This window comes from Balaenoptera musculus, chromosome 8 (assembly GCF_009873245.2).
Source record: "Balaenoptera musculus isolate JJ_BM4_2016_0621 chromosome 8, mBalMus1.pri.v3, whole genome shotgun sequence".
Taxonomy (NCBI): domain Eukaryota; kingdom Metazoa; phylum Chordata; class Mammalia; order Artiodactyla; family Balaenopteridae; genus Balaenoptera; species Balaenoptera musculus.
In genome coordinates, this window is record NC_045792.1 from 86,245,615 (window position 1) to 86,366,375 (window position 120,761).

Consider the following 120,761-nt stretch of genomic DNA (forward strand, 5'->3'; position numbering starts at 1 on the left):
ATAAAATCGCTTTAGATCGAAAACATCTGTTTGCTCAACCTGACTCTGATTCCCTGAGCCTGGGAGAACAAACACAACCCTTCCCCCGAAAATCCCAAGGGGTCAGGTTCAGTCTGGTAAACAACACTCCGTCCTGGCATCTTGCAGAACAGGCAGCAGAGGGGACTGGGACGGGCAGCAACAAATTGGAAGGAGGGAGGCTGAAATGCACCTGCCCACCTGCCTAGTGGCCTTGAAAAGTCAGGTTGGCACCTCCAGGGAGGAAGTAGGGCCCAATTCCCGCCTCCAGAGTGAGCTGGAGTGAATCAGAGACCTCATCCATCCTCTCCCTCCTTCCAGGGATGCTGAACCCCTGCGGGAAACGCAGAAAAGGGCCATTGCCACTTTAAATGACTCAGGAAGTGAAAGCAGGCCGCCTGACGGGGACAGGGAAAGTGGAACCGGGGCGGCGCGGGGGCCGGCGGCACCGCGATCTCGCCGGGGCAGCGGGGGGCCGAGCGGGCGGCGCGGCGCAGGGGCCGACGGGGGCGCTGGGCGGCTGCGCCGGAAGTGCCCGGGACGCCGGAGGAAGCGCAGCGGCCGCCAGGCTGCCGAGCCGGCGGGGAGGTCCTGTGCTCCTCGGCTGGGCGCGGGCTGCTGGGAACAGGCGGCAGCGGCGCCGAGGCTGCGGGACACGGCGCGGCCGGTCTGCGGGACGGGCCCCGGGTGGAGAGGAGGACGCGAGGAGGCCGCGCCGAGGCCAGGCGGCGAGCTCTGAAGCCCGGAGACCCGGGCCGCGGCACAGCTCCCACATGGCCTCCGGAGGGGGCGCGGCCTTCGAGGAGCTGCCGCACGACGGCACGTGTGATGAGTGCGAGCCGGACGAGGCTCCGGGAGCCGAGGAAGTGTGCCGGGAATGCGGCTTCTGCTACTGCCGCCGCCACGCGGAGGCGCACGGGCAGAAGTTCCCCCGGCACCACCTGGCCGAGTACGTCCACGGAGCCGCCCAGGCCTGGACCCCGGGAGCCCGGGGGGATGGGGCGGGAGAGGAAGAAGTCGAGGCCCAGGTAGAGAACGAGAAGGCCCTAGAAATTGAGGCGGGGGAAGAGAGCGAGTCTGAGGAAGACTGTGAGTCCGAAGAAGAGAGTCAGACGGAGGAGGAGAGCGAGGACGAGAGTGATGAAGAGAGTGAGGAAGACAGTGAGGAAGAAATGGAGGATGAGCAAGAGAGCGAAGCAGAGGAAGACAACCAGGACGAAGGAGAATCGGAGGCAGAGGGAGAAACTGAGGCAGAAAGCGAATTTGACCCAGAAATAGAAATGGAAGCGGAGAGAGTGGCCAAGAGGAAGTGTCCGGACCATGGGCTCGATCTGAGTACCTATTGCCAGGAAGATAAGCAGCTCATCTGCGTCCTGTGCCCAGTCATTGGGGCACACCAGGGCCACCAGCTCTCCACCCTAGACGAAGCCTTCGAAGAACTAAGAGTAAGTATTGGTCGTTCAGAACATAGGCCAGGAGGTCAGGACACCTGGGTTTCAACTCAGGTGGCCTCCCTGTGGCCACATTAACTTTCACCATGTCCCTAAAAAGCTGGTCTGTTCAACTTGTTGGGAGCAGTGATTATTGACCCTTTTTGATTGAAGTTCTTTGAGAATAAGATGAAAGTTCTGGACTCTGACCCTAGAAAAATAAATGTACACGCAAAATCTAGTTGACAATTTCTGGAAAATTATAAGCCTCTGGTCTCCGTATCCCAGGTAAAGCATTCCTTGGGATTTTGACTCCACTTAAGCCTATTCCCACACCATCGTCATTGTTGAGACTGGTTAAGGCTCTTGATAAGGCATTGGTAAGCCATGGTTTAACCAGATGAATCCAAGCAGGTGGTTCCTCTATGGTGAAAAGACTCCCTAAGGTTGTGGTTTTGATGATAATTTCATGTGTGCCCCTGAGTTCCTTTTAGGCTCTTCATGTTTGGTAGTTGTTTGGAAAGGAGGATGAGAAGGTGGAGGCAAAATTGGGATGGGAGTGGATGTTCCCTGGTTCTCTATCTTTTGCAGGAGGGCAGGGCCTTTATCTTGAACCTTGCTGGTCTCCCAGAACAGTGTATGGAAATCTTACAAATATTAATAAATATTTGTTGAATGAATGAATTTGCAAATGATTTGCTTTTTATTTGTATTGTGGATATTTACAGTCAGTGAGAGAGACAGCTGGAGTTAACCAGGCAGGAAAGTTTGAGCGATCAGTTCATTAGTTATTGTTGTCATTATGACATCTTTTGTTTCCTGAAGCAACCTTGCAGTTGCTGGCACTGGGATAACAAATATTTTGATAATGAAAATCCCCTATATTAAGATTTTCCCTTTTTTATTGTAAAATGCACACTCAAAGTGTATAAAAGCATACGCATAGTCTAACAAATAACTATAAAGCAATTACTGATGTAATCTCCACCCAGATTAAGAAATAGAATATTAGGAGCAATATTGAAGCTGCATGCCCTTTTTATAATTTTTTAGTTATAACCATCTCCCTTCTCCATAGGTAACCATTTTCCTGACTTTTGTGGTGATAATATCCTTGCTTATCTTTATACTTTTACCACATATTTATGTATTTGTAAACTTATTTGAACTTGACACGATTGATATTGTATTGTTATCATGCATTCTTTTGGGTTTTGCTTTATTTTTTCAACATTGTGTTTGTGAGATTCTTCCAGTGAGTGGCTGTGGTTTGTCCACATTCATTGTTGTATAGAATTCCATTTTATAAATATGCCACAAGTTACCTATTCTGTCAAGGGTGAACAGTTGATTTCCAGATTCTGGAACTTCTAGTTATTATGAACAATGTTGCTATAAACATTCTTGTTCATGTCTCCTGCTGCACATCTACATACATTTAAATGGAGTATAAACCTAGGAGTGTGATTGTTGGGTCACACACTGTGCATATCTTCAATAGTATTAGATGTTGCCAACTATTTTCCAAAGTGGTTGTACCCATTTGCATTGCCGTGAAAAGTGTAAGAGAGTTCCTTTTGCTCAGTATTTTCACCAACACTTGTTATTACAGAATTTTTAGTTTTTGTCAGTCATATGGATATGTAATGGTATCTTCTTGTGGTTTAAATTTGCATTCCCCTGGTTGCTGATGACTTTGAGTATCTTTTGTATTTCTTCTTTGTGAAGTACTCATTCAGGTCTTTTGCTCATGTTTCATTTGGGTTGTCTTTTTCTCATTGATTTACAGGAGTTTTTATATTTATATTTTTGACTGTGGTTGATATGGGTTACAAATATCTTCTACTCTGTTTTTCCTTTTTCTTTTTTTTAAAATTGTACCTTGAACGGAGAAGTTCTTCATCTTAATGTAGAATTTATCAATAACTTTCTTTATTATCAGTGCTTTTTGTGTCTCGTTCCACTTAGTATTGATTTTTGGGTGGTGGAGTTAGGGGCTCAGTTTCATTTTTTACCCTGTACAGATAGCCAGTTGCTCTAGCAGCATTTATTGAAAAGCCTATCCTTTCTGTACTGATCTGCTGTGTCACCAGTCATATATCAAGTGTCCATATGTGTATGATGTGTTTCTTGGCTCTTGTATTTTATACCGTTGATCTGTTAGTATATTCCAGTATGAGCTACATGTTTTCTCAGTTATTGTAGGTTTGTAACATGTCTTAATATCTGGTAGAGCAAGTCTGTCCACTCTGTTCTTCTAGAAGAGTGTCTCAGCCAGCCTTGGCCTTTTACATTTCCTAGAATCATACCATGAAGTTCTGTATTAAGAAAAAAACCAAATCTGCAGGACTTTTTTTTTTTGTATTGTAGTGAAATTATAAACCAATATATGGAGAATTAATACCATTACAAAATGAAGTCTTCTGATCCATTTATTTAGGTCTTTTGTATTACCTCACAATAAAGTTTTGTAATTTTTTTTTCTGAAAGATCTTGTACATCATTGTGAAATTTATTCCTGGATACTTACAGTTTTATAGTATTGTAAAAAACGTTTTTAATTTTTGTTTTCTAATTGTATATAGGAATATGATTAACTTTCATATATTGATTTTCATATTAAACTGTCTTACATATTCTAATAATCTGTAAATTTATTCTACACACATGATCATATTATTTGCAAGAGGGAAAGCTTTTGTATCTTTTCAGTCCTTATGCCTGTTTGTTTGTTTGTTTGTTTTTTCTTGCCTTAATGCTTTGGATAGGACCTCCAGTATAATGTTGAATAGAAGGGATAGTGAATATTTGTGCCTTGTTCTTAATTGAGGGATAATTCATAACATTTCACAAGTGTGCTCGTGGCTTTTTTTTCCCACAGATATATTTCATTAGATTAAGAAAGTTGCCTTCTAGTCCCAGTTTGTTAAGAGTTTTTCTTAATATTGAATGGATATTGAATTTTATCAAATGCTTTTTCTGCATCTGTTGCATGTTTGTGTGATTTTACTCTTTTATTAACGTGATGAATTACATTAATTGATATACTTATTAAACTAAATTTAAAAATCAGTATTATGTTCACATGTTTCAAAAGCCTCTTTTTCACCTTTGATAACCACTTTTATTAGTTTTTTGCTTATCGTTCAAGTGTTTGTTTTTGCAAATACAGGTGTGTACATATATATATGGTCTTATTTCCATCCCTTCATTATTAGTATATTTTACAATTAAAACAACCTGGCATTTCTGGGAGAAACTCAACTTGGTTGTGATGAAGTATCCTTATGTTTTTGAATTTAGTTTATTAATAATTTATGTAGGATTTTTTCATTCATATTTATGGGAGAAATTAACTTGTAAATTTCCTTTCTTGTAACGTCCTCATGAGATTTTGCTATCAAGGTTATGTTGGCTTCATAGTATGAGTCAGGAAGTATTGCTTCTCACGTATTTTCTCTCTCTTTTAATGCTCTGGAAGTGTATTATATAAGATTGGAATATTTCTTCCTAGAGTGATTGGTAGAACTGACCATGGAAGCCATCTGGATCTGAAAAGAGAGAGAGAGAGAATTAATTTTGTTGTTTTGTATCCAACATTGGATATGTTTGTTTTGTATCCAATTCATTGACTGTGGATTCAATTTATTTGTTGGTTATAGGTCTGTCCAGGTTATGTATTTTTCCTTAAGTCAGTTTTGATAAGTTACATTTTCCTAGAAGTTTGTACATTTTGTCTAAATTTTCAAATGTACTAGTATAGATTTGTGAATCATATCCTCTTGTTATCTTTTTTCATGGTGTATCTATCCTCTTTATTCCTTTAAGAACAGTAAGCATGTTGATTTATAATGTCACTGATAATTCCAGTATTTGAAGACTTTCTAGATCTTTCTCTGCTAGCTATTGTTTTTGTGGTGTTCTTTAGGTTTCTTTCTTTCCTTTTGTGCTTGTTATGTTTGAGTAGCTTTTTATTGCCTTTAAAAAATTATTTGTGGGGATTTCCCAAGCCTTGGCCTGAAGCTGTAGTCTTCGAAAGAGGATTTGAGTTTGCTTCTGATAAGGCCTAAGTGTACAGCTTGTTTAGGACCCTCTTAAACTAAATTAATTGCATGAGAGATTTCTTGGAACAGATTTTCAGGAGGTGCCTGCCCCAATTTACAGCCTCTTAAAGAATTTCTTTCATCCTGTCCTGCACCCCATCCCCTCCCCCCACCCACCCCGTTTTGTTCGGCTCCAAGGCATAGCTCCCCACACTCCTCTTTGGAGGGCTCCAAGGCATAGCTCCCCACACTCCTCTTTGGAGGGTGAGATAGCGGCAACTTTAGTTTGTCTTTACTCTAGGATTTTACTCTTTGGCAGGGGTAGGAGGGTCAAAAGTCTGTATGGAAAGGGTCTCCTTTAAATGTCCCACTCTGAGCGTGCTGTAGGCTTTGCTTTCTTTTATCTTCTTTCCCCCTGCCCACCTCACTTGCTGCCTGTAATCAAATGCACATCCCAGTTTCTTGTGATCAGTAAATGTACTCAGATCAATAGAGCTATTTCCTGTACTCTGCTTATGTTAACATTTGAACAGTATTACTAAACTATAGACCTTATTAGACGTTCACCAGTTTTTCCTCTAGTGATTTCTGTACCAGGGTCCTCTGGCCATATTACATTTTCTTGTTTTCGATGATCATGATAGTTTTGAGGAGTGCCAGTCAGGTATTTGGTAGACTCTCTCTCAGTTTGGATTAGTCTGATGTTTTTCTCATGGTGAAACTGGAATTATGGGTTTTGGGGCAATATAAATTCTCTTTTATGTTTTGCTTTTTTCACTTAGCAGTATGTCTTGGAAATCACTCCATAGATCTGCCTATTTATGTATTCATTTTAGCTGCAAATACTCTAGTGAGTGTCAGTCATTAAATTCTTAACTTATGATATTGTGTTTTTCAACTCTAGAATGCCTGTTTGGTTATTTTTTTTTGAAGATCCATTTCTCTTTATCTTTTGGGATCTGATTCTTGATTATATGCCACATTTTCATGATTATTCTCATCTCATAATTTTTCATTCAATACCAGACATTGTGTTTAAAAGAACTGTAGACACTAGAGTCATATTTTTCCCCCTCAGAAAGGGCATACCATTTGCTCTGTTAGGCAGCTAGGGTGAAGGGCTGATCGTTTTTATTCAATAAAAATTTGAACTTGGTTAGAGCTTGGTTGTAGTTTTAATTAGTTTCATTTCACCTCTGGTTTCATATATTTTGAGGGCAGTGTACATTTACTTATTGACAAGAAAGTAGGTCTCTTGGAATATTAAAAGTGGCTTGGCATGATGATGGTGAGAGAAGAGGATCTTTGTTATACTGCATTCATTCATTCACTCACCAAGTATTTATTGAGCATTGGCCAAGGGCAGGTGCTTTCTAAGTATTGAGAATATAGCAAAATGGAAGAAGTCCCTGCTTCTACTGGAGTATACATTGTGTTGGAAGGAAATAGAGAACAACAAATGCTCAAATAAACATGTAATAACTGTTAATAAAGAAAAAATAAAACACAGTGTGGGATTAGAGAGGAACAGGAAGTATCCTAGCTCTGCCGCTTGCTTTTTGACCTTGGACAAGTTATTTAACAGTTTGGCCTTGCTTCTGTATCTCTAAAATGGGTATAAAGTTAAGAAATCAAGTAGTGTTTTTGTGAGAATAAAATAACTTAGTTTGTGATAACACTTTAACAATGTTTAACACATTGTAAGTGCTCTTTAAATGTTAGCTGTTGTTTTTATTATTATTAATAGGAGGAGTCTAGTTAAATGTACAAGTTTAGAGTTGAGAGGGATTTGAACAACATATGTTTTGATATCTCAGTGCCAAACTGGGCTGTGAGTGGCTAATATTGGCGGTAGAAGCCCAAATTGTTGGCGAGGGCTAGAGTAAAGCAAACTTCAGAGTGGGCCAGAATGGACAGAAAACTAGGGTAACTGTACAGCAAGAGGGGATCCGAGCAGAGGCAACGTGAAGGCTAATGCCTCAAGGACTAAGGTGAACACCTTGAAGGGATAAGTTTAACCCTAATCACTGAAGTGACTTTTAAAGTCCTACCTTTCCTCTTGTGCTGTATTTCGAGTTTGGCTCCAGAGCATTTGGTCTCCAAGGGATCCTGTGGGTCCAGATTTGAATTGAGCCTGTGCTCCAGCTTTATCATAGGAATATAGTTAGTTACACAGCCCATATTATGACCTCACATCTGGTTCATAAACTCTCTTTTCAGATATGCAGGTTTCTCTTATTGTGACCATAATTTCTGGTTCTGAAAATGGGTCATTGGGTCTGACAAAGGAGCTTGATCTGGTTCATGGATATTTTCATATGAAAATTCTTAAGTTGTCAAGGGAATTTGCATTCATAGCTATATTTAATGAATCATTTTGTTGAACAATATAAGTGCAATTACATGTATTCAGAACTCTAGACCAGTAATTTAAAAAATTATTTTGAACATAACCTACAGTAGGGGAAATATAGTTTACATTGTGGTCTAGTTTACATACACACACGCACACACACATACTTTTAACTCAAACGGAGCACTGTTAACCTTATTGCATATGATGTGTTCTGTTTGTATTCTATTCTGTTCAAAAAAATTTCTGGATTCTCCCAATAAATTGATTTCATTGCACCCTAATGGGTCATGTCCTGTCGTTTGAAAAACACTTGTCTCGTTCACTCTAAGATCACCTGAAGAAAAGGTGGAGTCTTATAAAATGGCAAAGGGAGAAGTGATTGGCAGAGTTCTGCAAGTACTTATAAGCATCTATGGAGTTCTTAACATGGCTTTGTTATGGACAGATCCAAAAGTTTTGAAGCCACTCCCTTTGCCCTTGAGTGTGTCTTTAAGATGGGTATTTGGAAAGAAGAATGTTTGGTTAAGTGACAGTGGGAACAACTGCAGGGGCGCCCCAGCAAGGGGGCTCTAGTGGCAGGGCGGTCAGGAGGATACAGGCATATGCTCGGGACAGCTGTGACTCTGGAGGGGCTGGAGATGGGGATATGCCGCTGCTGTGTCTTGTAACGGCCGGCGGCTCTGGCTCTGTGCTCAGCTCATAAGAAGCAGCTCCGGCAGGGAGGCAGAAGGTTGAATGTCTGCTGTAATGTCCCTGTTTATGTCTTTATTCTTCCTGACCGAAAGGATTTGGAGTACCTTCTAATAAAACCATGAAGCGCTGTCTACACAGTGGTTCAGTCTGTGTCTTATTTATTTGTATAGAATAAGACAAAAACTAAGACTAAGGTAAAGGGAATGATTGAAGCTGCCACAAATGGTTGATGGAAAGTTAAAATGAGGCCTGCCGTTCTGGGATTCTCCATCTCAGTCTACTCTTCAAAATGTACTTTCTTTATCTGAAATAAGTCTGAGACGTATGCAGTGAAGAGGACAGACAGGGCCCTAGCTTTTATGGAGTTTACCCTTTAGCTGGGGAAAGAGACAAGGTAGAGTAATTTTGGATGGTAGTGTGTACTATGAAAACAATAAGTCATAGCAATGAAAGAGTGAGTGGTGTGGCAGGAGGGCAGGAGGGAGTTACTTTTTGACCAGGTAGTCATGGAAGGCGTCTCTGAGCATGTGACATTAAGGCAGAGACCTGAATTATGAGATCTTGCAGAGATCTAGAGAAAACCTCCTATTGTGTTACCACTCAGTGCTTTTTGCACAAAGTCCAGTGATTCATAGCAGAGATGATCGGTTTGGTTCATAGGACTCTTCATAAAGGAATTAGATGGCTCTTGAAGTGAGAGGAGTAGTGTAGTTCTAGCAATTGTAATGTGCTGTTAACACAGGTGAAAGTACTACTCTCTGGAGGGAATATGAGCTTATGGGGATCTCTTTGACAATAGCTCAGTTTTTCAGGGGATTCAACATTCATGGTGATGGAACTTCATTAAAGAGAGCCTAGAGGGCTTCTGCAGGGTTAAGTGGAGGGGAAGAGTCATCTAATTGTGTTCTGTTGGGGACGTGGACTCTTCCCACAATCTTCGTTATTAAAATTACAGTTTATAATCTAAGAATTAAGAAAAAGTCTGGGAGAAGAGTGGTTAAGGCGGAAAGAATGGTGAATGCAAAGGCTCTAAGGTAGAGGTGAACTTGGGGTGTTGGAGGGACAGCAGAAAGGTCACTATGGAGTATATTGGAATGAAAGAGGAGTGGGAAGTAGGTTAACAAAGTAAACAGTGTGTTTCTCACCTTGTTGCCACATTTTGGAATCACCTGTGGAGGGAGATTCTTTAGAAAATACCTGTGATTGGCCTCACCCCAGCCTTAAATCAAAATCTTTGGGGATGATCAGGTATTTTATAGAATGTCTTTCTATTGGGATTTGTCTTCTGTTCATGTTATGGTTAGACTGGAGTTACTGTTTTTAGGAGGAAGACCACAGAATTAAGGGTACACACTATCAAGAGGGTTGTTGAGAGAAAAGGTCCAAACTTTCCCTGCTCTCTCTCCCAAGAATCCAGTGCCCTCTTTTTTCTCTTCCCCGACCTTTCAATCAGAATAGATTAATAGGTTAATAGGCATATTGTACTATTAGATGACTGCTTTTCAGGGTAAGGTGGCTGATGCAGTAGGTGTATTATTCTTAAGTCCCTCTGGGGATAAAGGACTATGTGCCTGTGGCACCACCTTTTCTTGACCACAGCCCACAACATGGAGGTTGCCCTGCTGTCCACTGATAACACCCACCTTTTCTCTTCCCTTGCATCGGACCCAAACTGAGAAGCCAGAGATGTGTCGGTGTCAGTGCTCAGTGTGTCTTCTGCTTGAAGTTACAGTTCAGTCTGGGGTAACTAGCTCAGTTTCATGCTTCTGTTCCTGTTGTGGGTTTTAGTATCCAGAGCCAGGGACTAAATTTGTTGTGTGGCAGGAAGGAGCACAGATACTAACGGACCTCTCAGAAGAGAAGACAGAGTACAGACAAAGAAGGGGTAAAACAAAAACTTCAGTGCTGATATGTGGGGCTGATATGTGGGGTAGAGATGAGAATCTTGTTTGCGGGTGTGTGTGTGACTATGATAGGGATCAAGCCAACATGACATTGGGGGATAAAAAAATCAATAGTGATGCCCTTTTTGGATGTCAAAAATGAATCAAGAAAGAAAAAAAATGAAACCAACCAAGCAAAATCTTCCAGATATGCTAAGTGCTCAGTCTATAATTTATGGCAAGTAACCATATAGGCAATGACATGTACATTGTGGTGTGCTAAATTATTCTTGTTGAACATTTAATTTTAAATTAAACTCACTTCAAATGTATTTAGCTAGTTTTTGATCGGGTAGCAGAGGATTCTGCTTTTAACTTCAATAGGGTATTAGAGAAAGCATTATACTATATCCAAACTATAACATATAGTTAGCTTTATTGTCAAAAACTGGTGTTTTTAAGTTAATTTTATTTATGTGAATAATTTTTGAGCACTTAAGGTGTGCTGCATGACGGATATTGATAAAGATGCCTGACATCAGGAAGCTTATAGTCTTTTCACATGCTTATTTGCGTATAAATACTAGAAGAGAGGTACAAATAGTATGTCATGGGGACTCAGAGAAAAGAGAAGTTATTTTCAGCTGGAGGCATGGAATCAGGAAAGATTTCTTAGAGGAAGTGGTATTTGAGGTGGGCCTTCAAAGATGGATAGGATTTTACTAGGTAGATATGACTAGAGTGTTAGGCAGCTGTCCTCTGTGTTCCCATAGCAACAGCCTGTATTATAGCATTAAATACAGTATACTACATCAATATTATTTCTTCCCACCATGTCTCTGTCTTGCATGGGTCATAAACTCTTCTTCTACGGTTAGGACTGTATGTTATACATCTTTGTGTTCCCAGCACCTAGCACAGTGCCTGTTGGAGAGTAGATGTACATGAAATATTTGGTAAATGTATGATATGAAGTATAATAATCTCAAATAGTCACAGGACATCAATGAAGAACTGAGAGAGAGTGTTGCATAGTGATTTACTATATCAGTGTTTACATTAAGTTCAACTGCATCTGAAATAATGAAATAATTTGGAAAAATCCAAAATAACAGCAGCTCAAACAAGGTGGATGTTTTATTTTCTCTTGTATAGAAGGATGTAGGCAGTCCAAAGCTGGTACAGAGGGACCATGCAGTTATTAGGAATCTAGGCTCTTTCTGCCCCTGCTCTGCCATCCTTAGGGTATGGTCCTTGTCATGGACCAAGATGACTCCCGGAGGTCCAGCCAGTACATCTGAGTTCCAGGATAGCAGGCACGGGAAAGTGAAGATGGGAACACCCCTTTATTTTAAGAGAACCCTCCAGAAGTTGCACGCATTGCTGCTTACATTTCATTGGCCAGAGTTCAGTCCCATGGCCTTATCTAGTTGCAAGGGAGGATGGGAAACAGTCTTTTCTTCAGGCCATGGTGTGTCCAGCTAAAACTGGAGTCTCTTACTAAGGAAAAATGGGAGAATGAATATGAAAGACCAAGCAGTCTTGCCTTAATTGGCTTTGCAGTCTATGGGTTTGAATCCTGGCTCTGCTACTTATTACCTGTGTCATGTTGGAGAATTCACTCAGTCTCTCTGAATCTTGGTTTCCTCATCTGTAACATGGACATAATAATTATTTCTCCTTTTTGGGTTGTAGTGAAGAACAAACAAGATGATACATGTAAAGAGCTTAGTACAGTGCCTGGAATATAATAATCCCTCAGCAATTAGTGACTCTTACTCTTATTATCCTTACAGAGGCAACTAAGGTTCTATTCTGCATTCAATTCCAGACCAGGTAGTCTGGCAGAAGTAGAAGTTCAGACACCAAGTTTCTTTCGGTGAACACTGTTCAGCCCCCTCTCCTTCTGTTCCTTCTGCCTGCTCTATGCTGGTGGGTAGATAGGCTGGTGAAAAACTTGTCTTCAGAGAAGAGGCTCCTGTATATTTCAGTGTCCTGCTGGTGCCATGTGCACTAGCTAACCAAAACACAGCTGGTATGTCTAATTTTAGGTTCACAAGTCTTGCTGGTTGTCCTCTTTAAATTCTGTTTTACATTCTGAACTGTAGGAAATTTTTATAGAAGTGGAGAGGAGGCAGGAGCAGTACACCCTTTACTTTCTAGTTAGAAAATAGCCTCCATTTCCTTTCCAGTAGGCAGTCGCGGGGGAAAGAGGTTAGAGGCACCCCTACTGTTCTCCACTCTGTTCTTTGGGTCTCTGAACCCTGGCAGGGTATAACCTGTGTTGAGTGAAAGACTCTGACTTCATGTGTGTGAAGAATGGAAATGCTAGCCTTTACCTGAGGTTATAAAACTAAGAGAGTCTAGAAACACTTATCTGCTGTTGAATTTTTTTTAAAATTTATTTTATTTGTTTATTTTTAGCTGCATTGGGTCTTTGTTGCTGTGCGTGGGCTTTCTTTATTTGTGGTGAGCAGGGGCTAGTCTTTGTTGCAGTGCTCTGGCTTCTCATTGCGGTGGCTTCTCTTGTTGCAGAGCACAGGCTCTAGGTGTGCGGGCTTCAGTAGTTGTGGCTCGTGGGCTCTAGATCGCAGGCTCAGTAGTTGTGGTGCACGGGCTTAGTTGCTCCGCGGCATGTGGGATCTTCCCGGACCAGGGCTCGAACCCATGTCCCCTGCATTGGCAGGCGGATTCTTAACCACTGCGCCACCAGGGAAGTCCCTGCTGTTGAATTTTGAGGCTCTTTCCCGAGATTAGAAGAATAATAATTATTAATTAAGTGGCTTTAGGTCAGGTGCTTTTCACCTCATTATTTCAGTTGATCTCAATATAACTCCCACAATAACCTGTGTTATTCTGATTCTCATTTTACAGATGAGATAACTGATACTCAAAGAGGTTGAGCTTTGTGGAAGTTCACCTAGTTTGTAAGTGAAAGGATAAGGATTTGAATCCAGGTCTAACCCCAAAGTACATTTTCATTCCACCATCCCATTTAGCCTCTACTCTTAATTATTCCCACTTACATTTAACCTTTCTAAGTTATACTGACACAATCTCCTGATGTTTATTATCTCTATGAAGGTATTTAGTAGATAAATACTTTCTGAATAGTCAGACTATTAAAACTGTTCTTTCCCTTCCATCTGGATTTTTCTTCCTAGATATTTTACAGAGTATTTTGATTAGTATCAGATTGTTTTGTTCATTTTTTTCCATTCAGTACTTCTCTAGCTCAGTACTTGATACTTAGTAGTCAGTCACTCAATAGACTGTTAACCACTTAATAATAACAATAACAACAATGATAACTAAAATTTATTGAGAACTTAGTATGTACCAGGTTCTGTGCTATAAACTTCCTACATATTATGTCATTTAATTTTTACCGCAATTCTTTGAGGTACAGTTTCGTTAAGATATTTTTCTATATTGTTTGAAATTAGTGTCATAGTGTTTTTTTCCTTTGATCTACTCATTCAGTCAGGTGGAGTATTTGGGGCTGTAGGGAATTTAACAGTGAACAATTCTAAGTACCTGATCTCATGGAGCTTTTGTTTTAAGAGCAAAACAGACACAAGCAAGTTAAACAGTAAATAACATTCTAAATAATGATAAATGCCATGAATAACAAACTAGGGGAAGGAGAAAGAGAGTGACTGGAATGGGCAATGAGAGAGAGGCTGTTTAAGGATCTGACAAGGACTGGGTATAGTTAGAGCCAGTGGTGGGAAGATCTGGCGGCATAGTGATCTGAATGGAGGAAATAAGCCAGTGTAGAAGTTCTGAGATGGAACAAGCTCACTGAGGATAACAAAGATGGCTGCAGGATAATGAGTCAGGGTCCCAGGTAGAGGGTAGTAGACGAGGTCAGACTGCCAAGTAGACCATGGTAAAGATTTTGGATTTCCTTCTGCGTAGCCATAGACTTTTTAAGCAGGAGAATGAGTGATCTGATTCACGTTCTTAAAATTTCCCTCTGGTGCCTGTGTGGAGAATGGAGTGTAGGGTAAGCGAGTGGGAGTGGTGTCGCTCCTTGGATTAGGACCAAGCAGGGAGTAGTGGAGATGGTGAAGAGTAGTTGGACTTGGCCTGTGTTTTAGAGTTAGGTCTGAAAAGACTTGGTGATAGGTTTGCTCAGACCCCAAAATTATTTTGGATCTGAGCAGCTATATAAAGGTGGTTGCCTAACATAGGAGTGGATTTGGAGTTGGAAAATCAAGTCATGTGAAGAAGATGGTAAAGAATTTTTGGACATGGCGTGGTGAAACTAAAATTTCATGACGTACTAAAATTCAGTTTCATTTCCTTTTGTCAGGGCTTTGCTTTCTGATTGGATTCCTTAGGAGGACTTCTTATATATTCTATCTCCCAATCCTTTTCCACTGTTTCTCCCAAACAAAACCTTTTTGTGAAAATGATAGAAAGTTGGATTGATTTTTTTTTTTTTAAGCATGGTACCAACACAAGGCTAGTGGGATAGGAAAAAACCAAAATAGGCAGCCAGTATTCTTTCTGAACTCAGCATCTTCTGATTCTTTGTAATACGGAATTCAATATTTAGGAACCAGTTTAGGATATTAAGTGATTTACACTTACATTTCTACTGACACATGACTTTTTCTTTTCTTTTCTGTCATCTTTTCTAACGCCAGCTGGTTATTGGCATTAGACTAGGCTGACTCCCATGAAAGTACAGAGACTGGTTGTCAAGAAATACTTCTTATTCTGATGTCCCTTTTACCTACCATATTCTACCTTTGTTTCTGCCTCTTGCCCATTTTCTAAGAACGTTTGCATTAGAATGAGCTGTATTATTTCTGTGTTTTGGAGTGAATGGATGGACGTGTGTTTATGAGGTATTCTGAACCCCTTTGAAGAAAGACATGCCAACTTTCTTGGTGTTCAAATACACGGACCCTTAGAGACAGAAAACTTTCAGAGGGAGTTCTTCCAGGGGTAGCAACTTCAAATGTCTACAGGGACCAGAAGGGTAATGTAAATGAGAGAAGCCAGCCAGGGTAACTATGGCAAACTGGAGGGAGCTTGCCTTGCCTAAAGCGGGTAGTTGCTACTCAGCTTCAGCCAGTTGCTGCTATGTGGGAGAGGGAGCCCAGTACAGTCATACCTTTCAGATTTTTAGAAGAAGCTGGAAATCTTTATTATGTCGTATCTCCTGGTTTTTAAATGTTGACAATGAATTTAAAATTCCTAGTATGCTGTGTGGGACAACACTCTAAAAACAAAACAAAAGTTGTGTAGGCTGCAGCCTGCAAATCTGTAGGTTCTGATTTGGCCCATTTTCCTCATTTACAGGTTGAGAAACAAACTCAGAGATGTAAAATGACTTTTCCAAGCTCATGTAGCAGTTAGTAGGAATGGAGCCTGAGTCTCCTTTCTCTTTATGCAGTGCCCTTTACACTAGGAAAGTTAAACTTTTGGGGGGCTTTGAGAAATGCTCAAGTCCCTTTTCATAGAAAAGGGCATGTACATTCCAAATTTTGTGTACAGTTTTGGGGATTTCAAACTCCCAGAAATCGATGCATGAATACTAGGTAGAGAACCCTTTCTTATACCTTTGGTTCGTGTTTGCATGCAAAGGGAACAGTGCCCCAGTGTTTATACTTCGGCAAACTCATGGAGAGAGACCCTCGAAGCAGGGGCCCTAGATCTGTCCTCTCTTCCTCCCTCCCTCCCTTTTTGTATATTAAATCTTAATTAGATAATAGGAATAAATTTAAGTAAGTCTAAGACTCTTCCTACTACTATTCCCACTACTAGTCCCTCAGTCATTGCTTTCTAGTCTTTTACATACATACGTATCACCCATAAAAATGAATAGTTTTATGTTTTTTTAATAAATGATATAGTATGCATTGTTTTGCAACTTTTAAAAAATTCAACATTGTGTCTCATTCTTTTTATTTGCTATATCAGATCCCATTTGTTAATTCCGTAGTTTATTTGGCCACCCACTATTGATGGATGTTTAGGATGTTTCCAGTTTTTTAGTATTACAAGCAGTGCTGCAATAAATGTTTTTCTTCATACCTCCCTGACCCATGTTAGTGCTTCTCAAGGGGAGAAAGTGAAAAATGGACTTGCTAGGCATGTGATTTCAAAGTAGCTTTATTATATTATATCAGCAACATATGAAAATCCCTGACCTGCCCAAAGTCTCTCGTCACTCGGTATTATCAAATCAAAACTTTTTTTTCAATGTGATGGATAAGAAATGATATGATAATTACAAGTAAGTTAGAGCATCTTTTACATCTTTTCATATGTGTATTAGCCATTTCACATTTCTGTTATGTTCATATCCTTTGTTGGGATTTCTTTTGTGCTTATTTGGCTTTTTCGTATTTATAGGAATCCCTTATGTATTTTCGCATTATTCTTGATACCAACCTCTTCTCTTGTATATGTTATAAATCTTTTTTCATTTAGATCTTTTTGATCCTGGTTTTGCTACTGACTAGCTCTGTGATTTGGGGGACATCATTTGACTTACACAGAACCATTTTTCTCTATTGTACAGTGTGAATACCCTACCTTTTAGTTATTGTGTTACTGTGTAATGCTAGTTAAACAGTGTTTGGGCTCTGTGATTTGGGGGTTTCTCATTTGATTTTCACCAGCCATTTTTCTCAGCTGTAAAGTGAGAATGCACTACTTTTTAGGTTTATTGTAAAATAACCAGTGAAAGAGCATATGAAAGTGCTTTGGAGAATAAAGAATACCTTCAAATGTAGGCATTTTGTCCTTTCTTTGGCTTTATTATGATTCATCCCTAGGAGTTGGCTTTTATGAAGCATCCGCCATCTCCATAGATGGATCAAATTTTGAGGGGTGTTACACAACATAGCACTTGTCTTGTTTTAATCTACACTCTTCTTGGGGGAGGAGAGAGGTACATAAACAAGATATGCTCACATTGAACTCCTGTGTTCTTGGAATGCATTGTGTGGAGTGGAGGGGAGGAAGAGCAGTATCAGGCGAATCTCACGTCTTCACCACTCACAGTGCTTGCCCCAAGGACTGACATAGTATAATCTGGCCATTTATGGAACCAGATGTCTACAAGGTTAGAATTCTTCTAACTTCTCAATTAGAACACAGGTTTCAGAGGCAACTCTTCCATTCCACCACAGTAGGGAAGTCTGAAAGTATGATCTATTCCAGTTACCTTTTGACTGATGACTGCCCTCTGCAAACAAATAATTAACTAAAACATGATACTACCCGATGGTTTGGGGACACTCATACTCAAATACCACCTTAGACCTAGACAACCCTGTGCCCCTGCCCTATGCTTTTGAGGGTCTTTCCTCTGGCCATGCCTGCCCCCTTCTAGACCACTCTCCAAGTATCCAGGACCCAAGAATTTCCTGATGAAATGTCCTGACCCTGCATCCAGGGCCTGCAGAGGCTCTTTCTGAGCCCATCCTCCCAAAGATGGACCAAACCATTAGACCCCGCCCCTGATATGCTCATTTGGAGGTCCCAGGTGTGGCCAAGGCGACTGTTTGAGAGAGATGTGCCCAGAGCTTGGGTGTATTAGCTTGAACATCTGTGTACAGGCTCCTTGAGGTGCAGGAAGGGACTGGGGTGTGAGAAAAGAAAGGAAGTGGCTTTGGGGCCAGGGTTATCCATTTGTACTCTTACCCAGCCCTGCCGCTGTCAGAGGAGGGTCTGCCCAGAGGACCCTCTCCCTTCTGACCAACTGCTTATTTGGGGGGGAGGGGTTAAAAAAGCCATTGGGGAAGGTTTTTTCACCACCCGTTTAGAGGCTGGCTCAATACAGACCCCAATTATCTCTGAGAATATTCTCAGAGAGGGATGGGGAGGTAGTATGGGTGAATTTCCTGAAGGAAGAGTCTCTGTGCCTCTCGTCTGTCACTCCCCTGGGTAGGCAGAGCTGCAGATGCTTTGTAAAAAGGAGGAAGGATTCTGCTGACACACTGTTTTTATGAAAGAAGGCTAAGGGTTCCCTTATCTCTCCACACAAGGCACATCTGCCTGCAAACAGGCTGTCTGCTTCTTAGGGATTCCTTCGTCGTCCTGTTTCTCTTCTGAATGTTTTAAGACACAGTTTGGTGCATTCCTTTCTGTTCTCTAGAGCCAGGGGGAAAGTCATAATATATCAAAGGCTCTTGCTGAAGAGCTTAAAATGGGTGCTGGCAGCTGGGATGTGGGGGAAGAGAGTTTTCCAGGGACAAGTGACCTGCTTGTTGCAGCCAATGAGAAGCAGGTTAGAGGAATGATATCACCAGACAGTCTTTATTGTCTGATCATCTCATAAAAGCAGGATTGTGTCTGGCAATTTAACCCTTTTTTAGGTACTTTGGGTCTCCTGCACTCCCCTGGTGTGTGACCTCCAGATTCCTTTTCCCACCTGTCTGCTGTGAGACCAGAGATGAAAGATTTAGATTGGTGAAGAAATTTGGAAAGTTGTCATCATTTTAAAAGTAAAACTAAAAATACAAATTATTAAAATTTAGAACCACAGTTAGGATGGGAATGTCAGCTAAGCTGTGTTTGGAGAGCACATCTAAAGCAGATATCGGTCTTAGGTTACATCAGACTTTTACTGTGTAGACTTGGGAGAGAAAGGATAGAGGGGAAAAAAGGATTTAGGCTTTAGTCTGTTTTTATCTATATGATGGAGTCTTACTAAGTAGGTCCTGTTTTGGAGGAATTGGAATTTTCCCCCCAAATTTGGAAACTATCACTGATTCTGAGGCCAATTTTGAAGAACAGATATTTGTAGTACTTGTTTATATTGTACTTATTTATTGTCCCATACCCGTAAAAATGACAAGTCATTTTACTTACTCATACCTCCTTTCCAACACTGATAAAATGAGGGTGATCCTCTCCTATCCCCCAAGGAGCTGAGATAAGAAAATAAACTAATTCATGTGACTTTACATTGTGCTACACACATGTATTATTGTAAGGGCATTCATATCTTAAGATTGCATATTCATTCATTCGTTTGTTCAGCAGACTTTTTTGAACACCTTCTTGATGCTGAACACGGATAGAGATAAAAAATGTAGTTCTTACCTTTAAGGGATTTAAAATATTGTGAGGGAGACAGTAATAATAAATATGTCTCATACATCTGTTGTCTTTAGCATGTGCCAGGCCCTGTTCCAAGCACCTTGATGTATATGAGCTCATTTTGTCTTTCTACAACCCTGTGAGATGGGTACTATTATTAGCTTCATATTATAAAGAAATTGAGGCACTGAGAGGCTAAGTGACTTGCCTAAGGTCATACAAATCTAGTGGTAGATTTGGGACTTGAATCCAGGCAGTGTGGCTTTAGTCTGTGCTTTAAATCTGTGCTGACCAGTGCAGTAGTCACTAGCCATAGATGGCTTTGGTGCACTTGAAATGTGGTAAGTCCAGATTGAATTGGGCTGTAAGTGTGAAATACACACTAGATTTCAAAGACCTGGTATGAAAAAAATGTATAAAATACCTCATGTTGAAATTACATGTTGCAGTGATAATATTTTGGATATACTGAGTTAAGTAAAATGTATTCAAATTAATTTCCTTTTGTTTTTGTGACTACTCAAAAACTTAAAATTATATATGTGGCTTGCATTTGTGGCTTACATTACATTTCTGTTGGATTTTGCTAGTCTAAATCATTATAATGCAGTAATAACAACAACAATATAATAGGTGACATTTATTGAGCACTTACTATGTGCCACATACTGTGCTAACGCCTTTACAAACGGCATTTCAGTTAAGCTTCAAAATAACCCTTTTTATAATCCCCATTTTATCGAAGAGGGAGAAGTTTTCAAGAAAGTCAATAATTTGCCTGAGGTTAGTCAACTAGTTAATGCCGACCCCAAATTTGAAACCTTATATTTCTGACTCAAAAACCTGTATTCAACTGAATACACTGAAATACCATTTCCAATTAGGGTTAAATCTTGGGGAATTTTCTTTGTTTTTATTTTTGTGAGAATATTTAATATTGCATACTTCTGTATTTGTGATGTAGAAGTTTAAAATAAAAATCACTCGGTCATAAAATAGACATCCCAGATAGAAATCTCTTTTGCAAAGCCTCAGCCCTCTGTGAATACTGGTGCAGTTGAGCCCTGAGATGAAGCAGTGAGTCAGCCTATACAAATTGCATTTAATTTTCATTCCAGTTGTTCTCCCAGGTCACTGGGCAATTTATGTCCTGACCCTCTTTGTCCATAGAGAAGAGGAAGAGGGGCAACACATCTTTCCTTAGTCGTTTAGTCCTCTTGGCTGATAAGAAGAAGAAATTGCCTTCCGTTTCATTGTCCCATGAAATGCTGTTTGTGTTCGAGAGAGCAACAAAATGCTGTCTAATGACCCCTGACTTTCCTTTCTTCTAGAGCAAAGATTCAGGCGGACTGAAGGCGGCTATGATAGAGTTGGTGGAAAGGTTAAAGTTCAAGAGCTCAGACCCTAAAGTAAGTATTGTTTTCGAATTAATTGGATATTGGTACCCCAAGTATTTCATTCTCCTTGAGCTAAATTTGAGGGATGTTAATGACGATCTATCTGAACGTTGCATCAAGATCTAATTAAGCCTACCCATCAAAAGCAGTGTTCTAACATGCCTAAAGATAAGTCATCTATTTTTCCCCTTCTCTATTTTATGACTTACAACACATAATCGTTCATTGTTTTCTCTGAACTGCAGACAAGTGCATTTTTAATCTTCCTTTACCAGGCCTTCGAGACTGCTGGCCTCTGTGTCCATTAAATCCAACCAAAGGCATCAGAGATACCATCAGCTTAATGCTGGGGACTGGAACAAGGTCAGGCCTATCCAGTTGGTGTTCAGTACTAGCGTCTTATCACTCCCCCACTTAACGGGAGCCAGCTGCCACTGTGAATACTTTTGTCCTCATGACCTGGAGTCTGGTCTGGGAAATGGTTTAAACTTCCCAGCTTTCTTTGCAAGATGTTGGGGGCAGTAGGATTGATATTCTGAGAGACGCCATGCCAGGGTTGTGGGTGGACTGGGAACTGAACATGCTGGAGGGATTATGACTAATGTAGCCTCCCTTCTCCTACCCAGACGTTTGCTGTGGCACTACCCGGTACGGGTGCCAGCTGGCTTCGCCTGAGAGTCAAAGCCTTGCACAATTAAATAGGGAAAGGAGCGTGATTTTATTTGGCTTTTTATACTGTCTTTTTTTTAATTAAAAAATTTTATAAGGGGAATAAGACTAGCATTTCTTGAGCACCTAATAAGAGCCAGGCACTGTGCTAGGAGCCTTACGTACCTTTTTAAAAAATTGTGGTAAAATATACATAATGAAATGTCCCATTTGAACCACTTTTAATTGTACAGCTCAGCGGCCTTAAGCACATTCACATTGTTGTGCAGCGTCACCACCATCCATCTCCAGAACTCTTTCCATCATCCCAAACTGAAACTGCACCCATTAAGCACTAACTTGTTATTCTCCCTCTCCTCTTCCACACTTGTGATCACTGCAATAACCTTGTAAATTAGCTTTTATTTCCCATTTTATTGATAAGAACACATTGGGGTAACTTTTGTCGATTTTCTTAGCTCAAAGTAGAAAGACCCCCCCCTCCCCCAAAACTACTTATATGAAAGTAGTTTTCCTTTAGTGAAGATGAACCAATTAATTATTAAAGATAACAGAAAGCTTTTTTTACCGAATTTCTCTGGTTTGTGGGACAACAGCTATCCTGAAGGAGACAACTGTATTTCCTCTTTCTGCCACACCCACATGCTTATAGACAGTGAAGAGCAAGAGAATGTGTACAGATTACACTGAGTGGCTTCTGTGCATGATGATAATACAGGTAAAGTACTTTGGGAACCTTTATGAATGCATATAGTGCTTCTGATGGGAAACTTGCCAGAGCTGGAAGAATTCAGTAATCCCCACAAGAGCAACCCGTGGAAGCCTCAGCATTTTCCTATGATGCATCATAAGCTAAAGGATATTTGTTAGGACCTCACTTGATCTTGGATATGTTTATACACACTCACCTTTCTTTCATCTTCTCTTTGTCTCGCCCTGGATAATTTCCCACCAATCTATTTTATTTTCAAGCCCCTTTCTAGCCTAACATATGTGTACGCCATTTTTACCTGGAGCCAGCTTGAAGAAGGACCATCATAATTGCAGGATGACTGTTAGATCACAAATAGGAGATGAAAAATGGGACACTTAAATACATAATTTCTGCAACAAAGAAAATTTTCCCAGAAACAAATTGGTGTCTTCCAAAAGAACTCATTAAGTTTTTAGTCTGTTCTGTTTTCCCTCCGAACCCCACCATCCCTTTTTTAAGTTGGCTTATTTAAGAAGAGCAGAATCTCCTAGGCTTTATGACCTGTCATTTTCTGGCACAGCAGCTTTACATAGAAGCACTGACTGAGTCATGGAGCACTGAACACTCTATCTGCCTCACTTCCTCTAGAATTCCCTAAAGCCTCACAAAGCTTGATTAGTCCAGACACTGAGGTCTACTGGGGACTGAGTTAATTTTTACCTCTCAGTTTTGCCAGAGAGGAGTGGAAGATGCCTAGATTAACCTTTTTTTAAATTATAAAATAATATATGCTTATAGATTAAAAATACAGCTATCCATAAAGGAAAAGTAAAATGGATTTCCCTTAAATTAACCACTATTAACAGCTTGGTGTGTAACCTTCTAGACATTTTTTCATGTGGAAATACACTTCTAAGATATTTTACAAAAATTATACCATAGCTATGGTTTTATTACACAGAATATCTTAAACATTCTTCTATGTCAGTAATATAGACTTCTTAATGAGGTGCCTCATTTTGTCCAAAATATTTGTCAGACATCTTTTCTTCAGAGCAATGGTTCTTAAACTTTAGTGTTCATGAAAATCGCCTGGAGGACTTATTAAAATACAGACTGCTGGACCCACCCCCAGAGTTTCTGATTCAGTGTGTCTGGGGGGGACTAGAAACTGCTGGACCTTGGTTATTTTCCTGCCATCTTGTGTTTTGGTTTTCTTCGTTCTTTCAGCAAATAGCCAGAAGAGCCCTTGTAAATGTAAGTCCAAATGATTTCAACCTTGAAAAAAATGAAATACATAAAATTCCAGGCTTAGAAAACAAATAAATTGAGCTGAGGGAGCAAAGGAGTAAGAGAGGGAAGGGAGGTAAACTGAGTCATCAGCTCAGGCTCCCTGAGAGGACAGGGTTCCTTTAAACAGTTATGTCCAACAGAGAAGTAACAAAGCCAAAAAAAGGGAAAGGAGTCCTGGTCAGGGATTAGGAGGATGATCAAGGCCGTCGCCATGGTCCAGGAGTGGGCTGAGTTCTAAAACCAGAGAAACAGCAGGAGACATCAAATCCCAGCTACTAGGGGTGAGCCCGAGGACGGGTATGAGAGCCAGAGATGGTTGGTAAATAAGGCACAGGTCCAGATGAAGTGGTGTGCATGCATATTGCTGTGGTGAGCCCTGTTTTAAAGGGGGCAGACCTCCAGGGATCCAGAACTTGTATACAGTGGAGAGAAGTTATTTTTAATAACAATCTTTATTTTGTTTAATTGGAAGTGGTCTATTAAATAATCCTAATGCGTTTGACTTGACCCAGTTTGCAAACATTTTTTTGCAGCCAAACCTTTCAGAAACATCTGTTGCACAAAGCAGCATTTTAGTCTCTAGATTTCTTATATTTATGCTAGACTTTGGGGAAATTAAAAGATGTAGTCAGTCAGGGGTATGTATGTGTGGATATGTCCGGACTAGATTTTTAGGAAATTTAAAGCATCTGAGTTCTTTACAGCTTTCCTTTGTAGTGACTATGCAATTATCTTTCATAGTTTACCCAGAGGAAACTGAAACTTAGAAAACACATTGATTTCCTTCCTTTCCTTCCCCCTGCTCAGTCTCCCAGAAAGTATTGAACTAAAGGATAACATGCTAAGCTCAATCTAACTAACCTCTCATTATGCAGTTAATAATAGCCATTTTCTCTATGATATATTGATTGCTTTTCTTTCCATATAAGGTGCACCGTTCACTGTTTCCTATAGCTGGTGTGTACTTGAAACAAACAGTTAAAACAATGTTTGTGTATCTCAAATTCATACTAATTTATTAAGAAGTTATTCTCAAAAAATCATCTTAAACTCGAGTCAAGTGGTTCACATTATTCTCTGTGACTGGAGTGGGATTAAACATAGGATCTAATCATACTAAGACTGTCTAAAATATAATCAGGTTCTTTTCCTTATTTTCTCCAATCTCTAAAGGTATTCTTACTGAAGTATGAAACCAAAGAATTGTCTAGCAACATGAAATTAGTTAAATAGAACTGAGGATTGTTTTCTTATTTTATTTTTATTTAACATTTACAGAGCATTTTATAATTGCAGGAGGACCGTACAGACCTTTTTAATAGCTGATATCATTGACATGGAACATAGCCCAGTCCTTCACTCCAGTGCTAATCAGACTATTGTTAAAATGATAGGTTTTGCATGTACAAATAGTAATGGATATAAGCAAAACCTAACTTGAATTCTTGGTGTTAGTGTCCTGTTATTCACCTGGGTCAAGTCAGGCCTTGGGCTGTTCCTTGTCCTGCCTCAAGATACAAGTATTCACTGGGGCAGTATTCATTCATCCATCTAAAGCAGAGAATTGAGATGCCTCAGTTACGAAGTTGGTTCATTCAAAAGTGTTTCTTTGGTTGGAAAGTTATTAGAATTACTGACCTATTTCTTTTCATTTATTTATTTATTTATTTGGCTGCATTGGGTCTTCGTTGCAGCATGTGGGATCTTTCGTTGTGGCGCTTGTTGCGGCACTCATTGCAGTGTGCGGGCTTCTCTCTAATTGTGGCATGCAGCTTTTCTCTTCTCTAGTTGTGGCACGGGCTCCAGAGTGCGTGGGCTCTGTAGTTTGTGGCAGGTGGGTTCTCTCGTTGAGGCGCGTGAGCTCAGTAGTTGTGGCGCATGGGCTTAGTTGCCCCGTGGCATGTGGGATCTTAGTTCCCCAACCAGGGATCAAACCCACGTCCCCTGCATTGGAAGGAGGATTCTTTACCACTGGATCACCAGGGAAGTCCCTATTGACCTATTTCTTCACTTCACATAAAAAAGAAGTGATCTTGGAAGACATGAATTGTGTTCATTTTATCTCTGTATCCTCAAGCCCTACTAGCGTGGTACCTAGTAATAGATATGCATTATCTATTACAGCAACCATATGAAAAGAAATATTATTTGCCCTGTTTTATGGGTACACAATCCAAGACTTAACAGGGATTAAATAGCTTGCTAGTAAGTGGTGGGAACAGGACTGGACTTCAGATTCATCTTCCTTCATGTTATTCACCCCCACACTGTTGTTGAACCCATGGGTAAGTTGATATTTATACATGTAGCCTGTCATCCCTAGCAGTATGACTCTTCACTAACTATTTTTCCCTCGCACCCTTCTTTTACCTCCCTTACTGGATCCTGCAGCCACAGCTTCCCACAATCCTAGAGTCCCAGGACTGGAGAAAATATGGGGAGATGACAAAGGATCCATGACAGCCCCAGAGCATTTAGCCCTGGCCAAATGGAGAACTAAGGCAAGTGCTTCAGTAGTTTCCCCTTATGTATGAAGGACACCAAATGGAAAAAATACCAGTGCTTTCTCAGGTCCAATCTAGGCTCTGAGGCATGGAAATCACCCAGAAGCAAATGTGACCCCTTTTCATCCTCTGTAGACACCTGGGCAGCAGAAAGAGGAGAAACAAGCTCTTTGCCCTCCTTCACCATCTCCGTGCCTTTATCAAAACAAAACAATTTCCCCTTTTCCCATCCCCCAGTTACAAAAGTAATACATGTTCTTCGTAGAAAAATGTAGAAAATACAGACAGCTATAATCTAGAAAGAAGAAATCAGCCAATCTTCTCCTACCTGCAGTAGTTTGTAAACTTTCAGTACTTTTTTCTAAAATTGAGGATTCTTGAGCCTCACTCAGAACATCTAATTTGGTAGTTCTGAGTTCTGCTTTTTTAGTGTGCAGCCTGGTGCACATGGTCAGTACTCCATACTTTGAAGCACACCAGTGAAAAAGCTGATTAATATTATGGTGCTTTGCCTTTCAGGTAGAAGAGTCCTATTATTCTATATGTAATTGACCTTTGAACAACATGGTTTGAACTGCATGGGTCCACTTACGTGAGGATTTTTTTTCAATAGTAAACACTATAGTATCAAAACTACATGATCTGCAGTTGGTTGAATCTGTGGATGCAGAACCCAGAACTGCGGGTATGGAGGAATCCCATAACGGAGGGCTGACTCTTAATCATACAAGGACTTTCAACTGCATAGAGGGGTCAGAGGGCTGGCTCCCCAACCCCAGTGTTGTTCAAGAGTTATATAACTATTACTCTATGTGTGTGTATATATATATACTATATATATAAAACTATATATAACTGTATATATACACACACACATAGTTTATGTCCTGCTTTTTTCACCTAACATTATTTCTTATAAATACATACATTTTATCATTTGAACCCACTTCTATCTTTGAACCCCAATTTAGGAAACTAAAATCCTGAATGCCAGTCTGCCGTTATTGCCAAATGGAACCTTTACATAATAAGGCATTTCTCTTTTCTTCCTAATAGCATAAGCAGATTCTGTGAGTTTGTTTATTTGTTTTTTGAGGCAGGCATGATAGTCACAGTCTAAGGTTATTCAGGCACAATGGAAACTGAGTTAATGCAAAGTCAGATACACAATCGTGTAGTCAGCTTCAAGCTATCTGTTTCACAGCATCTACCTCCCCACTGGTCAGGGTATCTCCCATCATGTGACAGAATGAATAAATGTAGGGCACAGTGGGAAGGCTGAAGCCATTTGCTCCAGGCCCTCCACTTTATAGATGAGGACACTGAGGTGCCAGGGTAGTAAAGGTTCTTGCCCAGGGTCACCCAGGCAGTTACAGCAGAGCTCAAGAAGGTCGACAGCTTTTAGGACTATAGCTCTGTAGTTTTCCCATTAAAGAGAAGTTTTGTCCATTTGACAAGGATGTGGAAAAATTGGAACCCTCATTAATTTCTGGGGGGGGTTGTAAAAAGGTATAGTGACTTTGGAAAATGACCTGCCAGTTACTCAGAAGGTTAAACATAAGGGTTGCCTTGTGATCCAGCAATTCCATTCTGGAGTATATACCCAAGAGAAATGAAAACATACATCCACACAAAAACTGCACACCAGTGTTCATAGCAGCATTATTCATACTATCCAGAATGTGGAAACAACACAACCAATGCATGGGTAAATAAAATGTGGTATATCCACATGGTGGAATACTATTTGGCAATGAAAAGAAGTCAAGTCCTGACACATGCCGCAACAAGGATAATCCTCAGAAATATTAAGCTGAGTGAAAGAATTCATTCACAAAAGACCTGATATTGCGTGATTCCTTTTATATGAAATGTCTAGAATAGGCAGATTTTTTTAGAGAAAGAAAGTAGACTTGTTGCTTGGGGCTGAGGGAGATGGAGGAGTGGGGGCGGCAGGGACTGCTGATGGGCATGGAATTTCTGTCTGTGGTGATAAAAATGTTCTGAAATTGACTGTGATGATCGCACAACTCTCTGAATGTTCTAAAAACCACCGAATTGTATGGTAATGTGAATTATACCTCAGTAAAGCTGTTGAGAGAGAGATTACTGTCTGAATCACTCTTTTCAGGCCTTCACTTGAATTGTCAGCAGTGAATAGTCTTTTTTCTTTCTCCTCTCCTCTTCTAGACAGGAATGAGGTTCAGAAATCTAATGTTAGCCACTGTCAGGGGGAGGCAGTATTTTACAGATATTAAAAGCTCACTGGGCCAGATACCCTCCAGAGTTGATAACTATGCAGTCTTGAGCAGATCCTGTGCTTAACCTCTCCATTTCCCAGTGTTTTTGTTTTTTCAGCTGCAAAATAGAGGATAATAGTACATCCTTCATAGGGTTGTTAGGAAGATGAAATGAGATAATCCATTTAAAATGCTTAGGACAACATCCTGTAAATGATGACTGCTGCTAGCTTTCTCCTAGTCCTGAGACCCACCCCACTGTTTCCAGTAGAAGGGCAAGGGTACATGGGGGTAGTTTCCCCCCTTCATCCCCTCCAGGAGTTTAGGAGACCTTCTAATACTGGTGGAGAAAAATAAGCCACCTGTTCATAACTGGATTCTGCACTTTGATCAATTAACACTTCCCGGGATTAGTGACACTTACAGATTTCAGGTTTTAAAGGGCCATTGCTGCCTCTTTGAGTGATAATGATATGCAAATAAATTGAGTTAAATCTCCATAGTTGAGACCCCTGGGTGTTGCTGCCTGGCTGGCTGACTCTGTGGGCCTTGCATGGCCGCCTTGCCTCTTGTTGGTTCTGTGTCTATTGCCCATTCAAGTCAAGGCAAATATATCTGCCTTGGGGAGTGTGCAGCTGTGTGTCCATATATTCCCAATGGAAACAAGAAATCAATGACTAGAAGCAATTATGTTTATTGTTATGGAGCAAACTCTCTAGTTAGCAAAACTGCCTGGTGCCAAATTAAAAGAAAAATAAAGAAATTAAGAGCCACAAAAGAAATCGTGTGTGGCATTTAAGAGACACATTAGGAGATATAGCCCCACTTTAAAGTAAACACCACTGAGATTCTGGTTCCCTCCCTACTTTCCGTTTCCCTTCAGCTTTACCCTTTGGCTGTTCTCTTTCTATTGGAGCCCGAGAGCTCCTAATTGAATCACCGTACAAATCAACTCTAGGCATTTTAAAACTAGGTGGACGTGGTCTCTGAGCTGCCTAGTGGGCTGGAGCAGTTTTGGAAATCAAAGGGATTGAGCTTTAAATGGCTTAATAAAATTAACACATTGTGATGTCCTTCTCCCCAGCTCCAGCTCCTCTCTGCACTGACAGGAGCCTTGATAATTTACTCTTTGCCAGAGCTTAAAGGGCTTATTACATGGCCAGCGTGAAGAAGGGAGTGGAGCTGTCAGGGCTCCCCCGTAGCAGCCACACGTCACGTTTCCAGTGTAGGATTGTATTTGACATTTAATTCAGGAGCCTGGGTAGCTAGATATAGAACTTTTTGTGCTAATCGTGATAAAAACCACCCAGAGTTTTATTTAGGGGTCTCCTTCTTTCCTGTCCCCCTCCCTCCCCTTTTCCTTTTAGTTCAACCTCTCATTCAGCTAGGAAATAAAATTCAGGTTTACTCAAGGAAAAATGTGGGGTTTCCCTTTTTTTTTTTTTTTTTTTTTTAATTTATTTATTTATTTATTTTTGGCTGTGTTGGGTCTTCGTTTCTGGGCAAGGGCCTTCTCTAGTTGCGGCGAGCGGGCGCCACTCTTCATCGCGGTGCGCAGGCCTCTCACCGCCGCGGCCTCTCCCGTTGCGGAGCACAGGCTCCAGACGCGCAGGCTCAGCAGCTGTGGCTCACGGGCCCAGTCGCTCCGCGGCATGCGGGATCCTCCCAGACCAGGGCTCGAACCCGTGTCCCCCGCATTGGCAGGCAGACTCTCAACCACTGCGCCACCAGGGAAGCCCGGGTTTCCCTTTTTTGATATCTTAAGGCTAAAGCTACAGAATGCAACCTCAGTCAACCAGGTCTGTGTGTAGATGCTTGTATGTATGTATGAATGTAAAATTTGAAAACTGGCCTCTCCCCTGATTGACTCTGCATTTAGCCAAAGGGCAAAATCCACCAGGGCTCTGTGGTTGTGTAGAACACTTCCATTCAACCCATGACCCAGTTGATCACCATCCCATTGTTGAATGGCTTTTGTTTACTTCTTTAGCAGGTGAAACGGATTCTATGATATCACCTTAATTCCTAACACAACCTGATTAATTAGACATTTATAATCCCCATTTTACAGATGAAGAAACATTTAAGAAGTATATTGACTTGTCCAAGGCCACAGGGCTAATGATGGCAATAAATTGCCTTTCTATGATTGCTATATGGAATTAGTAGAAGTTGTAGGAAGTTATTAACTTTTTAATTATAGAAGATGGGTTGGCAGTAGTATACAAATGTAGAGTTTGTTCAGACTTTTAGGGAAAAAATGTTAGATTGAGTATGCCATGCTTTCCTTTACTTTTATGTTGAAAGAGCACAGACATTGGAGCCAGATGACCTGAGTCCAAATACTGGCACTTATTACCTCCATCATTTGATTTGTCTGAGCCTTCAGTTTCATCTATAATATGAGACTAATATTATGTTTTTATTAATGAGTATCCTGAAAATGGAAACTTTTGAAGAGGAGATAAGAAATGATGGAAGATGATTGGTATCACAGCTTTTGGTGGTCCAGGAAGTATTTTAGAAACTGTAGTTGTTTAACAAGCCCTATGGTTCTTAGGTTAGCAGATTGTTAGCTGCTCCGGGGAGTGTAGAAGGGTTTCAGTCGGCTAAAGAGAGCAAATATGATAGAGGCAAGTTTTGAGGTTGAGGAGCTGACGGTACCTCCAGAGTCTGTGTAGGTGCTGAGGAGCAGGGTGTGACCTGTCCTTCCGGTGCTTTGCTTCTGTGTTGCGGGAGTGGACTGTATCTGATCTTATCGAACTAGAAAAGGCTCCCTGACAACCTGTGGCTGTCTACTGAAACAGGGGCACGGAGCCTCTCGTTGGCATCCGTGCTCTTCAGTGCCTAGGACGTGTGAGGAAGTCCTTCCTGTGTTCCTTTGGGAAATTTGAATCTGTACTCCCAAGGGCGTAGGTTCTCTTTCTCTAAGAGAACTGGCTGGAGCTCTGTATCTGTGAGAGCTCGGTGGGTACCATAGGAAAAACCCACAATAAATGCTCACAGTTACTGTTATCTGGACCAGCAGAGCAGTTCTACTGATGTGTCTATGTTCCCAGAGAGTACTAAGTTCTTTCCATGTATTATTTTGTGTAAACGTCACAAAAATATCTATGAAAAAACTTTCACCTTTCTGAGCTTCAGAAGCATAGAGTTAGCAGAGCCAGTACTGCAGTCTTTCTCTGTCACCAGACTCCACCAGCTTTACTATTCTGACCCTCAGTAGCAAAGAAGACTCAGAAAACATGAGACCTACATCTCAGTGCCCTTTCCTGACTATTCTTGGTGGCAGGCAGCTGTTTTGGTTTTGTGGTTTCTATAGTATACAGATAGCTGTGACTTTGCAGGAAAGGTGTGTGGCTGGAGAACTGGAATGGAGGTGAGGGGTGAGTCTTGTTTTAATATAATTGCTTTAATCTTCAGTGGATAAAATAGGCTTTCTTTGTATATTCAAGTCTGAGAGGTTTAAAAATAGTATAATTTCTGTTTAGTTGCCCCTGAAGCTTTCAGTGTCACCTTCTACTTCCCACTTCCTACACAATAACTTCTGAAGCAGAAGCTGTCTTTCTAGTTTATACACAGGTTAAGGTGGAAAGAAAGCTAGAAAAGAAGGTGGAATAGAAGCTCTCACTCATATTCTTCTTTGTTATAGGCCCTGGGTGTCTCTGGGGACCCGTTCTTCTACTTTCACATTTCTACAGGGGGCACCCAGAATTTTTTTTCTTTTCACTCAGGAAAAGTGTTGCTCAGAAGTTTATAATTGCTTTCTTTATTGCCACCCTGGGGTCAGGCAGAGAGAAGCGTCTTAAGAGCAAGCAATAGTATCCATTCAAAGCGAGCCCAGCATCCCTCTTGAACTGTTCTCTGGTGCATCCAGATCAGTGCCATGACGCTGGGTTGCACATCAAGTTGTCATGGCAGTGAATTCATAGCAGCTGACCGCATGAACAGGCAGTCCTGGGAGGAGACAGTGCTTGGCAATGATGACACAGCCATAGTGGTTAGATCTCCGTCTCTCATACTAGGGCTACTTGTCAGTCTGCTGTGACTGTGTCTCTGTCAGATGACTGGGGCACACAGTTGCTATCCCCTTCACAGCTGATTAGTAGATTCAAGTGTTTATTAGGATCTTTCAAGTACACAGCCTCTAGGAAACATAGTCCTGAGTGCCTCTAATGCTCTGTGTATGTGTGTGTGCGTGTACATGTGTATTTATGTTTGTATGTCGAGGAGGGAAAACCATGAAAGGGAGGAAGTTCAGAAGAAGCATATTACAGGGTCATATGCATGAAGCTGGTAAAGAACAATAGAGTACTTAGGCTCAAGTACCAAAATTTATAGTCTCAGGGAGAAGCATGCTGGCAGAAATAAGAGGAAGGCTGGAGTATTCTGACTGAAATATGGGGTTCCTATCCAAGGGAATGTGATTCTGAAAGTCAAAGGTACAAGCCAAGCCAAAGACTATATAAGGCAAATCTAAGGTCTAAACACAAAGAAGGAGAGCTTGAAGAGCACATATAGTTACTAAGTCTGAAGGGCGAAAGGTGGGATTTGAGGTCAAGATTAGGAAGCCAAGGATTCAGGGCCAAGTGGAGATGAGAAAGGAGAGAAAGCTGGCCTGGAACAAGTTGGACGTAGGATCAGAATCCTAAATAGTTTCTTCAAATCACTCAGAAGCTCTTTGTGTCTTAGAATTGTGTTTCGGCAAATTAGTGGTTCAAGTGAGAGTGGGGCTGGGTTAAAGGGTCTAGGTTGCGGGGGGCAGGTGGAACTTAAATGGAGCATTTGAGTCTAGAGAATGGGTATAGTTATTTAGTGGGGAGTGGTGGGAAAGGGGTGCAAGAAGGGGTGTTCATAGGTAAAGGGGGAGGCTTCTTCAGCCAGACTGTGGTGGAGAGGCAGGTGCGGGATGGCTTCTGACACTCAGTCAGAAGGTATTGACCGCCATGATGTGCCAGACCCTAAGCAAAGATGTTTTAATTTCTCCTCCAGATATTAAGCCAAGGCACCTGTTATCTAGTGGAGAAAATAAAACTTGATTCCAGAGTTCAGAGCCTGGGTGATTGCCTAAACTTTGGTATCGTTAAGGGAGAGAGGGGAACAGGACAAGGTTTGAAGGGAAGATATGAAAGAATAATGTTGTGGTTAGAAGGCAGATTATGTAGTCAAACTGTGTGGGTTCAGACTCCCAACTTTGCCACCTACTATGTGTGTGAATTTGGGCAGGTTTCTTATCCCCACTGTACCTCAGTTTCTTCATCTATAAAATTGATATAATAATAATTGCTACCTCATGGTATCATTGTGATGATTAATTGAAGTAACACATGTAAAGTGCTTAGAATAGTGCCTAATATGTAAGTGCCCAAAATGGTAGCAGTGACAATCATGAGGAGGAGGGAGAGGATTCAGTTTGGTGCTTGATGGTTTAAGTAATAGGAGAGTATCCACGTGGAGATACACATCAAAAGGGATTGTGAGATTAGATACCCCAAGAGAAAACCCAGGCTTAGGAGCCATCTCCATGGAGCTGGTAGTTGAATTGCAAAGATGGGATGAAACTGCTAAGGAGGAGGTTATAGAGAGAAAGCAGTTTTGTCCCCAGAGGCCATTTAACAATGTCTGGAGACTCTTTTGGTTGTCGTAATTGGGGGTGGGGAGCAGTGCTACGGTCTCTACTACATAGAGGCCAGGGATGCTGCTACATATTTCACAGTGCACAGGACATTTCCCCACAACAGAGAAATACTGACCCCAAACGTCAGTAGTGCCAAGGTTGAAAAACCCTCAGAGTGTCTCAATCGCAGCTGTCTGGAGAGTGTGTGTAAAATTGCAGGGATGAAGCTGATAAACAGAAAGCCGGGGAAGTCCAAGGTCCTAGAAACCGTGGGAGGAGAGAAATTAAAGACTGAGGGGTATCAGCAGTGCTAAATGATACAGATAGGTCAGTAGTGAGAGCAAATGGAGTTGGTGACTAGTAGACTCTTTAGTGCTGGAGGAGACCGGGCAGCAGGCTTTATGTGACTTTCTAAATAAGCTTGGTGGTTAAAAGTAGGAGAGGAGGCAGCATTGCCATAGGAAAAGGGTTATTCTGCATTCTTCTTTACTTCTTATTTTGACTGTGTTACCCTAACAACTTCCAGGTCAGATTCCTAGTCCCCTGATGCCCCCTCTTGTTTTAGCAACAAGTGTGATTAGAGGCAAATCTGGATTAGTGAATTAGTTCCAAGAGTATAAAATTTGTGCAGCTGTATCATTTTAGAGATAAAAGGAAGATTGAGTTTAGCTTTTCATTTTTAATAGCTCAGGAACCTGAGGCCCTGAGAGATTCAGTGACTTGTCCAAAGTCACGCAGCTGGTTGGTTCTGAAAACATCCACGGCCTCTGACTCCCCATTCCGAGTGCTCTCTTCTGTGCCAGGTTGCTTTCTGGTGGTCTCATAGTGGTTCTCAGAGGCTCAGTTTCCTTTTCAGGAGGAGGTTACTAGATAGAGTGGTTGTCAGAGCCCTGACCTGGAACAGGCTGACCTGAGGTGAATCTTTGCTGCATAGCTTGCCTGCTGCGTAACACCGGGCCAGTGACTTTACCACTGTGGGCTTCAGTTCCCCTACCATAAAATGAAAGTAGTATTGCCTGCCTGAGGATTGAATCAGAAACACGTCTGTGATGGCACCTGGAATGCTGCCTGCATGTGGTTGCTCTTAATATTTTCATCATTATTATTCGTAAGACCCTATCTTTGTCGCAGATTAAAAGGCAAGAGAATGTCCAGTGACAGGAACCAGGCGAAAGTTAGGCATGCCTTCTGTTTCTCCCCGCCTTGCTCCTAAGTCCATCTCCTACTTTGCGATAAGAGCAGTATCATGAGGGTCGGTGCTGCTGTGGTTATACAAGGTCTTGAAGCACATGTCTCTCCAGTATATTGTGATGATGTCTGTTTGTCATTGATGAGCCTGGTATTTCTCAAAAGTAAATGACTTCACACTTCAGGTCACTCATTGGATCAGTTAGACCTTTTTCAGAGTTTTTCCAGACACTAAACCTGGCTGTTCTGAGGAGCCCCAGGACGACTGAAGGTCCCATAGAGGAATCTTCAAATGGCAGGAGCAGCACATGCTAAAAGTGCTTAGTTGTTGTGGAAGCCATTATTTTAACTTAAGTTGAAAAGGACTTTCAAAAAGCTTTGAATTGTAGTAGAAAAGGGGAATCAGATTAGGAAGGAAGGGTCTAGTATTTACTGGGAAGGCAAAGAATAAAATGTTGACATGTTTGAGGCTAAGGTTCAAGCAGAGGAATTGTCCTGCCTGGCCCTTTGGATGCTCAGCCCACCCCCAGACCTTCTCTAGGCTCCACTTCAGTGGCTATTTAGTTTTCTGTTTTAATTGTATTAACTTTTAAAAGTAGACTTTATTTCTTAGAATAGTTTTAGATTCTCAGCAAAACTGAGCAAAAAATAGCATTCCCATATGCCCCCTGCCTCCACAGGTACAGCCTCCAACATCAGTGTCCCACACCAGAGGGGTGCATTTGTTACAGTCAGTGAACCTGCATCATTATTACCCAAAGTCCATAGTTTACATTAGGGTTCACTCTTGGTGTTGTACATTCTGTGGGTTTGGAAAAATGCACAATGACATATTATCTACCACTACAGTATCATACAGAGTATTTTCACTGCCCTAAGAATCCTCTGTGTTCTGCCTGTTCATCCTTCTCTCTCCCCAAACCTCTGACATCCACTGATCTTATTACTGTCTCCATAGCCTTTTCTAGAATTTCATACAGTTGGAATCATACAGTGTGTAGCCTTTTCAGGTTGAATTCTTTAATTGAGTCATATGCATTTAATCTTCTTCCATGTCTTTTCATGGCTTGATAGCTCTTTTTTTACACTGAATAATATTCCATTGTCTGAATGTATCACAGTTTATTCATCCATTTACCTACTTAAAGACATGTTGGTTGCTTCCAAGTTTTGGCAATTGTGAATAAAGCTGTAAACATCCATGTGCAGGTTTTTGTGTGGACCTAAGTGTTCAATTCCTTTGGGTAAATAGCAAGGAGCATAATTGCTGGATCCCACGGTAAGCGTATGTAGTTTTCTAAGAAATTGCCAAACTGTCTTCCAGAGTGGCTGTACCATTTTGCATTCTCATCAGCAGTGAATGGGAGTTCTTGCTCTACATCCTCATCAGCATTTGGTGTTGTGATTGTTCAGATTTTGGCCATTCTAATAGGTGTGTAGTGGTATCTCAGTGTTGTTTTAATTTGCATTTCCCTAATGACATATCATGTTGAGAATCTTTCCAGTGCTTATTTGTCACCTGTATATCTTCTTTGATGAGATGTCTGTTCAGGTCATTGGCTCATTTTTTAACTGGGTTGTTTCTTATTGTTGAGCTTTAAGAGTTCTTTGTATATGTTGATAACAGTCCTTTATCAGGTGTGTTTTCTTCCAATCCGTGTCTTGCCTTCTCATTCTCTTAAGTGTCTTTCTCAGAGGACAAGTTTTTTAATTTTAATGAAGTCCAGCTTATCAATTATTTCTTTCATGGATAGTGCCTTTGGAATTTTATCTAAAAAGTCATCACCATACCCAAGGTCATCTATGTTATCTTCTAGGAGTTTTATAGTTTTGCACTTTACATTTAGGTCCATGATTATTTTGAATTAATTTTTGTGAAAGATATAAGATCCCTGGCTAGATTCTTTTTTTTTTTTTTTTTTTTTTTTTTTGCATGTGGACGTCCAGTTGTTTCAGCATCATTTGTTAAAAAGACTGTGTTTTCTCCATTTGTATTGCCTGTGCGCCTTTGTTCAAGATCAGCTGATTGTATTTATGTGGATCTATTCATGGGCTCTGTTCTGTTTCACTGATATATTTGCTTGTTCTTTCAGCAGTACCACACTGTCTTGATTACTGTAGTTTTATAGTAAGTCTTGAAGTTGAGTAGTGTCAGTCTTCTGACTTTGTTCTTCTTCTTCGATATTGTATTGACTATTATGGGGCTTTTACCTCTCCATGTAAACTTTAGAATCAGTTTGTTAATATCCATAAAAAAACTTGCCGGGATTTTGATTGGGACTGCATTGAATTCATAGATCAAGTTGGGAAGAACTGACATCTTGACAATTTTCAGTCTTCCTGTCTATGAACATGGACTGTCTTTACATTTTTTTTTCTCCTTTGATTTCTTTCATTTTCGTTTTCCTCATATAGATTTTGTAAATATCTTGTTCGATTTATACCTAAGTATTTCATTTTTGGGGTACTAATATAAATGGTATTGTGTTTTTAAATTCAAATTCCATTTGTTCACTGATGGTGTATATAGGGAAGTGATTGACTTTTATAGATTAGCTCTGTATCTGGCAACTTTGTTATAACTGCTTATTAGTTCCAGGAGCTTTTTTTGATGATTCTTTTGGATTTTCTACATAGATGATCATGTCAGTTGTGAACAAAGGCTGTTTTATTTCTACCTTCTCTACCTGTAAACCTTTTATTTCCTTTTGTCTTTTGAAAAGGAATAGTGAGAGGAAACATCCTTACCTTGTTTTTGATCTTAGCAGGAAAAGTCTAGTTTCTCACCATTAAGTATGATGCTAGCTGTAGATTTTTTGTATATTTTTTATGAAGTTGAGAAAGTTCTCTGTTCCTAGTTTGCTGATGGTTTTTATCATAAATGGACATTAGATTTTGTCAGGAGCTTTTTTTGCATCTACTGATATGATCATGTGATTTTTCTTCTTTAGCCTGTTGATGGTAGATCATATGAACTGGTTTTCAAATGTTGAACCAGCCTTGCATACCCAGGATAAATACCACTTAGTCGTGGTATATAATTCCTTTTATACATTGTTGGATTCGATTTGCTAATATCTTACTGAGGACTTAACTTCTTTTTGAGCCATATTTCTTTTAAAAAATTACTCTTCAAGAAAAGGTAAGTGTTACACATTATTGTAGAAAATTTGGACTGAAAAGTAAAAAAAAAGAAAAGTACCCTTAATTCCAGCACTCAGAGATAACCACTCTCCAACATTTTGGTATATTTCTTATAGTCTTTTATAATGCAAATAATAATAACAGCAGCAGTAAATATCATATTACTTCATTGAGTGGATACTTGAAGTAACTAAGTGATAACTGAGGTAGAGATCCCGTGGTACTCTTAACCAAATGAGGAAAGGAGGTAAAGAAGATACAAATGACTGCTTTTGTCTAGAGGCTGCTGATGAAGATGAGAAAAATGGTTTGGGAAGAGATTAAATGTTCATTTTAATAACCTTTTCTCTACCCTTCTCAACACCCCATTGTAAAATCCAGGCAATCCAGGCTTCTAACCACGTTGTCAGGAAAATGTTTGCCATCCCTCAGAATGTTGGTAATAGAAGGTAGTTCATAGTTTTTGTTTTTTTCATAGGTCTTATCTGCTGTGTTTCTAGCCTGTTGGATTTTCCAAGTCTTAGGAGTGGACAGTTGTCTTATTCACAGACAGTGGCTCTTCCACTCATAGACAATAGACACAGGAAATGGGAGATCCAGCCATCCACTGAAAAAGGACTCTGTCCTACTTGTTGATGAAGCTCTTCCCTTGTCTGCCCTCACTGGAGCCTGGCAGAGGTTTGCAAGGAGCTCTCTCGAGGTAAAATGCCAGAATAAATCCCAGGCTATACAGAAGGCTTAACTTTGAGATTTCCTACCTGGAAGTTTCCATGGACACTGGCATGCTGAGAGGGTGCCATGCTGTGGGAGTGAGGACAGATTGCAGCATTGAAAAAGTTCCATTTTCTGCTTTTTTATTATACTCTTTTAGAATAGTATCCATTCAGAAGAGGAAAAGGGGAGTAAAAATGGACTTTTTCACCTTTGGGGAGGTATTTAGCATCTTCACACTCTATTTCATGCGCTTCACAATTTTTTTAGTCATTTTTGGAATGGGCTCCTTTAAAGTTACTTGCAGGAAATTTGGCTCAGAGAACAAGTATTTCTGAAAGCTTCCATCATTGTAGACTCAGATGCTTTTCCTTTGTGTAGCTTCCTGCTCCGGACCCTGTTCCATCTTTCTCAGTTCATCTCAGCAATGCTTTTCTGGAACAAATCTTTCTTAAGCCATCATGCTTTCTAGCTACTATGCTTGTTGTTTTTATAATCTGCCTATAATAAAAATGTAAATAAAACCTTGGTTTCCTACGGGCCAGCTAGCTAGGACATAATGGCTTCCAGCCCGTGTCAAACACATTGAATGCTGGTGTTTTTTAAGTACAAGCTCTTAATTCAAGGTTTTATGTGTTTAATTATGTGTGTGTTAATATAAAGTGCCAGTCTGCATGCCTCTTGGGTCTGGTCTAGCTTAGAAATATTAACTATAAGAGCATATAGAAAGTACCATGGAATGAGACTTAACTCTTCAAATGTATATCCTTTATCCCAAGATTCACTTCGGGGGAACAATATCCTAGTGGGGATAACAACAGAAGCAGCCTGTTAACTGAAGAAATATCTCAGTTAAGAAGAAATAAATATGAAGAACCTGAAGCAGGCAGAAAGGGATCATTAGAGGCAATGTGTTACAGCAGGAAATACACTGACTAGACCAGAGGAAAGTTGGTTTCTAAACCATACTTTGTTACTGTACCTCTCTGGGACCTTTTTTTTTCAACCTGTAAAGTTGGACTCAGCTCTAGTAAGAACTATCAGATGTTCACTAGTTAGTTCTGACGATTCACAAATAAGCTGCTTATTTTTTCAAATTACAATGCTGTGTTTAAGTAATTTTAGAAAATGCTATATTTAAGTAATAGCTGCTTTTCACCTAATGCAACCGTAACGAAGATATGTCAACTTGCTTACAACCTAGGGCTTTAAAGTTTTAACAACTTAGGGACCAGTCAATTGACCAAAGAGAACAAACTCTTTTTACGGTTTTGTTTGTGTAGAGCAGCGGTCCCCAACCTTTTTGGAACCAGGGAGCAGTTTCATGGAAGACAATTTTTCCACGGACCGGTGAGGGGGGAATGGTTTCAGGATGATTCAAGCACATTACATTTATTGTGCACTTTATTTCTATTATTATTACATTGTAATATATAATGAAATAATTATACAACTCACCATAATGCAGAATCAGTGGGAGCCCTGAGCTTGTCTTCAGTTGCCACTCATTGATAGGGTTTTGATATGAGTCTGCAAGCAACTAATTTATTATGGTCTCTGTGCAGTCAAGCCTCTCTGCTAATGATAATCTGTATTTGCAGCCGCTCCCCAGCACTAGCATCACCGCCTCAGCTCCACCTCAGACCATCAGGCATTAGATTCTCATAAGGAGCGTGCAACCTAGATCCCTCGCATGTGCAGTTCACAGTAGGGTTCGCGCTCCCATGAGAATCTAATGCCGCCGCTGATCTGACAAGAGGGGGAGCTCAGGCAGTAATGTGGGCAATGGGGAGTGGCTGTAAATACAGATGAAGCTTTGCTTGCTCACCTGCCCACCGCTCACCTCCTGCTGTGCAACCCGGTTCCTAACTGGGGGTCTGGGGACCCCTGGTGTGGAGGACCCAGGCCCCTCAGGTGCAGTTTTCCTGGAGAGCACTACCAGTGCCCTAGGAAGTACTTCAGGGAGGAAGGGGAGATTCTTCTTTTAACCAGAGTGGTTTTACTTTTGGTTCTATTATACTTTGGGGTTCTACATTAAGACTTTGTTTGGGGCAAGGGAAGTTCTGTGGCTTTAAAAAGATTTGACAATTACTAGTAGATCCTATTTAAAAAAAGGAAACTTTTACAGCACCAGTTTTATCATTCTGTGATATATCCAGCCTTCTCTCTTCTCTGCTTGTGAAGAATTTTCTCTGTGGACATAACTCGTGTGTGGTATAGTCAAGAGTATGGTACTGTCACGCTCAGCTTTGGGGAGCTGTAGGATAGAGACTGAAGAAGTTCTAGGAAACCTAGTCAAATGATGTCAGTGGCTCCCAACTAGCAGGTGCTGATGCAAAGGGCCTGCTGCTCCTGGAGAACTCTGAAGTTTGTAGCAGGATGGAGTTTTAATGATGAGGTGAAATGAAACCTGAAAGGGAGTTTTGTAAGCTGTTTCATTCCTGCCATTGGTAGGAGCCCTTTCTCCAGAGTACTCAACGTACCACTTGCCTAATCCCCCAGGGTGTCTCTCCTTTGGGCTCTGGATTTAAATAAATGCTGTGACCCAGAATTTGTTCTTGCCATTTTGAACTAGGTTGGAGAATACCTGTCTGTTGATTGATTAGTAGAGAACTGGAGTGAGAAGGCAGCATAAAATTTTTATAGAGTAAATTATTCTGCTTTCAATTCTCATTTGTGGCCTGAAGTGTATAAAAATAAATTGCATAAAATAAAGGTTGAAAAACCTGTGTAAGGTAAAGGAAAATAGAGAATTTAATTTTTAAAAACCATGATTTATTCACCTACTGCAGTGTAGTCCCCACCTTTCCTGACTGTAATGTCAGCTTCCTAACTTCAAATCGCATGTGTATGTGATGTCTAGTAAAATAGGTTGTGAGTCAGTTTTTATTATGCTGTCCATTTTTAGTCACTTGGAAGAGCTTTTCTTAGGAATTCAGAAAAGTTCATCCCTTAGCTAAAGCTTCCTAGGTTTAGTCTCTAAGAGAAGTTCCTAGGTCTTATAAGACCAAATTTATTTCATGGGTAGAGATCCAGGTCCACTGATAAATGATCACCATAAAGCATAACAGCCTTGAAATATACACACTAAAAATAAAAAGGAATTATATAAATAAACACAAATCACAGTTCTCAATCTGGTAAAGAACTTGCTGGGACATTAATAAAATTTAACACTCCCCCCCCCTTTTCTTTGGCACCAGGGAGAGTACCTGCAAAGAGTATATGAATTCATGAAGGCTTATGTCACTTAGTCACTTGATATGTGAATGGATACATGTCCTACAGACCTTATTTTGCATTGACGTTTTCATGGCAGTGTTACAAAAGATGCTTGAAATATCAAGCCTATTTCAGTTTTTAAGAGGCTAATAAAAAATGGCCTCATCTTACCCTCTGCTTTAGTCTTTCTCTTTCTCGATCTCCTTTTTAGGTTTTCCCAGTTAGACTTCTCTTCTGACAGACTGTTACAGTGAACAGAGCACCAGACTGGGAGCAAGAAGATTGGAGAACTTTGTGTCTCCTAAAAGATTGCAGCTGGGTCTGTTTCCTTATCTGTGAATGAAAGGGGTTCACTTAGATGACAACTACTTTTTCTTTTAGCTCTAAAATTCTCTATTGGCTTTTGTCCTTTGGTCTACTGTTCTACCTCTTCCCTGTTTCCTACGTCAGCTACTCAATATGCATAGTTGTTTAAAAGTACTCATAAAATAAACATGGTTATGAGGAAACATTAATAAGTGTAGTTATTGGCAACATGTGGAGTTTAGAAGTTCTTATTTTGGTAGTTTCTCATTTTGTTTGCCTTATGCCCTAGCCAAATACAGCCTAGAGTCATATTTTAATTATTCTGCATAGTTGTTGTTGCAGAATAAAACAGTAATATATTTTCACCCATCAGAGAGTAAAGACTTAAAGACTTGATAATATCCAATATCAGTAAAGGTGTAGGAAAATGCTTACTTTTACACATTGTTGTGGGAATGTAATTGGTGCATCTTTTTTGGAGGGCAGTTTGGCAGTATCAGTCAGTACTTTTAGAATATATATAAAATAATTCAGTGACTCCAAAGGTTTCTAAAGAAATTCATGTACAGATATTAAGAGATGTAGCCAATGATGTTCATTGCTGTATTGTTCATAGAAGCAAAAATTTGGAAATATCCTGTATTTCCATTAAGAAGGGAAATATTTAATTGATATATTTACCCTTTTCTCTCTATATATAAATATCCATATCTGTATATACCTGTATCATACAGAGATTAAAAATAATGCAATGAATGAAGTTGCTCTGTATGTACTAACATATTTTAAGTAGAAAAGCAAGACACAGAACCATATGTTCACCATGATCCATTTACATAAAAACAACGTAATTAAAAAAAAACAAAAAACAAAAAACAACGTAATTGTCTGTATACATACAGGTATACCTTGTTTTACTGTGCTTCACTTTATTGTGCCTTGCAGATACTGTGTCTTACAAATTGAAGGTTTGTAGCAACCCTACATCGAGCAGTGCTATTTTTCTAATAGCATTTGCTCACTTTGTGTCCCTGTGTCACATTTTGGTAATTCTTGTAGTATTTCAAACTTTTTCATTATTATTGTATTTGTTATGTTAATCTGTGATCAGTGATCTTGATGTTACCATTGCAAAAAGATTATGACTCACTGAAGGCTCAAATGATGGTTAGAATTTTTTAGCAATGAAGTATTTTTTAATTAAGGTATGTACATTTTTGTAGACATAATGCTATTGCATACTTAATAGACTACAGTATAGTATAAACATAACTTTTATATGTACTGGGAAACCAGAAAACTTGTGTGCCTCTGTTTGTTATAATATTCATTTTACCGTGGTGGTCTAGAACAGAACCCTCAGTATCTCCAAGGTATGCCTGTATATGAATTGATATATAACTAAAATAGAAAAATGGCTGGAAGGGCATGTATCAAACTGTTAACAGTAATTATCCTCTGAGGAGGAAAATGCTATTGGGATAGAGAGAGAAGAGGAATTTCTTTTTTTTCTTTTGATATACACCCATCTATTAAATTTTTAAAAAGTAATCACATATTACTGGTATAAAAATAAACAAAGGAGAGATTGGAACCAAGATGGCAGAGTAGAAGGACATGCTCTCACTCCTTCTTGTGGGAACACCAGAATCACAGCTAGCTGCTGGACAATCATGGATGGGAAGACACTGGAACTCACCAAAAAAGATACCCCACATCCAAAGACAAAGGAAAAGCCACAATGAGATGGTAGGAGGGGCGCAATCACAGTAAAATCAAATCCCATAACTGCTGGGTGGGTGACTCACAGACTGGAGAACACTTATACCACAGACGTCCACCCACTGGAGTGAAGGTTCTGAGCCCCACGTCAGGCTTCCCAACCTGGGGGTCTGTCAACAGGAGGAGGAATTCATAGAGAATCAGACTTTGAAGGCTACTGGGATTTGATTGCAGGACTTTGACAGAGCTGAGGGAAACAGAGACTCCACTCTTGGAGGGCACACACAAAGTAGTGTGCGCATCAGGACCCAGGGGAAGGAGCAGTGACCACAGGGGAGACTGAACCAGACCTACCTGCTAGTGTTGGGGGGGTCTCCTGCAGAGGCGAAGGGTGGCTGTGGCTCACAGTGGGGACAAGGACACTGGCAGCAGAAGTTTTGGGAAGTACTCCTTGGCATGAGCCCTCCCAGAGTCTGCCATTAGCCCCACCAAAGAGCCCGGGTAGGCTCCAGTGTTGGGTTGCCTCAGGCCAAGCAACCAACAGGGAGGGAACCCAGCCCCACCCATCAGCAGTCAAGTGGATTAAAGTTTTACTGAGCTCTGCCCACCAGAGCAACAGTCAGCTCTACCCACCACCCATCGCTCCCATCAGGAAACTTGCATAAGCCTCTTAGATAACCTCATCCACCAGAGGGCAGACAGCAGAAGCAAGAAGAACTACAATCCTGCAGCCTGTGGAACAAAAACCACATTCACAGAAAGAGAGACAAGATGAAAAGGCAGAGGGCTATGTACCAGAGGAAGGAACAAGATAAAACCCCAGAAAAACAACTAAATGAAGTGGAGATAGGCAACCTTCCAGAAAAAGAATTCGGAATAATGATAGTAAAGATGATCCAGGACCTCGGAAAAACAATGGAGGCAAAGATCGAGAAGATGCAAGAAATGTTTAACAAAGACATAGAAGAATTAAAGAACAAACAAAGAGAGATGAACAATACAATAACTGAAATGAAAACTACACTAGAAGGAATCAATAGCAGAATAACTGAGGCAGAACGGATAAGTGACCTGGAAGACAGAATGGTGGAATTCACTGCTGCGGAACAGAATAAAGAAAAAAGAATGAAAAGAAATGAAGACAGCCTAAGAGACCTCTGGGACAACATTAAGTGCAACAACATTCGCATCATAGGGGTCCCAGAAGGAGAAGAGAGAGAGAAAGGACCTGAGAAAATATTTGAAGAGATTATAGTCGAAAACTTCCCTAACATGGGAAAGGAAGTAGCCACCCAAGTGCAGGAAACGCAGCGAGTCCCATACAGGATAAACCCAAGGAGAAACACTCCGAGACACATAGTAATCAAATTGGCAAAAATTAAAGACAAAGAAAAATTATTAAAAGCAGCAAGGGAAAAATGACAAATAACATACAAGGGAACTCCCATAAGGTTAACAGCTGATTTCTCAGCAGAAACTCTACAGGCCAGAAGGGAGTGGCATGATGTACTTAAAGTGATGAAAGGGAAGAACCTGCAACCAAGATTACTCTACCCGGCAAGGATCTCATTCAGATTCGACGGAGAAATCAAAAGCTTTACAGACAAGCAAAAGCTAAGAGAATTCAGCACCACCAAACCAGCTCTACGACAAATGCTAAAGGAACTTCTTTAAGTGGGATACACAAGAGAAGAAAAGGACCTACAAAAACAAACTCAAAACAATTAAGAAAATGGTCATAGGAACATACATATCGATAATTACCTTAAACGTGAATTGGTTAAATGCTCCAACCAAAAGACACAGGCTTGCTGAATGGATACAAAAACAAGACCCATATATATGCTGTGTACAAGAGACCCACTTCAGATCTACGGACACATTCAGACTGAAAGTGAGGGGATGGAAAAAGATATTCCATGCCAATGGAAATCAAAAGAAAGCTGGAGTAGCAATACTCATATCAGATAAAATAGACTTTAAAATAAAGAATGTTACAAAAGACAAGGAAGGACACTACATAATGATCAAGGAATCAATCCAAGAATAAGATATAACAATTATAAATATATATGCACCCAACATAGGAGCACCTCAATACATAAGGCAACTGCTAACAGCTATAAAAGAGGAAATCGACAGTAACACAATAATAGTGGGGGACTTTACACCTCACTTACACCAATGGACAGATCATCCAAAATGAAAATAAATAAGGAAACAGAAGCTTTAAATGACACAATAGACCAGATAGGTTTAATTGATATTTATAGGACATTCCATCCAAAAACAGCAGATTATACTTTCTTGTCAAGTGCACACGGAACATTCTCCAGGATAGATCACATCTTGGGTCACAGATCAAGCCTCAGGAAATTTAAGAAAATTGAAATCATATCAAGCATCTTTTCTGACCACAATGCTACACGATTAGAAATGAATTACAGGGAAAAAAACGTAAAAAACACAGACACATGGAGGCTTAGCAATACGTTACTAAATAACCAAGAGATCACTGAAAAAATCAAAGAGGAAATCAAAAAATACCTAGAGACAAATGACAATGAAAACACGACGATCCAAAACCTATGGGATGCAGCAAAAGCAGTTCTAAGAGGGAATTTTATAGCTATACAAGTCTACCTCAAGAAACAAGGAAAATCTCACATAAACAATCTAACGTTACACCTAAAGGAACTAGAGAAAGAAGAACAAATAAAACCCAAAGTTAGCAGAAGGAGAGAAATCATAAAGATCAGAACAGAAATAAATGAAATAGAAACAAAGAAAACAATAGCAAAGATCAATAAAACTAAAAGCTGGTTCTTTGAGAAGATAAACAAAATTGATGAACTATTAGCCAGACTCATCAAGAAAAAGAGGGAGAGGACTCAAATCAATAAAATTTGAAATGAAAAAGGAGAAGTTACAACAGACACTGCAGAAATACAAAGCATCCTAAGAGACTACTACAAGCAACTCTATGCCAATAAAATGGACAACCTGGAAGAAATGGACAAGTTCTTAGAAAGGTATAACCTTTCAAGACTGAACCAGGAAGAAATAGAAAATATGAACAGATCAATCAGAAGTAATGAAATTGAAACTGTGATTAAAAATCTTCCAGCAAACAAAAGTCCAGGACCAGATGGCTTCACAGGTGAATTCTATCAAACATTTAGAGAAGACCTAACACCCATCCTTCTCAAACTCTTCCAAAGAATTGCAGAGGAAGGAACACTCCCAAACTCATTCTATGAGGCCACCATCACCCTGATAAGAAAACCAGACAAAGATACTACAAAAAAAGAAAATTACAGACCAATATCACTGATGAATATAGATGCAAAACTCCTCAACAAAATACTAGCAAACAGAATCCAACAACACATTAAAAGGATCGTACACCATGATCAAGTGGGATTTATCCCAGGGATGCAAGGATTCTTCAATATACGCAAATCAATCAATGTGATACACCATATTAACAAAATGAATAAAAACCATATGATCATCTCAGTAGATGCAGAAAAAGCTTTCGATAGAATTCAACACCCATTTATGATAAAAACTCTCCAGAAAGTGGGCATAGAGGGAACCTACCGCAGCATAATAAAGGCCACATATGACAAACCCACAGCAAACATCATTCTCAATGGTGAAGAACTGAAAGCATTTCCTCTAAGATCAGGAACAAGACAAGGATGTCCACTCTCACCACTATTATTCAACATAGTTTTGGAAGTCCTAGCCATGGCAATCAGAGAAGGAAAAGAAATAGAAGGAATACAAATTGGAAAGTAAGAAGTAAAACTGTCACTGTTTGCAGATGACAGGATACTATACATAGAGAATCCTAAAGATGCCACCAGAAAACTACTAGAGCTAATCGATGAATTTGGTAAAGTTGTAGGATACAAAATTAATGCACAGAAATCTCTTGCATTCCTATACACTAATGATGAAAAATCTGAAAGAGAAATTAAGGAAACACTCCCATTTACCATTGCAACAAAAAGAATAAAATACCAAGGAATAAACCTACCTAGGGAGACAAAAGACCTGTATGCAGAAAACTATAAGACACTGATGAAAGAAATTAAAGATGATACCAACAGATGGAGAGATATACCATGTTCTTGGATTGGAAGAATCAATATTGTGAAAATGACTGTACTACCCAAAGCAATCTACAGATTCAATGCAATCCCTATCAAATTACCAATGCCATTTTTTATGGAACTAGAACAAAAAATCTTAAAATTTGTATGGAGACACAAAAGACCCCGAATAGGCAAAGCAGTCTTGAGGGAAAAAAACGGAGCTGGAGGAATCAGACTCCCTGACTTCAGACTATACTATAAAGCTACAGTAATCAAGACAATATGGTGCTGGCACAAAAACAGAAACATAGGTCAATGGAAGAAGATAGAAAGCCCAGAGATAAACCCACGCGCCTATGGTCAACTAATCTATTACAAAGGAGGCAAGGACATACAATGGAGAAAAGACAGTCTCTTCAAGAAGTGGTGCTGATGAGCTTCCCTGGTGGCGCAGTGGTTGAGAATCTGCCTGCCAATGCAGGGGACACGGGTTCGAGCCCTGGTCTGGGAAGATCCCACATGCCGCGGAGCAACTGGGCCCGTGAGCCACAACTACTGAGCCTGCGCGTCTGGGGCCTGTGCACCGCAACAAGAGAGGCCGCGATAGTGAGGGGCCCGCGCACCGCGATGAAGAGTGGCCCCCGCTCGCCGCAACTAGAGAAAGCCCTCGCACAGAAACGAAGACCCAACACAGCCAAATATAAATAAATAAATAAATAAATTTTAAAAAAAGAAGTGGTGCTGGGAAAACTGGATGTAAAAGAATGAAATTAGAACACTCCCTAACACCATACACAAAAATAAACTCAAAATGGATTAGAGACCTAAATGTAAGACCGGACACTATAAAACTCTTAGAGGAAAACATAGGAAGAACACTCTTTGACATAAACCACAGCAAGATCTTTTTTGATTCACCTCCTAGAGTAATGAAAATAAAAACAAAAATAAACAAATGGGACCTGATGAAACTTCAAAGCTTTTGCACAGCATAGGAAACCATAAACAAGACGAAAAGACAACCCTCAGAATGGGAGAAAATATTTGAAAATGAATCAACAGACAAAGAGACAAAGGATTAATCTCCAAAATATATAAACAGCTCATGCAGCTCAATATTAAAAAAAAAACCCAATCCAAAAATGGGCAGAAGACCTAAATAGAAATTTCTCCAAAGAAGACATACAGATGGCCAAGTAGCACATGAAAAGCTGCTCAACATTGCTAATTATTAGAGAAATGCAAAAGAAAAGTACAATGAGGTATCACCTCACACCAGTTAGAATGGGCATCATCAGAAAATCTACAAACAACAAATGCTGGAGAGGGTGTGGAGAAAAGGGAACCCTCTTGCACTGTTGGTGGGAATGTAAATTGATAGAGCCACTATGGAGAACAGTATGGAAGTTCCTTAAAAACTAAAAATAGAACTACCATACGACCCAGCAATCCCACTACTGGGCATATACCCAGAGAAAACCATAATTAAAAAAGAGACATGCACCTCAGTGTTCATTGCAGCACTATTTACAATAGCCAGGTCATGGAAGCAACCTAAATGCCCATCGACAGACGAATGGATAAAGAAGATGTGGTACATATATACAATGGAATATTACTAAGCCATGAAAAGAACGAAATTGGGTCATTTGTTGAGACGTGGATGGATCTAGAGACTGTCATACAGAGTGAAGTAAGTCCAAAAGAGAAAAACAAATATCGTATATTAATGCATATATGTGGAACCTAGAAAAATGGTACAGATGAACCGGTTTGCAGGGCAGAAATAGAGACACAGATGTAGAGAACAAATGTATAGACACCAAGGGGGGAAAGCGGCGGTGGGGTGGGGGCGGTATGATGAGTTGGGAGATTGGGATTGACATGTATACACTGATGTGGATAAAATGGATGACATAAGAACCTGCTGTATAAAAAATAAATAAAATAAAATTTAAAAATTAAAAAAAAAAATAAACAAAGGAAAAAGTAAAAAGGAAGGATAAGGAATTACTTCCTAAAGAATGAAATAGTCAAGAAAGATTAGCAGGAAATTCACAATGATATTAGAGGAGCATTGTTCAGAGGATATTCCCAAAACTTCAGGATCACTTAGGACCCATGGTTTGTGTGTGTTTTGGCCAGGTCTGCCTGGCACTTACAATAATAGCTCTACTCTTCCATTTCTTTGTGTGTCCAACTTATTCTTGTCTGTTTTCTGCAGGTAACCCGGGACCAGATGAAGGTGTTTATACAGCAGGAATTTAAGAAAGTTCAAAAAGTGATTGCTGATGAGGAGCAGAAGGCCCTTCATTTAGTGGACATCCAGGAAGCGATGGCCACGGCTCATGTGACTGAGATACTGGCAGACATCCAGTCCCATATGGATAGATTGATGACTCAGATGGCCCAAGCCAAGGAACAACTTGATACCTCTAATGAATCAGCTGAGCCAAAGGCAGAGGTAAAGGAGAATGCCTATAATAATTAGTAGCACAAGAAATAGGCAGAAGCTGACTGCCATGTTTGTTAATCCTGGAAATTCCCCCTTTTGGTCCCTAAACATGAATAGATTGAAAGCTTAGATAGAGTATCAGTGTTTAGATCGGTGTGTAAACCAGTCTGGAAGTATTGGCTGCTAGGCCCTGTGCTCAACAACTAGGCCTAGCAGAATATTTGTACACCATGACTTAAAGGAGTATAGTCAGTGGGGCAAATACTATTCACAGTTAATGAGGGAAGCCAGAAATCACAGCCGGAGAAGAGGGCAATTGACAGATCCCAAGTTGTGAAATGAGCCTATAAATATGGGCTGAATGAGAGTCAGGAAGTGGAGCATAAAGCAGGCCAAAATAAAAGATTTTGGACTGATTCTGTGAATAGTAAAAAGGTGCCTCAGGCTGGTTTTTATATGGAGCTAACTGCATAAATTGGGGGCATGACTGTTAGATTAAGAGAGGCATGAGGGGGCTTCCCTGGTGGCTCAGTGGTTGAGAGTCTGCCTGCTAGTGCTGGGGACACGGGTTCGAGCCCTGGTCTGGGAAGATCCCACATGCCGCCGAGCAACTGGGCCCATGAGCCACAATTACTGAGCCTGCGCGTCTGGAGCCTGTGCTCCGCAACAAGAGAGGCCGCGATAGTGAGAGGCCCGCGCACCGCGATGAAGAGTGGCCCCCTATTGCCGCAGCTAGAGAAAGGCCTCGCACAGAAGCGAAGACCCAACACAGCCATAAATAAATAAATAAATAAAAACATCTGATTGTCTTTAAAATATAAATATATATATTTATATATATATAATATAAATATAAATATATATATATATATATATATATAAAACTTATATTTCAGCCACTGGGGAGAAGCTATTGTTTATGAGGTTTCATACCATTATGTTGAAAATTCTGGTCAAGGTTATGCCAGATAGGTTTAGGGTAGGCCCTTCTAGAAGAAAACGTAGGAGAGTCCTGTGAAGTTTCTAGGACAGCTGCTGATTCAGTGAACTCAGCCTTAACCAATAGTTTTGCCTTGGCCCAGGAAAGCCTAGCCACAGAATGAACCAGCCAGCAGAAGAGCCACGCTATGATCCAGGAGGCAGGTACTGTCTGTGCTGTCCTGACAGGAATGTAAGAGACCATTGGACAGTTACCTGCTTCACTCATCCAGGGTTCTTGATTAATTTTCATCAGTGTGTGAAAGGAATAGAATAGCTCTTGTTCTTTTCATTTCATCCTCCTCAGAATTAACAAAGTGTGTGCCTAAATAAGTTTCTAGATAGGCAAGAGAGCATGTTATATTTATCATTTCATTTAATCCTTATTTCAGCATTCATTGTCTCCATTTTTCAGATGGGCTATTGAGATGCCGAGAACTGCAGACATTGACTCAGTGTCATTTAGTTAGCAGAAAAGAGAGCCAGGATCCAGTCCATCCTGTTCCCATGCCTGTGCTTTTTCCCTACTATGTGCTGTATGCCAAACATCCCGTTTATATCTGTGGGAAGAATAAGGATAATCAGTGCCCTAAACAGTCTTGCATTCCTAAGACCTTTTACTCTGTGGAGGTCGTCACTTTGTGTCTTTTTTGAAAATTAATTAATTAATTTAAAATTTTTTATTTAATATTGGAATAGATTTTGTGTCTTAAAAAGTTCAGCCTTAACTCAAGGGATCATTGGCATAACTCTGTCCCCAATTCCCCTCAGATTGGACCTTCCATATTTATTGTGTGTTGATTAGGTTGTTTTTTCAAAAATAAAGATTTCATTTTTAAAGACATCTCCCTCTCTTTTATTTTCATTTCAAATAATGAATTTAGTCCCTCCCCAACATTAACTGTCCTTTAAGTACTTCAGTGACTCAACTGCACTATCCTTGTTAACTCTGATGGAATTACTCTCAGGGATATAAAGATGACAAGGCCTAAGTACCAGGCAATGGACAAAATAAGCTATTAACAATGAGAAGTAGCATACATCTGGCTAGAGCTTTAACACAGAGCTGTTATTATCTAATAGCCTCTCGTTCCAGCTAATCTGGTAACTTTTTTTTTTTTTTTTCTGGTAACTTATTGAGCAGAGCAAATTTCCAGTACCTCTCTTTCACTCAACAGAGTTCTTTTTTTTTTTTTTTTTAATTTATTTATTTATTTATCTTTGGCTGTGTTGGGTCTTCGTTGCTGCACGTGGGCTTCAGTAGTTGTGGCACATGGGCTCAGGAGTTGTGGCTCATGGGCTGTAGAGCGCAGGCTCAGTAGTTGTGGTGCACGGGCTTAGTTGCTCCGTGGCATGTGGGATCTTCCCGGACCAGGGCTCGAACCCATGTCCCCTGCATTGGCAGGCGGATTCTTAACCACCGTGCCACCAGGGAAGCCCTCAACAGAGTTCTTTTCTTCTCTTTGCATGGTATAGATTTTTTTAAATTACCTGTATTTTTAATTTAATCAAAAGATCCCCCCCCAAGATTTTATTGTGAAAATTTTCAAATGTACAGCAAAGTTGAAAGGATTTTTTACAGATTACACCCATATACCTGCACCAAGATTCTGCCATTAACAATTTACTATACTGATTCATTTTATATATATATAGCCATCTTCCAACCTTCTACTCCTCAATGCATCTTATCTTTGCATTTGAAAACAAATTGCATCTTCTGGTTCTGAACAAGATGGAGTAAATGCATTTCATTTTACTCCTTCCATTAATCACAGTAAAAAATTCTGGACAAAATACTAAGTCACCTACCAGAAGACTCTCAAAAGTGGAGGAAAGATGGCAGACTGACCAGGGACCTTGGGATATGAGGAGCCACACAGCAATGAGTGCCCTGGGGGGCGTTTTCTTGCTTCCTGTGTATCCTGGCCTGGGTGCCCTGCAAACTGGAAATGCTAATGAACATAGGCAAAAAGAACGTCTCCAAGAAAAACCTGCTCTCTAGCCAAAGGACTGGGGAAAGGGTGGTTCAGCTGAAGAGAAACCTTTTAATAATACCTGCATATTCTGGCAATGAATCCCTTCCCAGCCCCAATTGGCACCACAGTAGTGGGGTCTATTTTATACCCTCGCCTATAGCAATGAGGTGTCACTTTTTTCTCCATGGAGCCTTTAGGTAAAAGTCTAACTTCTACCTGCCCCTCTCAGAAGTGAATGGTGCCCACCTCCCATGGAGCCTGAAGGTGGGACTCTGATTTATACCCCTCCCCCACAGTAATAGGAAGGGAATAACAGCCCTCCCCTATGGGGACTGTGGATGGAGCTTTAACTCCTCCCTCCCACCCCTGCGTTAACTTGGCAAAGCCCCTCCCCAACTGAGTCAGTGGGTGGATTCATACCATCCCCTTTTACTGTGTAGTGATGAGTTTGTGCCCTTCCTCCTCCTGAGCTAACACCAGTGGAGACTATAGAGTCTCCATTGGAGCACTGTCACCTGAGGGAGGCAACCAGAATGGCACTGCAGAAGCTTTATAAACTCAATTGACATTTGAACCATAGTCAGTGGGGCAAATACTATTCACAGTTAATGAGGGAAGCCAGAAATCACAGCCGGAGAAGAGGGCAATTGACAGATCCCAAGTTGTGAAATGAGCCTATAAATATGGGCTGAGTGAGAGTCAGGCCACAAAAGTGGTCTAGGACATGTGTTCTGACCTAAATAGGTTGACTACCTGCTAGAATAGAAGATTTAAACAGGAAGCAGGTCTTATAATGTCCAGGATACAGTCCATAGTTACTCATCATACCAAGAACCGATGAAATCTCAACTCTAATGAGAAAGAAAATCAGTAGATGCCAACACCTACATAGGGTGACATAGTATTTGGAATTATCAGACAAGGATTTTAAAGTCGCTATTATAAAAATGTCTAAATAAGCAATAACAAACTCTGGAAACAAATGAAAAATTAAAAAATATCAGCAAAGAAATATAAGATATAGAGAAGGGCCAAATGAAATTTTAGAACTGCAAAATACAGTGACTGACATAAAAACTTCACTGGACTGACTCAATGGCAAATTGGAAATGACAGAGGAAAGAATCAGTGAATTTGAAGACAGATCAGTAGACATCCAATCTGAAAAACCAAGAAAAAAGATTGAAAAATAATTGAATTGAGTCTCAGGGACCTATGGGACAATAAAGAAAGATCTAACATACATGTCACTTGTACAGTAAGGGGAGGAAAAGGAATATAGGGCTAAAAAAAAATTCAAGAAATAATGGCTCCAAACTCCTAAAATTTGGTTGAAAAACATAAACCTAGAGATTTAAGAAGCTGAATGAACCCAAGTGAGATAAATCTAAGAAATCCATACCCAGACATATCAAAGTCAAACTTCCAAAAACTAAGGACAAATAAAAAATCTTGAAAGCAGAGTAGCCAGAGAGGAATGACACATTAGATATGGATATGGATAGAACAGTAATTCAAATGAACGTGGTATATGTAAGATTTTCTTCTGTAGCCATTGAAATGATTAAGTGGGTTTTCTCCATTATTCTGTTGTGATGGTTGATTACATTGGTTAATTTTACAATATTAAATCAACCTTTCATTCCCAAGATAAACTCCCACTTGATCATTAATGTATTATCTGGGTTCAATTCATTAATATCTTGTTAGAGATTTTTACGTCTGTGTTCAAAGAGGGATATTCATTTGTAAATTTGTATTTTTATAATGTAATCGTCAGGCTTTAGGATTGTCAGGTATTAGGATTGTGCTGGCCTCAGAAAACAAGCTGAGAAGTATTTCCTCCTCATCTGTTTTCTGTAAGAGTTTATGTAAGATTGGTGTTATTTCTTCCTTAAATATTTGATAGAATTTACCAGCAAAACAATCTGTCCTGGAGTTTATGTGAAGGTTTTTGATAACCAATTCAGTTTATTTAATATAGAACTAGTCAAATTTTTTCATCTTATATTGATTTAAAATTTTCAAAATTTGTATTAGCTGTAATTTTCAAGGAATTTGTCATTTTCATCTAAGTTGTTTTAGTTTCTAGTATAAAGTTGTTTATAGTATTTTCTTATGATTTTTTAACTGTAGCCTCTGATGTGTCTATAGCCATCTTTCATTTCTGTTACTGATAATTTGTGATCTTCCCCCCTTTTTTCCTTGATCAGTCTAACTTGTATTTTATTAATTTTATTGGTCTTTTTAAAGAATTAACTTTTGGATTTGCTAATTTTACTCTTTGTTTTCTGTTTTGTTTACATCTGCTTTTTTTTTTACTTATTTTGAGTTTACCTTGTTATTTTGGTTTCTTTTTTTTTTAAGAATTAACTTGATATCATCTGTACTTTTTTTTTTGGCTGTGTTGGGTCTTTGTTGCTGCACGCGGGCTTTTCTGTAGTTGCGGCAAGTGGGAGCTACTCTTCATTGCGGTGCGCAGGCTTCTCATTGGGTGGCTTCTCTTGTTGCAGAGCACGGGCTCTAGGCATGCAAGCTTCAGTAGTTGTGGCACTCGGCCTCAGTAGTTGTGGCTCGCGGGCTCTAGAGCGCAGTCTCAGTAGTTGTGGCGTATGGGCTTGGTTGCTCCACGGCATGTGGGATCTTCCTGGAGCAGGGCTCGAACCCGTGTCCACTGCATTGGCAGGCGGATTCTTAACCACTGCACCACGAGGGAAGCCCTACCTTGTTTTTTTATCTAGCTTCATAGATCACGGATTTTACTACTTTCTTCTTTTATGTAAACTTTTAGAGCAGTACATTTCCCTCTAGTCGCTGCTGTAGTTGAATCATACAACTTTGGTTATGTTGTGTTTTCATTATCATTCAATTTGAAATATTTTTTCATTTACCATGTGATTTCTTCTTTTTGCTCATTGATTATTTAGGAGTATATTGTTTAGTTTCTAAATATTAGGGATTTTCCTACATTATCTTATGGTTATTCATTTCTAATTTAGTTCCATTGTGATCAGAGAACCTATTCTGAATGATTTCCATCTTCTAACACTTAACTGAGATTTGCTTTATGGCCCAACATATGGTCTTGGTGAATGCATATGTGTACCTGAAAAGAATACGTATTCTGTAGTTTGAAGTAGTGTTCTATTAAATATCAATTAGGTGTTCAGATGATATATGTTTTTACTGATTTTTATGTCTAGTTCTATCAACTGCTGAGAGAGGGATGTTTAATTTCCAAGTATGATTAGGGATTATCTATTTCTTTCTTTAATTCTGTCAACTTTTCTTTAGATATTTTGAAGCTCTATCATTAAGCAAATACATATTTATGATTGTTACATCTTCCTGATGAACCAACCCTTTAATCATTATGAACATTCCCTTTTTCTCTGATAATACTCTTTGTCTTGATAACTGTTTTATCTAATGTTAGTAGAGCCAATCTACTGTTTTTGTGGTTTATCTCTTTCCATCCATTTGCTTTCAGTCTGTCTGTATTGTTAACTTATGTCTCTCACAGACAGCAAGCATATAGCTGGGTCTTAGTCATTTATCTATTCTGATAATCTCTGCCTTTTAATTCAAGTGTAATGTCCATTAACATTTCATGTTATTCTTAATATGGTTAAATTTAGGTCTACCATTTTACAATTTGTTTTCTGTTTGTTATTCTGTTTTTGTTCCTCTCATTGTCTTTTCCTGCTTTCTTTTGGATTTTTGAAACATTTATTTGAATTCCATTGTTATATATCCATTGGCCTTTTAGCTCTGTTACTTTGCATTATTTTTTAGTGGTTTCCATAAGGATTATAATATATATCCTTAAATTTTCAGTCTACTTAAAATTAATATTGAACCACTTCACATAAAATGTAGATAGCTTGAAACCATATAGACCAACTGACCCTCTTTCCATATCCTTTATGTTATAGTTGTCACATGTATATAATCTACATATGTTATAAACACTGCAAGACAGTTATAATTTTAGCTTAAAGCCATATGCTTTTAAAGAAATTAAGAAGAAAAAAAGATAATTTCATATCTGTGTGTATGTGTGTGTATATATACATATAGTTTTTAAGCAAGTTTGTAATAATAGTTGCATAACTCTAAATTTACTTAAAGTTATTTATATACACTTAAAACAGGTAATTTTATGGTATTATACCTCAATAAAGCTGATAAAAACAATGCATCTAGATATTCCACCTGCCCAAGTGCTATTTGCCTTTGATTCATGAAGATTATTCTAAAACCAGAACATTAACACAGTGTATCTGTTTTAAGAAACCTTCAGGATAGATGAATTTGATTAGGTCAAGCAGAATCACAGAGTTTCTGGTTGAAGGAGTCCAAAGATTACAAGGTTTCCTGGTGACATTTTTTTTAAAATGTGTTTTAAATAAATCTTTTTTGGTCATCTTATAGAACATAGGGTAGGGGAAGAGTTTCAATACCAGTTCTATGTCCTGTGGTCTTTCTTCTCTTCAATAAGATGTGGTCTTTCCCCTCTTCAAATAACTAAAGTTATTTCTTTTTTAATCATTATAAAACGTTTAAAACTCATAGACACAGCAGAAAATAAATACAACACACTAACTTGATAGTTATCATTGGGTGTTATATTTATTCTATTTTTTTATTTTGTGTGTGTGTGTGTGTGTGTGTTTTTCCCCAGCTTTATTGAGATATTGTTGACATATAACATATGTAAGTTTAAGGTGTACAATGTGATGATTTGATACATGTATATATTGCAAAATGATTACCCCAGTAAAGTTAGTTAACACCTTCATCCTCTCATGCCATTTTTTTCTTAATGTCATATTTTCAGTTTTCTTCATATTATTAGAAATTCTTCATAAACATAATGTTCGAACCCTGAACCAGTGATACAAATTTGACTTTTACCTCATTTTAAGTTATTTCCAACTTCTTATTGTCATTTATAACATTGTAGTGAATGTTTTAGTTTATAAATCATAAGTAATTATTGAGTCAAAGGTATGTACATTTTTTAGGCTTGTGCGTATTTATAAACTGTCCATAGAACAATTATATCAGTGTGTATTTTTATCACCAGTTTTTAAAATCTCTCATTTTTTGCCTGAATTTAGTTATATCTTTTATAAAACTCTTGCCAAAGTCAAGTATTTAAAAAATGTGTCTTTATTTTTACTTGCATGTCATGAGAATTTCCATCTTTTGCCTAGTTTTGAGAGAAGAGTACTGAGCTGCAGTGAGATAATCTTAGAAAAAGTTAGTTTAAATGAGTAAACCATTAAAAATGATACATGAATACCCTAAACATTTATTTTAAACTTGAAATAAAGATCTGTGTATTTCTTTGATTCCAAGTCAGGGTCTTTTCTTTGAGAATATGGGTTTGCTGTTTGGAGTGGAGTGTCTTATTTCTGGCATTAACCATACCCATGCTCTATTGTTTGTAAGGTCCAATTTCAGTCTCTTTATAAGTGAGGAGGATAACATTTGAAGAAAGTGGAATGTAGAATCCTAGACTTTTTAAATGCCATTTTAAAAATTGAAGTATAGTTGATTTACAATGTTGTGGTAGTTGCAGATGTATAGCAAAGTGATTCAATTATATTCTTTTTCAGATTCTTTTCCGTTACAGGTTATTACAAGGTATTGAATATAGTTCCCTGAGCTATACAGTCAGTCCTTGTTTATTTTATGTATAGTAGTGTATATCTGTTAATCCCAAACTCCTAATTTATCCCTCCCCACCCCTTTCCCCCTTAGTAACCATAAGTTTCTTTTCTATGTCTGTGAGTTCGTTTCTGTTTTGTAAATAAGTTCATTTGTATCATTTGTATGTGTTCCACATATAAATGATATCATATGATATTTGGCTTTCTCTGTCTGACTTACTTCACTTAGTATGATAATCTCTAAGTCCATCCATGTTGCTGCAAATGGCATTATTTCATTCTTTTTATGGCTGAGTAATATTCCATTGTGTGTGTGTGTATGTGTGTGTGTATATATATATATATATATATATATATATATATATATATATATATATATATACACACACCACATCTTCTTTATCCATTTATCTGTTGATGGACACTTAGGTTGCTTCCATGTCTTGGCTATTGTAAATAGTGTTGCTGTGAACATTGGAGTGCATATATCTTTTCAAATTAATATTTTCATCTTTTCTGGATGTTATGCCCAGGAGTGGGTTTGTTGGATCATATAGTAACTCTATTTTTAGTTTTTTAGGGAACCTCCATACTGTTCTCCATAGTGGCTGCACCAATTTATATTCCCACCAACAATGTAGGAGGATTCCCTTTTCTCCACACCCTCTTCAGCATTTATTATTTGTAGACTTTTTTTTTTTAATTTATTTATTTATTTACTTATGGCTGTGTTGGGTCTTCGTTTCTGTGCGAGGGCTTTCTCTAGTTGTGGCAAGTGGGGGCCACTCTTCATCGCAGTGCGCGGGCCTCTCACTATAGTGGCCTCTCTTGTTGCAGAGCACAGGCTCCAGACGCGCAGGCTCAGTAATTATGGCTCACGGGCCCAGTTGCTCCGTGGCATGTGGGATCTTCCCAGACCAGGGCTCGAACCCGTGTCCCCTGCATTGGCAGGCAGATTCTCAACCACTGCGCCACCAGGGAAGCCCTAGACTTTTTAATGATGGCCATTCTGACCAGTGTGAGGTGTTAGACTTTTATACTTTATTTTTTCTAATATTTTGCATGTGTCTCACCTACATCAAAATTGACAGCAATTGTTAAGTAACTCATCTTTATTGAATGCTTTGGAAGCATTCAACTTAATTTTCATGGAAGCAACAACTCATGGAGCAACAGTTCTCTCTTGCACTCATTTTTTGTTATTTAGTAAAACATGTCATCATAATTACAAGTTCAACTGATATAAGCAGGCTTAGGAGCAAACTTGTTTGATTCTTCGTGAACATACATTTTCATTGGTGGAAGTAGAAATGGGAGGTTGTACTAGATAGAGTGTAACCTAACAGCCAAGAGCACTCAGGATATTTTACAGAGGGATTTGGGAGCATTGCTGAATCTAATAAGTCATTTAAATGGAAGTTGTTGTTTAACAGACTTTCAGTTCTAATACCCTCTGAAATCAGAATTTACTCGTAATGGGGTAGAAATTAATCTTAAATCCTATTTAAATCTTGTCCTCTCTTCTTTCCTCTCTTGAATAATTATTTACTATATGCCGTGTGCTGTGCTAGGTGTAGAGAATAAAGAGATGAACAATATATAGTTTCTATTCTCAAGGAGCTGAAATCCACAGAGAGAGACACTGTATGGTGCTATCATTGTCAGTTTTCTGCTTTAAGAACTAGCCCAGAAATGTGGCCTACACAGATGTGGAGGACAGAGTAGGGTTACTCCACTCAATCTGTCAGGAAAATTTTCTGAGTGAGGCTTGACCTTAAAGGATGGATGGGAATTAACTAGGATCTCAGAATAGGGATGTGCATTTCAGGTAGTGAGGAGGGTATGGGCACACCTTTTACTAGCAAGATTAGCAATCCTCTGAATGTCTGCTGACCTGTTCAAAATTGCCTTATAATTATATGTGTGTATATTTGTTCTTTCATTCATTTATTCATTTCTTCATAAGTGAAACTCTCATCCTGGTTTTCCCCATGCTTTGTGATAGTGATTATTGTTTTTGAAAATAACCACTTACCTATAAGCAGCAGAAATGGATGAATGTAAAGCAAAGTCTTGTGTTCCATCTTCTCTGTTTTTCCCCACTCTCCCTAGAAGTGTTATTGATTAACATTTCAGGGAAGTACAGTAATGACCACCATTTGTTGAACACTTATGCTAGATACTTGCTTAATGTTTTATACATATTTTTTCACTTATTTTAATCCATATAGCCACCCTGTGAGGTAAGAATTAGGATTTCCATGTGTAGATGAGGAGACTGAACCTTGGGAAAGTTAAGTAAATTGTCAAAAGCTTCACTGTTGGAATTGACGAACCAGAATTTGAAGCCATGTTTCTCTAACTCAGAAAGCCTGTCTCTTAACCATTATACCAAGATATGTGATTGTGAGGACTTGCTCTAAATCATGGAAGAAGGTTCGGATACTTTTTTCCATACAGTTCTCCTAGATAATTATGTTTTAAAATCCAAAGATAATTTAAATATTGTGTTGAGGTTTAATTATGTCATTGATAGTTAATGTAACTCATATTAAATTTAAATTATATGAATTTTTCTCACTAGATTATAGTTCCCATAAGACATGCCAGTCAAGTAAACTGCAGAGGTTTTCACCACCCCTATACCCTCCTTCCACCACTTGCCCCACTTCTCTTTCATTAGATGATTAGCGCCCTAACCAATACTGCAAATTCTTAACAGTCTGCTAAAAATGCCTTTTTTATCCAACCTCCAGTGTACTGAACATAATGTGTTACAAATCACCTTTTTGGCTGCCAGTGTCCTTTATAGGCCTGTGCCCTGGCAATCTCCCTTTACCTCTGTTGCATTCCCAGCCCCTCAGCCCCACACCACTGCCACCTCCACATCCCCTGCCCCAGACACACACGTATACATCCCCATACTCTAGTTTCACAGAACGCAAAATCCCTTAAACCTACATTTTTTTAAACTGCTGTGCCTTTGCTCTTGCTAGTCCAGTGCTCTTCCCATTTATCTTCTGTTGTCAGCCTGGGAAACTCCTGCTTATCCCTCAAGTGACAGTATGTATGTCACCTTCTCTGTGAAGCCTTCTCCCCCTTCTCCAGGAGAGGCAGTGTTTATCACTTCCCAAGCATTCAGTTTATGTCTTTGGTAGCACCCTTAAGACATTTAGTCATAGCTCATTTTCTATCTGTTTCCCCTGCTCCGGAATGGGAGCTCCTAGAAGGATAGATCATTATGGGTTTTTTATCTTTTACCCTCAGCACCCTCATGTAATAGCTTCTTAATGAATCATACTGAATTGTTAGTGATATTGATAATCACCTTTATTGAGTGCATTCTGTATCTTAGGCACTGTGCTTGGCATTTGTACACATTATTTCACTTAATCCTCATACCCATCCTGTGTTATAGGGACAATTTTTACCCCCGTTTTACAAATTAGAAAATTGAAGTTAAGAGAGGCAAAATAATTTGACCTGGGTAACACAGCAAGCAATAATGGTGTCAAGATTTGAATCCAGTGTCTGACTCCAGAGCTCATTCTCCTTTATACCTTACGTGTAGAATCATCCAGTCAGTCCATCCATCAATCAAATACGTTGTCTGGGGAGTTATCTCCAACTAGGAGATACAGTCTATTGAAACCAATCCTGAATGACTAAGGAGGATGTAAAAGATACTCTGTCACCAAAAGGATGAGTGAGGTCCCTTGGAAAAAGGCTTGAGTGTCATTTGAAAAATCTGGTTTGGTCGCAAAAAGAGGCTCAAAGAAATCTGCTGCGATCACTGATAAAGTTAGGCTCACAGAATACAGTACCTGGTAAAGTCGCCCTCACACATTGTTTTTGTAAAGAGTGAATGAGAAAAAAAAAAGTCATTGTTTGGCTGAAGAATGATGTGGATCATCAAATGCCAGAACTGTCCTTTTACAAAGGAGAAGACCAAGGTCCAGATTAATTAATTAATCAGCTTGCCCAAGAGCACATAACTAATAAATAATGGAGCTTGGACTAGAATTCCAGTTTCCTGAGTCCCAGTTCGTAGCCTTTTGCACCATAGTGTGCTCTACATTAGAGTTTTTCTGCGTTCATGTTTGGAGAAAAAAAATGCTAGGCCAAGGCAGAGGTGAGCCTTTGAGGGAAACAGCTTGATGCTTTTGGAGCTGGTCAGCTTTTGCTTAAAACCTGCTGCTATTTTGGGCTGTCAGTTTGCTCAGAACTAAATACTGCCAGCCATACAAATAAAAAGGCAAGGCTATTATTTAGGCCTCCTAGGTCTATGCATTCACTTCTCTGCTTACAAGGGCAAATTATTAGTTCATCTCTGCTGGGTGGTTTGAGCATAGGGTTATATTAGCCCTTGTCTTAGCCCTTAGATGTCTACTGGCTTGTCTCTGTTACAATAAATGTACAAGCCTTGCTTTCAGGTTGGGAGAGAAGAGGGAAAAGAAAGAAATCTAAATCAGTCTCTACTGATCCTGATTTCTTAACGCTGTTTCTTTCTCTTTCTTTCAGGGCGACGAGGAAGGACCCAGGTAAGATCACATTATTGTTGTTTGTCTGTTCTCAGAATTGAAGTAGAGTGACATTTGTGGCCTTTTAATGCCCCGTGAAATATGACCAGCCAAGGAACAGCACAGAAAAGGGATTTCCATCTTAAGCCAGGGCTTTGAAGATCTTATTTTGTAAGATTCCCATCTCCCTCCGCATCTATGCCATTTCCTGTCTGTAATCTTCAGATAAAGATAGGCTTTAAAGTATGTAATGACAGTAACTTTGCTTTATTCTGTAGCACATTCAGAATACCTTGTTGAGACAAGTAGGTACTATATTTGAATGGTAATTAGGTATCAGGTGGACTGAATAGATAAACTTTTGCATTCTTTCTTGATTGGAATTGGATTGCTTTTTTTTTTTTTTTAATGGACTCTGGTTCCAATATTCCTTATTTCTGACCTGTAATATCCTTGGGTCTGACTCAAGACACCTATACAGTGAATCTGAGGTCATAGGTATACAAAACTTTGTTTAGGAAAAAAAAATGCTCTTTGTGCTTCTGTTTCACCACATGAAGTTTAAAAGTGCATTTTATCATTGCCTCAGGCTTGCAGTGAACCTGGACTTTAGTTTACTTACCTTTGCTGTCTTTCTGCTCAGGCAGTGAGAACAGGCTCTAGGAAATGCTATAGCTATGCTGTGAACACAATCAAGGGGCATTTGTACAAAGTAAAATGCAGTGTCCAGTTGGGTCCCCTCTGTCATGTAGGATCCAGGACTGTTAAGGCTGGGAGGTATCAGAACGTTCATCCAGTCCACAGCTGTTCAAACTTCAGTTTTAGTAGAAACACCTTTTTTTCAAATGGGCTTTAAGTTGAACTCCAATGTATGCAAAACATTTTTTTGTTTGGTTAAAATTGGGGGCCACATCTACTAGTGAAACTTCTCTCTTCCTTGCAATAGGCCCTGAGGGGCTGCTGCAGAAACCTAGGGTTCCTGAGAACTCAGTTTGAAAATCACTTATCTAATTCAAGCTTCTCATTGAAAGAAGCTAAATGAGTTGTCCAAGGTTACCTTACTGGAGCCAGGATTTGGCCCTTCTTTGGTTTTATTTACAAATCAACAAATACAGTTTCTTCTTTTTCCTTTCTCCCTCCCCACATCCTGAGCCTCTCTCTTAGTGCCAAATGTTATTCCACATCTGCATCTCCTGCTGCTTCCTTCCCTTGAGAACTGTAGTTCTCAGCCTAGATCTTGTTCCTTGACCTCTGTGGCTAAAGCTACAGGCATCCCGCTTTAAACCTGCAGAGCTTCAGGGAATCCCTTTAAATTCCATCCTCCAGCCATTCTCAGGAACAGGCTCCCTTTATGTTGTGGTTCATTTCTTTCCTCCCTTCCTCCCTTTCTCATGACCCAGTGTATAGGCCCTGTGCTATATACTGGGCATATAATGAAAACTAAGACAGACATGGTCCCTGCCTTGTGGATCCTAAGCCTAGTAGGAGAGACAAGCATATAACTGGGCACTTCTACTTTGGGGGAAGTACTATGATTAAGTGAAGTTTAGGCTGCTTTCGGAAGGGAGGCTCACCGGAAAAGGTTATGTGTAAACGGAGGTCTGAAGGATGAGAAGGCAGACAAAGGAGAGGCAGAGATAGGGCTGTTCTAGGGATAGGGAACAACTTGTGTAATAGCTCCAGACAAGAGAAGAGTGGAGGAAAGAAAGCAGAGTCCAGATCACTGAGGGCCTTACAGGCCTCCTTCAGGTATCTGAGCTCTCTCCCGCAGAGTGTGGGAGGGCATTAAATGATTTAAAACGTGGATTAACCTGAGTAGATTTGCATTTGGGAAGTCTCCTCTGCCTGCAGAATGGAAAATGAATTGGAGGTGGGTCAGAGCCTGGGAGACTAGTTAGATTAGGCTAGTGATGGGAGCTTATATCAACATCTTCCCTAGTTATTGACCAAGTTCTCACCATTTTACACAGGCCTTTGGTTTAGATAAACTCTTTAAATTATCTCCTTGGCACTCTGCCTCTTCTCTCAAAACTAGCTCTAGCTCCTTAAAATCCAGACCAAGCAGAGCCCTAGACCTTTTCTTCCTCAGCAAGAGAGTTCAAACAAGACCAGTATAAAGAAAACACCTTAGCAGATGTAGCGTGCAGACTCCACAGGATAGAAATGGCATTTCTGTCTTGGGAGAGCCTGATGAGGATGGACACATTCATCTTGTCTTCATGGCTACATGCCAGAGTCATGCTGATTAGAAGAATACAGGGACCTTATGAAGAGATTAACTCCCTTCAAAGATACTATTCAGTGTGAGATACTGGCTTCAGAGTTTAACTGCAGATTCCTTCTTGTCATTTTGACAAGATTGTGGTGAAGTATAGAGTTTCTTTACTAGCAACCAAGACGTCAAGCTGTCTCCCTCGAGCCAGGCTGCCATGGATGTCAGTAGGGATTCTCTTGGACTGGGACTTTATTGGTAAAATGAGCACTTGAAAATAATCATGTTCCAATTTGGCAGAAAGAGGAAAGATGAGTCAAATTTTCCTTTTACCCTTTAAATTCATACTTGTTGGTTCCATTCAGTTTGTGCTGAACTACCATTTGGCTCAGTTTATTCCAATTAACATTTCAGGGCAGATTGCCTTTGATCTGAAATTTCTCTCATTTATGATATACACTTTACTGTCTCAGTAAGCCAGAGTTTTGTTCCAAAGGCTTCTGTATTGCTGACGGTGTTAAATGAGAGTTTGATGTGTAAGGAAGACAGAAGGAGTGTGGGTCTGCCTGCACAGGGGATGGAAGAGAAATGAATCTGGAGACCCTGCATTCCAGGTCTGCTTGGATTTTCATGCCTGTGTCTCCTTTGCTAGTATTCTTTCCACACAGCCACTTCCCTGCTGTCTGCACAGAAGTCCAGGGAGAATTGAATTCCAACCGCTCTCCATGGTGGTCAGAACAAAGGAAAATTCCTGTCCTTTTGAAAATTATTTGTCTATAATAGATCTATATTTTTCTCCATTCTACCGGCTAGAGTCTCCCTGCCTTCTTTTTTCTTTTCAGTTTTGATTTCCCAAGCTGTTTGACGTGAGGTGGCCAAGTATTTGTGCTTTTGGTCATGTCTGTGCCTTGTTCTGAATTTTATTGTGTATTTGTCCTGTAATTAACAACAATAATAAGCAAAGCTACCATTTAAGTTTTACTACATACAGTGTTTTATATATATTCTCTTTTAGCCCTCATGTAAAGCTTATGATGTAGTTATTATTCCACTTGTAAAATGAGGAGATGAATGCCCAGAAAGATTAACTTGCCCTAGATCACACAGCTAGTAGAAGCAGAGCTAGGACTTGAATCTAGTCTGGCTTCAGAGCTCATGCCCTCAGCCACCTGTCTCTGAGAGGCCAGCACACTTCTCTCTGTGACCCTGAATGAAAGGTAATAGGATTCACGCTCACTTGTCAGCGCATCACTTTGGTCTTGTTCCTCTCACCTAGGAGTTCTCACTGGCTTTGACATTGAAATGATGTGGCGTCTGTTTGCTGCAAGCTACCTCTCCTCTCCTTAGCCTCTGTCATTATAAGGGGATATTTCTTCATCTCATCCTCACACAGTGTACCCGGAGGGTCAGCAGCAAAAGGGGTGCTTTTAGACTCCCGGGGGAACAGGTAACCAAGCCTTCCTTTGACCCTGCAGAATTAGCTGCCTGTTGCCCCTCCATCCAGTAGTTACTCTTCACACCCATGATACAGTCATACAGATGACAAGGTTTCTTGGAGCGTATGGAGGAACAAAAGTCCTAATATGTGGAACATGGATATTAACCACTGTAGAGTCACCTTTGAAGAGGGTGTCTTTGAAGCCCAGAGTGATTCTTTTTTTCCAAGCAAAAAAAAAGCAGTTTACACTTTTGGCAGCAATTTTCTGTCTCCTCTGTGCTATTATGGGAGATGTTGTGTTTGCGCCCTCACAGATTGACTCCTTCTGTGCTCCTGCCGGAGCCTGCTGAGAAGTAATGTATGTTCACGGAGAGGGGGCGGCAGTGGGGTCTGCTGCCTTAGAGCTGTTGTGTAGTGGAAGGAAGTCAGAGAGTTAAACTCTTGTGTTCAGAGGACAGAGGAGCAAGGTCAGTTTTAAATTTTGATTTGCGATTGAGATTTTCTGTGAATTTTTTTTAACTAAGAGGAAAAGGGCTTTTTAACAGTAACAGCCATACTTAAGATTTTGGTAGAATTTTTCATCTTCAGAGCTGGCTCTTATTCAGGCAAAAAGCTCCTGCTGAGATCAGTGTGAATCTGACCCATGCTGATTCTCTGATCAAATGGGCAGTGAGTTCTGAAGGAATAGGAACTCAAGGAGAGTCAGCAGACCTACCTTCTATCCTTGGTTTACCTGGGACCGACGCTGTGACCTTGGGCAAGTCATTTAACCTCCTTGCTTCTTTGTAGTCTATTTTTACTTCCCTGTAAATACTAGCCTTTCTTTCCCCCACTCTGCACCCAGTTTTTTGGGATATAGTTATGTGGAGGAATACAGTCATATATTAAATATGAAATGAAAAGAATCTGCTTATAGGTTCTGTAATTTGGTAGATTTTTTTGTACATTTCTCAATTTTGTTTCCTTAAACATTTTCTTGGGGCTATATACTAGGTACTCTTTTTTCCCCCCCTCTAAAATAACAATCATATGTATGTTCTTAGATATGACATTTCTCTTCTTGATGACTTAGTTTGTAGAGATAAGAGGGAACTAAGTCAGTGATACGCTTAGGTTTCTTTTGTCCTCCGATTGCAAATTTATGGTTTTGTTTTTACATTATCTCCATTTCAGAAGACCTAGCTGGAAGCCAAAGAAAATGTCTCTGATACCTGTGACATGGAGTGGAACTGTCAGGGCTGCGTATTATCCAGAAGTGGGGTTCCAACATCTAAGTTGGTCTTCAGTACAGAGAGTCTCTTAGCTGTCACATTCCCCTCTTACGGAGCCTGAGCTGACTTTGTTTTCCTCTGCTGATATGAATTATTTATCCTCTACTCACCCAAATGAAGGATGAAGCCATGCTATGCATTGTGCTGCCTATCTGTAATAAAAGCAAGCCTTCTTCTGCAAGTAATTGATTTTCAGATATTTACCTGTGAGAGTCACAACTTTATTTTATTTTGTGCATATTGGCCTATAACCAGAGAATCCATTCACAGCTGGAAAATTCAGCTGAGGTACCTCTAGTTTATTTCATCTGCCTCACAGTGGAAATGCCAGCTAGGAGCAACCTGTATTCTGACATACGTCTGCCTGCCTTTTCTGGCTTCACAATGCTAAGAAAAAAGGCCCAGTGGGAAGAGACCTGGATGTCACTTTTCATGGTGTGGTTTTATGCTAATCAACTTTTGTTTGCCATCCAATATGTAGTTATGATGCTTGACAGGCTAACCTTGTTTATTTCTTTGACCTCAGAGCTTATCAGGATAACATTCACCTCTAGGAGCTCTGTTTCCTAATCTCTTTAGCAAGAAAAATTGCAGAGGAATTTTTTCATTTATTTTCAATTGTCTACTGTGTTGCCAGGCTCCATGCTAAGCCTCAGAGATATGAAGATGAAAAAGACTTTGTCCCTGCATTTAAAGATCTCAAAGTCTAGTTCAAATGAGAGAACTAAGTAAACAATTTTAATTTCACATTTAAGTGCAATATAATAATAATTATTATAATTATAAATTACTATAAGGAAGCATTTATTGATTGCCAACCATGTACCACGAAGTATTTTAAACATTTTTTATTTCTCACAACAGTCCTAACAAGTGGCTAATACATTATCTTCATTTCTCAGCCAAATGAGAAAACTGAGTTGCAGAGAGGTTATACATACACTAACGAGGTCACTCAGCTAAAAAGTGGTAGAGCCAGTATTCAAATTCAAGTAGTCTGACTTGAGAATGTGGGCTCTTAACCACTACAGTATAATGATTCTCTATAATAAATATGTTGGATGTAGAATAGGATACAACTAACTCAGAATAGAGAATCAGAATAGATAGAATTTGTGCTGGACTTTGAAAGATGGGTGTAGGGGTAGGGTTTTGCAGATGGAAAGGGTAGGAAGGCCACACAAGCACAGAGATCAGCATTTCTAAAGGCCCAGAGGAATGAATAGCATGGGCTATATGGGGAGTGGTGAGGAGCTACATGACTGGACTGTTGGCAGGGGATGAGACAAGGGTGGCTGAGTCTCCCTTGTACAGGGTCTTGTGTGCCATTTGAGGCACCAAAAGGTTTGTACCATTTCCTGCTAGGCTTTACCGCTTGACTACAGCATGGTCCTATTCATAGAAGAAATGGATGGACTTCTGAATCTTATGGATCTCTTCCTGTAGTCACATCTCATGAGTTGTTATGTGTAAATTGTTTGCTTTCTCTGTGCCTCAGTTTCTCCATCAAGTAGCACATTTTACTATACTTAAAGGACAAGTATTTTATGAAGCATTAAAAGTATTCTCCTTTTGGGTTTCTTCTTTTATATGGGAAAACAAGCAACTGAGATAAAGTAATTATAAAAGGAAATTGTTTGTTTGATTTTTATCTTATTTATACCTTGTTTTGACAGTTCCAGCCTTCCTCTAACTTAAAATCAAACTTGGAGAGTAGATACCCAGTTCCTTCTAAATTGATGGAGATAAGGAATACTAAAGCACCAACATTTTCCAAATATGGTTTAAGGCTACAGATGTTTCTTAGAAACTAGTCAAAGAATTACATTGATGTCACATTTGTCCCTGAGTTCGAGCTGGTGCTGCAGAGTCTGGCTGGAGCCTAGTTCTCTTCTTCCTGGTTTATCTGCGTAGCCAGTTTGGACTGGCACTAAGCATAATAGATTTTAGGAAGTCAAAAAACTCCAGTCTGTGTCTTAAGAATAACTAAATTTGATGTCATTGGTTATGCCCTCCCTCACCTGTGGCAGCCACAGCAAAATGTGGTTAGTGGTGTCTTTTTCATTTTAGGAGAAACCTGCTGGTCTCTAGCATCTTCTCACTTTCTGTCAGTGAGAGGCAGACAAGAGGTGAATAATTCCATTTCCCCAATAACTTCCAAGGAGCCTTCCTTTTTTTCTAAGTTCCATGTGGCTGAACTGCATTCACCTCTTTACCCGGAAACCCACAGCACGTGTCTGTACCAGATGGTGGGAGCAGAAGCGGGTGTGGTTTTTTGTTTTATTTTAGGTTTTTTCTTTTTTCTTTTCATGACGGTATGAAGTTTAGAGTCATTGAGTGCAGGTTTCTTTAAAATTAGAACTGCAAGAAGGTAGCTTCAGAACATTGAGAAAGGTGTCCAAAGGCTGTGATAAAACTGGGGTACCCTAAATGGTGAGGTCTTTGCCAAGGACCAATATTCACGTGCCTGTCCTGTTTGGACCTAGGACCTACCTATGAGTGGTTATAGGGTCATAAAAAAAATACTTCTTTAGCCACAAGCAGACGTTTTAGGGAAGAAAAACACTTTCTTACATAAGTGCCTCATTCCCCCACTCAACACCACTACCAATTGTTCCCTGTAGGTTGTAATGTGGTTGTAAAACAGAAAAGCATTTTGTTTCCTTGGTGAGTACATGTCTCCTTCCCCTCTGGTTCTGTCAATTCTATTTAAAGGAAAGTGAGATTGAGCATGAGAAAAACTGTACAGAGAGGGAGGGGCTGACAGAATTACAGAGAAGGTAGGCAAAGAAGCACTTCTCAAGCTGTCCCTGGATGCCAGATGCATCTTGGTCCAGATGCTGTGGGGCAGTGTGCAGTTTTATCCCATCTCGCAGCTACTGCCACTCAGACAAGAACCAGTTAAAACTGACCAAGCTGCCAACTTTGCCCTGACTTTCAGGGTTGTTCAGGATTAACAGCTAAACAGCTCTAATAGTGATACCTGCTTATGTGTCAAACATAAAATAGGAGCTAGACCTACGTATATTATTTCAAAGCTTAAAAAAACTGTTAAATATAGTTATTCTCATCCTCTTTTTACAGATGAGGAAATTGGTATTATAAGAAGTTAAGTGACTAAGCCATGGTCACACAGTTAGAAAGTAAGTCAGCCAGGATTAGAACCCAGATCTATCAGGCTTAAAATTCCATGCCTTCAACCACCACGCTATCCTGCCTTTCTCAGGAGGTGGAAAATTCACATCTTCCAACATCTTGGCTGGGAATAAGTAAAGTTAATGGATGGAATTGTGACAAGCCAACAGGGATTTGGCATTTTTATCAGAAAATTTTTTTTCATTTTCTTTATTGAGTGCCAACAAGCAGTTTGTATGAGACAGAAGTTGAGGTGGAACTTGCCAGGAAAATGCCTAAGGTGGAATGAATAGGAACTTCTCTCCCCAGACAGGTAAACATTAGTTTGCTCCCTGGCTTTTGTGGAGCGGGCAACTGCCATCACCTCTTCTGAAAGAGCCACTGGTCACCCAGTGGCAGGTGCAGGCCAACTGTTGTCATGACAACAGCAGGAGAGGCAAGCAGTTTAATTCTAGAACTGATAATTAACTGGGGGTGGGGTGGAGGTGGGGAGAGAAATGGGGGGATAATTGTTTCAGAAGGGAAAACTTAGCAATTACCGGCCAGCTGCATAGATAAAAAGGCCAGGCACAGATGCCCCAGCCCAGCATGCCCCTGGAATTCAGCACTCATCCCCTCTGGTTAGGAATTTTTGATAAATGAAAATGAAGGGTCGAGTCCCCAGCCAATCAAGACTCTTTAAGGAACCAAATAAAGAAAGAGGAAGTTACATACGCTGTAAAAGGAAATGCAGGGGGCCAGATAAATGACCACCCTAAATGACATTACCCAGCCAGAAGCAATCCAGAAATACTATCCAAACTCTGCAGGAAGAATTCACGCTTGGAGATAAAACAGGACCCACAAGGCCTACCCATTGTGAGTTTCTACTTCTGTGGATGGAATGAGGGGAGAGTGGCGTATTAGAAAGAAAATAAAAAGAAAACTTACAGAGGTGATGAACTTGTTTAGGTCCTTGATCATCACGGCTATTAGTCTATCAACCCCTCAGAGATTGCAATAGTGAATGTAACCTAAGCATTCCACATGGGTCATCTGTCTCATTTAGGCCTTACAGCAACCTAGGAGGATAGTGCTGTTATTATTCTCATATCAGACTTAGACATGTTCAGCACTTTGCCCAAGGTCACAGAGCTACTAAGTCAATATACTGAATCCTATTATCCTATTGATTTGCATTTTTAAAATAAAACCTCTACTACTCTATGGGGAAGTCGTGGTCCCAATCTAGAATAAAATCAGACTTAAGTAGATATAAACAGTTTAAAATAAAAAGGAAAATAATATTTTTTGTAGTAGAATAAATGTAAGCTACAAAATAAAAATTACTAGATAAGCAGTATTGGAGAATGTCCTGGTTTTGAGATCTGTCAGACTCATAGTTCACAGATTAGCCCTGTGTCTCAAGCTCTGACCAGATGAATAAGTGTGAGCCAGGATTTCTTCCTAACTTGTTCTGTGGCTCAGGGCATGTTAAGGCTTGGAAGAGGAGATGACATTACACAATGCAAAGTGACTGTCCAAAACTCCTCTAATGATATATTTTCACCAAACTTCCATGTTTTATGTATTGTTCATGGGAAAAATGCCATAGTGTATAGCAAGACCTCCCTGTATTCCAGAGTGTATGTGTAATGTACATGTGTGTGTATGAGAGAGAGACAAAGAAAGAGTTGGGGGGGGGGGGAAGAGAGAGAGAGGGGAAAGAAGTGGGGAAAGAGAGAGGGAGAGGGAGGAAGATTTTCCTTTAAAACAGCGAGTCTCAGTGAAAGGAGAAGCGTGGTGCTCATTCAGCAGTATTTACAGATCACCTACTTTGTTCCAGGCATTGTCTTTGGTGCTCAGAATATAGTTTTCTACAAAACATTGAAGGCCCATGCCCTCAAAGAGCTTATAGTCTAGAGTCTCAAGGAAGGATTGAGGAATGTAAGTGGTATGTAATTTAAAATCACATTTTAAAGAAACCCATATTACTTCTTCTGTTAAAACCTAATACAGGGAATAAAACTTGCCTAGTCCTTCTGGCTAGTAGGAAAATGTGTAAAAGATAGAATGCAGGAGAAGTATAGGTTGATAATCACTACTTAAAACTATGAGCTTCCCCTTGATTTTCCAGAGGTTTGACAAACTAATAAGTTGATGTTGCCTTTGCAAGTGAAACAATTAATATCAAAATTTGGGAGCTCCACTGACACAGTTATTGTGCTGGAAAATGTAATTTTGTCTGCATAATGGAAGTGGGATCATTTCAAGAAGATCTCATTAATGTGCTGTTCATCTACAAAGAGCAATGTAACCTTTCTCTTATTAGATTAGTGCAGGGTCATGATGCAAAAGGTGGTTGGAATAATTCTCAGTCTTTTGTTCTAAGAAAATAAATTAAGTACTGACTAGGAGTCTAGATATGGAAATCAAAATCATTGAAGACAGAAAAACAATGTAGCCACTCATTCTGAAATTGGCATAACCTTCTTTCATTTCTGTAGGTTTCATTCCATTGAGCCATTTATTTAACAAATTATATCCAATGTCTGCTATGTGCAGGCAGTGCTAGATGTTGCAACTATCATAGAAATCAAAACCAAAAACAGTCCCTTTTTTCACGGTGCTTACTATATAGTGATTGGTCTCTCCTCCGCATTTCAGGGCCATACATCTGTTCTGTGTCTGCTCAACTCTCCCCAAGCTTAAAGAATCAGCACCCTACTAAAAAGATGCATGTCATGTGCAGTTATAAATGGAAATCCCCCAGTGCAGGGCCTTCCCAGGTATATTAGACTGAACACTGATTGAGTTGTGGACTTAGTCTTTTAAACTAGGGTTCCGTGGCCCAATAAGTTTGGCAAATGCTGCTTATTTACCCACCTCTTGGAGTTCCACAAGTACCATGGTATAATAAAGTCTTTGAGCAGTCCTGTGATAATGAGACTTACTTACTTTGTTTAACCCAGCATTTCCAAACTTATTGACCATAAGGATCCTTTAACCCCTATCACGGAAATATCCTTTAGAAACAGTGTTCCTCAATTGGATGTGGCTCATCGTCCGCGAGATGCTGAGACCTACTGCTGATGATTTGCCATCTAGGAAGAGAGTATAAGAAATGTAAGGCAATATATAGTAAGAACCCACATCTCTTAGATTGAAATCTTGTTGTACTCCAAAAAACTAGGTCTTCTGAACCATTTCTCTACTGTTACTGATGTAATTTATGTCTAATACAAATGGGAATGTAGCTATCAGAGGTACAAATAATTGAAACTGGTACACGTTCCTGGCAAAAGAAAGTCTAGAGAGGGCCACTGGGATATTTTTTTTTAATTGACATGAAAATGAAACTTGGATGTCCGTGATTCCATTCAAAAATAAAATATCCATCATAAATAAGTTTTTTGTTCCTTTCGTCTTAATAACATAATTCATGTCACTTTTTAACAATAAAAAAGTTGTAGTTCCAGTGTATACCAAGCACCCAGCACATTGCCTAGTATGGAGTAGACCCTCAAATATTGGTTGAATGAATGACTGAAACAGACAGTGACGAGGAACATTACTAAATACAAAGCAATACAGAACAGTGTCATTTTTCCTCTTTTAAGTCAGTGTATAAAGTGGGCGTATCCTTCTGTTACATGATAGTGCCTCTTACATCTAATAGCTGTCATATGCCTACCACAGGTTGGGGGAACTAAGAAAATATATATATAAAAGTATTTTGCGGGCTTCCCTGGTGGTGCAGTGGTTGAGAGTCTGCCTGCCAATGCAGGGAGCACGGGTTCGAGCCCTGGTCTGGGAAGATCCCACGTGCCGCGGAGCAACTAGGCCCGTGAGCCACAATTACTGAGCCTGCGCGTCTGGAGCCTGTGCTGCGCAACAAGAGAGGCCGCGATAGTGAGAGGCCCGCGCACAGCGATGAAGAGTGGCCCCCGCTTGCCGCAACTAGAGAAAGCCCTCTCACAGAAACAAAGACCCAACACAGCCATAAATAAATAAATAAACAAATACTTAAAAAAAAAAAGTAAAAGTCTATAAAAAAAATTTTTAAAAAAAAAGTATTTTGCAAACTTAAGTGCTGCATCTAAGTAGTTGTGTTTGTTTTTTTTACCAGTGGTCATGGAGGTGCTCAGCATTCTATGTGTCAGAAATTTCCCTGATATGACCAGGCCCTGATGCCAAGTGGATTATACACCAGGATCGCAGTATTCTGACTTACAGACCAAGAGAGGAAGGCAATAAGACTAGGATGTCAGGCCTTTGATAGTACTTCTCTGTCCCTCAGTTTTCTCATCAGTCATCTAGGGGCCATAGCACCCACTCTGTCTATATTAAGGATCAAATGCGATAACCTGCATGAATGATAGTAAGATATGCAAATAAGAAATGTAAATGATGCTCTATACCCTTCGAAAGTATAAGCATTAAACAAGCAAAACAGAACTGGATGATATAAAGTTGTCCTTTCATAATGTTATTTGTTAAGACATAATTGTGTTTGTAACCTGAGGTTCATGTATGAGTCATTTAAACAAATATTTATCAGCAATAACAAAGGAAACAAGAAGATTACCCTTGATTCAGCACCTTTACAATTTACAGGGTGTACACAGACATCTCATTACCTTATTCGAACAAACCTGAGAGGTGGTTTTGCTATCCCCATGTTACATAGATGAGGAAATTGAATGAGAGTAAGTGACCTGTCCAAGGTGGCCCAGCTAGAGCTAGGAGTGGCAAGAGTCAGGACTTGGAGTCAGGCCTTCTTGTTACACATCGTGTGCCTTTGCTCTCATAGCTGCTTTTGTTCAAAACATAACTCGTTCTCCTCCCTCTCCAGCATGCTTCTGACCTTGACTTCTCCTTCTCCGTAAATGGCATCATCTTGTCTCAGGCCAATAACCTAAGAGTCATACTCAATATCTCTCTTTTGTTCACATTCCAAATCCATTTAATCAGCAAATTTCGTCAGATTTACCCTCAACTATACATCAAATCCAAGGACTTCTCACCTCCGCTCCCTCACTATACTGGTCCGGGCCACATAATTTCTCTCCAAGAATTCTACTGTCGTTCCCTCATTGCCGCTCTTACTCATCCTTCCCCTCACTGTAACCCCTCCATTCCATTATTCACATAGGTGCTAGAATGATCTTTTAGGATACAAAGGAAGTCATGTAACTATTCTATTTAGAATGCTCCAGTATGAATTATATCATGTCTGGAACTTGCTTCAGAGTAACCTGGGGGGAAGAGGACCTGTAAAGTCACACAAGATGAGCTTCCCACCATCCTCACATCTGCTGCTCACCCCATTGCTCACTCCAGCTATGCAGCTTTCTTACTCTCCTTCAGACAGAGGTCACATTCCTTCCTACTTCAGGGCCTTCGTGCTTGGGTTCCCTTCCGCCTGATGCTTATCCCCAGATCTTCACATGGCTCATTCTCTCACATTATCTAGGCTTCTGTTGAAATGTTGCCTCTTCAGACCTTCATTCCTTCCTTACCTGCTTTGATTTTCTGCATATACTTGTCACTGCATGAAAATGTATTATGTATTTAACTTATTATTTTCTTTCTTCCCCACTAGAAAATAAATGTTATGAGGTTAAAAGCTTTGTCTTTTTCACCACTGTACTGTCAGTGCCTAGAACATTATAGGGACACAGTTAATTTTTGAATAAACAAATAGCTATGCAAAACCTGTTTTCAAAGTTGTAGAGAGAACCCTCGTTTGGAATAGGAAAACCTTAGATTCACTTGATTATATTCTCGGTCTGTCACCTTGTGCAGGTCATTTACCTGCAGCTGTTATTTGTGAATCTGCCTTTGTTATCCACCAACAGCCTGTGAGTTTCTGAATAGCAGCATCTGTACTTGATTTTTCTTTATCTCAGTAGTAGATGTAGCAAGTCTGTTACACTATTTGATAGCTATATACATGAGCAGTGCTTTGCTGTGTTCCAGACTTGGGAGATGACTGGCAAGGACTCCTGAATCCTTGGCTCTTCTTCAGATAATAATGATCATGGCCATAATAGCAAACACTGACTGAGGTCTTACTGTGTGCCAGGCACTTTTCTAAGGGTGTTACGTGTCATGAGTTCATTTAATCCTTATAACAGCCCCATAGGGGTAGAGGCTGTTACTATCCCCATTTTCCAGATGAGGGAAATTAAACACAGAAAGGCCAAATAATTTTCCCCAGGTCACATAGCCAGTAAATGATAGAGAGCCAGGGTTTGAACCAAAGCCATCTGGCTGTAGAGTCTGTATTTTTAGCCAACTCTCTCTACTGCCTTCTCAAATCACCACGGTAGGCTTACACTGAGGTAGGTAGGCAGGTAGATAGATAGACGGATAGATAGATAATTTAGTAAATAAATATTAAAAAAATAAAAGTTCACCCATGTACACCTGCTCTAAAGAAGGGTTTTAATCTAAGTATTCCAGGCTAGTTTCTTTGCTCCTTTCACTTAAAGCTACACACATGCCCTGTCTGCTCTGTTTGAGCCTTCTGAGAAGGGTAGGGATGCAGCAGTGAGAGCTTTGGATGGAGCAAACTGTGCACTCAGGACTGTGGAGAGATTTGGGCAGTGCTCTTTCCCTGTCCTTGGCAAGTGATGGGCTGCAGAGGTGCTTTCATGTCAGTGGCCACCCTTTCAGCTGCAGACTTGTGTGCCTTGTCCATGATGAGGTTGGAGAACAGCGGCCTGTCTGAGCCAGCAGTAGTGCAGGCTGCTTGCTGTCTGGAAAAGCAGGGTGCGAACTCAAATGTATCATCCCGAGATAGTTCCCAAAATAAACAGATTTTTTTTGTGCTGACTCTTGCTTTTCTAACTGAGGCCTGACTGTTTCCTCTTTCTTCTCTTAAAACAATCTTTCTAGAAGGCATTTCTCTTCCTCCCTGCCCTTGAGTGATAGGGCTGACATCTGGGAAGAAGGAAGTGATCTACTCCTTCAAAAGTTATATCTCCATCAGACCTGAAAGTTGTTTAAAATTCAGTCTTTGCCTCTGGAGTTCTTGAGTCAAGGTGAGGAGTGCTTAAGCCAGCCTTCTGACTCCCTGAGAACTGGAAGTAAGAAGGGTGAGCTCTTGTCCTGAATCAACCATCATCAGTCAGTAAAGAAGTCTTTCGGAGGGAATCTTTGCCTGCAACCAGGGGGAAATGGCAGAGGATAGTCAGAAGATTATATGTGTGTACTACCCCATTATACATAAATAAAGGACTTGCACATCGTGGATTCTGGTATCTGAGGGGCATCCTGGAATCAATTCCCTGTGGATATCAAGGCATGATATCATATATGAAATAATCAGACAGCTTTAAGATAATACGTAATTAAAAACTGAATGTGTATTTTAGACTCCAGCAGTTTTAAGAGTTCTCAGAATTAGTGTGATGCACTGGTTAAAGAATATGGGCTTTGGGGTCAGAGGTTCTGGGTCTGAATTCCAGCCTCATCACCTACTAGCTATATAACTTTAGCCCTACTATTTAAATTCCTTAGACCTTGCTTTTCTCATCTGCAATATGAAGATGATAATAGTATCTAAAATAAGATTACTGTGAGGATTAGTGAGATCATTCATTCATTCATTCAGTTAAAAAAAAAATCTTCTGAGTGCCTTCTTTGAGCAAGGCACTGTTCTAACTGCATGGGATACGTAAGTGCCCCTGAAATCTCAGTGACAACAGCAACCACAAACATTTACTTCTCTCACATACTGCCTGTCCGCTGCGGATCAGCTTTAGCTCTGCTCCCTTCTCCTTCATGCAAAGACCAAGGCTAAAGAGCAGCCCCTGCATGGGACATGCTGGCCAGGGGAAAAGAGCAGGGACAGAACAGTGCAACCCACCCCAGTGAGCAGGGGACCACTTTTGAGGCAAGTGAGAATTGACTTCAGATCGAGAGAAGAGTCCTGAAGGTCCACAAGGTTAGAATATCCTTGCTGTGATTCACATGAAAGATCTTGAAGTTCTAGGATTCTAGGCTGGGATTAGAACAGTAGCAGTGGGGAGAAAAGAATAGGTGAGGGAAACGTGGGTCTGGGGACTGGAGAGGACTTAGTGAGTGGCTGTATTTGAGAAATACAAGAGAATGATAGAGCTAAATCAAGAGCACTGGCCTCCAAGCCTTGCTCTGCTGCTACTTAGTTATATAAACTCAGGCAAGTCATTGAACCTTTCTGGGCTTGAGTTTAACATTTATAAAATGAAAGACCTGAATTTGATGTGACCCCTGAGGTTCCCTCTAGCTCTGTCCCTCTCTGGCGCTAAGGCTCTGGAGTCTTTGTCTTAGGAGACCACAGACTGCTGGGAGTGATGCTAATGGGAGGGAAGGTTGGCTTAGAGAGAAAGATGTTATAATGACTCCAGTTTGCATTTGTCTCAGCCCGTTGGGTTGTGTGCCTTTCCTCTTTGCTTTTGCTCGTAGGTCACTTTCTCCTTGAGTTTGCTGTGAATCCAAAAAGGAGATAGAATTTATTTTTCATCTCCAAAGTGGGGTCCATGGGAACACATAGAGCCTTGAGGTCACGGGACTAATGTAGCCTTACGCACAACGTTTCTCCAGCGTCTTTTGGTATCCTGGATCTTTCTACGCTTCTTCCAGTGTATTTCATGTTATGATAATACCTTCACAATGTCAGCCTGGGTGTCTGAGCAGAAACCTTATCCTCACCCACCACATACCACATATGCACAGAATAAGAAATTTCTGCCACTCTTCCTCCCTCTCAAGGGCATGCTTCTGCCTCTCTTTTATCCTTTACTCACTCCTTCCCTTGGGAAGAAGATTAGCTTGTCTGATTGGTGAGAGTCTGGTAGTCATTTGGCCTCTCTTCTCTGTTGTGCAAGGTTAATGTGGTAACAGTCACTGCATTGAAAAAAACAACATGGCCGTATCTTTCTTTCTTCTCCTTTGCTTCTTGGATCACTTGATTCAGGCAGGATGGCCCTTCCTTGCTCTTTGCTCTCCATTGCAATAAGCAGATTAGGAAGGAATTGTCTCTCCTGGACCCAGGTAGGTCTTTGTTCCAACTTCTCCATCAATGACTAGATGAGTAAATCAAGTTGCTCCTTCCCTGGGATTCAGATAACTTTAATTTAGTGGGAGAGGTGGCGGAAGGCACCTACTGTAGCCTCGAAATCTCAGCACTCTATTATTTGGGTCTCCACTAACAAAAGTAGTACCTTGATCATAGTTTAGCTCCTTAAGTCTCTGCTCTCCTTGTTTGAAAGTGGAGAATGCAGTGAACAAATGACACCATGGGTTCTTCAGCAGAACCCTTTCAACATCACCTCACACTTGTTAATGGCTTCCTATCCCCCTCCCTCAGCTTTGCCAGTAGGAAAGTGCAGTTATTAAAGAGGTGAGTATTTCACCGTGCATCATAAGAAGTAGTTTACAAAGCTGAGTTGCCGACAACCCGTGTCTGCTTGTCCCATAAACTTTGTTTCCAGGAAACTCAGTCCACCTCTATATCCTGGCATTTTAACCACTTCAGCCAAAATGCTGGGTTCAGCACTTTTTTCATGTGGTCATTTTAGTTAAATGATTACTTTGAATTTTCAGTATTAAATTAATGGTACAGTCTGAGCTCACCAAAGATGAGAGCTGTACTTAACAGTTTGAGGTTTTTAACCTCCTTCCCATCCCCAACTCCATGCTGTGTTTTGCAATGCAACTTTTCAGCAGGTATTTAAATTCTGACATGTTTTTGGTACTTTTTTTGAAACTAAAATTATAGGCTAACTCAGCTGAAATGGTTAAACACAATTTGTGTGTGTAGTTGTAACCCCAGTTGATTTGTTACAAAAAGTTTTTAATCTTAATTACTGTTTCCAGGAAGTCTCCCATGAGGGAGAGTTAATGAGCCTTGATTTATTCCACCAGCTTGTAAGTCAGACACTGTGCGAGGCACAACAGGGTTAAAGAATGAGCCATGGGCCCTGCCCTCAAAGCACTTGTAGTCCGATTGAGAAATGAGCAAAGAATTATAATATACCAATATGAGAACCCACATAGATAGATGTGTTAAGTGCAATGGGAAGCAGAATAAAAAGTAACTAATTCTTCCTAGGGAATCAGAGAAGATTTCACAGTTGTTGAGTCATTTGAACCAGTGCCCTGAACAGAGCTATACAACAGTAAGTTGATTGATGGCAGGTGGAGAATGGACATCATAATTGTACGCTCTGTGAGTAACAAGGGAATTTTGAACTATGGTTCGCAAGGGGAAAGTATGTACTGTATCACTGTTTAAGTCCTCAGCATTGTGCTTTGTTTTATAAGAAGAGAGCTTTGCCGACACTTACCCTTTTCGTTCTAAAAAGAGTATAGATACCTAAAAAGAGTATAGATATAATGGAAATAAACTTGGAGTATTTTGAGGCAGCCATAATTTAGAGTCTTTTCAACTTTGAAGACTCATTCATTCATTCATTCATTCATTCTCTCCTTCTCTTTCTGTATGATCTAAAAGAAAGACATTTAATTTTTTTTTAGCCATTTCTTACTCTTTTAGTTGTTCTGTGATATAACTATGGCTCCTGTTTCTTATTGTATTAATCAGAGACTATTTGATTGTAAGGAACAGAAATCCACCCAAGCTAGCTCAGATAACACAGTGGGGTATGGAAAGGACATGGTGCATTTCACAGGACCCAATCAAAGGAAGTATTTCTGTACCTGATGGGCATAGGCGTGGGAACTGGTTAAGACCAGAAGTTGCTCTCTCAGTCTCTGTTCTTTCTCTGTCTCTTTCTCCTTCCTGCTTTACTCTCCACCCTGCAGAGCAGCCTCCTCTGTTTGCTTTCCTTGTAATTTCAGCTTGTCCTGGCAGCACTTTGGCCCCTGCTATATAGCAGTTTTCTGATGCAGGATTCAACATTGCCTCACCACAGTCCCAAGAGAAAGTATAGCCAATTCATGTCTATTAATTAGCTGCCCTTGAGTTAGGTGGTCATGCCTGTGTAGTCAGTTACCGTAGGAAAGGTTGGGGGGCAGGGAGGCGGAGGAGTCATGTGGTTTGTAGGGCTTCTGTTCTCCCAGGTGGGGGCAGGACAGGAGGGTAAATTGGAAAAGGTAAGCACAATTGAACAATATTCTGCTCTGCCGCCCTTGCAGAGGCAAACTAGTGTGTAATCTAAGATGACAATTTAGTTTTTCTTAGCACAGTTTTTTATAGTTAGACAACAGAGTGCCCCTAAGTGCCTGTATCTCTTGTCCATCCCAGAACAAGTTCCATTTCTTATACACCTAGCATTTCACAGATAAGCAGAATAGCGCTCACTCAACTAGCACGTGGCTCCTAACGGCACCCCTGTTTCTCATTTGCTGTGGCCTCTTATAGGTCGGGTGTATGAGAAAAACCATGAATTTGAGGTCACTGGAGTTACTTCCATCTCTTGCTAATTTGGTGTCCATAAACTAGTTCCAGCTTCTTAGAACCTGTTTTCTGATTCACAAAATGGGGCTGACTTGTGGCTCCCCAGCCTGGGTGCTTGTGAGGAGCACATGGTGAATGTGTGTTGAATGATTTTGTGAGAATGATTTTGTGAATAATAAAACACTGTAGTGATGAGTTCAGTTATTAATACATATGTTAGTGGTGGCAACAAAGATGCAGTTTTTTTGTTATTTAGCAAGAGGTACTAAGGCGTAGACCCTCTGGCACCTGCTCACCTAAGGCAAGACTCATAAACACACCAAGCTTCTGGTTCTCCAGCTCTAATTTCGGGCTGTCGTCAAGCACTTGGAGCTCCTTGGCTGAAAGGTGTAGTAGAAGGTCATAGGTCATAGGCTCCTCCATCAGTGTGCATGTCATCAAAGCTCCTGCTCGTGATAGATGACCTTTTGTTCTGTTCATTTGTGAGCTGGAACTATTGTAATCATCATAATGGTATTAAGTGGGCTGTTACCTGGGATGCTTCTTTTAATTAGATGGTGATGGTAAGAGAAAAACATGGATCACAAATTATTCCCATTTTGCAAATAAGTAAAAGATGCTAAATAATTTATTGACCTTCACTCAGCTACTAAGTTGAAGAGCTAGGATTCAACCCAATTCTGTTTGACTCCAGTTCCCACGTTTTCCCACTATGCCTCACTGCCACCAGATCTTAGAAATCTACATGTTTAATTTCTAACTGGGCTCTTCAGACCCCAGAAGGATCTATGAAGATAGAAATAAAAGTCTATGAACTATTTTCAATATTTCAAAACTTGTAGTGGGAAATCTTACATTTAACTGCAACAGGGCAGAGTTATGTTAGCTGTTTTCCCCCCATGGTGACCTAATTTGTCAGTTATTGATTATTTAATTCATGCAAGAAAACTAATTAAATATTCAAAAATGTTGTATGTTAGAGTTTCAAATTCTGAAGCCTTTGGAGGGTACATGGGGATCCTTGGTGATGAAAAGATTATGAAATATAGTCTAATTCAAAAACCGCAAACTGATGGGTCATCAGCCAAATCTAGCCTAAGGATATGTTTTGTTTACCTCATAAAGTATTTTTTTCAATTTTTGAATTACTGACCAGCATTTAAAAATTGAAAGATTTCACATCAAAACGCAGATTTTTTTCAGCTTCTTTTGGCAATTCAAAATTTCTGGCAATACTGGATCTATATTTACCCATGACATTGACCAGCTGGCTCCTTAGATGGGGTATGTACTTTGCAATTTACCAGACTCCACCTGGCCCAATTTATTCACTTCATTCATTCATATTACCTACTAGGCCCCTGTGAGCATTTGAGTCTCTAATGCCCAGGCTAATCCAGTCTCCTCATTTTGTTGCTTGGTTATAGAGTAAAACCCATTCTCTAGCTATAATCACTCACACTTTATACAGGTATTTTATACCCTGTACAGTTTTGTGCCTTGGGCTTCTTCTTTCATGCAAACTTGTCTGTTTGGCTCTACTACATCTTTGCAAACAGGAGCGACATTCTCATTATTGTTTAAGGGGGTGGGAATGCAAAGAAGAATAAGATGGAGTGCCTACCGTGAGAAAGGTCACATTGTCTAGCCTTGTTTCTTTTTAATTCATGAATGTATCTAGGACCCTGATAAGTAGTACCAAGTGCGTTTTCAAGACCTGCATGCTAGAGTATTGTGAAACAGAATGGGGTTGGTGTCAGAAAGACCTAGGTTAAAGTACTAGCCACCATTAATTGTCCACATAAGCAATTTATGTAAACTCCTCAGTTTCAGCTCTCTTGTCTGTAAAATGGGAATAATCATAATGCCCGTGGGGTGAAATGAAGATTGAATGACCTGATGCTCATAAGGGGTTTGGCACAGTGCTTAGCATTTAATAACTGCGAGGATATAGTAACTCTTACCACTAGGGCTAAACATGCAGTTGGCACTCATTTCATGCATGTTGAATTAACGAATGGGTAGAATAAATTGAGTGTAAGGAATTAAATGTGTTCAAACAAGTAAATATCTATCAAAGAAGATGTCACCAGAAGTGTCTCTAGCAGGCCTGGAGACCACAAATTTTTGATGGCTTTGAATGTCTGATTTTGATGAGACTACAAGAAGCACACGTTGTGGCAGGATCAGCGCCCAAAGCTCTTGAAAACAGATGTATAAGCTTACCTCTGTGAAATAACGTCAGCCTCAGTTTAATGTAAGTTGATGTAAGGTTGAGAGGAGAGGAATAAATTTCTAATAATCTTTCAAAGTAGACTCATGCTCAGTGTTTTGAGAATATACTCAGGACTTCAAAATTGGCCTGTGGGCTAACCTCTGTGATACAGCAGGTTGACGTTATCTCCGTGAAGAATCGTCGCGGTTGCTAAGGTGACTGCTAGAATGGGAAAAAGCATTAGACCATTTTCCCGGGGCTCCTGGACTCCTTCCTCCTTTTACAGCCTTAAGGGACAGGCAGAGGGGAGCTAACTTATTTACTGTGTGCCATCGCTGTCTCATTTAATTGTTACACTGATCTTCTGAAACAATTTACCATTCAGATGACAAAACTGAAGCTCAGAGAGAGTAAGGGACATGTTCCAATTAGTCAAGTGGCAGAACCAGAACTCTAGCTCTTTCCGTAACTCCACATAGCCTCCCAAAGCTTACCTCACCACCTCTAAGGATTAATGATAGCCCTCAACCCCATCTTCATCCTCACTCCCAAAGGGAAACTCAAGTAAAGGGCAGCAAAATGGATTCACTGAGTGAATACACACTGCCCGTTTTCTTCTTATTCATTTTCAACACAGTTTATTAAGCACCTATATTATGCCAGACACAGCTCTTGTTGCTGAGGATACAGGGCGAACAAGACAGATGAGATCCCTTCTCTGGTGGAATTTAATTCAAGTGGGAAGAGATAGACAAAAAACTAGTAAACCACTAAATAAAGAAAATAATTGCAGATAGCAGTGTTAGAAAGGAAATGAAACAGGGTGACTCCGTAGAAGGGAGCTGGGGAGAAGAAGCTGCTACAGATAAGGTGTTCAAAGAAGGGCTAAGGAGGTCACTTCTGAGCTGAAACCGAACTGAACAAAGGGGCCAGCCGAGCAAAAATGGGCATGGTGAGCATTAGAGGCAAAGGGAACGGGAGTTCAGACTTGAGGCTGGCCACTGGTGACTGTCACAGGGAGACCACTTCACCTTCTAGACTTTTTAAAAATGTAATGTGCCTAATAATAGAACATGTTTCTGATTTATAATCTGAATCATAATATTGCATTTTTCTGGATATTTTGCAATGGGATTAGTAATGTTACTTCAAGAAAGCTGTGATCTATGCAAGTAATGGAGACAAGCTGGCTTTATTGGAAGAGAGAGGACACGAGAGTTTACATCTGTTTCCTGCTGGAGAACCACATACTTTAGGCTCAGCCTGAGGACCTGCACACTGTGCATTCAAGGATGGTAAGGACACGGATATGGCAGAGACAGCAGGACGCCTCCAGAAGCCCCAGTCACACAGACAGAACTCAAGACACCTAGGAAGGGAGCTGCTGGACGGTGTGAACATTTATTTTGGTGCCAAATAACATTTATTCCCAGGATGTCTTTGGTTATCACAAGGGTAAATTCTAAAACAAGGAAGGAAATAAAATTAGTTTTGTATAGATAAGTATGGACTCAATAAATACACAGCAGAAAATAATTTAGGAGGCTGGAATAAGGGAATGTCATGAACTCAAAACAAGGATCAAGTGGAATGACTGAAAATGGTAAATCACTGTCTAGACCTATGCTTTCCCAACGTAGATACCCTGAAAGTAATAATAGGAATTAGAAAGCTATTTGCAGTGTTTCAAAAATAGGAATGGATACCAAGGCTACACAGGCTATCATTTACCTCATGCCCTTTCACGTCATTCTTTCGTTGGTTTATTCAGTATTTCAACAAATCCTTAATGAGTTATCTACTGTGTGCCAGGTATTATGACAAGTGCTACGAAATTTTTTAAATGGCTAAAATAGGGATCCTTGCTGTTGAGACATTTTAAGCAACTGGTGAAGCAAAGAGACAAGTAAATGGATCATTACAAAGCAGTGTAACATGCACTGATAGGGGTGTTATGGAATGCTTTGAGAAGTCCAAAGGGTGGGAAAAATGTGAGGGCTAGGGTCTTGGAAATCTTCCTAGAAGAGATACTACTAAACCTATGCTTAAAGGATATATATAAATTAGCCAGACGGGTCCAAGAGAATGAACTTCTTGGCAGAGGGAAGATCGTGTACTTTATATATATAGGGCTTTTAATTCACCGGAGTACTTAATGCACTGTATCGGAATTGTGCTCAGCTTTGAGTAAGAGAGAACTCTGGTATCAGTAGCTTAAGCAAACAGGTTTATTTGTTTCACATAATAAGTGTGGAGGGAGGTGACTGCTGGCTTTGGTTCAGTGGCTAATGATGTCAGTACTGCCATGTGCCTCTGAGACTCCCTGGGCTTTTCCTTCATGCTTGTTGCCTTATGATTGAAAAAGGACTGCAGCTTTGGGTGTCATATCCATGTTCAAGCATGAAGAAGGGCCATGTCTGTATTAATCAGAAAAGTAAATGCTTTCCCCGCACACAGCCCCCGCCCACCACCGGAAGACTTATCCTTCTGTGTCAGGCTTGAACTGGGCCCCATCCATGTCCCCATCCCCCCACTGCAGTACGGGCTCGGTATGCGCATATTTAGCCCTTCCACACTCCACGACAGAACGCAGCAGGGAGAGTGGGTTGAGAATGACTAAGTCAGCCAATCAATAGTATATGCCAAACATTCCATTTCACTCGCTCCTCATAATAAGCTCACACAGTAGGGAGAGCAGGTGTTATTAGCTCCACTTTGCAGAAGAAAAAACTTGGATTTGGAGATTCAGAGAGCTAGATGATGCCTGAAATCACAGAGCTGTGCATTTATTTCGTGATAACCAGAAGAAAAAGGAGAGCTAATGTTGATCATATGCTTATTACCCACCAGAGTAGCTGAGCACTTTACATATGCTCTCTCATATCCTCCTCATGCAGTCCTGTGAGGTAGCTCTCCTCCTTTTAGGAGTGAGCAGTCTGGATATTGACGTAACTAAGGGGATATTGACATGACTTGCCCAGGATCACACAGCTGGCGTATAGCAGAGCCAGGATTCAAACCTCAGTTCTCCAGAATGTCAGCCAGATGCCCTTCTTGCCTCTCCTACCTTTAAACTATCATAACTCTCTTCCTGTGAATCCGGTGAATGTGCCGTCTCAGTGACATTGCCCAGAGCCCTCGAAGCTGCCTCCTCCCCCGTGCCCCTCTTACTCCTTTTATTTGACCCACTCCTGTCTCTTCATTATTGCTTTTATGGGCACAGAATCCAGCAACACATTATTTCAAATGTCCTGCCATTAGGAATGCATTTCCTGTCATTGTAATAGCACCGACCATAATGAATACGTTTTGTATCTGTGTAGATGTCACTGGTGTTTTCAATGCTCCATTCTAATTTATGTTGGAACATGAATACTTAAAAGTATTGCCCAGGCTCCCATTACTCCAGGGAAAATGAGGGATGCCCTGTGTGTGTGCATATGTTTTTGCATTCATGCAGCAGATAGGATGTTTGGGTCAGAATGAATTGTGCGCCAGAAGTGGGAGTCAGGCCCTTTCCTGGAAGGGCACATTGGAAGTAATGTGCTGTGCACATCAGCAAACCTGCGCAAGCAGGTTTCCTTAGGAATAGAAGGGCCTACTTAATGGACACAAATTACAGTCAGATGTTGTTAGAACGGCAGAGGGAAAGCCTTGCTGATTGAGGGAACCAGGTTTGGGGGTACCCCAAGATCTTCTTGCCTTCATGTGCACAGCCAGCAAGGTTGATATGCTTGGTACCAGCAAATCACCCCAGCAGTCAGCCACACACGGTCCCAGCCTTTTTGACTTTGAGGGTAAATAGTGAGGCAGGCCAACCAGGGAGCAGAATGTGCTCAGTTCGGGGTTAGTTATGTGACCTGATCTTTATGATGAGAGCCTGTCTGTGAAGTAGAGGGATGGTAAATAGTCACAGAGTCTGAAATGCCAGATTGTGGCAGAACGTAGCCCCTTCGTGCAGAGAGGCTGGGGTACTCAGCTATGCGAGAAACGGCCTCCCCTATGTTTGAAACAATATGTGGGCTGTAAGGTGCCAGACATTTAGCCTGCAGCCTGCAGGGGGTTCTTGGGGTGATATCTTTTTAGATATATCTATGACAAACATATCCTTTCCAAGGTTTGGAATCTCAGCCCTTAAAGGGTACCTGGAAGATAACCTGTGAGGCCCAATATTGTGAGTCCTCATTCGAAGGTTCTAGAAATTAAAAAGGAGGTGATGTGGTGGTTTACAGAATGTAAGAGTATCCTAAATTTCTGTAAAATCCTACATTTTTATACCACACCTACTCCAGCTAAGTCTTTTAGATATGCAGGAGTTGCCCATTAATAAAAATTGGCTACTCAGTTTAGGATTACTGACTCAGTGATTGCAAGGCAAATTAAAGGAGTAGAGGTTGCAAACTGAATTTAGAATGGGTATGGGTGTGTGCGTGTGTGCTTGTGTGTTTGTACACACATTTGCAATATGCAATCCATTAGGGGGTCTGGAAATGTTTGCTTTTGCCTTTAACAAAAAAGGGCAAGCAAGACTCTAAAATTTCGCTTGGGGGAGAGCAAAGTGTCTTTCTAGGTCTCTAAGTAATCTTAAATCTCACCAGCTTTTTATTGCTGAAAATCTGCTATCAAAAAACTAGGCTGTGGAATTTCAATGTCTGTCCCTCTCTGTTTCCTCTGAGTCTCTGGAGGCTTAATTTTTTCATACTGCATCACCTGACTCTTCTGTCAATACCTGAAAGACAGACTTGAGAGAACTAGTTTCCCCAGATCTACCTACAGATATAAGCCCAGTTAAGACCAGTGCAATAACCTTAAAGAAGTTATTGTTCTTTCCTTCCTTCATGCCGAAAAGCTAGCACTTGTCCTATACTGAAAAGCCTACTATTTTACAGGAAGTTCTGTAGAACCAAATATACTGTTTGGGGGATTAGTTAAAACGCAAATGAATCTAGCTCTGAGTTGAATCTCTGAGTCCCAAATTCTCCATTCTTTCAAATTCAAATGACTGGAATGGCTTGCTGTATCCTCTAAAAGAAAAGCGGTAAAACAGTAAGAGAAAAATCGTTCACCATTTCTTCAGGAGCAGCGATTTGAAGCACAGTTTACTTTTGCCCGGGGGCAGGGTTTAGTCTTGCTTCAAACCTAGAAAGCCTTTCTGAAAGGGGTGCAGAAATGAGGATGCAGATAGAAGCTGTCTCCTGCAGCAGTGGCTTCAGGTTTCCATGGGCAGAGAGCAGAAGAAGATGCAGTTTACCACCAGAGCAGCTTTGAGTGCAGGAGATTAAAACCCACGAAGAAGCTCTGGGTCTTTGTGCCCCTGTTGGGGTCAGAGTGAGGAGCAAGGGCGAGGACACAGTGTCAGCCTGATTCTCCTTCAGTTCGCTGCTGCCTGCTCAGTTAAGGTGGCTGGCAAGCCAGGGAACCAGCCTGAACTGCCCTCCCCAGGAGCTGCCCATCTTAAGAGAGTTCCTCTAGCAAATGTGCCTTCAGGGGACTGTATAACTAGAAGCAAAGCCATTTGCATTAATTCATCCTACACGTGTCTTTCGCCTCCTAAAGTACTCAAGGTTCCTGCCATATGTGTGTATAGCATAAGTTTCTAGTCTCTAAATACCTGTGTTTATAGTCTGCTCTAAGATGACTGAACAGAAAGGGAAAGGACCAGCCCCAGAGACAATATGGCTCTCTTTCTTCAACTCAAGTTGTCTGTGCTTCCGCTGCCATTCTTTTGTTATAGTTGTTCTTAGGTATGAAACAAACTCAAGATTTTTAAAAAATTTTCAACAATAAACAGCATCTACTGAATGGGAACAAATTGATGCTAAACCTGTGTATTTTCCAAAACTGTTGATCTGAAATAAAACAGAAATTACAATAATAGCTGTCATTTATAAAGTATTTACCTTGTGCCAGATGTAATATTAAGGATTTTAATAAGGTGTCTTATTTAGTATTACATAGGTTTTATTAGACCCATTTTACAGATGAGGATACTAAACTCAGAGAGGAAAGTGACTTTCCCAAGGTTACCTTATCTGCTTATCTCAGAACCAGTCCTTCCCTTTTAGATGGTTATTGACACCTAGAGATTGAAGAAAGATTCCATCACAGAGACTCAGTTAGCCCACTTAAGACAGATAGGTTTACTCTTCCTTTAATCAGTGGACAGGAAAGGCCACTGTGCTCTACAGACCACCCATGCTAGTGCCTCATTAACCCAGGCGTAACAACAGGTAGGTCAGAATGATGCAGACCTGGCAAGGAGTCACAGCCCAACATTTTTTTTGGTAGGAAGAATATTGGCTTTGCAATCAGACAAACCTGAACTCCAAACATGGTCGAGCCACTGACCTCTCTGAACCTCAGTTTCCACATCTGTAAAATGGGGAATCATAGTGTCTTCTTCACAAAGATGCAGTCCAAATTGGATGAGAGACTATATGTTAGTACCTATTATAATACATGCTCACTGAATAATTTTTAGAAAATACATAGTTGCTTAAAATGTCATTTTACTCTGTATTAGCAAAAGGTTTCCCAGGCACCCTGAAGTGTTTTGGCCCCAGCAGGAGAGTGGTTGAAAGATACAATGTTCTGTAGTTTTCCTAAGGAAGCCCCATTCTTTAGAACCAGTTTTGCTTTTTATGGCCTGTTTTTCCCTCCAAGGCAGGAGTGGGCTGATGCTTTCCCTTCTGCCCTCCCTATGCTGTACCTCCCCAAAGTATTCTCTCACCTCCCTCTTGTGATTTCCTCAAGTGCGTTTAATGGTTGCTTGACGCTAGAAAGATACTCCCAGCAGGCACACAGTTTGTAATCACTGCTTGCTGCTTGGTGTGAACTTGTGGCTGACCTCTGGGAAAGCAGTGGGGGCTAGAGGAGGGGGCCAGGCTCTGCTCCAGCAAAGCGAGGATGACGGGTCCCAGAGCAACTGGCAGGCAGCTGGGGGAGTGGCTCCAAAGAGTCCTCGCACACCTTTTGCCACCTCTGTCCCGTCGGGAAGTATAAGCAGTAGAGGATTATGGGACGGGTAAACTTCCACATTCTCAAACACCACCAACCCAAAACAAAATGAAAGCAAAGATAATGAACACAGGGCAGCTTGAAGTGCATTTCTGCAGCGTCTGTGTTATCACTGTGAGAGGCGTGCAGTGCCCTTAGGAGTATCCTGCCTACGCTGGAGCCCACCAGCCATTATCCCACGGCCTGACCCCCGACCCCAGCGCGTCTAGACTGCCTCCCACTTTTTTTAACCTTCTAATCCGACTGTCTTCACCAAGGGGAAGGTGATTGACGTACAGGAAATGGAGGAAAAATGCAAAGCCCTTATCTTCATTTCACAAGTCTTAAACACAAAACTGCTCACCTGAGTCGTGATAAGTCGCAGTACATGCCTTTGAGGGGCTGCTCGCTGTCCAGAGGAGAAGAAGGCAAGCCTCGCACCAGGTTAATGGCACCCCAAGAGATGCCTGTGGTGGCGGGAATCAATGCCAGGGAAACGGATTTCACATTAAGTGCTTCGCGCCCAGTCTCGTGTGACTTCCTTGAACCTTTCAGGCGCTTTGCCCCGAACCACACAGCCAGGACCACCTTCTGGTGCCCATCATGTTCACAGCCTCCCTCCTGAATGCTTCAGTCCTGCCCACCTTGCATTCTACTTCCTAGCCTTCCTGGACCTTCTGAAGGTTGGACTTTGTAATGAATGATCCTGCTTATGGACGTGGCTCACTGCTCCAGCTGCCACTCTGCCCCTCTAGCCTTGCCTCCGTGGCAGTTTTCATGCATATTCTCTTAATTAGGTTGCTTCTGTCTCACCTGGTCTCACCAGCCCTCAGGATCCTGCATTTCTACCGCTCCCCCATGAATAGTATAATCGCTAAGTTCCCCTGGGCCCTACAGGCAGGACCCAGACTCTGAGAGTCTGAGGGGGAATGATAAGTAGTCTCTGTAGGCTGGAGGGTCACCACACCCTCATGAAAGACGTAGACTTGAAGGCTGGTATGATTGGAGTAGGGAAAGAGAAAGGATATCGATATTCCAGGCTGGAGCAAGAGAGGTCCTTGTTATGACTTGTTAGCAGCTGTTAAAACCGTCAGTGTGAAGGAGGAGTTTAGAAGTGGAGCTGCCACAGAGATTTAAGGATTATCTGTGGATTTCAATGCTATTACTGTTCTTTACCAGAGGAGAGGGGAGGAGGGAGTTGGAATGAAAGAGAAAAAATAAAGCCTCTGGTATGGAGTTATGTCAGATTCATGGAGTTATTCTACTTTCCTCCTCCAGACGATTTTTACATTCTTGTGCTAGGCCTCATCTGAGAGTCTCATTTTGACCCCTAGCAAGAGTGCCCTTTACAGCCACATTGTGACCATTCATGCCATTTAAAATGAGTAAGAGCTGAGTGGGTGATCATGTTGTCTTTCTTATAGACCAGTGGTTCCGGCCTTGGTCCGCACATCTAACCCCATTTTCAGAGCCCATCCTCATCAGTGGGCAAGAAGAGGCATCTGAGTACCCGCCAGAATCCTTCATCCCACCAGGCTCTGAGCAGAAATCAGACTTAGATCATAACAACAATAACAAAATGGTAATTAATGTGAGGTAAAGGACGTGTTAACTAACCTTATTGTGGTAAACATTTCACAATATACACATGTATCAAATCATCACATTATATACCTTAAATTACTCAATGTGATATGTCAGTGATATCTGAGTGAAGCTGGTGAAATAAAAAAGAAATCAGACTTCAGAGAGATTGGAGAAGCACTTTGAGAAGGAATAGAGCTTTCTCTTTCCAGCTGAACATAAAACAGGTAGTTCCATAAGCTTTTCTTAAACTCTTATATACAGAATTACCATCTTCTTTTTAACTTCTTTTTTTTTCCTTTTGTATAGATTTCAGCCAAGGGCCCTAAAAATAATTTTTAGGGAGGAGTGGCTTTATAGTCTCACAGCAAATGTTTTTTAATTTAAAAACAACCCCTAAAGGAATTCTCGCATCTTTTCCCCAAAGTGGTGAGCTGAAATATTTATTTTGTTGTCATTCCCCGCCCCCTGTCCCTACGACCCGTCTGTGCTGGGCTGGGTGGGGACCCTGTGCCGTGTTTTAAGTAGTGAGCGGGGGAGTGGGTGGGAAAAGAAAAAGATCTATGCACTTTTTGTTAACTTCTCATGCTGGTGTAGAAGAGCCATCTGATATGCTTACTGTCGTGTATAAACTTTAATTCTGATCGGGACTTTGAATGTGGAGCCTGAGAGAGGATCTAATCCAGGCAAGAAGAAGGGAACCGAGCCACGTGTGGGGAAAGTTGGGTACGTGCAGGCACTGTCTTGCGCACCATTTCATGACAAGAGCGGTCCCTTGATGAGCGTTTACCACGTGCCGTATGCTCTTACATTCATGAAGAACCTGTGAGCCATGGACCCTGTTTTACAGATGAGGAAACTGAGGCCGGTGGAGTAAGTTTTGTCCAGGGGGACGCAGGTAATAAGTGGAAGGACTGGATTCAAACCTTGGTTTCTCTGTGCTCTTCCTGCGCCTCTCAGTCTGAAAGCCAGGGTTGAGAGTCTGGCAGCAGGGAGCCATCTAGATTGCTGGCAGATGCCCCTCAACTACGCAGGCCTAGAGGGTGACTGGGCCTTACTCGATACCAAGGGGAACATCCGCCTGGTGCCTGGTGGGGTGTTTGGATTGTCTGCTCTGGCTGAGCCCTATAACTGGGCCAGTTGAGAACAGTCGCTTTCTGGGTATTATAAATAAATCTTAATGACATCTGATTTATGTTGAGACTGAGCCATAAACAGGTTCTTCTGCAGATGCATGAAACAGGTCTGAAGTGGTAGGATTATGTCATTGGAATGTCACAGCAGAGCTGGCTTCAGGAAAACCTAGGAGGAAGGCAGAATGTGTCTTTAATAATCTTTATCTGCTTCCTTCATTAGACTGTACTTATACCCTAGTCCTGGTCCTTTAAAGAGTATTACTTCTTTTTCCCCAGCAAAACCTAACCATCCATCTTAACCCATCAGCTTTTGAGATGACAGCTGACTCACCCAGAAACTCATCTGTGCTCAAGTGGCTTATGGTGATCCCATGGCCTACTCCTGTCTTGTAATATCTACTGATTTTTAACTCTGGGAGCTCAGCCAAAAGTGCAGTACCTTAGACTAAAGGAACGACTTTGATACGGTCTTTAGACTCACTGACTTATGCAGAGATCTTTTGAATGTGACAAAGGCTGGACTGCTTTCTGCATGATGCCGTGTTGGGTATCTATGATTTCCTCCATTGCCTAGGGCAGCCCTTTGAGTCAGAGCAGTGGGCTTTGTTCAGTCTTGTGATTGGGCAATGGCGTGCAAAAGGATGTAGACCTGTAGTGTTCAGTTCCTCTTTTCTCACTTTGCTTTGGCTCTCCCGCTTGGTGTATTCATGTGTTTTGGGTCGTCTTCCTCTCTTCTGGCCAGACTAGTGCTCTCTCTCTCATCTGACAGCACTAACCTGGAGTCCAAGGAGAGCCTCTGGTAAGACTGGCTGAATGCACAGTGGATGTGATGTTCGTCTCTTTGGCTGTCTGCATTAAGCAGCCTTCCTCCCAGCAGGGGCAGATTCCTACAGTCCAGACCTGTTGGCTGTGTTATAAGCTTTTGGAATATTGGGGGTGGAGATGGCCTCCTTAATTTCTCCATTTCCTGGGGAGACTCATGACAAGAGCATTTACTGCAAGGGCAGGGATAGGACAGAGTAGTAAACAGGCAGGCAGCCGGGGCTCTATCTGAATGGTTCCCTTACACAAACATCTCCTCTGCAGTTACACTCATCTCAGAGAAAATGTGCTGGCAGAGATGCCCGAGTTATTAACTTGGCACAAGAAACCTCCTTGTAGTTTCCTGTTTCCCTATGACAGGGCCCTCTCATGTCCCCAGCATGGGCCTTAGACTCTTGGACAAGTGAGTATGGCTTTGGCAAAGAGGGCTCTGCTTGGGAGCAAGAGTCCGTTCACCCCAGACCCCCAGCATCATACGCTGGCACCTGCATTCCTCTTCTAGGCTGAGTCTCAGACTTGTGCTGATGATGTAGTCACATTTGAGCAGCCTGACACCTGCCTTCCCCTGACACAGGATTTATTTTGAGTTACCACTGGGGGTTTGGTTTCCCCCCTTGAAACATCCGTTTGTGCTGCCTTGGGTAGTGTCACACAGACGTCAGGCTGAACGTTTCCAGCATAGCCCGTGTTCACATCATGGAGTGCTAGCAATGTGTTAGGTGCCGTATGGGGCCCTGACACACTCCTCGTCTCCTGTTCTTTCCCATCCACACCCCCCAACCCCGTCTTCTTAGGAGACACTTTAAGCACAACCCATGAAGATAAGCATTAGGAGCTGCTGACGAGATACTTCTTCTCTCAGTGTACCCTCTCACACTTTATCTCTAGCCTGAGTTTTCACAGCTCTCTGCACATGCCAAGCTGTTTCACACCTTCAAGAGTTTTTTCAAGCTGTCCCTTCCACCTGGCATGCCCTTCCTCTGGCCCTGTAGTCTTCCTGGAAAATACCGATCCATCTGTCAACATTAAGTGATAGTCTTTTCTGACTCCGTAGGTGGGATTTACCACTTCTTCCTTTGCTCTTAGCACATAGGCTACATTCTTTGCCAGACTGTGAGCTCCTATCTGATTCCCCTCTGCGTGCCCCTCACCGGCGTTTAGTAGGGGCTCAGCCACTGTGAGGTGAGAGGAGCAGCTGACCTTAGGATGAAGTAATATAACAACAATTGAATTTTGGTTGAGTGTTCATTACTTGTTAGTAAGTATGCTAAATATTTTGCATCCATTATCTCATTTAATACTTATCAACTCTGAGCGGTAGATCCTGATAGTTTCCCCTTCCTGAGTTACCCCCCAACACACACGCACCCACCATTTTCTATCTCAGCATCCTGCTTTGTTTTCTTCATAGTGCTTTCCACTATCTGAAATTATTAATTTGTTTACTCCCTTATTAGTTGCCTTCTTTACTAGAAATTAAACTTCATGAGAACCAGACTTTGTCAGTCTGGCTTGCTACTATAACACCAGCACCTGTTGCAGTACCTAATATATTGTGAGTACTCGATAAACATTTGTTCACTGAGAGAGCGAATGAATGACTCCCTGTGTCACAGGTAAGAGGCTGAGACTTAGGGAGGTTGAAATGCTTTGCTATAGTCAACACAGCTCAGAGGGCTGGGGTGGGAATTCTGGTCCTTCCCCCAAGTGGGCGATCCTCGCATGCTGTTCTCCTCCGTCAGGCGCTCTCCTAGCAGGCAGGTCTTAGCGCTCCTAGGAGGAAGGTCTGCTTTCCTGCTGCACCCACTTTCTTCCCTGAAGGTCAGCCTTCCCCAGCTTTCACTTCACCAGCTAAATCCCTTCTAGGCCAAGGCAGGTAGTGAGAGATGCTGTGTGCCAGCCGCCGGATGTGTCCTAAATGCCAGGCATGTTGTTAAACACTCGGGGTAAAATGGTCAGTGAGAAACAGACTCGGCCTCCAAGGAGTTCAAGTGGCAAAGACTGACATTTACAATACCGCCACGCGAAGGCATGCTGAGTCCCTGAACGCCTGGAGGCTGCAAGGGCAAAGCAGGCATCTACCAGACCACCCTCATCACCGGTTCCCTGAAGGCAGACAAGGAGGCATTATCTCGACTTAACGCCAATTTTATTCTCTAGTTCGGTGCAGTGAAAATCAGCTGAGGCCTTGAAAGATATTTTCTATGCAACCTAATTAAATGAGTGAGACCTGGGTGCCTGTCACCTCAGGACAAATGAAATTGAAATTGAAACTGATGTCTGACCCAGAGAGACTCCGTCCAGGGGATGGTGACTTGGTGGCAGACCCTTTTGCATGACTCTGTTTGCTGGAGCTCACAAGAACCGAGGTGAGAATCAGAGGGAAATGGCTAACTTGCAGCCAGGTTGCTATAGGAAAGTCACAGACTGGCTGTGGTTGAAAAAACTGAAAACATCTGGCTGTACCTTTCTTTAAAAGAGACTATTGGGATCCCCTATAGCAGGGAGGTAGTTTTCTAGTACATTGTTTAGAGTTTGAGTCTGCCGAGGCCTTGGAAAAATCTTTAGCGATCACCAGAGGTTACCGTCTGTGCTACCGGTAATGAGGCATTACCAGTGACCTGGCTGGATAAATGCAGCCAAGCTGGCTTCACAAGTCCCCTCATAGCTGCCTTCACTCAGCACTGAGTCCCCCATCCATGGTTAAAAACAAGGGCCAGGCCTTCTAGTTCCAGCTCTGCCAGCTGTGGAACTTGGGATGTTATTCATTTCTCTACTCCTCACTTCTTTCATCTGTAAAATAGAGTGGTAATGCTATTATACAGGGTTATTATTATGAAAACTGAATGTGAAAATGTTGGCGAAGTGATTAGTTCAGGGCCTAGTAAATAATAGTAGCATCCATTTAGCGAGTACTTATAGGTGTCATTATCTTCATTTTACAGACATGGAAACTTTAGTTTAAAGAGACCTCTCGCTCAAGGTCATACTGCTGACGTGTACTGGAATGAGGTTTGAAGCCACGTCTCTGATTCTTAGTTGTGTGCTTTTCCACTATCTGTTGCTACCACCACAATAACTAACACAGCTGCCCCACTCCTGGATCTGCACCTCAGCTGATGTTTCATCCAGAGGAAGGAAGGAGAGGAGCAGTGAATAAACATCCCTTTATTTCCATCTTGGCCTGGGTGACTCTCTCCCTCCATAGACCACTAGGTAGAGGGGGCGGATGGTTGAAGTCTTGGGATCCCAGACTGCCTTGAGTCAACTGGATTGTAGAGGGCTGGAAGTTGCCAACCGTGCAGCTGTTTTATAAGGAAGGTGAGAACATTTCCTCATGGAGGTGAATTGGTTCTTCAAGTTTCCTTGCTTGGGAAGGGCTGGACATGAACTTACTTAGGCTTTGCCCTCAATGACACAGCATTCCTTGTCCATCAAACACACACATCCTTTACCAGTAAGGCTTAGTCATTTGTAAGAGTAATCATCGTTTATGATACAGCATTTAATCCACAGCTGGTACCCCCAGTGGTTATATGTGCCTGGTGGTTGCAGTGAGAGTTAGGAAATCAATGGAGCGTGGGCTTACCTATATAGTAAGCTGTCCAGGAGATTCCTGGGCAGTATCTCTGAGACCAACAAGTTGCCCACAGTTTGCCTGGGAAGACTTGGAATGTTTCTGGAACAATAATTCTTTGGGGGGCTGTTTTGATCATTCACTCAAAAAAACTGTGTTGAGGTCTCACTGGTGGCAGGCACATTATCAGTTACTAGTGATATAGCAGGGAACAAAATAGTTAAGGACCCTTACATCTCAAAACAATTTAGATAGTGATCAGTGCTGTGAAGACAATACAATAGTCTAATGTAATAGCACAGGGGTAGGGCGGGTGGCTACTCTAGATTGCTTGGTCAGGGAAAGCCTCAGAGAAGGTGACCTTGGGGCTGAGACCTAAGTGTTGAGGAGCCAGCATCCCAAGCTGTGACGGGAGAGCTTTCGAAACTTAACAGCAAATGCAGAAGCCTTAAGACAGGAACAAACTCTGCTTATCTGAGGGGCAGAGAGAGCCAGTGTGTCTGGCAAGTGGCGTGAAATAGGTTAGAGAGATAGGCAGGGGCCAAGTCATGTAGGGCTTTGCGGGCCACGGGCTTTATCCCAAGGCTATAGGAAGCCATCGAAGGATTTTTAGGCGGAGCCGTTACATAATCTGCTGCACATTTAACAATACTACTCCGGGGCTTCCCTGGTGGCGCAGTGGTTGAGAGTCTGCCTGCCGATGCGGGGGACGCGGGTTCGAGCCCTGGTCTGGGAAGATCCCACATGCCGCGGAGCAACTGGGCCCATGAGCCACAATTACTGCGCCTGCGCGTCTGGAGCCTGTGCTCCGCAACGAGAGACCGCGATGGTGAGAGGCCCGCGCACCGCGATGAAGAGTGGCCCCTGCTTGCTGCAACTGGAGAAAGCCCTCGCACAGAAACGAAGACCCAACACAGCCATAAATAAATAAAATAAATAAATAAATAAATAAATAAATAAATAAATAAAATTTAAAAATAATAATAATAATAATTTAAAAAAAAATATTACTCTGAATGCAGTTTGAAAGCTAAACAGTAGTGAAGTAAGAATAGAAGTAGGAAAACCAGTCGGAAGTCAACTGCAGCAGTTCAAGCAAGAGATGGTGGTGGCAGTGGAGAAGAGGAATGGACAGACACAGGATAGAAGTGTGGTGGGAGTGGACTGCACTTGCTGGTGGACTCAGTGGGAGAGGGAGATGGTGCTTCTGAGGTTCTGAGCACAGTGGTTGGCACATATAAAGCACTCAATAAATTAATTATAGCTTTTGACCATTGTTATGAGCGAACGGCCTATCATCAAACACCAAGAGAACAGGCTTGAGAAGCAATCTTGAACCCATTCAAGTGACAGAATGGTGCCTATAGTGCATGTGTGACAGCGGTGTCAGCTCTTCTCTTTTGTTAATAAACGAGGGTTGCAGGCATGATGGTGTATTCAGGAACCAGGAACTCTGATTTTCAGTTAATCTCACCGCCATCAACTCACTGTATAACTTTTAGCCTCTCTTAGCCTTGATTTCTTCATCTAACCATAAAATGTACTGAGCACTTTCTAGGTGCCCGGTACCATGCCAAGCTCTCTCTATATATGTCCAGCACTCTCTCAATATATCAGTCCTCGTCTAATCCTCCAGTAACTCTTTCAGGTAGGTACTAAGTTGTCCTCCATTTCCAGGAAAGAGCACTGAACTCAAAATCCCACAGCTAGCAAATGACAAAGCTGTGACTCAAACCTAGGTGTTCCTATCTCTTAAATCCACATTCATAACCCTCTGTGACATGAGAAGTAGGTTTTGAGAGTTGGTGTGCTTCCAATTTCCAACTTGCTACAACTTCTGGACCTCAATTTAAGGTCAGAATGGGCCTCAAAACTACTGAGAACTAATATGGGACACTTGAAAAAAAGCCTACTGTTCATTCAGAGATTAGAGATTAATGTCAAGAGTGTATTAATTGATCTTTTCTCCTCTTCCTTTGGTAACTTCTAAGATACAGCAGCTGAGGCAACAGGAAATTTGAAGTCCAGCATTTTATTAAATCTTATGTTTAAGATTTCTGTGGAAGGAAACTGCTTGAGAGAGATTTGGTTTCCGTTATTCACTTGCCAAGAAAAGATGAGGAAACTGGGTCGGGTGGATTTCCTGAAGGTGCAGGAAACAGGGAAGGTAAATCCTTGGACTGTTTTCTGCATCTCACTCCCCTACCCCCTGGAATTGCCTGGGCCCTAATAGAGGCTTTGAGAAGGGTTCCTTTCAGCCCTCACAACAGGAGGTCATCAGTTCTGTGAAATCCAGCAGCGGTGGGGAAGGGAAGGGAGGTTGGGGAAGGCCAACAGAAAGGCAGAGAAAAGGGAAAGCTTGCAGCCCCCATGGCATTTTCCTCTTGAAGTTCAACAGGAAACCAAATAATAACATAGAAGTTATTTCAGAGAGGAGAAACACACACACACACACACACACACACACACACACACACACACATCTCATCCTCACAGACACTTTGAAACTGCCAGACATTGGCAAGGATGTGGGGAAAATAGGCATTCTCATACCTGTATGAGTAATGATTGTAAATCAGTACAAGTTGATTTCTGGAGGGCAATTTAGCAGGAATATATCAAATCCTTTTAAAAATATTCAATACATAGCCTTTGCTTGGAGAAATATCTGATTCTACGACTGCGGCAGAAAATATACAAGATGAGCCTGGAGCATTTTGTAGTGTCAGAAAGTAAAGGAGTGCTCCCCCCAAACCTCAAAACAACCCTTACATTGGTGAGGGTATGTCAGGGGCCACAGGAGTGGACTAAAAGAGCTCCCCAAGGCCAAAGCTGAACAGTTAGAGCAACAAAATAAATCAAGTAGTATTGGATTATAACCCAGAGTGTAAAAATAAGTATCCATGAGTCCATACTGATATAAACAAATGATCAGTAAATAAATAAATGAAGAAGAGACAAATCGCATGTTCAGAAGAATTTCACGTAATTTTTGTAGATACTCTACCTTCAACCAGGGGGAGCACAACTCCTCACTCCTTAGGTGTGGCTGCTCGTCGTGACTTCCTTCCAAAGAGTACAGTGTGTGAAGGGGGAAAAAGTAACGTTACAGTGGAGAAACCTCAGCAGATACTACCTCAGCCAGGTGATCAAGGTCAACGTCAGCAGCGCTAAGTCATATCAATAGTATGTGCCCTTGGTACGATGTGATGAGAATGGTGCTTTACCTCTGTGATTTTTCCTTCTCAAGGCCCATAACCGTGGCCTAATCATGAGAAAAACATCAGACAAATCCCAAATGAGGGACATTCTACAAAATACCTGACCAGTACTCCTCAAAACTGTCAAGGTCATCAAAAACAAGAAAGTCTAAGAAACGGTCAAAGCCAAGAGGAGACTAAGGAGACCTGATGACTAAATATAATGTGGTATCTCGGGTAAAATCTGGAACAGAAAAGGACATTAGGGAAAAACTAAGGGAATCTGAATAAAATCTAGACTTCAGTTAATACTAGCGTTAATACTAGGGTACCAAATTTGTTGATTCATTCTAACAAATGCACTAATGTAAGATGTTAATAATAGAGGAAACTAGATATTGGAACCCTCTGTACTATCTTTGTAATTTTTACTTTGACCCAAGAGTTTCCCTTCTGGGAATTTTTTTCTTTGGAAATAAATAAGGGTGAACCTAAAGATTCACCAGCGTGAATATGTGTCACCAAGGTGTAGGTTATAGTGAAAAGGTAGAAATAATTTGTGTCTAATAATTAGGTATGATAAATCCATACAACTTAATCATGAACCATAATCTTACAGAAATACATTTCTTGATAAGGAAAGGTATTCATGATTGATAGTTGAATGAAAAAAATAGATTATGAAAGAGCCTGTGAAGTATTTTTACATATGCATAGGAGGGGTATAGATGAATATATTTCAATGGCTAATGTTGATTATCACCAGTGGATAACACTATGGGTTTTTTTTTTTCTTTTTATAGAAGCAATACGTGTTTGCTACAGAAAATACAGATCAGCAAAAAACAAAAAGTTACTTTTTGAATTAAAAGAAAAAAGGCTGGAACTGATTCCATTATAAATCCAGCAGCAGCAGTAACAGAAGACTCAATCCTAAGGAAGGGAGTTCTGAGAGCAGATGGGACACTGGCAGGCTAAGAAGCCTGCCTGTTACTTCTGTTCAAGTGTCTCCCTGTCACAGGGCCCTGCCTGCACAGACCTGCTGGCGCCTTTCCATCCTCCATAGAAACGGGCCGCCACCCCAAGTGGAGTGCAAGAAGGGCAGCCACCTGTAAAAACGGTAAACAGGTTGCAGGGCACATGGAGATCAAACTTAGCACTGTGGTCAGTGTGTGGACCTGCGGCCGCCCTGGAGCCCCAGACCCCTCTCACAGGTGCCTGTGTCGGTCTGTAGGGGCAGAGGCAGCTGCGAGGGCTGAGAGACAAACCCAGTGTCTACTTCCTTCTCCTTCTGTAGTCATCCTACCCTTTTCTGGCATTTTTTCATCTTAAAAAAGAACTTGCAAGTACTTTCCAACTCATTACAGCAACCCTTGGAAATAGATATTATCATCCCATTTTTCAGGTAAAAAATTGAACCTCAGAGATCTTAATCTTCAGTGGCTGTCACTTATTGTCTGGGTAACCAGGGATCAGAAGATTAGGTTTATGTCTCTCTTCTTACACGAGTGCATTTTCATATCTGAGGGTTCTGGAGTCTGCATTAGCTGGATCTACCATTTACAAGCTGTGTACCTCAAACAAGTCACGCAGCTTCTCTTGGCCTCACTATTCTCATCTGTAGGATGGAGACGATAATACTTATTCTAAAGCTACTCTTAGGGTTTAGTGAGATTGTTCATATAAATTGCTTAGTACAGTGCCTGGAACATTAAGTCGGCCGTCTGTGAACAGTGGTCATTATTGAAGGAGAGAAGATTCATGAGATCAAGTATAACGTGATCTAGAGAGAGAAGAGCCCTTCTCCCTGTTTCCTGTGATTTGCGAAGGAAGACACAAGGCTTGGTACCACTTTAGACTTTAAGAACCACGATGAATTGGGAAATCACGGGAAATCATTTGCCCATAGAGCTCACTGTACTAGGGTGTGTACTAGGTATTGATCAAACAGTACAATTCCTCAACCTGGCATTTAGGCCCAGCCAGAAAAAGAGGTGAAAGAACTTGGAATGTTGAGGTCAGCCTTCAGATTGAGTTGGAGAGGAATGGGGAAAGAGGGCAGTACATAGGAAGCAAGAGAAAAAAACAGTATAAATGAGCTCTAATTAATTAGCTCAGCAAATGTGTAAGAAAGGAGCTTCGCTTTTGTCTGGTTTGAATTTTTGTAAATTTCACTTATAACGCGAGGTGTCCTAATTTCCCAGCTGGGGAAACTGGGTCCCAGAGTCACACAGCAAAGCCAGGACTAGAACTGTGAAGTCCTCTGATGTTTTTTTCAGTTAACCCAGGATAAACGGGGGAGGACATTTAATTTATTTTGTATTTGTATCTCTTTTAAATGTATACTTACATCTCTTAAAACTAATTTATATTAGTTCCACAGGCAGCAGCTAAATATGTAAGTGCTGATTCCTTATAGCTCAGTAACCCCTCACTTTCAGCCCAGGCTACTGGGACAGGTGACACGGGAGACAAAAGTAGCAGCTCTGCTCTGTCTGGTGGAGGAGTATTTGCGGGTCTGGGTTTGGGCCTGTCCCCCAGCTAGGCCGATCATTCTCACTGGAAGTGAGCAGCTGCAGCCTCAGATGGTGAATGGACACTTCCCATTAATTCCTCATACACCGCCTATGTGGCTTCCTTTCTGGAGAATACTACATCTATCTTTTTGCATCTCAACTGAATCTAGCCTGCCTTCCTTGTTGATACCTCTTAATTTCTCCATCCTCTTAAGTGAATAATCCTTTTACATCAATAATGAATAAATAGCCAAGGACTCGGCGATATAAGTGATGCCAAATCAAATTAAGTTGTATTGTATTCTCAGGAAAAGAAACTAACTTGTGAGATCAGAATGCCTACCCACCTCATTTATTAACTTCCTCTTATAAGCGTCCATCTCTGGGGACGGAAGCTGAAAAACTGAGCTGCCTATCTATATGGACTATCTTAAAGCTTGTCAGGCAGTGAAACACTCCTTGATCTTAATCACTTTATGAGCAGGTGCTTAGGGGCTGAATAGGACTGGGGCTTGGGGCGTGCCTCTAACAGTGCCTTCAGTTTCACAGGCACAACAAGACAGAAAGGATTGCTCATGAGGCAGCGCGCCCAACTGGCAGAGGGGACACAGCATTCTGCTGGCTGGGCTCCTTCGTCCCATTCTGTCACCTGGACCCCTACCCCTAGGGGGTGTTAAATGTCACGTCACTCTCCCGGTCATGATTTAGGAACTCTCAGTTCCTTTAGCTACATTTTTTGTTCTTATACCCCCAAAAATAATTTAGAAAACATTATGCGCCTCCTTGCCCATTTTAACTCCTGAAATTATATGTCAAGTTTAGATAGTTGAGAAGGATGTTAATTCTGACATACTGCGTAGTACGAGCTTTATATACATTTTCGTCAAAACTTTGGCACTACAGATTTAGCATATTAAACTTACAGGCGAGATTCACTGTGTAATCTCATTGGCAAAGATGGTTTTCATGGTCAAACCATCCAGCCAAATCAGTCTTGCTTTCTGTCAGATCCAAGTCTGATTTCATTTTGTCAATTAAAATAAACATAGTACCCATTTCATGACAACCATCTCATTTCTGAATATGAATTCTTAGATCTGTGGATAGACTCTTTGCCAAGAGTTTATTACCTGGATGAAGTAAGGGATTATATCCTTCACTATTTCTTGCCCTGTTCTCATAGGACTCCGCTTAGAAGCAAGGCATTCTAAAATTGTCCCATGGTGAGATTCAGGAGGGTGAGGGGTATGCATTTCTTTTCTGAAGTAGGAGTAAGGTGAGTGTAAAAAGTGAGAGTGGCTGAAGAGAGAACCTGTAGATCACAAGCACGTTCTGGGAGAGGTCATTTTTAACAAAGAGTATGTATGGAAAGTAAGGATCTGGACATTAATTTCCTTTGAATTACCAATGACCAAATACCTCCTGGAAAATCATTAGGTACCACAAAGGTATGTGTACCCTAGTTTTAAAACCGCTGCTTTTAGACACACCAGCACTCTCAAACTGGGTCAGTCTGTGACTGAGGCCAGTTAACTGGGCTTCGCTCAGTATCTGTCCTCACCGGTGTTTGGCAGGGACTGACTTTTCTAGACACCTGTCAAGTAGAAGGGCCAGAACCTTGGAACTCAGCCTTTCCTTCTATTCAGTATCTGTAGGTCTGGAGTTGTCATTTAAAAAACTCTCCAAGCAAGCAAAGAAGGGCATTCCAGAAATTTAAGGACATTTGGGGATAGGAGCGCACTTGCTCTGGAATGTAACATTGCAGATGCCAGAAGAACAACGTTGAAGGAAAGTTAGGCAGGTGTTGATTCTGGATAAGAAGAAAAGCAGGTTGAAGAAAGGAGCCAACATTTTAAAGTATTTCTATTGCATAAAATACATAAAACTCTCACAATAACCCTGTAAGATATACAGTAAGTATTACCACAAGGAAACTGAGACTCAGAGAGGTTGAGCAGCACATCCAAAGTCCCACAGCTCATTAGTGCCCGAGTGGGGATTTGAACCTAGTTTAGTTTGGTGACTTCAAAGCCATTATATAATGCTGCTTCTCTCATGGTAAATACCTACTACAGAATGAGCTACCTATCTAACACCCTTAGTTAGTTTATTCTCAAAACAACAATAACAGAACAGACACTCAAAATTTCAATATCCTCTGAGTATCACTCCCATTATAAATCTAAGTGTGAGTGGCAGATGTTTCAGAGGAGGAGGATAAGTGGCTGAGGTGGAAGGCTGTGTTACTTCCCTTGGAGAAAGTAGACTCCTATGGACTATTTAAGATAAAATCCTGTGAACACAGATCAGCTTATATACAGAGTGAAGAAGGGACATTCAGATGATATCTCACACTAATGATACTGTGTGACCCTCCAGGAGAGACCACACACAAGGTGAACAAAGCTGTATGCTATAGATTCAATTATGATTTTTTCCTCTTTATTGTTGGAAAAAATTAATTTCATTAATTATGAAAATGAGTATGATTTATTTGCAGATGATATTCTGGACAAAAATATGTCTCTCTCCCTCCCCTCCCCTTTCTATCTCTCTTTCCCTCTCCCCCTCCCTCCCTCCCCCTCCCCCCTCCCTCTGTCAGCTACTAGGCTCTGAAGTCCATGAGGGCAGCTACTGTGATTTCATCTTGTTCATTGTTGTGCCTAGTGTTATGCCTAACACAGAGTAGATAGTCAGATTAACCAGTGATATGCCAGAATTCCAAGGTCTTAGGCTTTCAGACTGTGAGATGAGCTATGTCATTCAGGCCCAAGAACAGATCTCTTCTAGGATAATGAGAAAAGATTTTATCAGTCAGGGCTGATCTTTTCCCCAAGTCAACTCTGCACATCTTATAATAAGGGACCTGGCAACTCGAAAAGAACCTAGTTTATTTATAATTTCATTATACTCAATTTTGGGGGGTTGTTGACCTCTTTGTGAATATGATGAAAATTATGGCCTCTCTCACAGACAAAATTTTGTATACAACTTCAGTAGGTTCATGAACCCTTTAAACTATGCATCTCAAGTTACGAATGCTAAATAATGAACCGCAGTTTAAGGAAGGGGCACATGCTTGTGCTAGACCTCTCATATTTGAAGGAAAATTGACAAAAGAACATTGAGCTTGCTTTGGATATAATACCAAAGGGGAGACTATGGCACCGGTTCCAGCTGGGTCTTGATTCTGGTGAGACTCTTTCATGAAAGACCCTTTTTGTTCCCTTTGGGACAGATGCCACCAAACACTGCTCCTTAATGACGGTCCACTGTCCAGCCCTTCCTAGCATGCACCCTTCATCCCGTGATTGGACAACAGGCAGAAAAAGGGAATGGAAATAGGGCAGAGTTTGGATAGTGAAGGTTGCTGAGTTGGTTCTTTTGGCTCCTTAGAGTACGCGTACCTTACTTTCACGTTCCATGTCTCGAAATGTTTTCGCCCTTAGCAGAAGTACTACAGGTCTGTTGTCTAGGATATTTTCCCTTAAAGGCTTTCCCAGATGGATGCAAAAAAGCACAGATTTTTATATAGACGTAGATAATCCCTTGTGAGATAAAAAAAATTTCTAGGTCATAGCAGGGCGCTGATGCACCCCAGGCCTGTCCTCTTCCCTAACTCCTGCCTCTACCAGAGGAAGGGGGATTTACCTCCCTTACAAGCTCCCTAGCTTGCCTGCTTCAGACTTTATCCAGCCGAAACTAATCCTTAAGTTTTAAGGATGCAGGCCTTACTATGTGACCGAGGATTTTAGATCTCTCAGAGCTCCACTTTCTTCATTTGCCAAATGGGGATAGTAATAATAATAATAATAATAGTCCCTACATCCTAGGATTATTGTGAGGAGTAATAGAAAGAATGGGTGAGGAGCGCTTAGCTCAGTGCCTCTGGCACACTTGATCAAGCTGGCTCTTGTTATTATTTTAAGGACAGTGGCCTCTAGAAGTGGTGGAGGAGGAGAAACTAGGCACATTTGCTGCTTTTATCCTTCTAAGTGTCCTAGAAGTGTAAGTCTTTTTCTGGCCCTGACTTTTTCTTGCCCTGGTACTTGTATCAACAATGTTCTCTCCCAGGACCAAGCCAGGGAGGCTGTAACCCTGAGCAGCTGAGGTTCTAGCCATGCCTCTGAGACTCACAACTCATTTTTTGGCCACTGAAATACTCCTGACATCTAGGATGCCCTGGTCAAGGCAGTCATGACTGACCATCCTTTCAGCCGCTTCCTTCCCTCGCTTCCTGTTTTTATTTCTCACTCTCTTTTTAAAACAACTATTTATTGAACACTTCGATATGCCTAGCACAGTCCTAGTGCTAGATAAACAGTAGTCGATAAAATAGACAATATTGCTATTCTTTTATGCTCTGGTGGGGGTAGAGGGGAGAGTAAATAGCAAGCAAATGATTTATAGGACATGATAAGGACTATGAAAGAAATAAGATGGAGATGGAGAGTAACCAGGGAGCCCGACTTAGAATACCTTCTCTGAGGAGGTGACATCTGAACCCAGTGACTGTCCCTGTGGCATGAATTAAAACCTTGGCTTTATTCCAAGTGAGAAGTGCCATTTGGTGTGCAGAATGATAGCTTCTCTTTGCCTTTCTCTTCTAACAATAGGTGGCTTTAAGGCTTAGGGGACATCAAACTCCTGATTTTTACCAGCAATTTATTTTGTCAAGTTAAAAAAATATTATGACCCTCACCTGCTCCTTTAAATAGCTATTCACTTACTATGTACCAGGCACAGGCATTTTATATGTGTTATTTATTCCTCCAGTAACCTAAGAAAGTAGGTTTTATTATCATGATTATCTCTGCAGTCAAATAAATCAGAACGTAGAGAGGCTAAGTAACTTGCCCCTGGCCACAGTGCCCAGCAGTGGTAGGGTTAGGGCTGGAATCCAGGGGAGTCTAACAGCAGAGCCTGTGCCTTCTGTCAGTAGACTAGGCTGCCCCCCTTCTTGTGAAGTCTTAACTCACTTGGTTCTCCTTTCCTTTGTAGTGGTGCCAGTGAAGAAGAAGACACATGAAGGCCTGCCATCCCCAGCGGAAAATCATCCCTTCCCCTTGTGTGTATGTGACGGCGTGTATGTAACGGCTTCTGATTCCTGTGAAAGCTGCCCAGCAACAAACGTGCTTCCACCAGATGCCTCCCCAGATCCACAGCAGGCACATAGCTCTCCAAGGAATGACCAGTGTTACTCTTACTGACTGTGCTTCTCATTCTCTTGTCGTGATAGGTCAAGGAAAATGCCCCTTTGATCAACCAGGAGCAATTAAAGGGTCCTTCAGGTAATGCCTCAATGGCTGCTTTGAACTTACTCAGGAAAGCCGGCCCCTGTCATATTGTATACCCAAACAGTATCACTTCATTGAGAAGGATCTGGAATAATTTTGAAGGGCAGTCAGAATTTGTTTCCCTACCTGCTAATAAAACCACACTTTATTCATATTGAAGCATGGAATAAATGAGGGAAAAGTAGGGCCGAATCAACCCACATAGTTAGTCTCTAAAAGTCCATTTAATACGTCTGTGAAAATGTGGTTTCATGAAATAAGATGGATGGCTTGAAAACAGATAAAGAGTTAAAAGTTAGAAATATATAGAGATATTTTTAGTACATGAGGTTATCCAGGATTTCAGATTCATAATTCAGTGCTGTGGAAATGAAAAAAAAAGAAAGAGAAGATTGAAGAGATAGAAAGGAAATGACTTTTTTTTTTTTTTCAAAAAAAAGGGACCAAAGAGATCTGATTAAAAGTTGAAATCGAAATCAGTATTTCTGAACTCAAATTGCCTAAGTTTCCAAAATAGTCACTAAAGGATCTGATGGAACCTGAATTATTTGAGTGGATTCTGAGGTTTTATGGGTCTTGTCACAGCATGAAAGTCTGGAATGTGTATTACAAATGGGAATTTTCAGTGTAGGTTTTGCTCCCCCCTCCCCCAGCTTAGCCTAATTTGGCTTAAATGCAGTGTGGGGAGAATTCTTGGCCCTCTGTGGTGTGTTGAATCGAGCTCCATCTCCTGGCAGATATACCTTCCTTTTACTCCAGCGGGGACCCCTCTTCCCCTGGCTCTCCCCACCTCCAGGTCATCTCCCACACGCTGGCTCTCTCCTCTTAAGTAACGTGAGCAGAGACTCACCGTGGTTGGACTCTGGTCTTTCCCCACTCCCAAAGCACATTTCCTTACAACCAAGTTTTTTACTCCTAAATAAGCAATGATGTACTAGGGAATACAAAACTGCAAACTAAAAAACATGCGTCTTCTGATACAGCAGTTTTACTTAACAAATGGTTTGGAGTCAGGGAATGACATTATTTTTAGATAAAACAAACACAGTTATATTATGAAATAGAATGTTTGTATATATAAACAGTAAAGATAAAATAGGAGACTTCACAGAGAATTTTTATTTGCGAGTGGGGGGTGTGTTCCCTCTCCTCTGCCTTTAGTGGTATTTTGGTGTTCGCTTCTGAGAAGTACAATTGGAACTACATCCAAGCAGCCTTAGGGTTTCTGTTGACTCAGGACCTAGACTTCTAGTGCCTCTGAGGCAGAACCAAAGGAGCCTGCACTGAGGGAAATTCCTCTTTTCCTGCCTGCCTGCCTGCCTGCCTGTGTACCTATCACAAAGCTTTAGGGCCAACTGATATGTGTGTGCAGGATGGTTTTGAGGGAGAAACAATGCTTACTTACTATAGGAATCCTGTCTATATCACTGTTCAGTCCTGTGCATGCTATGAAATGATTGTTTCTTTGAGGCCAGGAAGCTACCAGGTGTATATGCTTCTGGGTTAGGATTACCCTTGCTCACTAAATATGTTGTTGGGACATTGGGGCTGAGAGTAGTTTGGGCTGTTTAAAAAGAAAACAAAAAAAAAAAAGTATTTTTCTCTCAAACTGGTGGCCAACAAATGACTAAGACATTTTCGGTGCTTTACCTTTCTGCCCACAAAGACTGGAGATTTTGGCATACCACTAATTACAACCCCCAACCACATCCAAAGAAACTACTCCTAAAGGAAGACCAGTGGCCATTCTTAAAAGAGTTTAAAAATCAGAATATTAAGAAGATTTTAGGATTTGGAAGCTTGTGTTGTCTTTCCCCAATAATTATTGTTTAATCTCAAGTAGTAGCCTTATTTTAGCAATGGACAGATCATTGGCTCCTCCATACCTGATCATATGTTATTACTTTAAATCAGTATTTGGGAAACCCAGGCATTTATGCAATGGATGTGAATGGAAATACAAACATACATGCCAGCCTGTCTCAGTAAATTATCATACTCTGTAATCCTCAAGGAAAGCACTTTTGCTTTTACTTAGAAAGGATTTCAGATTTGCTTTATGGGCTCCTGCTCTTTTCAGCACCTGATAAAACTTTAACCAGGGAAGCATTAAACACAGCTCAGCAGCTTCTGCCCAGGCTCCTGAGTTCCTGCCGGCAGCATTTATCAGTGTAAGAACTAAGATGCTTCCTGCAGTGGCACCAGCTTCCCCAAAGCTGGAGCATGCTTCTCGGCCTTAAGCCCCAGCATGATGAGACTTCCCTCCTACCAGGTCAGTAAGAGTTGCTCACAACTGTGTCCTAACTGGCTGCAGGGTTTGCAGAAATCCCTAGGGAGAAGTCATCGAGGGAGGCAGGTAATGAATGTCTTCAGAATGAATTGGGTCCTCACAGCAATCCCTGGCTCCCTTCCAAAGGTTGGGTATCTGGAGGCTAAGAGGGGGTTTGTCCTTTGATTTGATTGTCATTAAATCCAGGGCAATTCCAAGAATTGCTTGGAGTCTCTGCTCTGACAGCCTAGAAAGGGAAATGACTTAAAATATTGAGGACCAACTATGAGGACCCATTTCTCAGATGATAATACAGATTTGGAGGGCAAGAGTCACTTGCCTTGAGTTACACAGCTAGGAAGTATTGGAGCCAGGTTTTGTACCCGGCTCTTCCTAACTCTGTGTATGCCTAAAACAGAGAGAGAGAAAAAGGCTGCAGGTTCCCGCCCCCCTGCAGTCTGACCATTCCACTCTATGGATTCTTTTTCAAAATTACATTTTATGGCTATAGTTTAGGCTCAGAAATGGCAGCAAGGTAGCCTTATTCTTCTACTTTAGCAGATACATTAAGTACACATTGCTAACTTGAGCCTGCCCCCAGGAGTTGGCGGACACCTTTCCTTTTTGGTGCCATCCCCCATAAATACAGTGTTTTTAGGCCTTCAGGAGTATGGAACTTCTCAGAAATAGTAAAAGTGAGGAGTGTTCTGCTGTCTAACTTTATTTGAAAATGTCAGCTGCTGCACTGCTGCAGAAAAGGAAATCTTCATATTTTAGTAAACCTAGCCAGTCTGTGAGGATGTGCTAATTCAAAGTCCTGTGAACATAGACTTTTCTGCTAACACCTGATGTGTATATGTACACACACACACACACACACACACACACACACACACACACACGTGCAGTTTAACAACTAAGAGAAATTCAGAGCAGCTGCCTCATTATCTCGCATACCACTGCAGAGGTTTCTGCCAGCCCTGATTACAAGTGGCACCAGATAATGGGGCTTAGTTGCTTGCTTACAACATGCTAACAAGAAGAGCAACTCCTTGGCAAAGGTTGTCAGCTCCTAAAGCGTTGAGCCAAGGCGACAGCCCTGAGGGAAATTGCACTCCAGCCCTACTCCAAGGTGTCTAATGATACGGGAAATTTGGACACCCAGACTTTTTGGTGACCTGAGAGTCTGACCACTCTAGTCAGGCCTGAGGGCACGGCTGCAGAATTCACGACTGATAGGAGTGGCAGGGCTTAGGAAGTCCTCTCCTCCACCTAGAAAATATTCCCTTGCCAATACCTGAAATGCCACACTCAGTAGCTGTTAACACATGCTTTTCGATAAGAAAATTAGTTGCATGTTTACGGTGTGCCTAGCACAACTGGAATTTTCTGTTTAAAAAACAAATCTATCTCGTTATGAATGGACTCAGCCCAGCCCTGAGAGAAAAGAAGGCCTGCAGGGGAGACTTCAGATCTCATTAATATTGCCTTACCCAACAGTGTTTCTGAAGCCCCACCGCAGCCCTTTCCAAGAGCTGTAAGGCCCATGGGGACTGCCTAGTAAAACAGTAGCATTTGGAACGAAGAACACACGAGAAACAGCAGAACAAGCGCCAGGGCAGGAAAATAAAAATAAATTAAGACACTAGTGGGTATACCGGTACAAAAAATGCCGCAGAGCCCATGCTGGGCTTGATATGACCTCGAGGGGACAGTAGATTTATACTGAATGGGACTTAAACCTGACCAGTCTTTCTACAGTGACAGGCCACACTGCGTGGATGGGGAGAACCAACGAACCCATTGTCCTCTGCCTGTTTTCCTGTGCAGTCACATTCCCTCCTCAGTCATCTTCCCCTTTCACGCTTTACATTAAACAAGGGAACACTCAGTCTTTCATGGGAATTACACATTTGAGTTAATGTTTCAGTATATCATTTTCACACTGTAAATTATTTTGTAAGAGAGATTTACTGCTATCCCAGGATGTTTGGACTCAGTGCCCCTGTGCATTTGGAAATCAATAAACTATTACTGGAAATACCATTTGTCTCTCAGAGTTGTGCACAGAGGACCCTGCTAGGTGTAAGTATTCATGGTAATCTGCATTGTTAACTGTGATAATGCTGGACATGATAGTGTTTTGGTTATGAGAGGTGGGACACTCATTTGCCCCGACTTCTCTAGCTTAGGAGATCTCTGGGAGTGGCAAAAGGACAGACTTAAAGTCATTGTTATTTAAAGAGATATTTTCTCCTCAAAGTGAAATGATCCATGCCTAGGTTAAATTTTCTGAGCAAAGTAGATTATAAAGTAAAGAATGCTTGGTCCTGAATGATGTTTTCAAATAACGTTAAAGCTTTACAATTTGGATTAGCCAGGGGGATGGTCAAACTTTAATTTTTACCATATTTGCTAGGAAAAAAAACCTTCATAGAGCAAATTACAGTTAGGCCAGCAAAATCATCTTTGGGGAACCTTAGAAGTACACATTTGATATAACTGATGAAGAGATAGAATTAAGTTCTAAATGAAGCAATTCTAGTCCAGTTTGTAATATCAGGAGCAGAGGATGCATTGATATCAAGAGGCAAAATGTGAAAACTCAAGATAGTAGATACTGTATGAATTAGAAAGTACAATTCCTACCTAAAGGCATTACAATTCAGTTTTTAAAATCCATCCTTAAAACCCACCAGCAAGTGTCTGGAGGAGCTGCAGTTTATGAACCCTGCTGTAAAAATTTTTTTTAACAAATTTGTCTCCATCAAACCCCTTTAGTTAGCTAGAGGCTGTATGTGAGCTTTGGAGAAATTGTTCAAGATAGGGTTCTAGAGGGAGTCAGTCACTCAAGGTCATGCGGTGAGCCACGCTGATAAAGCCAGGCTGGGAGACTCTTGTCCCCTGTAACAATCGTTAAGCCCACTTCCCCCCTCCCCAGTTGCTAAGCACACTTCTGCCTGGTGGGATGGGATTGCCAAGCACTATAGCACTTGGGAGTCTCGGTGTTTTAACAAACCACAATGTGTTTGGAGGTTTTCTTCCCTACTTCCTGGTGCGAGTATCTCAATACTGCATCCCATTGCCTCAGCCCTTTTTCATTTTATTGTCTTTCCCTCTGAAAGCTACAACTCTTTATTTTGTTTCATTGATCTTTGCTTGATCCAACTTGCAGGTGGCCGCATTTCCTTTACACTCATAAAAGAGTGAAATTGCAGCTGGTCTAGAATATCTCCTGGCCTTAACAAGGCACCAGAGGTAGGTACACCCAGCAGAAAGTCAGGCTGCCAGTATTAATAAGAGAAGAAGGTGTCACAGAAAAGAAAACAAAATGAAAGGCGGCTTGAAGTCGATAACTGACTGCATTGAGTATCTGTTCTCGTTAAATATTAGAGTCTCCAGGTTAAATCATTCATTTTGTTAATAATAATAGCTACCGTTTAGTGAGGTCTTTTCCTGGGCCAGGCACTGTCCTAGTTGCCTTTTACGTTATCTTATTTAATTCTCACAGCACTAATATTATCATCCTCTGTTTTATTGCTCAGGAATCAGAGAGTTAAACACTGTGCCCAAGGTCTCACCCTAATAAATGGGAAGCTAGGATTTAAACCCAGGTCTAGCAGACTTTACACCCTGGCTCTAAAGCTCTCCTCTCCTAGCTGCACTGATTCCAGCTGATGCTGGTGAATAACCTTCACCCATCCACCCCCTCTCCACAAACACATACAGTATGGCCTTGGGGCAAAGGAGTTTGTCTTTTTTAGGCCTTGTTTTATACAGTTTGCAAAGTACAGTGTACAGTGAGGGAAGGAGGGTTAAGGTGAGCAGTGAAATTCTCTTCTGACCTGAAACTGCACTTTTGGAAGGAGGAAGCTGTTAGACTTGCTTTATCTCCTTTATTCCAAGGCCATAAATAATGAAATCTCCAGGAGAGGCAAAGCCATGGCTTCTTTTGCCATAGTCTTAGAATCCCAAAAGTCAGCCAACTCTGGCATTGAGTCTGTAACTTAATTAAACATCTTGAAGGCATCTCCAACAGCTTGACATTAGTCCAGCTTCATATTCTTGGAAAGGGACTGCAAAGGGAGCTTGTCTATTTTATAGTTCATTTACTGAGTTGAACCCTCATGGCCATAGCATACCATTTGCCTTACAAAAGTGGCCCACAACCTTCATACCATTTTAGGGAGTCAGTCACAACTCATTTACCCACGGCTCAGTCAGCTTCACCTATCCCTATTTCTTAAACATGAAATCTGCACAAGTGGTTTGACAGTGAGTAATTGAGACAGAACTGGACAAATCTGAAACCTCTGCTGGACCCATTCAAAAATGACTGAGAACTAAGAAGTGAGTAAACAAGACTTTTGACCAGTTGAAATAAATAGTATGAAGCAAGCACATAAGAGAAAGGCCATCTGTCTACCCATAAAGCACCTACTCAGAACCTATTTATTCCTGTTTCACACATAATTCTAAATGCTGTCTGGTTTCCAAGCCTACAGCAGATTAAATTTAAGGGCGGGAAACAGATTTCTAGAGGAAACTTAACTCAAGAAGGAGAAGGAGCTGACAGCAATAGAGAAGACAGAAAAAGTTTAAGTAGACTGAAGAGCTCAAAAAGCACTGTTTCAGGGGGGCGTTTAGTGCCCCAAATAGCTTTTTACACGTCTCAGTTTCTAAACACCTCATATCATAGGACTGTATAATTATACTCAAAGTGATGACCCTGAGCATCACACCTAAAGAAACTAAGTTATGCTCAGAAGAAAGCAAGAATCTGCATATCAAATATTTTAGAAATATTTCTATCACAAAGGTAAAGAAAAATGAAACAAATTCCCCGTTTAGGGGTTAAAGGAATAAACCTTGGACTATCCAGAACGTTTAGTTAAACAAAACAGAACATCCCCCACCTGAGGTTTTATTGTTCCAGAAGCCTCTTGTGTTTAGAGAGTTTTTTCATAGCTTTGTAAGTGACTTTCATGCTACAGTGCTTTGCATATAATGACATGAACAATGGAAGTGCCAAGTTACCAAATGATGAATAAAACTAATAACCAGAATACAGGTCAAATCCTGTTACAACAAATACTGCTACTATAAAAATCACCTAAGCATCCCTGTTATCTCTCAGCCCCTGTCAATTGCCCCTTTATTTCAAGCAATAGTCATTACAGCAAAATTGGGGTATAATAAAAAGAAACTGGACCCTCACCACAAGTTGGGTGTAACACAATTTAACCTGTAATACCAGGTTCTTACTTGTATTTCTCCAGTTCTTTGCTGAAAGAAAAATAAATCTTATGTAGACATAATACCAGCCTGGGAAGCTGGTATTTAGTAGTTGTTGCTAGGAGAAGGAAGAATTCAGAAGCAAAGGACATGGAGCTGTGTAGCAAACCCTCACCCTCACAGGGAATTTGGTCTCCAGGGCCACTTTTGACCTTAATCCACATTGGAGCCATCAACCACAGAGTCGCTTGCTTCTAATAGTGATGTAATGCATATATTAAGCCCTGGAATGAAAACATGATTCACTTCCCATGGGTCATTGAGCACTTTGTGGCAATCTGGCCCTGATCCGATGACCCTGAGATAAAGAAATTGAGAAACATGTGACTGGAGCTATCCTTGATCCCAAGATGCACTGCTTTCAACACTGTTGATTGTATGTAGAAATGATTAAGTTAATCAGCTGCATTCCATTTGGTATACAGGCAAAGATTTTTCCCTGCCTATCCATCTGCTTGTGGTAATGATGAGTTTTGACATTTGCTATAATTTTCTCTTTTTTTCTACTTTCTTTTTTTCTTTCTGTCTTTCTTTTACTTAAACACTTTTTATGACTACATTGCAACCAATATTTTGTAACACCCTTAGCAGCAGAAGGCGTTAAATCATAGCTCATGTCTGAACAGTACAATCAGCAATAGGAAAAGGAGTGGGGAGGGAGAGGGAAATTGTCCACCTTTTCCTGATGATAATCCCTGGCTCAGGCCCCAGATTCACATCATACTGTGAAGAAGTTCATAAATTCTGGGCACTGCTCAGCCTGAGGAGGCAAGCAGTATCCCTTCATACCTCAGGGTGAGATGAATGGTCTGTTGAAGTCATGCCATTACAGAATACGTTCACCTCTGCTTGCTTTCTCCCCCAAGCCAGAATGTAGTTAAACATTTACATGTCCCAGGCCAGAAGATCAGGTTATGAGGAGCTTGAATGCTTTGCTTGGCTCTTGAAAACATTGAGTCCAAGTGTAGTTCTCTGGCTTGAAGGTCACCATTTGCTGCCTCACCATTTTTATTAGGACATCTGGAGATTGCAGGTGTTAATTGGAAGTAACTTTTCTGTATTTGGTTTCTCTCCACACATTCAGGCTTCTAGGACCTTTTGACCCAGTTGGATGGCTATATCCTACTATCAGATTCAGCCTATTCCAAGTGGGAAGAACCATGATAGACAAGTAAGATTGCTCTTTGGCTTGGTGGCGGTGGTGGTGTTGACTCTGTCAGTGGGGTGATTATGGGTGGCCATGATGGTAAAGAAACCACTGATAACAATAAAAATGGGTATTTTCTCAGCACTTAAAAAACCAATTTCCATCTGCTAACAGGGGTTCTGATCTCTTTTCCCCAAACTCCTTTTTTCCCTAGAAGATACTGGCCTCTGGCCTGTCTGATCAAAAAAGAGCATTCCTTCTGAGACCATACCTAGCCAACTTATGGCCAAACTATACTTGCCTGTTAATTTACTCAAAACTAGGTTGCCTTTTAAGCCTCTTTCCCCGCCTCTGGCATGAGGACAAGACATGTGGAGGAAGAATTAGGTCACCTGGGGGTCCACTGTTGCATATGGTTAAAGTGGTGTAAAGAAGCCAAGATTTCTAGAAGTGTCTGTGTTTTGTCATTTCCGAGATGGTGAGAAAATCCGTCTGGAGTGTTTATGCCCCTCTTCATAGCCAAGCCATGGGCTTTCTTTTGTATCGTGCTACTGAGGTTAGTCACTGCCCTCAGAAGGGACAATTTCACAATGACTTACTTCCTAGTAATCACTGGAACAGTCTCATGAGAATGTGCACAACTGCTGCGTTTCTTTGGGCCTGGCACGTTTTCAGATGGCAGACTTGCAGAACAAATGAGAGGCCTGGCCTGGTTCACCAGGCAGAGCGATCCAGAGTTCAGGCTTCCCCTTGCCTTTTATCCTTCCACCCTCCTTCCTCTGCTCCTCCGCCGCCTCTTCTTCCGGTCTCTCCATCTGGAAACCATGAGGCTCATGGATTCCAGGCACAAATTCTCAGATTTCAGATGGTTGGGAAATTTCTTTGCTTGGGTCATTCTTCAAGAGTAAGAGAATTCAATTTGGGAGGAAAAATCGCTGAGACCCTTCCTTTCACAGAAGAGAAAATAAATAAGGTGTGGTACATATCCATCCCCTTACCCACTCAGTTCCAAACCCACACACAATGTCTGATTTCAGAAAAAATATTGAGATTCCCTCCTGGGAGGGAACAGAATGGAAAAAACAAAATCTCCACTCCTAAACACATACTTTTCTCCCTTCTGAGGTATCAACGTAACTGGCATCAGATAATAGGATGTAACTGATTTTGTGTGTGGTGTTGGGGAAGAGGAGGGTCTCTGGAGGGTAGAACTAAGAGTGATGGAATGAAGTGAAAAGTAAAATGTAGCCTACGTTGTTAGGGAGGAACTGTTAACATTAAGAACCACTTAACCCCAGTGTTGCATCTCCAGGAAAAAGAACAATGTGTGGTCTTCTGTCCTTGGAAAAT

At 41.0% G+C, this 120,761-nt stretch overlaps 1 protein-coding gene across 4 annotated transcripts; it reads left to right on the forward strand.

Moving 5' to 3' along the window:
* The first annotated feature begins 416 nt into the window (after positions 1-416).
* On the forward strand, positions 417-115,013 carry TRIM44 (tripartite motif containing 44). 4 transcript variants are annotated; one of them, XM_036860332.1, is made up of 6 exons: positions 550-1,463; positions 20,824-20,901; positions 50,527-50,766; positions 63,914-63,933; positions 82,050-82,166; positions 110,405-115,013. In XM_036860332.1, the coding sequence occupies exons 1-5, from the start codon at positions 792-794 to the stop codon at positions 82,123-82,125; spliced, it is 1,086 nt and encodes a 361-aa protein (XP_036716227.1). In that variant the 5' UTR covers positions 550-791; the 3' UTR covers positions 82,126-82,166; positions 110,405-115,013. The 4 variants fall into 4 exon arrangements, with proteins under 4 accessions (XP_036716228.1, XP_036716227.1, XP_036716225.1 ...); XM_036860333.1 differs by lacking the exon at positions 82,050-82,166 and having other exon boundaries at positions 417-1,463; positions 110,405-112,325; XM_036860330.1 differs by lacking the exons at positions 82,050-82,166; positions 110,405-115,013 and adding an exon at positions 68,736-68,955.
* The last annotated feature ends 5,748 nt before the right edge of the window (positions 115,014-120,761 follow it).

Excerpts from the sequence above, each read along its gene's own strand:
- TRIM44 (XM_036860330.1), top strand. The coding sequence starts at position 792 with ATGGCCTCCGGAGGGGGCGCGGCCTTCGAGGAGCTGCCGCACGACGGC. Across the intron at positions 1,464-20,823 it reads AAGCCTTCGAAGAACTAAGA|AGCAAAGATTCAGGCGGACT; the intron begins GTAAGTATTGGT and ends CCTTTCTTCTAG. Across the intron at positions 63,934-68,735 it reads GGCGACGAGGAAGGACCCAG|AAGACCTAGCTGGAAGCCAA; the intron begins GTAAGATCACAT and ends TCTCCATTTCAG.